Source organism: Tribolium castaneum, chromosome 1 (genome assembly GCF_031307605.1).
Source record: "Tribolium castaneum strain GA2 chromosome 1, icTriCast1.1, whole genome shotgun sequence".
In the NCBI taxonomy this organism is placed as follows: Eukaryota; Metazoa; Arthropoda; class Insecta; order Coleoptera; family Tenebrionidae; genus Tribolium; species Tribolium castaneum.
This window is the reverse complement of record NC_087394.1, coordinates 3,278,532-3,380,077: the sequence shown is the minus strand read 5'-3', so window position 1 is coordinate 3,380,077 and position 101,546 is coordinate 3,278,532. Positions and strand designations below refer to the sequence as shown.

The window sequence follows — 101,546 nt, the reverse complement described above, 5'->3', positions numbered from 1 at the left end:
AAAATTTTGAGTTTGGTTTTGGAAAACTTCCCCAAAGAATGGGGATCCAGGTAGGCCGTTGGCGTCGCCTCCGCGTCAAAAATGGACGCCGTGTCTATAAAAGGCCGACGCCCCTCTACAGGTAATCTGAGCTACGCGACGCCAGCGTCGGCACGTGATAAATATAGCTTCGGGCGTTTTCGGTTTTTATCGCTTGATGGCCAAGATACGGCATTCCGGGTAAATGAGGACCAATTAATTGTTGTTTTGATTACTGCCACTTGTACCATTTTCAATTTCAAAAAACACTGATGATTGGTTTTTCTAAGAATGTGAACTTGGTCACACAGTTACAAAAAATTGATTTATTTTTGATTCTGATTTGTGGGCGGTGCAGAATGTTTGGTAACAAGGATCTATTTTGAAAGAGTTTTTTGGCGACAATTTGCAGATTCTTCACTTGGATGAGAATTTTATAGGCGAGCTTTAGTGTTTCCTACGCGAAATTAAATTTAAAGTAATGTCAGAGAGATCACACTCAGGTTTTATATTTAAAACTATGATGTATGGTAATAAATACTACATTAAAGTGAGAGGAATGTGGCGAATGTTTGGAATGTTTCAGTTTTCAAAGTTTTAAGTCAAAGGATATTGGTTGTGACAAAAATATTTCGATTTATTTTAGTTTTAAGATGATTTATAAAAAGCGGAAAATTTATTTTTGAAGTACTAGTGTTAATTCAAACATTTCCAATACAAGGTGTCTCAGCATAGACTAGCAGTTCAGATTCAAAATGTACAAAGTGTTTCACAAAATTTACGTTTCTTCTCATTTTTGAAATAATTCTTTAACAAGAAATCATAAAAAAGGATAAATATATTATTTTTTGATCAATTGAATTAAAGCTAAAAATAAATTTGTCACTCAATGTTAAAGACTAATAATAAGAATATCAAACTATTTAAAAACAACTAATAAAAAGAAAAAAAGTTATATTAAACTTCAACAATTAAGTTTGAAAAAACAAAGTTAATCTAAAAGAAAATCCCAAAAAATAATTTTTTTGCTGGACAGCGTGCTAAAACGTCCAAAAAAATTTTTTTGACTCAATTTTGTGAGTTTTGTAACTGTCTTCGGCTTTATTTTGACAAAATGTTGCAAAGTAATTACGTATCTGGATCAGAACGAACTAATAAAACGCAAAAACGGCTAAATATAATGTCACTTTGGGTCCAGTTTAGTGTTTGATTAGTTTGTGGTTAAAAAAAAACAAACTAAATCGAGCAAAACAAGCAAGAGTAATAATAGAATAGCATCAAACTTAGTAATTTTTGAGCCAGTTTAGTAAGAAAAATTTTTTAACAAAAAATAACATATCTTTTCGTAGTTTTCAACAAAATTTTGACAAAAAAATGCGTTTCTTACTTAGGACACTTTAAGTCAAATAACACAAAAAACTCATCTTAATTTAATAGTTTGAAAACAAACATCATTTTCGATTCAATTTTATTCTATTCGGATTATTTTTGACGAAACTTTGCTCAAAAATCGATCGAAACAGTCAAATAACATCAATATCAATAAATTTTTTAGAGCAAGTTTTAAAAAGATATTGCAAATTAAATGAGATTTTAGTCCCAAAAACTAAGAATTAAATAAACCGAATGGTTTTCCAGTCAGTTTAACGTAATTTTAGATTGCTTTCTAATGCTTTTATTTTTCTATTAGTAATGCTTTTATTTCTTTTATTAATCAAAACTGGGCGCCACCAACTTTTTCTTAAAAGTTGGAAAAAAAATTATTGGCCGCTGTTATCCTGGTTCAAGAGTGACTTTTCGACTAACTTTTCTATAGTGGGAGTGGGAAGGTTCGATTTCAATTAAACACCGATGATTAAAAAGAGAAATTTTTATTCAGTAACCATAACAATAGTAACAACAGATAAAACAAGAAACTTTTACAAACAACTTTAAACTTGGACCTAGTAAACCCTAGCCCTTAGAGAAGAGGTCCTCCGAGGGAGAAGTCCCGTCGGTTGTATTTCCAGAAAAGGTCCAGGAAATGATACCACCTGGAGGAAGTACCAGGTGTTATGCCTTTACCATGGAAGAGGTCCCGTGGCCCGTGTCCAGAGGTGAACCAGGTGTGGTTTAAGGGCGGAAGAAGCTCCCGTCGGCTGTATCTTTTGAAGAGGTCCAAAGAATGTAGTCCTTCAGAAGAGGTCCTGAAGTTGTTCCACCAAGAGATATCTTAGTGATTTCATCCGAAGTGGTCCGGAAGGAAACTCAAATGAATCTGTCGGAATGGCGGCTTAGGCTCCTTTATATACTCTTTTGAAGTCACCATTTCCATAGCAACAAAACACTTTGTTTATATTTTTATAGATTTATCTCCGCTTATCTCTCATTTGTTTATTTTTGACGGTCCTTTTAAATAAAACACAAACACAACATAACGTTTATTCAAGGAATTCTTACACCTTTTAATTAACTTATTGTTTGGAAAATATTACGTCCAAGATTTTTGTTATTCGAAAAAAGCATTTTTGGCTAAAAAATACCATCAAACGTTCAAAAAAAAGCAAATTTTCCGCTCGAATTAAAAAAAACGCACGTTTTTCGACCAAATTTGATAACGTTTACGCTGATTTTGAAAAAAAAAATCTTAAAATAATTGCGTTTCTACCCGACAATGATGGTAAAATGCTTTAAAAAAAATGTACTACTCTTAATTTTCTGCTCCAGTTTGAAAAACACAAGATTAATTTACACTTTTTTCGACCAGATTTGATAACGTTTTCGGTGATTTTGAAACAGTTTCATAAAATAATTGCATTTCTATCCGACAAACATAGTAAAATGCTGGAAAAAACCTTTTCGATTTTTTGACATGGCTTACCAAAGTTTCGGTGAACATATCTTGATTTTAAAAAATACAAACTGTTAATAAAGGAATGCAGAATCATAAATGGTCCTGGAGTTTGAATTTGCGGCATTAATTTATTTCATTTCTATCAAATTTCTGAAAAGTACCAAATTTTATCTTCCCAGGCAACCAGTAAACTAGTTTTTTTCATACACAAACATAAATTTATAGACACTTTGTATAATTTAGGTAAAATTTTCTAAATAAAACAACGAAGATATAAAATAAATAAAAAAGACAACAACAAAAAAATTTAATAAACTGCTCGAAAAAAATTAAGTTTCTAAAGAATTTTTTTTTTGGAAAATATAAAACCGATGCAACTCTAAACGATAAAATAAAATGTTTCATTGAAAACGCATATATTGTTTTTCAGGTTTACTTTCAGATATAGTAATAGCCATAACTTTTTTGAATTACTTATACGATTACGATTGTCCATCGTAAAAAAACAGGCATTCCTTTATTCTAAAAACACCATTAAATAATAATAATACTAACTTGCTGATTTTGTACAGATATGTATTACGAGTATTTTGCTTTCTGCCCTGGGCAACAAAAAAAAACAATTCTACATGGATTAAACTTTGTTATCATCTTTACAAAAAATTATTTACGAAATTTTTTCCTTTGGAAAACGACTAGAAGTATGTAAAAAAAAACTGATAATTTTTTCACAAAATTCCCACATCGTTGGTTAAGTACACATGTTTGCTGACAGTTTCCAAAAAAATATTACAATAAAAACGCTTAGGAAAATAGGACGAGGCTCATCGTTTCACCACTCACACACAAACCTCTAAAATGAAAACTTTACAGTCTCCTTGAAATCTCCTAGCAAAATACTGATTGTTGGCTCAAAAAACACATCTGTGCTAAATTAATAAAACCGTTTAAAAAAAGCAAAACCAAATTTCCAGCACAGATCTAATAAAAGAAAGAAGCAGATAATTTTTTTGGGCAATTTTAGAAAACCATTTAAAGAAAATTTTACAAACTGCTTAACGGAAAATAGTTTTCCTTCCACCACTCCAAAACCAGAAAAAAAATAAAATAAACAAGGGTTTTTCTCTAAATTTGACGGAATAAACCAACAATCTACACGTTTCAACTCATCAAGTGCAACACAGATCTAGCAAAACCCAAAAAAACAACGAGCTGATAGGCTTTTCTTTGGAAACAATTTAGAGGAAATTCCATAAATTGGCTTGGTGTAAAAAAGTGTTTTCCTTCACCACACTAAAACCGAAAACCTTTGACTCAAAACTCATCCGGGTATAAAAAACAAGAGGTTTTCTCGCACAATGACGGAATAGAGCAACAATCTCGAAGTTCCAACTCATCAAGTGAGTAATAGGAAAGCGTCAACTGATGAAAACTTTACAGTTTCCTTGAAATCTCCTAGCAAATACTGGTTGTTGGCTCAAAAAACACATCTGTGCTAAATTAATAAAAATCGTCTAAAGAAAGCAAAACCAAATTTCCAGCACAGATCTAACAAAACAAAGAAGCTGATAATTTTTTTGGGTAATTTAAAAAAAAAATTAGAGAAAATTTCAAAAATTGCTTAGTAGAAAATAGTTTTCCTTCCACCACTCTAAAACCGAACAAAAAATATACAAGGGGTTTTCTCTAAACTTGACGGAATAAACCAACAATCTACACGTTTCAACTCATCAAGTGCAGCACAGATCTAGCAAAACCCAAAAAAACAACAAGCTGATAGGCTTTTTTGAAGAAATTTAGAGGAAATTCCATAAATTGGCTTGGTGGAAAAAAGTGTTTTCCCATCACTACACTAAAACCGAAAACCTTTGGTTCAAAAACTCATCGGGCTGAAAAAACAAGAGACTTTCTCCAAGTTAAAGTCACACAGTGACGGAATAGAGCAACAATCTCGAAGTTCCAACTCATCAAGTGAGTAATAGGAAAGCGTCCACTCATGAAAATTCGTTTGAATAAGGAATCCATCCCACTCGCTCCCGTATTGATATGCATAAAAACTGCATAAACAATTTACAAAAATAGCCCTCCGTCCTTCCAGAAATACAGTCCTGGTTTGAGTCAGCGTTGCGTGCGCCGCTGAGCGTCGTTGAAACGCAGGCGCCGCCGCCGTTTCCCAGTTTATTTCGGCTTTAGGCGTCGCGACGCTCATACGAACGACTCAGCCACCACTGTCAGGCGGCGCAGCACGCGGGTTTCTTAAACACTGAAATTTCGACGGTCAGTGCATCAAACGACGAGCTTTTCCTCCGGAAAGCCTGAAGATGTCTTCCAGCGTGGCGAAGACCTCCAAGTACACCTACCGCTCCTCCGGGGGCGGCAGCGCCGACGTCTCCATCGAATACAGCGCGGACCTCAGCGCCCTAACCAGATTAGAGGTAAAAAGTGCAAAGTGATTGAGTGGTACCTTCTTGTGAAGTGTCAGTGGCCACAAACACACACCACATAATCACAATTACCACCCTCCATAATCACTTTTTTCCAGGACAAAATCCGACTGCTCCAAGAAGACTTGGAAATCGAGAGGGAACTCAGATCAAGGGTGAGTCACCTTTGAAAAATTAAGCGCTTTGAGACCTGCGATTTATTTAGGTTACGCCAGGTTTAACTAACACAGCTATTTCGGTTTTTGGCAAGGCTTGCGGTGTCGGATTTTCGGACCAAAATAACTCTTACATCACCTGCAACCTGAAACCTGAAAATCCGAAATTTCCAAAAACCTAGCCAAGCTTCTCCGCCCACTCTCGTTCTAAATGCGCAAAAATCCGCTCAATGGACGAAATCGTCAAGGTCGTACTATTTTTTACAGATCGAAAGAGAGAAGGCCGATCTGAGCGTGCAAGTCATCCAGTTATCCGAACGTCTGGAGGAAGCTGAAGGGGGCGCTGAAAGCCAGGTACCACCAGCTCCCACACCAGACACGTACTAACTCTTGCTTTTCAGTTCGAAATCAACAAAAAACGCGATACTGAATTGCTGAAGTTGCGCAAACTCCTCGAGGATGTCCATCTGGAGTCGGAAGAGACCGCCGCGATTTTGAAGAGGAAACACCAAGAGATCGTCGTCGATTTTCAAGAACAGATCGATTCGCTCAGCAAGGCCAAATCCAGGTCAGATTTTTGTTTGGATGAGTGCCAGAGTTGAGAATGTGGTTAAGTACCAGATAATTGGATTTTGTTTGGAATTTGGGAAAGTGTGGCGGTCAATAACACCAAGCGCGGAAAGCTTTTGGATCGGGTTCTCCATTGTGTAATCGGAACAAAGGGCAAACATTTGGATAGGTTAAGTGGTTCTATGTTGGTACCACAATGAAAAAACTTGACCCAGACATTACGATTTTTTTTGTTAGTACGACACTTTTTCTAATTATTTGTTGATTTGTCAACTAGTTTGGAAAAACTTGTTCTTAAGAATGCACAATACTGGAAATACTTTTTTTTCGTATAAAAAAAAATTAAAATTTAATTTAAAAAAGGATAACTAACAAAATGGTTTCTTTAGTATTTGATGGTAAATTAAACAGTTATCTCAGAGGTCTGGAAAAACTCATTAGTTGTTTATGAAAATATTTCAAATCTTTCTAAAAATATAGTAAGGTAAGTCAAAATCTTGGGTACTATTTTTGAATAAAAAACTTAATTGGACATAAATACGGATATTTTTTCATTTTTCAAATTAATTTATATTGTTGTCACTTTTCGAAGTTAGAATAATGGTGTCATGAGTAAAATACTCATTTTTTCAAGCCGTCATAAAGTGGATTTTTTAATTCAATTTATAATTTTTTTAATTTAAGATTGTAAAAAAAGTATTTTGTTTATTATTTCTCTTAAAAAAACAATTTTTTTCAATCGTTTAAACAATTCTTTAACCACTCCAAGCATTCAGAGTGATCTACTAAACATATACATTACTATATCCCAAAATTTTTCCAGTATTTTTCTAATAGTTCTTATAAATAAAATTAATTAAAAATAGGTTGAAATAAACGTAATTTCGATACTATCAATAATTTTCTTAAGAATTTTTTGTTCAAAACTTTATTTAAGCATCATTGTTTTAGAATTAGAAATCATTATACTTGGATTATTAATATTTATATTTTTAATTATATAATTTTTATTAGCAGGGACGGGACGGCGGAAAAATGTATAGAACGCTGATTTTTTTGGGATATAGAAAAAAATACATTTAAAGACCCTGTAGTTCAAAATACTCGTAAAAGAGAGCAATTTCTTGACACAGAATTTTTTTACCAAAATTTTCTAACTTGAGCTTACAATACCTAAGATGAAAAACCTGACATAAATTACTTTTACTAGATTTGTATTTTTGAATTTTCCTTAAACATGCTGCATTATTTGCCCAAACACGTTTCATTCTTAAATTTATTTAAACTTAAAATTAGACAAAATGCTCTTTATAGCCTCACAATCTCAGCCTTAAATCGAAGTAACTTGAAAAAAGTTTTCACCATTATAACAAGAATTTTCGATAAAGTTGCCAATAGTTTTTAAATTTCCGAATTCTTGAATGAATCTGATAATATGTAAGATTGCAGACTTGATACTATTTTATCGCTTCTTGAACAGAAATTTAATTGCTAATTTTGTGAGTTGTTGGAAATTTGAGACACCCCTAACTTCATAATAGCCGGTATTAAAATTGGACATTAACGAGTAGAAATCTAGGTTAGTATCTTTATAATTACACCTCTTGTAACAACAAAAGTTATTTCCAAAGTGATAAAACACCACATGTGTAATTGCAAATAAATCAAACAAACGAGGCAAAACTAGAGATTTGCAGTGCTTCCTTTGAGCTGAAATTAGCAATTTTATGGCGGAAATTGTAGTCGTTGCACTCATAACAATCACAAACAGAATTGAATTAATTTACTCAAATAAAATATTCAACACATTAATTGTTTACGAGTGGGTGACCCGGCGCCTCCACCATTTTTGCCCTTAAAATTTGATTAAACAAAATAGTGAAACTAAGAGTGCAATATTCGTCCATCTCCGTCCAACTTCGCCCGTTATAAATAGAGTGTCCGCGATCGTTGCCATATTTGTCGCGCTGAAATTACTCTCATCTCATGCGAATTATGAATAAAAATTCCAAAATTCTTGATGCAGCTTCGACCTCTTACAGCTGGCCTAAGAATAAAATCGGGAATATTTGGAGCGTCCGAGTTATAAATACGCTTCGTGTCTAGTTAAGTGTTTGTCAATATAGTGAAGGAATGTTTTGTTTGTTCGTCCAGAGCCGAGAAGGAGAAAAGCAAATTCCAAACCGAAGTCTACGAACTCTTGGCCCAAGTTGAGAGCTTGAACAAGGAACGCTTGGTTTCCATTAAACATGCCGAAAAATTGGAAATCACTATTAGCGAACTGAATGTGAGGATTGAGGAACTGAACCGTACTATCGTTGATATCACCTCGCACAAGACCAGGTTGGCGCAGGAGAATCTTGAACTCACCAAGGAAGTCCAAGATATCAAGGTATGGGGTCATTTTTTTTTAGATTTTGTTAAATTAATTTATTTGTGAAAAGGGAGTTAATTCCGATTTTTGATTTCTCCGGAACTACTCCTCGTAAAAGACCGATTTTTGTGGCAAAATTCGTGTTAAAAATTGCTGTGTCTTCAGGTAACCCTTGAGAACGCCAACTACTTGAAGAGCCAGCTCGCCAGCCAGCTGGAGGATGCCCGCCGCCGCGCCGAAGACGACGAACGCCGTCGCTCCCTCCTGGAAGCCCAACTCCACCAGACGGAAGTCGAGCTCGAATCCGTCCGCGTCCAACTGGAAGAAGAAAGCGAAGCTCGCCTGGACCTCGAACGCCAACTGGTCAAGTCCCAAGGCGAAGTCCAAGTGTACAAATCCAAGTACGAAGCCGAGTGCGCAGCCCGCGCTGAAGAAGTCGAAGAACTCCGTCGCAAGTACACCGCCAGGATCACCGAACAGGAAGAACACATCGAAGCTCTCTTGGTCAAGATCAACAACTTGGAAAAACAAAAATCGCGACTCCAATCCGAAGTCGAAGTCCTGATCATCGACTTGGAAAAGGCCAACAACACGGCCAGGGAACTCCAAAAGAGAGTCGAGCAGTTGGAGAGAATCAACATCGATTTGAAGACTCGCTTGGAAGAAACCGTCAATTTGTACGAACAGACGCAAAGGGATCTCCGTAACAAACAACAGGAGTTGCAAAGGACTGTCCATGAGCTGGACAAGACCAGGGAACAGAAGGATCAACTCGCTAGAGAAAACAAGAAGTTGGGTGATGATCTCACTGATGCCAGGAACACCATCAGTGAGTTGACCAGGCGTTTGCACGAGTTGGAGTTGGAACTCCGTCGCTTGGAGAATGAGAGGGATGAACTCACGGCTGCGTACAAGGAAGCCGAAGCTGTAAGTGGTTTTGAAGTGGGGAAGGTTTAAGATAACGAGAGGGTTTCAGGGACGCAAAGCTGAGGAACTCAGGTCTCAGAGATTGTCTTCTGAGTTCGCTCAGTTCCGCCACGAGGCCGAGAAACGCCTCCAAGAGAAGGATGAGGAGATTGAAGCCATCCGGTAAGTCCAAAATTGCATAACCAGGCAGAATCAGAATATTTTCATGGAATAAGTTAAACTAGTTACTACTGCGTTAGTTTTTTACTTCCTAAAGACCTCTGATGAATTCCTTAATTCATTTATGAGATACAATGTGGATACGGTTCTTTGACAGCTTTGATTGGATTCTAGAAAGTAAAAAGACTTCCAGAAAAGAAACCTTTGCATTTATTATTATTAAGTTGCTCAAAATATCCTCTAAATAGCTATGAACTTTTTTCCTAATGTCCATCTAGTGTTTTTCCGATTTTTGCAAAAATAAAGCTTACTAAACGAGCGTTTATGACTATGAAAAATAATAGACCGCTGCAGAAACTGTTTTTTTTAATTTCTTTCCTTTGTAGGTTCTTTATATCTAACTGCGTACATCCTAAGTACTTTTCTATTAATAATAATTTGTTTCAACTATGCACGCTTGATTAATTCAAAAGACCGAAAAAGGCTTGGAAAATTGATTCTTCTTGAGTAAAGCTAGAGTTTTACCATTTTTTGTTTGTAATTTCTTTGAAATAAGTTCAATTGCATTACATTTCAAACTTTTATTTAAAGTTTAAAGAAATAGGTCACATTTTAAACTTTCTGATAAATAAAATTCTAGGATATACTAAATCCTAGAGACTAATTTACTACCAAAAAATTATCAATTTATAAGAGAAATAGTCACTAAGAAATACAGTTTAAATGAAAATAAAAAACTAAATTATTTGTTAAAATTCGTGAATTATACTAAATGCCATTCGTTTCAAAATAATTCATTCCATTAGCACTATTAGGTTAACTGAAGTAGAAAAAATTCAGAGGAACTTAACTACTTATTTATTCTCTATTTTAAAAGTTTAGTACGTTCCGTAATAAATACCAATGGCTAAAATCATTTCTTAAAAAAGATAGGAACGATCTCTGAACCTTAAACGCTTAAACTTACTGTAATAGTATACATTTAAAAAATATATTCTAAATATGTATTTAAAAATTTATTTTACTATTCACGTAATCTATGAAATGTAATGTTGGTTGCTTCAAAAAAATTTTTAGGCTCATTATTACTCGTGGACCACCTTGTATTATTATACGAGTTTTATAAGACATTCTACTGTTTTTTGAATGGTGCCACAATTAAGTCTTACAAAATGGGTGTAATATACTATTTTTTCTACTTTCTATTTTTGTGGTTTGTGATTAGTTTAACTTATCAAAATCTGTTCAAACTATTTCCTCTTAATTTTGTTAATTATTTAGGCTTTATCAATTAAAACTAAATTACAGTGATACTGATAACTAATGACACCCAGGTCAGCAATGCCAATAAAACTCCTAAAAATTTACTAAAAGGAGTTCTCTTTGTGAAACTACTTTCAGTTTCACAATGCATGCGGAATTTGTGAAAAGAAAGTAGAAAAAAACATATTACGTAACTGTTGTTTTATTTGGATAATCATTCATTTGAGCAATAAAAATAGAACCCAATTGTTTTGGTAATCTTTAATTAAATTAAAAACAAATTTTTCATCTTGACCTTTATTATTATAAATCGTTTCTTCGTAATGAGCAACCTTCGCGCTCTTATCTCCTGAACAAATTGCATTTCTGGCACGCTCCCGTCCTATAAATACCCGAAATTGACGTAGCGCTGCTTTATTGGCTTGGCACTTGTCTGTTTCAAACATGGTATAAAAGAGCCCTTCGATCGACCTAAATATCAGTGTTAATTAATTTTTATCGACAATGTCTACTCCCGGTCCCTCCAAATGGCACCCAACGACAGGCTACTACGACTACAATTACGGTGTCGGAATCAACTTCTACCAACCAATGGTCGATTACATCGACCAGAAGGAGCGAGGTGGCAGGACAAGCTACCCCCACCTCCCATGGACCGACGAACTCGGCCTGAGCCAATACGATCCCAAGACAATTAAAAGCTACTCAAACGAAGCACTTGACCGAGTTGCCAGACAAACCGAAGCCAGTGCCAAGGAAAAACTACGTGATTTCAGAGCTACGACCAAAAGCTCCTTCATGTTGAGCAAGTGTGTGTCCGCCGCCAGCATCACAGAGAAAGTGAACGTGAAAAACAGGAAGAAAAAGGAAATCGTAAGACAGATTAAAACCCTCAAGTCGAAAATGGCCGACGATTTGGGGTACGACCATCGAAAGGAGGACCGGGACGTGGAGCTCGTGCTCAAAGGCTCGCAAAAGTACCTCAGAGGACGCTCAGCTAAGGGCATCGAAGCGTTCCTTCAATCCGAAAGTTACAAAAACATCGCTCAAGGGGTTGAGTTCGATTTGGCAAACACCCGAAATATCGAAAATCGACGATTTGTGGACACGCAACAGTTCACCAAGCACTTGAAAGTCATGGATAAGAGGCTCTTGAACCAACTGGAGGAAAAATGCGTCGAGCCTTTGGACGCGCTAAGTCGGGAACTTAAAGGTTTCGACAAGCGAACCGCCGAATACTTCTTCGACACCAGGTGCTCTTGCGTAATAAAATCACTTTCTATGTTTATTATCTAGTGTCTAGTGTAGTAGTTACACTTCTTCGCCACCAGGTGCTTTTGCGTAACACGTGCCAAAAATAGGCGGGAGCGGCGCCAATGACGTCCTATCACCTGTTGCATTTTTGTTTTGTTCACAGCAAGGCCACCAGCATCGAAATCGAGCAACTCAACGCCCGCGTCGTCGAAGCCGAGACCAGGCTCAAGACCGAAGTCCAACGCATCAAGAAGAAGCTCCAAATCCAAATCACCGAATTGGAAATGTCCCTGGACGCCGCCAACAAGACCAACATCGACTTGCAAAAGACCATCAAGAAACAATCCTTGCAACTGACCGAGCTCACAGCTCACTACGACGAAGTCCAAAGGCAATTGCAAGTCACCCTCGACCAGCTCAGCGTCTCGCAGAGGAAAGTCCAAGCGCTCACGGCGGAAGCCGAGGAGATCAGAGGCAACTACGAGTCGGCATTGCGTGGCAAGAGGGCGGCGGAACAAGCCTGCGAGGAAGCCGGAACCAGGATCAACGAACTCACTACCATTAACGTTAACTTGGCTTCAGCCAAGAGCAAGATCGAGCAAGAACTGTCCACTATTGTTGCCGATTACGACGAGATCACCAAGGAGTTGCGCATTTCGGACGAACGCTACCAACGTGTCCAGGTAATTGACTTTCCAAAAAAGGGGAATTTATTAGGCTAGGTTAAAAGGAATCTCGAATTCGCTTTCGGGGTGTCGATTATAAAACTATCGGCCCGACCAGCTTCAAATTCTGTGGTTAAGCTGGTGTCACTGATTTACAACATTACCTAGATATTAGGAAGATATTCCCATTTTTCACAGTTTTATTTTAAATTTGAAGTGTTTAATTTTTCGGTTTACTGAATTAATTTAATTTAATTAATTAAATTTTAATTTTAATTTAAGACTTGATTAACATATGGTCGAATTAAAAGTTTTCACTATAGTTGCTATGCAATGAAACATATGTAAAAGAAGGATTCATATATTTTCAATAAAAAATTAAAGTAAAAATTTATAAACTAACCGAAATTTCTATATTTACAACACACTAGCACATCTTATATTAGCAGAAGCTTCCTACTACTCCCTGCTACTTTAGGGACATCACAATGTAGGGAGTCATTTAAATAGCAATAACTATACTTTTTCAAGAATGTAAATTTTATTAAAAAAAAACACCACAGGTATAATAACGAATAACACTCTAAATACCTATGGTCACTAGTAGAGTAGAAAATTAACAAAAAAATCTTTAGGGACAACGAACTCAATTATGCAATTGCCAATAATCTTTTTTTACTTAATTTTAATTTTATTTTTTATTACTAAAAAGTGTACTGTCAAAAACAGTAAGCAAAAATGTCAGTTGTTATTTACAAAAATAATTACGTTATCATTAAAAAACCAATAACGTCATAAATAAACTGGCGCACCAACTCAGTGGTGTGTGGTAGAGAACTGGTTACATATAAAGGTAATAATAGTAAAAAAATTCTTTGTATTACAGTTATTCATAAATAACTAATTTTAGGTAAATGATATGTGGCAACGTTGTCTAACAGTCATGATCGCAATAGAATTTGAGTAACAATAAAAATAAATTATTCTTGAAACGGTTTCCTAGGAAATAATTCCCAGTGTTGGCACATCTACACATTGTGATTTTTTGGATGAGTTTTAATTTTTTTAATTAAAAAAACTGCTAAAATCTGATAGTAAATTATAAAATAATTATTCATCGTTTTGTTACGGAACGATTACCTGGTATGAAACATATAAATATAAAAAAATAATGAAAACTAAAGAAGTTAACACAATAAGTTTGTAGCTCCAGATTTTTTAAAATATAACTTTAGAAATTTTTTTAACATTTTTCCCGTATATATAATATATCTAGCATGTACACAGTTGAGGCCCTTGAAAACTAAGACATTCTTTTTTGGTATATTATTTGCTATATTCTAAAAACTAACAAAATGTAAATTAGATTTTTATCAAGAATAAAAGTGTAGGTGTCACCACTTTTTGCGAAACAGAGTCGTGTGAATTTTTTTATCGCCATAATTATTATCATTACTATCAATTTATCCATTGAAATTTGTACAAAACACAATAGCCCAAAGAGTTATAGTTTAGGAAATAGTCCCGCAATACGAGTTTCCTGTTTTGAATTAAAGTTAATGAATAAAAGCACATTAATTAGAGTTTTATTAGGTACTTCTAGAAGTGACTTTTGACTTTTGAAAAAGAGAAACTAAAAACAATACGTTAACAATTTCTGGGTAATAGGAAATTAGCCAAGCGTTTCACAAATAAATTGCCCTAGATAAAGAAAATATTAGATAAACAAGTTACCTATTACCTATTAAAAGTTACCTTTTATAATAACTTGAAACCCTAAATTATTATTAAGCGGCTAATCCCATTTCAAGTTACATGGTTTAACTTTCTCTGATTTGGTTGTTAATCTTTTTCAACGGAAACAAGTTTTTGTTTCGATGAACAAGACTAAGAAGAAAGTGAGACGTGACAAATCTAAAACATTTTTTAGGTCCTTGATCCTCCGGTCCCATTGTAAATCTTTCTGCGGATTTGACTAGTTATCTGCTAGATGAGAAATTTTGTGCTTCCAATAAATTAGAATTTTCGCGATATCAAGCTTATTTTTAATAATAGAAAAAAATTAAAAATACCAAGATGTTTGAAATAAAAAATCTATCGATTGGCTAGAGTTTTTTTCATTTTGACGCCTTGGTATCCTATAAGTGTTTTAGTCAAGGCATTTTGTAGATATCATGTCTAAGATACATTGGCTTTTGAAACGACGTTGATATTTTTTCAAATGACTTAATTATAGCCACAATTCTTTTACATCGAAAACGCCATAAGACGAATACGTTTAACCTAGCCTTAACTCAATGTTCCCCAGACCGAGTTGAAGCACACCGTCGAGATCCTCCACGAGGAGCAAGAGCGCGTGGTGAAGATCGAAGCCATCAAGAAGTCCCTCGAGATCGAAGTCAAGAACTTGTCCGTCCGCCTCGAAGAGGTCGAAGCCAACGCCATCGTCGGCGGCAAGCGCATCATCAGCAAGCTGGAGGCCCGCATCAGGGACATCGAGGCCGAGCTCGACGAGGAGAAGCGCCGCCACGCTGAAACCATCAAGATCCTGCGCAAGAAGGAGCGCACCGTCAAGGAAGTGATGATCCAGTGCGAGGAGGACCAGAAGAACATTGCCTTGTTGACCGAGTCTTTGGAGAAGGCCAACGGCAAAGTCGCTCTCTTCAAGCGGCAACTCCAGGAACAGGTTTGTGACGATTTTTTGTTAGTAGCTGAAGTTATCGGGTTTTCCTCCAGGAGGGCGTTTCGCAGCAGAGCGTGACCCGCGTGCGCCGCTTCCAGCGGGAGCTGGAGGCCGCCGAAGACCGCGCCGACACCGCCGAGAGCAGTTTGTCGCTTATTAGGGCCAAACACCGCACTTTCGTGACCACCAGCTCCGTGCCCGGCTCCCAGGTCTACCTGGTGCAGGAGACCCGAAGCAGCGAGCAGATCTAACTGCACAGCGACCGCCGATTCGTCTGTCTGAGCACAGCTAACGATCGAAGACACTCGAACCGGTCCATGTTATTCATTTGATTCATTTTTTATTTTATTTTTTTCCGTTCGTGCACATAATGTTGATGAAAATTATTATACATATAACTACCACTCTCTTTTAAAGATTGTTGTTATTAAGTCATTGATTAACAGAAAGAAACATACACATTTCACACGCACCATTTTAAACGAACATGAGCGATTTTTATTTGTTTCGTGTATCGCGACGTGTCTCTAATACGTAACTCGAGAAGGCTGTAAGGAAATTTGTAGGTTTCAGGACGTTAGGATTATCATCTGTTAACTTCTACAAGGATGCAGGAGTAATGTACTATGTAAGTTTGAATGTACTGTGTAAGAATAAATTGCTTATATACAGTTCGTCCTTTATTATTTATCTCATGGGTAATCTCATGACAAAAAGTATCACAAAAAATGGGTATCCAAGGTTTCAAATTCTTGTACATCCACAAAACCATCACTATATCACTGTCACTATTTTTAAGAGATTGTCCGACACTTTTGAATTCACCGTATATTGGGGGGGAAGTCAAAATAAATATTCAATTAGTTGAAATATATTTATTTCAGATTATGCAAAAATAACAATAAGTGGGTATAAAAGATAAAATAACAAACAGACCAAGACTGGTCAATATTTTAATGTAGAATAAAGGTTCCTAAAAAGCCGGACTAGTCTCGTTGGGAGCTTTAATCAAATAATTTTTAACCGACTTTAGTTTATTCACATGGATCGAATCCAAGACCCAAACTTCCGTCACACAAGTCAGATCGTCACCTTCAATATACTCTCCAACGACAATAGACGCGTTCTTAAGCACCGCCGTCACTTTCCCTTGACAAATAGTAATCAAAGCCTTCAAATCTGAAGCTTTGGGTGATGTGGACTGTCCCAAATAAATACAACCACAATCTTTAAAAATATCCATGGTGTAAGAAGGACCGAAAGCTTCTCTTTGCAACCGACACATCTTAAAGAACAAAACTTGCAACAACACGAAACAAACACCACCAGTGTACGCACCTGAACAGCAGGTGAATATTCAGTCAATTCGTAATCTTCTTCATTCAACCACGTCCCCTGCTCGTGCGATTTCAACAACTGAAAGTTACGGCAAATACCTTATTTAGGAGTAATTCAAGATTTTGGATTCTGGGAGTCGGGAAGCGGATAAAGTAGAAAATGACTCACCCATTCGTGTTTTAAAATCCAGCACCCCCTAGCAATAGCCTTCAGCATATTAATCGTCCTTTTAGCCTCACCCGCGACCAGATGAGTAGTCCTACTAGTCACAACATCCTCAACAAAAAATCGTCCCAAAGTATTGACTATACTTTCAAATTGGACCACTTCACTCGAGTGGAATTTAGTACAAACAATGCTAGTCTTCCTCTTTGGATCTAGCTTCAATTTACGTTTCTGTGTTTGCGAAATCGGGACAAAATCCATAGTACTCCGCCTTTTGATCGGAGTAATAGGAAGACTACTAGTCGATTGACTTTCGTCAGAAGTAAAAACGTATTTTGGTTTGGTCTGCGACAAAGTCAAACGTTGCGATCGCCTGCGTTCACTAGTATTTAACAAATCCAACAGTGACCCATTTTCGTCATCACTTGGGGGAGTTTCAATTTTCTTTTGCTGTTTTGGTGCTTTTTTCCCACTTGGCCCAATCCGAATATTGATGTTGTTGGGATTAACAAATAAATCCTTTGGAGTAACCTGCGGTTTTAGCCTCCTGTGACCCTCTTGTTCTTTTTCGTTTACAGGCGTTAAAAATACCGAAACGTTGACATCGTCAGGATTGTACAACTTGCGAGTTTTCTTCGCCGGAGTGGGATTTTGAACCGCTTCACTCTCACTGGGTGATTTAGATCGGCTCCTAATATTTCTAGTACTAGTACTTCTAACACTTTGAGCCCTACTAACAGAAGCAGCTCTGTTTCTGTCAGGTGGGGTGTCAGTAAATAAAGCCACAGAAACTGAGCGACGACTCCTCCTGGACGTTTCACTTCTAATGGAACTTTCCACATCTGACTCTGCACCCGAATCTAGCGAACTATTCTTCTTAGTTTTACCACGTTTAGTTTCAAAATCAGACTCTGATGATTCAACTTTAGACTTCCGCTTAGTTATTCGAGTAAAACTGGGACTTGGTCCTGATGGTTTCTTCTTCTTTGGTGTCTTTCCGGAATCAGTGGTGGAACTAGTATTGCTCCTTTCTTCCAAACTTTTGAACGCTCTTCTTTTTCCGACACTTCGCCCTTCTTCAGGTTTGTCAGTCAGAGACGTTCTTTCCAACATAACAGAACAATTCTCCTTGCCACTGATCGAATCACCAAGACCACTTTTAGTTTTATCAGTCCCTGAGGAGATCTTCAAAGAGGACATAATACTCGACTGTACAGAAGAAACACTTCCTTGTTTCTGTGATTTATTAGTTTCTGAAGATTTTGAATCTTCGAGACCACTTTTAGTTTTATCAGTCCCTGAGGAGATCCTCAAAGACGACATAGTACTCGATTGTACAGAAGGAACACTTGTATTTCCCTGTTTCCGTCTTTTATTAATTTCTGAAGATTTTGAATCTCTGAGACCACTTTTGGTTTTATCAGTCTCTGAAGAGACTCTCAAAGAACTCGATCGTCGACTTCGTTCATCAAGGTTTGGAGTTATGTCCATATCAGAGACAACACTCGTTTTTCTTAGTTTTCGTGTAGTAATTCGGCTGAGTAAAGAAGTGGAATCGGTGGATTCCGACAGAAACGAAGAACTTTGTAAAATATCTGTTTGGTCTTTAGAGCGTTTGCTGCTACAACCATCGATTATACCACATTCTGAATCGTCCGAAGTCAATTCGGGCGATTTCGCTTGTTCACTATTTAAAATCGAAGCAACTTCGCTATCGCTACTATCTGACAATGGTTTATTTTGAGCAGTGGCATAACTGCTCATTGAGGTTTGAGTCTGAGGAAGCATCGTACGACGTCTGTTTTGTTCAGTGGATTGTTTTGGTTTAGGTAACGAAGACCAAGTGCGACGTTTCTCGTCTTTGATTATGTCTTCATAGTCTTTTTGCAATTGCTACAATTGACTCAATTACCAGTGTTTTTGTTTTTAAGAAAAGTCTTACCGAACACATAATTGAGACATTAGCATCGTTTACTCTACTTCCAAAAGCGGGATAATTTTTTTCAGGGACTCGAGCGCTGTTCCTACGAACAGCGTCGAGCCATAAAACAGAAACTAGATGGATTTTCATAAGTCTGGCTTTTTCGAAGGTTGTAAAAGAACCGTCCTGCAATATTAATTACAGGGTAAACCACTTTGGGCACTACCTCTAATAGGAACTTATTGGGAGCCAAGAAACAACAACCACACAGATTTGTTCTAATTCATAACCCAGAAACAAACTCACTACCACACCAGGCTTTTTGGGAAATTTGGAGAAAGGAGAAAATTTGCAGTTTTTCACCCAGAAAAAAATTGCCGATATAATTACCGCCGTTTTTAGGGTTTGAACAGGTTTTTAACTCTAAAACCCCGCACGTTTTAACGCATTTTAGTCAGAAATTAATTGTTTCGTCAAAAATAAACCGCAAAATCACATTTTTCAAAAATAGAGCATTTATTAATTTCGCTTAACCGAGACGATAAATTACAACAGTTTTGCCGTTTTTTTAGCACGCTTTTCATTTTGGAATACAATTATTATTCCACGAAATTTTGTCAAACAAAGCCGAAAAATCGAACACATTTTCCAGATATTGAAACATGTCGGAAAAAACTCCCAAAAAACGCCGACAATAATTTTGTTATTTTTGCTTTGAAGCACGGTTTTCCGTCAGATATTCAATAAGTCATAAAATCTCATAAAAATCACCCAAAAATTGCGGGAACAGAGCAAAAGTTTTTGCTTTTTCGAGCGTTTTTAACAACCGATTTCTGTCAGAAGCAGTGGCAAAATATCGTCAAAAATTCACGAAAATAGCGACGAATTAAGTCGGAAAAAGTATTAAGTCGGAAATTTTTCAGCTAAATAATAATACTTCGCGAAATTTTGACAAATACTTGCTCAAAAAATCTCCCAATTTCCCATCCCAAACTCACGTAAGATCATTTAAATACAAGCATCCAACAACAGCAGCAGTAGTTTGCCTCTGCATTTTAAAAATTCTTCTTGAAAAAAATTACTGAATTCTCCTTTAAATGCAACTTTATTTAATGTAAAATGTTTTCTCTAAAATTATTTGCTCAAGAAAATAAGTTTCAAGGATTAGACAACAAAAACCTTAATTGTCGAAATCATAACAAAAATTAATGAATAAGACAAACCTCTTTGGTTCCTACCTCGCAATAATTACGTATTTCAAAGATTATATTTTTTGTTGGTGACGTTTATTCTTACACAATTATTGTAGTGCTGTTTAATTTTATTCAGTTTGTTACTCGCTGTTGTCACGAAGAGTCGCTCATAAATAAAATCAAAATTTTGCAGTTTAAAAATTTCAATTTGTTTCCTAATACGATTTATTCAGTATTAAAGATTAAATCTGCACTACTTTCATTCTAAAAAAACTACATTAATTCTGTAATATTTTCAACTACTAATTCAGTGGTTCACAGTTCTAATTTCAGTATTGTTAATGTTTTGCTACAGGAAAAAATGCTACAAAGGTAAGTGCATTATTTTTCATCTCCAACAAGATGTTGAACATGTGATATTATGATATATTTTTAATGTCTTGCGCTACAACTGTAGCAGAAAAAGATGCCATAAAGGTAAGTGTATTTTATTCTATTTCTTATTTATTGCCAAGTGAGAAAACTTAATTTCTGTGTTGTACTTTGTATTTCATTTCACAAACAAACAATTTATTTATTTATACATTTTCTAATAATAATCTTTGTTTATCTCAACCTTATTTCCTTTCCTTCCTAACAAGAATGCTTTAGACCTCCACGTGGTTCTTGCTGGACAAAATAATTTGACTAATTATAGCAATCCCTACGTGTAATATGTATTGTTGGTTGCATCTTACAGGTGTAAAATTATGTTCAAACTCCTTGTATTTCCCTACAAGACAAGATTTAATAATGTGCGAAAGCAAGCCAATGCAGATACGGGGGCTGTCGTTAAATGCTTGTTATTTAAAGACACTCAAGGCCACAAAACATACAAATACAGTGCGACCACGATAATCCAAACTAATGTTAATCTATTGAACGCAAGACGTTTAGTGTAGTTAATACATTCTCCCAAAAACTAAAAAAAAAATGAGAAAAAATTGCAAACACAAAATTGTTTTCTGAAAAAGTTCGGATTACCGAAGTCACGAAAAAAAGGGTAATAAAAATTGGAAAAAATCAGTAAGCCGCATACCAGCACCGATAACCCCACACTTACTTTAAAAATAACATGCGTGACGTCCCTCGTGAACTGCTCCCTGATCGTGGCCCCCATCAGCTTCATCACAGCTTTGATGCCTTCAGACTTGTCAACCCCATCCCTATTAACGTCCACGAAAGCCCTCACCCCTTTCAACAGCTCGCCAAAGGGCAGTTTGGGGCCCTTAACCTCATTAGCTGTCTCACTCAAATCCGAAGAATCGGAGGTCGAGTCTTGGTCTTTCTGCTCGAGCATCCTCCTACGCAGCACGGCCGTAGGGCTTTCACAATGAACCCTTCGTTTGACATTTTTTAGAGGCGTTTTTTTCGTTTCTTCCTGGCGTTTGTAGGCTTCGAAGCCACTTTTCTCCTGGACAAGTAACTGCAAGAGTTGGGCTTTTTTGACGGGGTCTTTCATCAAACTGGCGATTATGTCCGACGAGGGAATGTCGCTTTGCGTTGTCGACATGTTTTAAGTTGAAAACACAGACAGGAAACGAGGAAAATCACAAAATATCACATTTTTGACTGTTTACCAAAACACCATCACAGCACACTACGATCCCGCCAAGCGACTTTTAAACAGTGCTACCAACGGGGAACTTATCACCAACTGGGCCAATCCACCACAAATAATTACCAAAATCGCCCCCTAATCACCCCTAACTCTTCTAAAGGCACAAAATGGCATTAAATTATCACGGGATGGGTCGTTCGGTTAAAATTCGCAGCTGGATGTTAGTGACTTTATCCCCAGGCATTGCCACACCTGTGACTAGTGTTAGTTTGATTTGTGGGGTTAGGTGTGGGCATGGCAGCCCCCATTGAAGCCCTAACAGAGGCAGTTTTGCAAAAAACAAAAGACTCGTCGTTTCTTAAAGAAAAAGTGTCAGGTTACGACTGGTCACAGGGCTTGAACTATGACAAACTCCTCAAAAGTTATCTGCACACCGGTTTTCAAGCCACTAATTTTGGACTTGCCGTTGAAGAAATCAACAAAATGATCGAATGTCGCAAAGCCCCAATTCCCGAAGACAGGTACGTCGATAATGAGGACCCCTTTATCGGTGTCAAGAACAACTGTGCGATTTTTTTGGGGTACACCTCAAATATTGTCTCGAGTGGCTTACGCGAGACAATTAAGTTTCTAGTGCAACACAAGTTGGTTGATTGTATTGTTACGACAGCGGGGGGCGTAGAGGAGGACTTTATCAAGTGTATGGCCCCCACGTTTCTGGGGAATTTTGCGTTAGATGGGGTCAACTTAAGGAGTAATGGGATCAATAGAATCGGGAATTTGTTAGTGCCTAATGATAATTATTGCCAATTCGAGAACTGGATTATGCCCCTTCTGGACGAAATGTTAGTTGAACAGAAAGAGGGGGCTTTGTGGAGCCCCAGTAAAGTCATAACTAGGCTAGGTGAAAGGATAAATAACGACGAAAGTATTTATTACTGGGCTGCTAAAAATAAAATCCCTGTTTTTTGCCCGGCTTTGACTGATGGAAGCATAGGCGATATGATGTTTATGCACTCATTCCGAAATCCGGGCCTGGTTTTGGACATTATTTCGGACTTGAGACAGTTAAATTTAATGGCAATGAAGGCAATCAACACCGGGATGATTATAATCGGGGGTGGCGTGGTCAAGCACCACATTTGCAATGCCAATTTAATGGTAATTAAAGTGGCCTGTGATTTTGAAATTAAGTTGGCAACTTTGCCTTCAAACGTCACACTTAGGCCAACTATAGCACCAGTGTTGTCAGCTCAACAAGTGCCAAATCTGAGTTTTTAACTCAAAAAAATGTAAAAATAACGTCTGTCTAGTTATGTAATTGTTTTTTTTATTTGCGTACTTATGGCTTGTTTTTATCGAGATTTTGGAACAACGTGCTAGAATACTAAAAAAATGCAAAACTAACATAATTTTGTAGTTTTTGGCTTGTTTTGACGAAATACATTTTCATTTTATTGAATTTTCTACAAAATATTCGGGGAAGTGCTCAGTTTTTAAAAAGTAATTATTGTAATCCCAGTTACCGCAGATTTTTTTTATTTCTAATAAATTCGGGGTTGCCAACTTAATTTCAAAGTGACAGCCCACTTGATCAAAGAATTTAATCGAAAATTTCAGCGAAATGGTGCCGATTTTTGCGTGTTTCTGAACACAGCCTCCGAGTTTGACGGCAGTGACTCGGGGGCCCGCCCCGACGAGGCCAAATCCTGGGGCAAAATAAAAAAAGAAGCCACTCCTGTGAAAATCTACGCCGAAGCCAGCTTGATTTTCCCACTTTTGGTGGCCCAAACTTTCGCAAAGGAGGTCCAAATCAAAGACAAATAGAAACTTTATAATTTTATTAATAAAATAATTTCACTGCTTATGAAAAGTATAAAATTGACTTAAATGGAAGTTCGGAGTGCCGTTAATGTTCCAGTTCAAATTCCAAAGCCTTTGGCCTTGAAATTTAGTTGGCAACAGTAACTGGCAAGTTCAGCGTGTTGCCAACTTAATTTCAAAGTTAACTGCATGGTACAGAACGGCGTAAGATGCTTTGGGCAATTTACAGTACCTGTCATGATATTTGCTAACCTAAAAACACTTAATATTTGTAATATATCACGGTATAATTGATAAATGCTTAAGATAATAATTAAAACTGATGACGTGATGTTGGAGTTTTACTCGTTAGGAACAGAATCCCAAGACACGTTTTACGTAATCGAGGGTGTGTTTGAAGCACAGCCTCCTTGATAGATTACCGATACTTTGGCAAAAATGCTCAAGGTGGCTGTGGGGGAGAATTAGTACGAAATGGCAACTAGATCAGTTTGAGCTTGAGATAAAATCAAATGGCAACTTGATTGTTCTTAATTCTTTTGTTTCGATAATTCGACAGCTTTCGATAAAATAATCTGTACATCCATGGGTGGGAAGTTTTGTAATAATTTGAGATTGGAGGGAAAGTCGCCATTTAACAACTTGTTCCTTAAAATACTGAAACTTTTCGTTAAATTTTTTTCTTGGAAATCAACTTACACAATCATGGCGCAACAAACATAGATCAGGAAATCAAAACGTGACTCATCTGAGAACAGGGTGTCCCATATCCTGAGCACGTCAGGCAGGGGGAATTCCTGCGATAGCAACAGCGTAATCCACCTAAAAATTCCCTTTTTTGACACTAAAAACTAAGTTAAAAAGTTTGACATTTGTCAAAAATGACAACTTTTACGATATCTAGGTTTACAGTACTAGCTATTTTCATGTCTTTAAATGCGATAATTGCTATTGCTTAGTAATGTCATTAGAAAATCAAGTGAGTAAGTAGTAAAATGTTGACATATTCACCAGTTATGTAAATAGTAAATTGAAATCAAAGAAGGCTATGAAAATTATCTCAATGTCAAAATTTTTAACATGGTTTTGTCGGTTTTCAAGTGTTTTTTATTTTTGTCTCTCTACTAAGTTTGAACCTCGTTAAACGAATAAAGCAAAATTTGAGAAAAAAATCAGGCGGTCACCCACCTGAAACTATAAAATTGCGGCTTGAGTTCCAACTGTTGAAACTTGAGCCATACGTCGAGATCGCTGTTTTTCAATTGTACTAACATCCGGCTCATCATTTTGTTAATTCCGTGGTCGGTTTCGTCGAGACTTTTTATAAAGAAATCTCGGATTTCTGACATTAGATTCGTAAAGCAGAAAAAACTGTCACACTCGGCGTGTTCTAGGGGAAAAAGTTGGTAATTGTGCTGTGAGAAACCGGGGAATCACCTCTGAAAGTGATGTCCGGGTCGCAGGCAAATGCATGGTAAATGGGGCCAATTATCTCGTTCATGCCTTGGACGTAGCCTTGACCTGGGTTGAGTTTAGCGTAGAGGAAGAGGATGCGCTCCACCACCTCCCAGTGCGCTTCTTTGCCCTCCGTCATGGGGGCGTAGTCTTCGTTGGCTTTCTTAATCGATAGCGCTATCTAAACCAAAAATATCTTTCACCCACTAGCATGAGTGGCATACAATATTTTTTCTAAATTTTTATTTAATAAAATATGGAAAACAAAACAACTAACTCGGGAGAAAAAATAAGTAATAAATAATTATTAAATAAGTAATAAACACAGAAACCGAACTGTTTTAACTCTGTTTTGATTATTAGCTAAAATCTAGATTGATAAATTCTTTATTTATTTTTTTTTTATTGGAGCAATCGTGCCATCTGGCGACACTAATTGAAGTAACTACATTGAGGACGCGCATCCTAATATTTAGGCATCCGTAGTAGTCTTGCGTAATTTTTAACAAAAAAGGAATTAAGTTTGTTTATGATGAAATGCTAACAAAAAAGACATTAATTATAATAAGTCACGTTACCTGCTACTAAGATAAGCAGCATGTGGGACAATTAATTATTTTTTATTCGCCTGTTTTACATTTTTTGTACCTTAGTGATCCCTAATCCTTTCCTTTCCACATTGGCACACTTTAAGACGCTTCTTTGTACCCTAGTGTGTAGCCTCTTGACGTCATTACTGTTGACAATTTCCTGGCAGGGAAATTCCGTTGGTTGCTGGAAGAACGAAATATCGGGGCAAAGCCTCCTCACATCCTTATCAATCTGTAAGAGAACTTCGTTATCTTTGAAAAAAGTCTGCCACTGGCTGTCCGGATTGATGCTCAAAGGGTGGTCCCCTTCTGTAACATCCCCATTGCCTTCCTGTGACCCTGGCATGACCACCATCTCGTCTAAAAACTAAAAATTGGCACAAAATTCAGCTAGAAAGCGAGGTTTTATCACCGATGAATTGTTTGTACAATTGTCGCTTTTCTTGCAAAAATAAGGGCCATTGTGACTTATCAGTGGGTAAATAATTTAACAACAGCCTCCAACACAGAGCCCTCCGGCCCTGATCGTCAGGAATACCTTCAATTTTATTAGTTAAAAGTAATAGACACTTGACGCCCCCTTACCATGAAACGACAAGCTTTTTAATTTTTTCAAGTCTATAACTTCCTGGTCCAGGACATCATCGAATTCTTTGAGTCTGCGACAGGGTAAATAGGGGGTGCTAAGTGGTTAAATTAATGAATTTTACCTTGCTCTGTATGCCATATTTTGACTGAGGGTGACAGAAGTTTGACATTTGACCCAGAGAGGTTATGTCAATATGTTTTTAAAGTACCCTGAATGTTTATTTTTATGTTTATAATGTTTACTGATTCGGTGATAGCACCAGATAGGACCAATTCAATTTCGAAGCGTTTCTTAGTCCCACGAATTCATATCGGGGAAGACAGCACCAAAAATGGTGATGGCACCATGAACATTACCATTAAGGTCCCAAGGGGTGTTTTTCCAAACATGATTTTTTTACAGTCGAAGGCCCCATCAAAGGGCTTAATCTCCTGCAAAAATAAAGAAAATTGCGGGATATAAAAGAGGTGAAAAAAAATAAAGTTTGTGAAATCGGCAAAGAAAGAAGAAAGAATCTTTAAAAATTCATTAAGGTCCCAAGGGGTGTTTGTCCAAACATAATTTTTTTACAGTCGAAGGGCTTAATCTCCTGCAAAAATAAAGAAAAATGCAGGATATAAAGGGCGTGAAAAAAAATCAGTTTGCATTGCTTGAATATGAGAATAAAAAATGCAGAAATTAAATACAGTTATTGATGTTTTTATAATGATATACGATTATAATGAAAATTTTCGTGGTGTGAACTTAGCTGTAAAAAACGAGAATGATGGGGAAATGGTGCTTGCTCCGTGCGATTGCCTGGTCGACTGTAATTTTTTGTGCTGTTTTCCCCACATCTCGAATTCGCATCTGCCGGACTTCCCCACTTTCACCTGCTCAAAATATGTCAAAATGTCAAAAATTACCTAATAACAAAAATAGTTGGGAAAACATCTGGAAAAGTGTTGTGAAAAATTAACCGCCTGCACGTTGGCCCCGTCTGCGAAGCGCCCCCTTCCAATGTCATGTTTCTCCGCGGAATTGACTGAATTATCGCAAAGTAACGCGAGACCCCGTCCAGTTTTAGGGTAACGTTGTTTCACCTAATCATTTTTCTAGATGCTTCAATCCAAATGTCGGCATTCGAGTGCCCTACCTTTAGAAACGTGCTCGTTTTGCAACTCATCCTCCCCCGAAAGCCTGCTCGATATTTGCTTCAACTACATCAACAACAACCTGGACACGATATGTGTCTCCTGCAAGATCACAGGCCGGTTGCGCCTCAAAGAAGGGGTGCATTTACCCGTCGAGATCTGCGAGAAGTTCCTCAACGTGCGGTCGAATAGCCTCGTGAGAGTCAACTCGAACTTCATCCACATATTCAGGGACAGGCAAAGTACGAGGCTCAAGCGGGTGCGTTTACGGGACATTGACATCACAGACAGGGACCTGGAGGTGCTGCTAAGGCACCGCCTGTCCGAACTCGACGTTTCGTACGTCCCCAACCTCTCCTCAGGCTGCATCAAGCACTTGACCGAGTACGGCACCCTGCTCACTTCTCTAACAATCGGCGAAGAAACGGAGATTTTCCCGACGAAAATCTTCGGCAAATTGAAATTCACCGAGGAACATTACGACCGCGGGTTTATTTTCTTGGCCCCCAATCTCAAAAAACTGACCCTGAAGCGCTTAAACGCCCTCCAGCCGGACTTTTTCGTCTTGTTGTTGCGGCATTTCTCCGCTTTGACCCACTTGGATTTGTCGGGTTGTAGCGACTTGGGGGGGTTTGAGTACACGGAACATTTAGTGAATTTGACCTCGCTGGTGCTGTACAATGTGACGGGGTTGGAAAATATGGTCCCGGCGATTTGTAAATTGAAGTCGCTGCGACACCTCGATATTTCGCAGTCGAGGGAAGAGAACGGGAGGTATGAGAATGGGGGGCAGATTCTGACGACGATTGTTAATAATTTGCCCAAATTGACATCGCTTGATATCTCGGGGACGAATTTGGCGGGCCGGGGGGTGGCTGATGTGGCCTCAGGGCCTGTGGCGTCCGATATTCCAGCGCTGAGTTCGAGGATGAATAACCCGTTTCAGTATTTGGGGCTGTATGAGACCTCGCATGATGCCTGTCTCAGGCACGATATTCCAGCGAAATTGGTAAGTCTGTGAATAATATTTGAAGAAAAAAATGCGGAACTTTTTCTTGGTATTTCGTCCAGAATTTTTGTTAAAACCTTTTCCGGGTCATTTTTAACAAAATTATGTTACCGAAATTTTCGTAGAATTCCATTGTATGAGCTGGTTGTTATTATTGAATTACTATTTACATCTGGCTAAAAAATTTAATAAAAATAAAAGAAAAAGAAAATTTTAAAATTAAAAGTTTACATTTTAGAGCTTGTGAAATGTGCGGATAGTGCTAATGAGTTACCTATGTCTCAAAAACTGGAGCTGATTCAAAAAATCTGTTTGTAGTTTTGAAGTCAGCGTCTAACAATTACTTATCAATAGCAAAAAATTCGTTGTAATGTCGATAGATCTTTGAATTGTAATTTTCATTAAAAACAATATTTTAAAATTCCAAAAAGAATTCCAGAAAAATTTCTGTATTAATTTACAAATAATTTATAATAAATTCTAATTAATTCATAATTAATTCTGAATTAGTTCTGCAATTTTATCTTAATTCCATTAATTCTCAATTATTTTTGATAGTTCTTAGAAATTCAATGAAATTTCCATTTGAAATAATGTAGCATAATTCTGTAAAAAAACAGTAATTTCAGAAAAATTCTAATAATTCCAATAAATCACTGTAAATCCAGATTAGTTTTAATTCTTCTGAATTAATTCAAAATAGAGGAACTTAATAAAAATTTTAAAAAATCGTTAAGGTCTCAAGGGGTGTTTGTCCGAACATGATTTTTTTACACTCGAAGGCTCTATTGAAGGACTTAATCTCCTGCAAAAATACAGAAAATTGCGGGATATAAAGGGGGTGAAAAAAAATAAAGTTTACGAAATCGGCAAATCTTAAAGAATCCTTAAAAATTCATTAAGGTACCAAGGGGTGTTTATCCGAACATGACTTTTTTACAGTCGAAGGCCCTATCAAAGGGCTTAATGTCCTGCAAAAATAACGGTATATAAAGGGGGTGAAAAAAAGTTTGCAAAATCAGCAAATCTTAAAGAGTCTTTAAAAATTCATTAAGGTACCAAGGGGTCTTTGTCCGAACATGATTTTTTTACACTCGAAGGCTCTATTGAAGGACTTAATCTCCTGCAAAAATAAAGAAAATGTGGTATATAAAGGGGGTGAAAAAAAGTTTACAAAATCAGCAAATCTTAAAGAGTCTTTAAAAATTCATTAAGGTACCAAGGGGTGTTTGTCCGAACATGATTTTTTTACACTCGAAGGCTCTATTGAAGGACTTAAATCTCCTGCAAAAATACAGAAAATTGCGGGATATAAAGGGGGTGAAAAAAAATAAAGTTTACGAAATCGGCAAATCTTAAAGAATCCTTAAAAATTCATTAAGGTACCAAGGGGTGTTTGTCCGAACATGACTTTTTTACAGTCGGAGGCCCTATCAAAGGGCTTAATCTCCTGCAAAAATAAAGAAAATGCGGTATATAAAGGGGGTGAAAAAAAGTTTACAAAATCAGCAAATCTTAAAGAGTCTTTAAAAATTCATTAAGGTACCAAGGGGTGTTTGTCCGAACTTGATTTTTTTACACTCGAAGGCTCTATTGAAGGACTTAATCTCCTGCAAAAATACAGAAAATTGCGGGATATAAAGGGGGTAAAAAAAATAAAGTTTACGAAATCGGCAAATCTTAAAGAATCCTTAAAAATTCATTAAGGTACCAAGGGGTGTTTGTCCGAACATGACTTTTTTACAGTCGAAGGCTCTATCAAAGGGCTTAATCTCCTGCAAAAATAAAGAAAATGCGGTATATAAAGGGGGTGAAAAAAAGTTTACAAAATCAGCAAATCTTAGAGTCTTTAAAAATTCATTAAGGTACCAAGGGGTGTTTGTCCGAACATGATTTTTTTTACAGTCGAAGACCCTATCGAAGGGCTTAATCTCCTGCAAAAATAAAGAAAATTGTGCGATATAAAGGGGGTGAAAACAAACAAAGTTTGCAAAATAAAGGAACTTTATAAAAATAATTCATAATAAATTCTAATTAATTCATAATTAATTCCAAATTAATCCTGCAATTTTGTCTTAATTTCACTAATTCTTAATTATTTTTGATAGTTCTAAGTAATTCAAAGAACTCCAGTAATTTCAGAAAAATTCTAGTAACTCCAATAAATTATCGTAAATGCAGATTAATTTTAATTTTTGTTGTACTTCTGAATTAATTCTGATAGTTTTCTCGAATAACTTTAAAAAAATCCAGTGATTCATAAATAAATACAGTAATTTAATAGATTCCATATTATTTTTATAATTTCAAATAGTATTATTTAAAAGTTTTAAGCACTTCTACTTTTTAATAGATGGAAATTATCCTATAAGGGGACCTTACTTTTGAGTAGATTTGGTCTCCAATGTTTACAGTCTCGCCGCATTTGTATTATAATTAAATTTCTGTATAATTTAATTAATAATAACATCGAATGCTCTTGGCTACTGAATATGATAAATTTTTCTGTTCCGCGTTTTAATGACCATCTTATTTAATAATGTGTGATATCAACTGTGATTCTTGGCGTAATATTGTACTGTCCTTATCTTCAGTGTAGTCGTAAGTTTTTTTTAATTGTGTATATTTACTGTAAATGGGTTTTCTGTTGTAAATAAAGTATTATTATTATTTAGGTTTAAAAGGACGAAAAACCCTACAAAAAAATTCAGTGTAAGTAGATTTTCTTAAAAGACAGTTGGAAAGATGGTGTCAGTCTAAAAAAAATTAAATAAACTGTCCATAAATTCTGGGAATTCATAAAAATTAACAAAAAATTCGCAAATTTTAAGTAATGACAACATGCGAACATAAGAAATCAGAAACTTTTATTTTTATTTAAATGCTAGAAAACGTATCGGTTTACAAGTTCCGTAATTACGAAATGTAAGTATTCCAGTTGGCCAATTCACAGTTAGATTATAACGAATTTACCAATTAGCGCAAGTTACGTAAAATTCTTATTAAAATGCGCATAAAAACTACACTGAAAAAATCGTAAATCGTTTTAATTAATACAATTTTGTTTCAACTTTTTACTGTTGGGTCTGAAATTACATCTTATTTTTATTCTGTTTCACTTAATTTTACAATACAGAAAATTGAGTTATTTTGTATAGTGTCTAAAGATTTTTTTGTAAACTATGTCAAGTTTTTTTTAATTTTTGTAAGTATAAATTGTCTATTTATGGGACTTCCAGTAGTGTGCTAACTTGATTCCTGACCTAATTATTTAATCGAAACAGGTGGTTAACTTGCGAATTGAAAAATGCATAAATAACATAATCAGTTTCAGTAGAAAACGAAATCTATCTAATCCAAGTTATGCGTTGATAACATTGGTATTAGTATCAAATGAAATATTATTCTTTCTTTGAATAATATTAATATCGTTTTGCTGTTAATTTTTTTATTCGACCTTCTAACAATTTTAAATTAAAATTGCATCACCAAGAAGGAATTAGAGTTTTTTTGACGAAACTTGGCACAAATGGTCGACTGTTAGTGAGTAATAAATGATTAAAATTTGAACCATTTCAATCAAGAGTTTTTAAAATTTAAGTTCTTTTACCAGCAAGGGTTATTTGTCCAATTTTTTACTTTTCTGACTATTTTTTATGTGTTTTTTTTACTTTGTGGTTGAAACACGTTGTTTTTCCAAATAAAAGTTTTAGTGTATGAGGTTTACGCTGCGTTTTTGCTCATACCTCCCATACTTAGGAAATCCAACAAAAAACAGTCCAAATGACCTAATTCTATGGTAAACAGTCAGAAGTGAAGTACGACGACCTTCAAACTCAATCATTGGTCAGAAATTTTTCTTGACCTTGAATTATTGCCATAATCCGAAGATGACCATTTTGGACTTCATTGTTTTTTTTTAAGTTTGCTTTCTCTTCTGCTTTGTCCTGAACCTTCTCTTATCAATGATTGATTATATCGCATAATGGTACTTGGATTCAAACAAATAGCGATTTCTCTCAATAAAAAAACACCTATTCGTTTCTCAAAAATTGTGCTTTTTTAAAGTTTGTTTAATTGTTGGTAATTTCTTTTTTGTCGTACTCCAGGCATATTTTCGTATTCATAACACTTAAAACTAAACGAATTTTAAAAAAATCACTCCAAAAATTGTCAGAAACGCAAAAAATTGCTGGTAAAAGAGTTCTTTACCACTTGATTAAAAACGTTCAAATTTTAATCATTTAATACCTGCTAATAGTCTAACATTTGTGCCAAGTTTAATCAAAAAATTCCTATTCATTCTTGGTGTTTGCAATTTTTATGGCACTGAGTATATTTATGATTAAATATTTGTATTATCATCAATTATCATATTGTATTTATTGTAAAAGAGTTATGTGTTGTTCTTTATCTCTTCCATATCCGTTTCAGTTGGGAAAGTTTGTTTATTTGAATGCAAATACAAAACTGAAAAGAATTATTTTTCTATCCTAGAATTACACAAATGGCCATTGCTACGTGGCTAAAACAACTTTAGTTTTAACAAAGATTTCCGTAATAAAAACAAATTTGAGTGTTTTATGGCATTATTATGTTATAATCTGTTGCTTTACTTTTTGGGCACAAATCATTACAGATTGCTGGAAACGCGAACGAAGAGCAAATTTTAGTCGCAGCATTAGCTTTTCTCGACCGCACTGACATGCTCCAAAAAGTCCTCAACGAGCTTTTCCATCTGTTACGTTTCGAAAGTTGTGCCTACGTTGGTCAAGCTTTAAACATAGTTTTGGACGCAATGAATCGGCATTTAACCGAAAGACACGTACAAATTTCGGGCAGGTATTTTCCCGTATTTATTTTTTTTTTTGGTCAATGTTTAGGGAAATTTTTTGCAGTGCCACACTTTTTTACATTGTCAAAGGTACAGGAAAACAACTTCATGACGCTGTTAGGGTAAAAAGACGAATAATTACGGCTTTATTGAACGGAATGAGTGTGCATAGGACGGACGAAACGATGATGAGGAACGGGTGCTTGACGTTGTGTCAGTTTAAGATTCCTTCGGATGTGGTGAGTTATTAAAATTGAAAAAAAATGGGAGTGTGATTTTTGGGTTCAGCTTTTTGATTACGAACGATTGGTCGATATTCTGCTCCATTCGGTTCATGGAATGGCACAAGAGAGTTTCGTCCAAAGGATAGGAATTTATCTTTTAAATTCTCTAGCTTGTCAAGTCGATAGGCAACAAAAAGCGAAATTAGGAGAACTTGGAGCTATTGATGTATGAATGTAACTGATTGATTTTTTGAATTTTTAATTGTGTTTTGTAGAAAATGATTTGGTTGATTGCTGATAGACTGGAAAGAGGACACTGTGATGATGTTTTAGAGGTGGCTTGGTCAACTATGTGGAACGTCACCGATGAAACGCCTTCTAATTGTAGAAAATTTTTAGAAATCAAAGGAATGGAGTATTTCTTGCAGTGTCTCGAGGTATGTTAACGGAAAAATTAAAAAATACTATATCTGAATTTTTTTTAATTTTTTTTTTCTCTAGTGTGTTTTTTAATGTTGTTATAATGATTTTAAAGTCACAGCCTACTTTGAACGAACTTTTAGCCGAACGCCTTTTTGACTGTTTTTGTATATTTTACATTTTTTTATTGAAAAAACTGCGATTTTATCTCAAAAACGTTCTAAGCAAATTCAAAAAATTGTGTAGAAAATGACACAATTTTGTTAATTTTGCGTACGGTTTTTATTGTAAAATGCAATTATTTGACGAAATTTTGTAAAAATAAACCAAAAAATCGACAGATTGAGTTTAAATTGAGATAATTTATGCACTTTTTGTTTACTCACTTATTTACTTACTTAATACTCTTGAAAGTTTTTAAAAAATTACCCAAAAAAATCAACGAATTGGTTCGAAATTTTTTTTTGGCGTTTTTTAGAGAAAATTATATTGTTTTGTTTTTTCAGCGTTTTAACATTTTTTTAAACGCAGTTAACCGAAATTTTGTAAAGAAAAATTTTATTTTAAGTTAAACACATTTTTATTTGTAAACTTAAAATTTCCAAACTCAACCGTTTTTGAGTTGTAATCTCTGATGTTTTCGAGAAATTTTGCTAAGCCGGACTGACAAAACACTAAATTTATTCGAAAATTACATTATTTTGTTTTTTTTAGGTGCGTTTTAGCAAACTTTTATCAAAATTTCGTACAAAAAAATCTAAAATTTAAACATTTTTTTTTCACTATCGGGGTTTGAAAAATAACTGAATTGTATTGACCATAATCACCCTATTTTGCTGTTTTTTATCCGAAAAATGACATTAATTTGAAAATTTAGCAAATTTTGCTAAATACGAGCAAAAAAATACTGAAGTGTGTTAAGGATGAGATTCTGTCAGGTTTTTTTTATTTAAAAACACTATTATTTTTCGAAATTTTGTCAAAAATAATCCAAAAAATTGCCAAATTTCGTGCAAAATGTTTTTTTGTCTTCTTCAAAGGTTTTTAAAAAAAAACAATTTTTGGCTGAAAATAAATCGTAAAATTGCCAAAATGAGTTCAAATTAATATAATTGTTGGCGTTTCAACAGTTTAGTTATCTTTTCAGTTAGACACTAAAATTTTTCGTGTTTTTTTTTTGTTTATTTATTTCATTTACTTTTCTAGAGCTTAAATACGTTCTTGGGTTAAAAGTTTGTTTAGAAACGCAATTATTTTGCAGTTTTTTAAAAAATAATCTGAAAAATTACTTGATTAGGTAAAAACGGTGAATAATAGCCTTTTTCTAGAGCTTTATCTCGTTTTCAAGTTTAAAACTCAATTATCTTCTGATATTTTTTTACCTGAACAATAAGAAGCTCTTATTAAGATATTTTCCAGCTAGAAACGCAATTGTTAACCGAAATTTCGCTAAAAATAATACGAAAAAACATAAAATTTGTTTGAAAATTGTGAGCAATTTTACGTTTTTTGGGTGTATAAATCCGTTCTTGAAACAATTTTGTTAAATCTAACCAAAAATTTGCCAAGTTGTGTGATTTAACAAAAACATTCTGCGAAATCGTCAAAAATGGTGTGCTTTTTTCGAGAGTTACACATATTGTCAGCTAGAAACGCAGTTTTTTTATCTAAATTTTTCAAAAAAAAAAAATTAATTCCAAAAGGGGACAAATTACAGGTTTTTCAGGTTTTTTTACATGCAATGAGCCAAAGATTGCCAATTGGGTTATTTTTATTGGGGGATAGAGAGTGTTTCTTTGGTGAATTTATTGTTAAAAAGTCAGTAATAAACAAACTTACATTTATTGCTTTATTTTTTTAAAACACGCTTCCCAAACCACGTGTTTTAAATTAAAATGTTTCAACAAAAAAAATTAATAACACAACACTCGCATACGCTCGTTGCATAACGACAGCCCTCGAACTTTAAGTTTGTGTTTTCGCACTCGTATTAGTAATAAATACAAAGATTAGGAAAATAGATCTGCTGCTTGTATTGAACATTTTGTCACGTTTTTTTTAAATTATTTATTTCGCCAACATTTCTGACCTTTTTATTCATTTTGTGCTATTTTTTTTTGTTCAATTTTCCGCCTTTTAACCGCAATTATTTTCTCTCAGAAATTCCCCAACAAAGACGAACTTCTTCGAAACATGATGGGTCTCTTAGGCAACGTGGCCGAAGTTCGTGAATTGCGCCACTTTCTTGTCACTTCCAAATATCTAACAGTTTTTTCGGACCTTTTGGATTCGAGAAGTGACGGAATCGAAGTGAGTTACAACGCTGCCGGTGTCATATCGCATATTGCATCAGATGGGCCCGATGTTTGGCTCGTTTTTCAACCAACAAGAGCTTACGTTTTGAATAAAATGGTGCGAGCTATAGACCGGTGGGATTTGAATTCGCAAAGGAATATCAATTATCGGTCGTTTGAGCCGATTTTGTATCTGGTCAAAGTGTATCACACGCCAGAGTGCCAGAAATGGGCCGTGTGGGCGCTGGCCAACATGACCAAAGTTTATCGTAAGTACAGATTTTTTTAATCTATTTTATGTATCTCCAGTACGAACTTTTAAGAACAATTACATTAAAAAATAAAAAAAATCAATAGTAACAGATTAAGTTAATACGAAAATGTTATCGAAAACCATATTAAAAAAAAACGATGCTGCAAAAAAAGGAAAGAATATGTACGATTATAATTTTCACAAGAAACTGAAGAAAACAATTATTTGAAACTTCAAAATTAGATAATGTATGTATTTTTTTGTTCACTTGTTCAAATATTTTTGAAAAATCAAAAATTATTCAATACAAAGGGCCTAACTAGTTCGAAAATTATGTTTTTTTATAACCGTTTCGAGTGAAAATAATATATACTTTTGTTTTTTTTACGTTTTAACACATTTGCAACTAGAAACGCATTGTAAACCGAAAATTCGTCTCAAAATTACGAAGTCAGGTAGAACAAATTTTGTGTTTTTCGAGACATTAAACACATTTTTGCTACACCGGACTAAAAACTTACTGAATTGTATTCAAAACTACATTATTCAACTATTTAGCGCAATTTTTATTTCTAAACTTATTAATTTTTTTAAATTTCGTCAAAACAAATCAAAAATATCGTCAAATTTGGATTATTTGAAGGTTTAAACACACTTTAAACTTTATTTCTTTTGCAATATTTTACTAAACCGAATCCCTACGTTAATTCCTTTTTTAAAAAGTTTTCACACAATTTAATAGCTTCATAAAAATTGTCAAATTGATTTGAAAATTTTGTTTTTTTCTTTTTTTTTTCGGTCATGTATTTACTTTTCCTGCTAGATATTCAAAAAATATTTCCTAAATGTTTGTCAAAAAGTTAACCAAACATTTGTCTGTTTGTATCGAAAATGGTGTAATTTTTTGTTTTTTTCGAGGACTTAAAGAAAAATAACTTAAGTAACTAAAAGATGGCGAAACAGGTTCTGTTTGTTTTTTTTTTTCGAGTTTTTTGTTGTGTTTATTACGAGGTTTGTCGGTGAATTAATTCAAAAGTGGTAAAATTTTTGAGTTAAACACGTTTTTGAGCTAAAACTTTGGGTTTTTCGCGTTATTTTATTAAATTATAACGTGAAATCATTAAATTGTTGAACATAAAACATTACTTTTGGGTATTTTGTGGATTTAATCAAGTTTTTAGGCTTAATATTGGGTCAAAAAATGAAACTTTTTTGAAATACGGTCAAAGATATAAGGAAAATAAAAATTTCAAAAAATTGAAATAACACCAAAAATGTGATTTTTGTTGCAAATTTCATAAAAAACGATTAACAAGTTATTAAAGAAAAACGAAAATAATTTTTTAACTCTACTAAGTTGAGTTAAATCGCTATATTTTGAACTGTGAAATTTTTTTTGTTCTCATTTTTTTTATAACTGTGTTTCTGAAAAGTGTTAATTATACTTTTTGAAAGAAAGTTATTAAGAAGGCAAAAAATTAAAACCAGTTACGTAAGGAATAACTGAATTTTTTTCGATAAAGTATGTTTTAGTGTTTATTTCATTTAAATACAATATGTGTTTACTTAAATATCATTAATTTATTTGATACTTCGAAAGATGAAGGTTTTATTATTGTTTGTGTTTATTTTGTAAAAATTTATTCTCAATTTTTTTTAGTTGGTTATTTTTATAACAGATCTTTTTTGTTTTTTTTTCATTGATTTGAAAAAGTCCAAAAAAGAAATATTGAATTATTGTTTCACATAATGTTGATTTCAAAGCGACTTAACAGATAATCGGGGTTCTACTGTAATTTCAAGGTAATTCTGAACTTCTAAGAAATTCGGCCATAATTTCCATTTCAAGTAATCTCGGATAATTTTGAAAAAAAATTATTAAATTTAAGAATTCCCGTGATTCACAAATAATTTAAGAAAATTTCGCCAAAATTTTATAGTAATTCCAGATTAATTACTGTAATTTTAACTTAATAATTTTCGAAATTCCAAATGATTTCATTAATTCTAAATTCATTAATACGTAGTCCTAAGACATTTAACGTAATTTCCATTCCACGAAATACCGAAAATATCAAATTTGAAAAAGAATTTGATTAAGTCCAAACATATATGTTTAAGTAATTCACAAATAATTCCATAAAGTCCAGACATAATTTTAAAAATTTCAAAAATAGGGAATAGGGAACAGAATTGTAGAGAATTAATTTCCATTCAAAATAGTCTGTCGGACTTTATTTGAAGAAAATTTAGTTTACAACTTTTCTTGTTACATTTTTTCCTAGCAAATTTTTTTCTCGTATTTTTCGTGTCAAGCAATTGGGGTAATTGAGTGAATCTAAATTAATTAAAACAATTTGAAGCCGAACGCGCATTCTTTTCACGTCCTATTAAATAAATAATCGAAGATTTTTATTTTCCGTTGTTTGAATTTTTTTCCAGCTGAAAAGTACTGCTCCTTGATCGAGAAAGAGGGCGGTTTGGAGTTGCTCCAGGAGTTGATCGAACATCCATCTCCTCCAGCTCCTGTGAAGAACTTAGCCCATTTGGTGATTGAAAATTGCCGGAGGTACAAGGAGCAGGAGTGGACGAACTTGGAGGCTCAAGTGGAGGTGCAGCTCGACGGTTAATTTGTTATATTATTTATGTTTACTTTATTAATACTTCGGAACGATGGAAATTCCTTTGTGATTGATTGCGTTGATTATATAATTTTATTTTTTTATTTTCTTCAAGGGTAATCGTAACCACATTTATTGCGCATGTGTGGACTGTTAGTTAAACTAATTGCTACTGTACATAATTTATTTCCAATATGATGTATTAAATGGGTTAGCCTTACTCTGTGGAATTAGTTTCTCTATTTTATCATGACATTATTATTATTATGTTATTTATGCCATTTAATTATATTTTATTTATCTAAGTCTAGGTTTTTTACCTGTCCTATTATCACCCGTTTGTAAGCGGAAGTCGATGGTGGCACTTTTCGGCGAATTTGTTACAGCTTGAATAAATAATTTAATAAATCTACTTTGGTTTTCTTAACCCCAATGTCACAACTCAGAAACGCTTTTAAGTTATATTTTTTTAATTTATTATTTTGAGGTAAGTATGACTCAGTAAGTTTTCATTTGCAACCAATTGCACACTTGATTTAGGAACTATTTATTATCGGCGTATTGGAGCCAAAATAAATTTATTTTTGTCAGTAGTTCAATGATAGTGCAACCAGTTACAGTAACAGAGTCAAATGTATGTATCTGAATGTATTGTTTGATAGTTTAAATAGGGAAAATGTTGAAGAATGAAACAACATACATTCGCATTTTTTTATTCAGAGCTTTTTTTAAACTTAAATGCTTTTACTTCAAAATTTTTTTAGTAAAACTATTTTTAAAATTGAAATTTGTTTATAAAAAAAATAAATTTGGTCAAAACCGCATTTCGCTATCGTCAACAAAAGTTGTCATTTTTGCAAAATCTTAAAAAATTCATATCTTCTTTATTATAAAAGATACACATTTGAAACAGAGACATTATACAGGCACGTTTTTACAGAGAATTTAATAATGTTATCAGCGATTTTTTTTAACCTTTCGTTTAGCTGTAATAACATAAAGTTGTATTTTTTTAAATAGGAATCATAGGCGGTTGTGATATTTTTGAAAAGCTTATTTTTTCTGATTTGATATGTCTATTTACGTAATACATTATTTTTAAACATTAAAAACACATAACATTTCGCTTTTTCTTTATAGTAGGCCATAAACAAATTTTGAATTTTCAATAATAACTATGAAAAATATATTACCCAAGAAGTATTTATAATTTAATGATTTTTTTAACGCTGCTTAATTCAAAAACAGCGTAAATAAATTTTTGCGATTAATGAAAATCGCAAGCTTCTATTTTAATAGAAGAAATAGATTTTAATCATAAAAAATGTCATCAAATGGTAGTGACACATTGTTTTCAATTTTCTGCACATTTTTTGTGTGATTCAAATCAATAACGATCGTATATTTGTTCAATTGAAAATAACTTTCAATTTCACATTTTTTACTTTAATAACTGTTCTCAAAATTTCTAGATGAAATTATTTTTCATGGCTAACTACTTTCAAAAGTACTTTATCAAAAGTATATAAAAATATCAAACTGTATTTATTAAAATAGTTTTCAAGTCAGAAAAAAATTAAGTGCTTTTGTTATAATCTGATTTTGTTATAATCTCACCATGCAGATTTAGTTCATTTGCTTAAACAAATTATTGTCAAATTTTCAAATAATTGTATTCAGAAACTGACGTTAGTAGTGTACGTATATCTTCTGTTTCAAAACTACAGAAAAGCCAACGTCGCATTTTGCTAAACAGATTTGTTAAACAAAGTTGATAAAAATGTAATATAGTTATTGTTGATTAGAGCTCTTTTATGGAACTATAAATTACATCAGCAATTAGTTTTCTGAGATGCACTTTGGGAAAACATGCCACGTTGACATTGCTATAATTTTGAAACAGAGCGTATGTATCGTATGCGCAAGCGCAATCTGTCTGGCGGGCGAATGACAACCAGCTGATATATATGTTTGGGGTTTGATATTGCTTTCTGGTGGTTTTCTGTGATTAGAGTTTATGTAATAATTAATCCTTACGTCTCCTCTGTAATCTGTACCGAACCTTAGGTAAGCATATAAATTTTTTAAAGCAGGAAATAGATTTTTGTGTATTTAAGCATTCAAACTTTTTACGGAGAAAAAATGGATAAGAAGAGATACGGGGTTCATAATGACTTGCTTCAGAGTTTAAAAGATTTTCAAATCAGTTTGCGGCGAACCACGATGCCATTCGTCACATTAGCAAATGTCAGTATCAACAGCGGGGAGGCCCTGCGCTTGAATATACAAGCTGAAGGGGGTCGTATCTCCATTCCCGAATTTCCTTTAGGACCAAGGGGTCTTCAGAGGTTCCGGCCACCAAGGCAGACTCTCATTGAGATAGGAACAACAAAAGTGAGAATAGATTTATTTAGAGGAGTATATATCATTATAGAATTTGACACAACTGACGAAAGGGCCATTTTCATAACAACGATGGGAAACCTGAACGAGTAAGTAACAAAAACCAAACTATAGTTTAAATTTTATGTTTGTTGTTTTGGCAGAGAATCCAGTTCAAGCGATTCAAGCTCCTCGTCCAGAGACAGTAGTCTTGATGGTGGCGGCGAGAGCGACGAGAGCGGGTTCAGGGGGACAACAGAAAATGAAATCTAAACTTTTGTAGAAAAATGATAAATAAATCGATGTGGGATTTAACTTGACTTTTAATGAAAATCATCATTTAAGAATCAAATTTTTTTAATTAATTATGGAATGTATTAAAGAGATATTTTCTTAACTTATCATATCACAAAAGTTCTTATAGTATTATCTGATTTTTTTTTGATATCGGCATTCGCTACTTGTTTCTTTTCTAAATTCAAGGTCGATAAGGATTGAAGTCAATTCACATTACTGAGCTGAGAAAATTTGGTAAAAGAGATGATGGAGAAATTGATGTAATGATTACGAAAAAGGTAGGTAATCGCAATTATACATATTCACAAAAAAATAAAGATTTTTATTTGTTTAAAATGTCCACCTCGAGTACCTACTACTAGTAACAAGCTGCCACCCTATTTCTTTGGGGTAAATTGGCCTTATTTATCAAAAATATCAGTCCCTTAGAGAGGGAATTTTTTTTATGAAAGTTAGATAAGGTTGATTCAGCTTTTTTAAAAAATCTGGAAACATTAAAATCACTACAATATACGTACTAGCGGGGTGTTTAGTGCGTGGTGTCAGGTTGGTAGTATTCCCGCGCTTGTAATCCTCCGCCGATTTTGCACTTGTCATGTTTGTGATTCTGTCAAATTCAAATTCAAAACGTGCTGTGTTGAAAATTTGGGATTATTATTATTTATCGACGTTTATTCATTGTTAGTAATCGGTTTTCTTTTGTGTTCTAGTAAATATTTATTGTTGGTAGGTAGTGGATTTGTTTTTAGCGTAGTCTGCGTTGATTGCCAGTAATATAAAGTCTGTCCACTGTCAAAGTGGTCAGTTGAGGGAGATAGGAGTTCGCGCTCCAATAGAATCTAACTATTTATTTTGGTTTGAACCTGTGCTAAATTTCGTTTGCGGAAAAAATGCTTTTGTGTTTTGTGGGTTGTTCATTTTTTATTTTTTTCAAACTAAATCAAAAACATCAAAAATTATGATATTTTATACGCAAATTAGTTATTTTTGATACATAAAGATTTACATTTGGATCACGGAGTTTAGGTATGTAGAGAATTTAATAATATTATCAGCGATTTTTTTAACCTTTCGTTTAGCTGTAATAACATATATTTTTATTTTTTTAAATAGGAATCATAGGCGGTTGTGATATTTTTGAAAAGCTTATTTTTTATTTCATATGTCTATTTATATAATACATTATTTTTAAACATTAAAAAAACATAACATTTCGCTTTTTCTTTATAGTAGGCCTTGAAAAAATTTTGAATTTTTAATGAAAACTATGAAAAATATATTATAATGTAATGATTTTTTAACACTGCTTAATTCAAAAAATCCACTTTTTTCAATTTAATTCTCTAATTTTTCACCAGATTTAATCGAAATATCCCGAGCGTATAAGTTGATTCTACAATTTTGAAATTATTTTTACCTTTTTTGTGACTTTCAGCACATTTTTGACCGAAAATGGACATAATTTCTCCAAAAATCATCAAATTTGTGTATTTTCTAGTCAAAAATAGTGGACGTGCGCAAATCCTACCGGATTCGGAGTGGCCATGATTTTTATTAACAATGTTTTTCGCGACTTTACTTTACTTTACTTTAATTATATTTTATTTATCTAAGTCTAGGTTTTTTACCTGTCCTATTATCACCCGTGTGTAAGCGGAAGTCGATGGTGGCATTTTTCGGCGAATTTGTTACAGCTTGAATAAATAATTTAATAAATCTACTTTGGTTTTCTTAACCCCAATGTCACAACTCAGAAACGCTTTTAAGTTATATTTTTTTAATTTATTATTTTGAGGTAAGTATGACTCAGTAAGTTTTCATTTGCAACCAATTGCACACTTGATTTAGGAACTATTTATTATCGGCGTATTGGAGCCAAAATAAATTTATTTTTGTCAGTAGTTCAATGATAGTGCAACCAGTTACAGTAACAGAGTCAAATGTATGTATCTGAATGTATTGTTTGATAGTTTAAATAGGGAAAATGTTGAAGAATGAAACAACATACATTCGCATTTTTTTTATTCAGAGCTTTTTTTAAACTTAAATGCTTTTACTTCAAAATTTTTTTAGTAAAACTATTTTTAAAATTGAAATTTGTTTATAAAAAAAATTTGGTCAAAACCGCATTTCGCTATCGTCAACAAAAGTTGTCATTTTTGCAAAATCTTAAAAAATTCATATCTTCTTTATTATAAAAGATACACATTTGAAACAGAGACATTATAGAGGCACGTTTTTACAGAGAATTTAATAATGTTATCAGCGATTTTTTTTAACCTTTCGTTTAGCTGTAATAACATAAAGTTGTATTTTTTTAAATAGGAATCATAGGCGGTTGTGATATTTTTGAAAAGCTTATTTTTTCTGATTTGATATGTCTATTTACGTAATACATTATTTTTAAACATTAAAAAAACATAACATTTCGCTTTTTCTTTATAGTAGGCCATAAACAAATTTTGAATTTTCAATAAAAACTATGAAAAATATATTACCCAAGAAGTATTTATAATTTAATGATTTTTTTAACACTGCTTAATTCAAAAACAGCGTAAATAAATTTTTGCGATTAATGAAAATCGCAAGCTTCTATTTTAATAGAAGAAATAGATTTTAATCATAAAAAATGTCATCAAATGGTAGTGACACGTTGTTTTCAATTTTCTGCACATTTTTTGTGTGATTCAAATCTATAACGATCGTATATTTGTTCATTTGAAAATAACTTTCAATTTCACATTTTTTACTTTAATAACTGTTCTCAAAATTTCTAGATGAAATTATTTTTCATGGCTAACTACTTTCAAAAGTACTTTATCAAAAGTATATAAAAATATCAAACTGTATTTATTAAAATAGTTTTCAAGTCAGAAAAAAATTAAGTGCTTTTCTGGTCCTTATAGAGCGACTGATTTTGTTATAATCTCACTATGCAGATTTAGTTCATTTGCTTAAACAAATTATTGTCAAATTTTCAAATAATTGTATTCAGACACGTAAATTGGGTTGACGTTAGTAGTGTACGTATATCTTCTGTTTCAAAACTACAGAAAAGCCAACGTCGCATTTTGCTAAACAGATTTGTTAAACAAAGTTGATAAAAATGTAATATTGTTATTGTTGATTAGAGCTCTTTTATGGAACTATAAATTACATCAGCAATTAGTTTTCTGAGATGCACTTTGGGAAAACATGCCACGTTGACATTGTATGTATATTTATCAGTGTTTAAATTATATAAAATCTAACATAGAGAATTTTAAATCGCATAGTAACATTCACGAATATAGTACACGTCACAGAGATAAAATTTGCCTACACAGTATTCGCTTAAAAAGCTCCGAAAACGGCACCGGAAACCTAGGAATAAAATTTTTTAATGCGTTGCCTGACGATATTGCTAAGCTAAAGACAAATAAATTTAAAAAGGTTATAAAAAGCTACCTTTGTAAAAAAGCTTTTTACTCATATGATGAGTATTTTAATGATTTTAAATGTGATGTTATGTATTAACTTTGTATATATATATTATGTACGATGATTGTATTTTATGTCATTTATGTTCTTTGTAAGCCCTCTTATTGACTTGTGTTATGACCAGTGTAGTCTTTAAACATTAATATACATTATTATTATTATTATTATTATTATTATTATTATTCCTATAATTTTGAAACAGAGCGTATGTATCGTATGCGCAAGCGCAATCTGTCTGGCGGGCGAATGACAACCAGCTGATATATATGTTTGGGGTTTGATATTGCTTTCTGGTGGTTTTCTGTAATTAGAGTTTATGTAATAATTAATCCTTACGTTTCCTCTGTAATCTGTACCGAACCTTAGGTAAGTATATAAATTTTTTAAAGCAGGAAATAGATTTTTGTGTATTTAAGCATTCAAACTTTTTACGGAGAAAAAATGGATAAGAAGAGATACGGGGTTCATAATGACTTGCTTCAGAGTTTAAAAGATTTTCAAATCAGTTTGCGGCGAACCACGATGCCATTCGTCACATTAGCAAATGTCAGTATCAACAGCGGGGAGGCCCTGCGCTTGAATATACAAGCTGAAGGGGGTCGTATCTCCATTCCCGAATTTCCTTTAGGACCAAGGGGTCTTCAGAGGTTCCGGCCACCAAGGCAGACTCTCATTGAGATAGGAACAACAAAAGTGAGAATAGATTTAGTTAGAGGAATATATATCATTATAGAATTTGACACAACTGACGAAAGGGCCATTTTCATAACAACGATGGGAAACCTGAACGAGTAAGTAACAAAAACCAAACTATAGTTTAAATTTTATGTTTGTTGTTTTGGCAGAGAATCCAGTTCAAGCGATACAAGCTCCTCGTCCAGAGACAGTAGTCTTGATTGTAGCGGCGTGAGCGGCGAGACAATAGAAAATGAAATCTAAACTTTTGTAGAAAAATAATAAATAAATCGATGTGGGATTTAACTTGACTTTATGATGATTTAATGAAAATCATCCTTTAAGAATCAAACCCTTTTAATTAATTGTGGAATGTATTAAAGAGATATTTTCTTAACTTATCATATCACAATAGTTCTTATAGTATTATCTGATTATCATCGATGCAGTACCAAAAATCGATCTAATTGCAGTTAAATTAATTTCGTCCTCACACCAGCATTTTGCTATCTTCGCTGTTTACATCCCCCCTTCCACGTCTATTGAAGAGTATGATTTATTTTTTGATCTATTTAATGATATACCCGAAATTCGGTTTGACACCTTTAGTTTTAAAAATTAATAAAAAATTGAAACAGTGCTTTATTATTATATTATTATATTATATATTAAGTGACTTTGATTCATTTGAATTATTACAAGGTTATTATTTATTTCCAATTTTTTTAATTGGAGCTTTAGAAGACGGGAGTTGAGCTGGACCAGCCTGTATAAACGTTCTAAAGCAGGAAATAGATTTTTGTGTATTTAAGCATTAAAATTTTTTGAATTTCTCTTTTACGGAGAAAAAATGTATAAGAGACTTGCTTCACAGTTTAAAAGATTTTCTACGAAGTACGATACCGTTTCTAGCATTCGCCAATATTTGTATTAACAGCGGGCCCTGCGCTTGCATATTCAAGCTGATGGGGGTCGTCTTTTCATCCCAGAATTTTTTTATATTTTTTTTATATTGTATGTTTGTATTTTTCTTTTTCATAGTTTATATTTTATTATCTGTTTATACTATTTTGTTGTCTGCTGGTAATTTCTATTATTGCATTGTATTATTTCTATAATTGTATTTCTCTTGTTATTGGAATTTTGTAAATTCTGTTTGACAATAAAGCATTTATTTATTTATTTATTTATTTAAATCGAAATATTTTAGTCAATTATGATATTTATTAAGAAGACATTTCCTTAACTAATCACAGGAAAGTTCGTATAATTTTTTTGTTGTTTTTTTTGAAATAAAAATGTTTGTGTTTTCTCTCTAAATTCAAGGTAGATGTTACGACGAATGTTTAAACTGGGCCAGTTTGTAAACGAACTGTTGAAACGCAGTTTCAACTAAAAAAGCGGCTAGTTTAATTTCCTTTGCAATTAAAAGCCACAAAACAAGAGAAAAATTAACCAACAGAGAATTGAAATTTTTGAGTATTTGCATCTTACACTTCTTTTTTCCGTGGAGGGAGAAACAACTTTTATCAAGATATTACTGGCCTTTTACTACCCTTTGGAAAGTGCGCGCGCAACTTTCGTTCCCACTAGAAATTTCAAACCAGTGGTGTAGTCTATTCTGTGTTATTTTACTTAATAAACGAATAAGGTAACTGAAAACTGTTTAAAGCTCGGTTTTATGAAAAAAGAATCAAAATAACGTAAAAAAAAATCGTAAACTCTGAATAATCACTTTCTGAACTACTCTCAAAGTAAAAATTTAAGCACAGACGATTTTAAAACTCGTTCCTTACATTAACTAAATAAATTAAAATAATAAAAATAATTGTACCTAATTGATGCTGATTTTATTAAGTTTAATTCTTCATTTAAATTTAATGTCGGCTTTAACTCATATAATTATTACTATAACTGTGGGTTCATTTAAAAATTAATGCTCCTGTAAGTTTAAAGCCACAATTTTTGCCCATTATGTATTTAATTCTCCATTTAAATTATAAAAAAATTGCAAATTATCATGAACGAACGAAACCTAATTGAAAGTAGCAATTGGTCTTCTGTGAGTGAAGATGATCATGCAAAGACGAAAAAATACAATTTAAGAAAAAAATACTATCAAATTTGCAAGTTTTTTTAAAAACTCAGAATAGCAAAAAATTCAGTGAGTTTTTTGAAGAAAACTGAAATGTTAAGAGGATTAAAAAAATAATTACACAACAAAAGAAGTTAATATACCCAAAAATTTTAACGTTAAGTTTAGACCAATTCAAGTACCCATAACTTAATTTTTTTAAATGGGATGTTCTAATTTTTATTTTATTAGGAGAATTTTTTTCTGCATCGATCTGTATTAGCATTTCCTGTACCTATCTGTGATAATTTTCAAGTTATGTTGTTTTTTTTTGATTAAGTTAAAAATTTCTTTCTTACTACAGATATTTTTGCATAAATACATTTCTGATTAAGCAAACGACAAATTCTGTTCTAAATTGTGTTGCCCGGCTTGTGAAAACAAAATAAATTCATTGAATGTTTTTGAATTTTCTTTGAGCAGGACGTAAGAGATTATGGTTAACACCCTGTAGAAAATAGTGTAAAAATTACTACGTTTTTTGAAATATAAAAACTTCTTAAAAAAATACAGGTTGATTTTTCAATAGATATTTTAGAAAATAAAGGAGACATTTAAAGATCTAGGACATGTTTGGTGACATTAGACATTACAAACAACTTTTTCAGGTTTTTTAAAATAATTTTCAGAACTATCTTACATTTTTAGAGACTTTGTGCTAGAATTGGGTTTACTGTTTCATTCAAATAAAGTGTTAAAAAAAAGTTAAGAATGTTACTGAATTTTATTTTGTATTTTATTATATTTTAAAATTGTAAAGGATGATTTGTTTTACAAAGTGATTAAGTAAAGTACGCCAAAAAATGTTCAATTGAAATTTTTTTAATTGCACAAGCTGAAGGAAACGGTCTCGTTCTTGGCAGAATGTTGCTCCGTGAATTCTGACTTTAGTCCAGTTTATAATAAATATAAAATTTACTATTCTCATTTGTTATTAAAAAAGAAAAAAACATGTAAAGATCACATTATTTAGAATAGTAGTAATAAATCAAAAATCATGTAGGAAATTATAAATTCAAGCAAAAACCAAAATAAGACTGATTTAAAAAAAATATTCATATCAATATATTGAAGATCCTCAAATAGCTACCGAAATTTTCAATGATTTCTTTCTTTCAGCTAGTTCTTTCGACAACACCTTTATCAAAAAATATTAGTCCTAGTCTAAAATAATTCCAGATTTATTTGTACTATTTCCTGTAACCACTGTAGAAGTACATAATGCAATTACAAAATTAAAATCAAAATATTCTTAAGGGTATGATAATATATCAAATATCAAAAAAATGTTTTTTTTTATAGTTGAGGTCTTATATCATATTATAAATTAATTGTTTGAAAGTATTTTTTCAACAAGTTTTAAAATTACAGTTATTGAACCAATGTTTAAAAAAATGATTTCAAGCAATTAAACAACTGTAGGCCTATATGCTTAATACCATGTTTTTCAAAAATTTTTGAAACTATACTGATCATCAAAATATTACTTTTTTTTATTTAAAAAATGTTATAAATTTAACTTAACATGGATTTAGAAAAAAATGTCAACTATTACAGCTACGTATTAATTTATTTCGAATATTTATAACAGCTTAGATTCTAAACAAATATTTCTAGTTATATTTCTAGATTTTTCAAAAGCGTTTGATACTATCGTAAGAAATTATTGTTAAAACTTGAACGCTCTACAGTGGTTTAAGTCCTTCTTAGAAAATCGCCTCTAAAGGGTTGTTGTCAGAAAAAAAGGTATTAATTATACATCATCTGACAAAAAGTTTATAGCAGAAGTACCACAGGGGAGTATCTTTGGCCCCATGCTTTTCATCATATATGTAAATGACTTAGCTTCTATCTTTAAAGAAAGAAACGACATAAATGTAATTAGTTATGCAGATGACACAAACTTAACTATAACTAGCAATGATATAACTCATATTCAAGATGGAACAAAAAATGTTATGATTTTACTTCAAGATTGGTTTAGTTCAAACAACCTAAAATTAAACATTGGAAAAACTAAAGGTATGATAGGCGAACAGAAAACACCACGATAAATCTCAACTACAATATTTTGTCCATTTCATTTGAAAAAAAAATTTCTTGGAATTACATTAGATCAAAAACTATCTTGGGAAAACCACATACACATAATTACAAAAAAACTTAGTAGTACTTGATATTTATTAAAAGAGTTTAAAAAAATTACAAGCAAAGAATTATTGAGGTGTGCTTACTATGCATATTTTTATTCAATAATAAAATACGGTATAATATTTTGGGGAGGATCTTCTCACAAACAACGAGTATTTTTGCTACAAAAAAGAGCAGTTAGAATAATAGCTAGTCTTAAATTACTAGACTCTTGTAAAGACGTTTTTAGATTTTTTAGATTATTATTATAAGCAAGACACTAATTTTTTTAGTTTTAAAAATTTTTGTACGTAAATAAAGCACTGACTGTATTGCAAAAGACATTGGAATTTATTTAATGAAATGATTCAGAATATTTTAGAGTCAATCATCGCCTCTCTTTAATACTCCAGCATCCAACGACTTGATGAATTGTAATGTCAACACTCGTCTTTCATAAATCATCTAAAACATAATTTATAGTTTCGTATCCTGTTATTCTTGCCGATTTTCAAACCTGTTTACGAAGCGCCAAAAATATCCGCGATTAAAAACGTCTAAAGTCGCAATAATGACCAGACGCCCATTAAAAAACCCATCGACTTTTATTACAAATTTCCAGAAAATATTAACATGTTGCTCGTTTGTGATAAATCGATCACGAAAGATATAAGTGAAGTGTCAACATAATAACGTTTAGTGGTAATTTACTGAAGCCTTTCAGGGGGTGCGAATCGCCCCCAGACACTTGCAAGGTTGCGTGGAGAAAATCTCAAGTCGGGGGGCCGATTTATTTATGGGCCATAAATACAAATGTTTTCATTTCTAACAAATATAGTGGAAAACGGTCCTGAAAGCTCGAGCACCGCTGAAAGCTCCCCACCCCAGAAAACACAACATCCAATCTTGTCAGCGTCAATTAATTCAGTCACAATCACGATTGTTCGCCTAAATGTTGATCATAAGCTCCATTTTTTGCCGGGATTGAGTCCGAGTCGCACGCGTGTGCTTTCAGTCTGAAAAGTTTGGTGCAGTGTTGGCTTTTGGCAAGTTTCGGTAAGTTCGATCATTACAGGATTGTTAATTGATTGGGAAATTTAATATCAATTAGAGGTGAGTGTTGCGTTACCACGTACGAATCTTTCTGATAATTAGGGAAAAGTTCGATTCGGAAACTGGAGCCTAATGTTTGCTACAATAATATTATTCGGGTTATTTTCGAAATATTCACTCGTTTGAAGATCGCTTGCTTCGTTTCCCGGAAAAGTTGTGCAATTATAGTAATCGCCAGAACTTGCTGTTGACTCCTTTATGTAAGCTGTAGCTCGTAAAATCCACGCAATTAAGATGGAAATTACTTCATTAATCAAAAACGGTTATGTTCACGTTATTTTCCAGTGTTTTGGTTAATTGGTTGGTAAGTCGAGTTTTACTCCAAAAAATATTTTTTTTGTAAAATTAATATTAATTATTTAATTCTAAGGTGTAGTCAAAACATACTTTTCACTTTTAGTACACTCACCTTGCATAAATAATAGTGATCGTATTTCTTGGAATATCTCATTGTTTCTCTATTTTGTCTGCTCTAGTTTTAGAAATAATTAAATAAGTGATTGCATTACAATTGCAAAAACATGCATTTTGTGATGAGCGGAATTAGAAATCATAATGTTACTGCAAATACTGAAGGTTAAGGTCATGTTATTGAAATTAAAGCTAGAATCTTTAAGTTGCAGGTACGCAAGGTCGTTTAATTAATTGAATTATTAATTGAATGCTTATTTAAACAATATGTAAAATAATAACAGATTTACTTAAAAAAATAATTACCAAAAGGCGTTTGAGTGCACATTGGCATTTTAAAATTTTAGGCCGAATATTTTTTGTTATTTTTTATATATTTTTGTTTCTATGTTTGCTACGACGTCACATGATACTTTTTCGAAGTGAAAATAATATTTTATAGTTTTTATTGAAAATGTAGGATTGCTTTTAGAAATTTTATTAAATTGTAATCAAGTTTTAAATTGCAGCTTAATTCGTATTAGTTTAATTTTGAAAAAAATCAAGTTGGTTACTATTACTGTGAACAAAATTTTAAAGCCCTTTTGTTTGAAAATTGTTTGATAAAATATAAAAATTGTTTCGTAATTGTATTAAATAAAAATTGTTGGCAAAACTTTTATACTACAAATGGCGGAGGCGCCGGGTATAATTTTTTAGTTTTTATTTAGCTTAACTACCAGGCAATATTATCATTATGCAAACGATAACTAACACTAAATTTATGTTTACTTATTTTTTTTTACAAAATGTATTCAAAAGAAATTGAAACTTTTGAACTCTTTTTATTTTTTTTTAATTTTCATTTTGCTCTAAATATTTTTTTTTTAATTAGTTATTATTATTTTGAAAGCTTTGATCTCATCACGAAGATTTTCCAAACTTAAATAAATGACTAGAAAACCAAAATGAATACGAAAAATGTTATTCTTTGAAAGTGGTCTTATTTTTAAGGCATTTGATAATGTGTTAATTATTTTTTCGTAAAAAAAATTGAATGCGTTTTTTTAGTCAGTAAACTAGAATTTTATCCTAGCATTGACACCTGTCCGTGTAAGTAATACTGTGCGTTTCTCGGAAATTAAATGTCGGGGAAAGATATTAAAAAATGAATGAACACATTCCACTCACTCATTAAATTTACAACGTAGTAAAAATTCTGCATGCGTATGATCCATTAAAGGTAGTAATTAATTAAACCTGAAATAAATACCTAGTTGGAGTTAACATTATACTATTAAATACAACACAATGATTTTTCAGTTTTTCTAATGTGCAATTACCTCAAAAGTAAATAAGGACTGATTAAGCCTAATTATTGAAAATAAATATTGGCTCAATTTTTTTCTGATAAATAATTTTAAACTAATTCTATCTTCTGAAGATTCTGCAAAATTACCAACATGTTTTTTATTATTGCTGAATAGAATCAAATGAGCAGTAATATTTTTTTGATAAGTAAGGAATTTATGCAAATTTTTATCTTATAAACTTTTTGTCAGATTTTTCTATTACAAAGATTTTTTTTTTTACAAGTTTTTAATTAATAATAATAATAATACATGTGTTCAAATGCTTGTTCATCAAGTCACCTACGAAATTTTGACGTAGTTACAGATTTGTTAAAATAATGCAAATAGATTTTGAATCTTAAAACAAAAGAAATTACTGAAATATAGAACCTAGATCAAGACGAACCTTCTACATGAAGCTACTTTGCCTAAAAATTTAAAAAATTTGTTAAGAAGTTGATTCAATGATTTGACAGGTGAGAGTACAGTCACAATCAAAAAGAATGGCACCTCTATCATCTGGGCTGGATTTTTTAAGTCTGATTAAAATCCTTAAGGAAATAAATTTTAACAAACAGGTTATTCTACAAACTGTATCCAGCTAATTTGTAAAAAAGCCAAACGTACACGTTAACCGAATTACATCCAATTAATTTGTGCGTTTTTTTCAAATTTATTCACGATATTTAACAAATATTTGGTTTATAAGTAGTGTAAAAACTTGAAAAACAAATTAATTTGATTTCTAGATGTAAGGAATTTTTCTGTTAGTTTGTTGAAACTTTTTTCTATTATTTAACGACAGTTTAAAGTTATTTGGTTTTTAAGTTATGCATTTTGGTCAAATTAAAAACAACATTTTTACAACAATTTAATGAATTAGAAGTCATTTTGGAAGCATTTATTTAAAAAAAAATATTTTGTCCATTAAAAAAATAAAATTTTGCATAACTAACCATAATCACAGTTACATCCTACAATTAGAATGACAATTAATATTCTAAATTTAATTCGCGATTAACTTGACATTAATCGGTGTATTTTATTAAATGGCAACTTAATTTGAATTAGTTTAAGTCTGAATTAAATTTCGATTTTGCTTTCTGTAAATTGACTCTTAGGTCGGTCTATAGAAGCGTCATTAATTTAATCCTCCATTAAGTGCGTGATTAACTAATCACGTGACCGAATTGAACAAATGTGATTGGCCCATTCGCTTTGTTAACTTTTAATAACGTTTCAAATTTTAACTAAGCTTTCTATATTATAATTTATAATTATTCTCAAAAATTTTTATTTTTTTCTCTTTAATTAGTACCTAATTATTATTAAAGTTTCGAGCTTATAACCAAAAAATTCCACTTCTAGATTTATGTTCGTTATTCTAGGAAGGCAAAATAATGGTCATTTTTTTTAACTTTATAATAGTCCAAAAACTATTGATTTCTAAAAAAAAAAGAAATTTTTCAGTTAGTTTGTTAAACTCTTTTTTTTAACGACAGTTTAAACTTACTCAAGGGTCATAGGATTTTAATAATTTTTTGGTTTTGAACATTATTGCGTATGTTAGTTGTGTGATCCTTTTTCACTAACTAATCCTGACAAGCTTTTATTTTTATTTTTTATTTTTCATAATAAATTATTTTTTTCTTTTGATTAGCGAGTTTCTTGTTATTATTATTTTTTTAATCTTAGTTTTGATTAAAAACCACGTCGCAAGCAATCAAATTATAAGTCGCAATTTCAGGCCATGACTAAATAAATAGCGAACTCATTAGCCGCCGCATCGATTCCTCTTTCATCATCCCTCATGCAACCAATATAATTTTTTCATTCAATTACGAGAGTGCCTCCTCACATGACTCACACCTCGTTCAAAATCAACAACAATCCGGCCCCTGTTTCAGGCCCTCTAGGTGTGCCCCAAGTGGGGCGTCCTCGCAATGCCAAATCTAATGCATCTCCTTCAGACGGCTAGATCGTGGCGAATCGACACCGAAGACCCGCAAAGACTCAGTCCCTCAACGCCCATCATCACAGTGCTCCCTTCTGTCGAAGTGCCCGAAAAGACCACCATCTACCCTGATGAAGTGAAGTGCGAAACGTCGCAGGACCGCACGCGTCGCGACACGCTCGTGAGTACTAATCGAATTTTGATAAGAGATAATTGCTGGAACAATGGATGTGGTGAAAGAGGGCCATATGGTGTGATATGGAACCCTCCAGATAAAGTCTTGTTGTTGTTTTTTCAAGAATGGCGATTCATTTTTACGAGCGTGTTTTTTAATGATAAATAATTTTAGTGTTTTTTCGAGGCGTTAATTGGATTTCATTAAAGATTTTCTCGGACGACATAGACCCAAATGCATTATTCATCCATGTCAATGCTGCATTATTTAACATTGCTTTCGAAGTCGGAAGATTTTTTTTTGATAATAAATTCAGAAGGTGTGCTTTTTTAAGCTCGATTTTCATTCTAAGTGAAACGAGTTATATTTTTATTATTTCTATTGAAAACTAAAACCAAAATTCAGTGTTTGTTACCAAATACTTGATGATTTTCTCTAAGCAAGCATGTAATTTTTTTCAGATTTTTTTATTCTTTTTTGTACTTAAAACTAATAAATTTAGAATAATAGCACCAGTACAAAAAAAAAACGTTAAAAATATTAGTTTAAAAATTTTTTTTGGTTTCTAATGTTATTTTCAAACAAAACTCTTGATAAAATTAATGAAATTACAACTACAGTAAAACCTCTCAACAATGGACATCGATGGGGAAACTTAAATTGTCGGTTGTAAAGAGGTGTTCGTTAAGGGAGGTTTTATTGTAGCACCAAAATTACGTTTATTTGAATTTCAAATTTTTTCTTAATTTAATTATTTTTTCGACATTTTTTGCGCAAACAAATAGTTATGCTGCGCCTGTTTTTAAATAACACAAGAGCTAATGATTTTTTGCAGCTACTTAATGGCACTGGCAACTTATTTGAACTAATTTAGGATTTAAATTAAATTGAAAAAATGGTCTATTTTATTTCAATAGATCTTTAAAACTCTTCTTGAAACACACTTAAAAATTTAAAAATTGAATTGAAATACATTTTTTCAAAATTTATCAAAATTATTAAGTCACAAAAATTTGGACATTTCGCAGACCAACTGAAAAATCACCAAATGAAGTCGAAATTTACGTTTTCTTTCAGGATTTAGCATGTTTTATAGCCAGAAAACTTATTAGGCAAAACATTTAAAAAAAATTTAATTTTCAAACCCCGATTACGGCCAAACTGTAAGAGATAGGAGAAAATGCTTTTTTCATTGTAAAGAGCACATCAAAATCTATAAGATAGAATCGGTTTCATTTGATTTTGAGACACTTTTAAAATTGGCCACTTTGTAGTGTGTTAACTTTTTTAACTTTTTTAATTTTTTTCAATTACGGCTAAACTATTCAAAAAAGTAAGACTATTTTAATCCTTACCTATGCAAAATGATCCGGGGAATCGATTGGCATCAAGAAAATTGCCAAATTCCCAATAGTTTTTTAGTTATGAATTTTTGAGTATATGATCTAATTTTTGCTTTTATTTGCATTTTCTCGAAAACTATAAGTCGGAAAAGAATAATCTTTTTTGCAAATGATAGATCATTAAAAGAGCTTTCCAAAGATAGTACATATCATAGGGTTATCTCTAATAGTTCCGAAGTTATTGCTTGATAAATGATCCGGGTACCGGAAATCGACAAAATTCGCCACAAAAATTGAAAAAATCAAACATCAAAAATTCGAACATATGGACTTTTTTTGACTTTTAACAACTGTCGAGGAATGTAAGGGCATATACAAGTCCAAAAACCTACGATAAAACGAGTTTTAAAAAAATTTAATTTTTTCACTTTTTTGAAGGTAAGTTAAAATTTTAAATCTCGTGAAAAGTTGGTAGAATACATAAATTGAACCGCTGAGTTCACTGGAACAAACCGCATTGCTCTACGACATTTAGTTTTTGAGTAATGAATTTTTTTGTTAAAAAATTATTAGCCAAAAAATTTTAAAATTTTTAATTTTTGTGAAAAATTGATATAATATGTAAAATGGGCCGTACAATTCAATAGAACAAACCGCGTTGCTCTACGACTTTTAGTTTTTTTATGAATTTTTTTAGTGAAAAATTTTAATTGTAATTTTGTAATTGCAGAATTCAGTGTGGTTATTAAGTTCTGAGATTTTTTAAAATTTTTGCTAAGTAATAAGTCTACTTAGGGCAGAGATACTTCCATTAGTTTTAATTCTAATTTAATGTTTGTAATTTTAGAAGAATTTTTGTGTTTCCAAATGATTATCGATAAAAAATACCACTAAAATTTTATTTCCAAATTACTTTATCATCCGACTTAATTTTCATAATTCAAAAAATTTCAGTAATTTATTCAGTACTTTACACGTAATTCAGATTATTAAACTCCAAAAATATGTATCGGTTCTTGTTTTATTCAAAACAGTGAATGAAAAATCGCAATTTCTGATTTATTGGAGCGAAAAATTTATTTGTAATAAAATAATTGTTATCAAACGTATGTTTGAAGCACCTACTTGTTTTATCAAAATTGTGCCGCATGTTTAACCATATTGTAATGACTAGAATAAATAAATCAATGCAACGTATTTGGAAAACATATGTTTAATCATTTCTTTGTTACAGTAAAAATTAAAAAAAATATTAAGCAAATTGTAAGATTTTCAGTTCAATTAAAAAAACACCACTTTCATTATTTGTAATTTTTCTATTTCTGTAATTAATTTTTGGGGCTTTTGGGGCAAGACAAAATCATCGTATTTCAAAATTTTTTGCAGAATTGGTTGATGTCTTCGCTTCGTTCGATCCTTCCTTCTTCCGGTCACAAGAGCGCCTCCGGAAGTCCGAGTGAATTGCAAAACATGCTGCCATCTTCCGTCAAAGTGCACAGATTGAGCAACGCCGGAAAACCTCCGGAGGATAACGGCGGCATCTGTCTCATGACGGAGAGTCCTTTCCGGATATTGAGGGTAAGGAGCTTTGAACGAGCGATAATTGGATGCGACGTTTTAATAGAGTGGGAAAACTGATACATGAGGCGTTCCGAGGTCAATAAAAAGATTATTTTTCAAGCTTTTGTGCGAATTTTATATTGTTTGTGAACGTAATGGAAATGCATTCGAATTTTCTTTAATTGGGGTTTTGTCACATTCGTTGCGATTGTTTCAAGAGCTAATTTTCCTGAGCGTAATTGAGTGCGGATTTATCCGAGCACTTTTCAAGGAAATTGCTCTTAATGGCAATACGAACTGATCTGTTTATTCAAGAAATACAATTTTTATTGTAAACTTATAACGTGATATTTTGGAAAAAAATTAATTACTAATTAATTAAAAAACGCGACAAGTTGGAAAGGCATTTATTTTTGACAATTTTTATTTCAACTTTTGTTTTTCAAATTCAGGTATTTTAACAGTACTTTCTAAAAATTTAGTAATTACAGCTCTTATCTCTTTAACTTTGTGTTTAGAATTCGGACTAGATCTCGTTATTTATTACAAAATTTGAATACTTGTTACAGTGTAATTACGTTTGCGGCTACAAATATATTTTAAATAAAATGTTTAAAAATAATTTGAGTATTCTTCTGCGTTTTGCACTTAATGATGAACATTCCTTCAGTCTGACTGTTTGTCGACTTTGTATTTTTATGACTACATACTGAATGAAACCTTTTAGCCACACAATGAAAAAGTGTTGTAAATAAGATGCTAAAATTAGACATTAGTTCATTTAATTTGGGTATTGTGTAAGTATTGGGCATTTGGTTGACTAATATTAAAAAAAAATGTTATCAAAATGCCAGACATTTAAATAATTGTTCCTCCAAAGAAATTTTTTGGTTATTTCGAATTTTTGTAATTAAATGAAAAAAATATGAAATTTATTGTGTCATAACAATTCTAAAACAATAACGTATACGTTGGTGTATTTATTTATTAAATAAATAATTATGAAGGTAATTTTGATTTTTTTTACTGTTCTCAGTTCTCTTAACATCATATGAACAGAGTTTCATCAAAACATTTTTATCTCGTATAATACAAAATAATATACCTAACATCAATATAATTTTAAAATTCAAATCAAATCTTCAATAAAATGTTTTTTTTTAAACTCGATTCAAGAAATTTGGAGCTTTTGGACATTAGAAAGTGTACAAAAAGAACTATAAGAGGTTCAAAAACCACAAGTAAACCGACGATTATTTCAATTTTTGTTCGAAACGCACACATTTTTGCTTTTTTCTTGAAAAATATCTGACTTAGCGCAAAAATGAGGAATGCTCTTTTGGATCTTTTGGATATTTAAAAGCCGGAATCGCTCCGGGTGATGATTCCGGTTACAATGGCTTTTCTAATTTTTACTAAAAAACTTGAAAATTAAAAGTTTAAGCGCACAGCGATTTTTTTTTTAGTTTTTTAATCCTCAATTAAATGATTAACTGATTAAAATGAACCAATGTAGTTGTTCTATTCGCGTTGTTAACTTTTACCAGCGCAATTATCTTTAATGGGCCTTTAAATTTCTGAAAGATTTTGCCTTAAACTTTAATGATCATTTTACTGAATTTTTAGAGCAAAATAGTTTTTTTTATCGAATTTTGCGGTTTATTTTATGTACAACATCGTTCGTTGTTCTAGCTCAAAGCGGTTTTTTAAGTAGGTATTTTTTATAACGTTGAGGGTCGGTTTATTGAAGCGTCATTAATTTAATCCTCAATTAAATGCATAATTAACTAATTACGTGACCAAAATGAAACAATTTGGTTGGTCTATTCGGGTTGTTAGCTTTTAATAGCGCAATTATTTTTAACAGACCTTTAAATTTCTGAAAGTATTTACCTAAAACTTTAGTGATCATTTTCCTGAGACATTGTTCGTTGTTCTATCGCAAAGCCGTTTTTTTAGTATGCTTTATTGAGGTTCGTATTATTAAAGCGTCATTAATTTAATCTTCAATTAAATGCATAATTAACTGATTAGTGATCAAAATGAACTAATTTGGTTGGTCCATTTTGCGTTGTTAACTTTTAACAGCGCAATTATCTTTAACGGGTCCTTAAATTTCTGATAGTTTTTGCTAAAACTTTAATGATCGTCTTACTGAGGAATTTTTAGAGCAAAATAGGTGTTTTTACCGAATTCTGCGGTTGATTGTAAGCACGATATCTTTCGTTGTTCTAGCGCAAAGCGCGTTTATTAGTATGTTTTATAACATTGAAGGTCGGTTTATTAAAGCGTCATTAATTTAATCCTTAATTAAATGCATGATTTATTACGTGATCAAAATGAACCAATTTAGTTGGTTTATTCGTGTTGTTAACTTTTAACAGCGCAATTATCTTTAACGGGCTCTTAAATTTTTTGCCTAAAACGTTAATGATCATCTTACTGAGGAATTTTTAGAGTAGAATAGGTTTTTTACCGAATTCTGCGGTGTATTTTATACGATGTCGTTCGTTGTTTTTTTAATATTTGTAGTTTATAAATTTTTTGTTTCGTTTAATTAGTGCAGTTTTTACTTTACGTCTTAACGATTTTAAATGACTTTTTCTCAAAAACTGTTTATCGTAGAGCATTTTTATTTATACAGCGTGATTTTACGTCTTGGAAATGATATCTGGATGATTTTTGTAATATAAAGTTGTTTTATTTTTGAATTCAATTTTTTTAAAATCGTTTTTAGAAAGTTTTATGCTTTTTCTTTGATTTTTTTATCTTTTCTGAGCCCTTAGAAGTGCAATAATATCTATAGCATTGATTGTTTTTTTGCTGGATTTTGTTGAATTTTTTCGGAACATTAACTCTTGTTATCTTTTTTGTTAGAATTTTAATTTTTGACTAAAAAAATTTTAACTTGAAAACTGGAAAAGTGTCTGACAGCAAAACGGTAGAATGGCTTTGATTCTACGGTTTATTCTACGTATTATACCGACAAAATTTGATAATATATGAATATTTTTTATTTTTTACTGACAATTTGAGCTCTAGTGTTTCAGCGAATTTAAACATTACTTGGGCACTATTTAACGTAGAGCATTTTAACTTATACCATGTTAGCGCTTGATTTTACGTCTAGAAACTTATATTTGAGAGTTGATCGACAATTTGACGTTTTTTTACTTTTGAGTTTTGAGGACGAAAATTTTTTGCTTCGATGTGGCTTGTAATACAAAAAAAGGATAATTACAGTCTTTGCGATAGTATCATTTGTCCCAGTTCCACAAAACAACCCTTCAACAATTACCAAAATTACAAATTGGACCAATGCAATCAAATTAGTCAACCGTAAAGAGTCCTACAGGACAATTAACTCTGTGTGAAAAAAGCCGTCCACCACACGCACCTTCATTTACTCTAACTCCCTGGAGCACACCTCTATGATATCATAGAGGATAACTCGAGTCCTTTCAATCACGAACCAACCTCTTGTCAGGATGCACAACTGGCGTAAAGCCCTCACCGAGTTGGATATTCAAGTGAGTTTGGTGTTTTGTGTTTCTGTTTTGATTACAAATCGGATGAAGAATTTACGAAATGGTGAGTGTGAGGGTTTTATGAGATCACGTCGCTCGTGTTCTCCCTTGAAACCTTCAGACGATAACGTCATTTTTCTTCGTGTGTCAATAATGGAACTCTTACGCCTGATGACAGTGGGAAAATGTCTTCGTTGCGAATTTATATTGATTGAGGCTGCCATTTCCGCAAAAATTGCATTTTCGATATTTTTTTCAACAACATCCATATTTTATCGACTTTTGCATCAATAAATTACCGAGTAAAGCAAGTTTTCGGCACAGAATTGAACGACTCGAATTTAAATTGCTTGTAAACAATTTGTCAAACGGGTAATGTATCTTTGATGAAAGTGGGAGATAAATTGGTGCAAGCAGAGGAGTGCAATTTCACGTAAAAACTTAAACCAGGTCAAGTTTTGGCTAGACATTCATTAGATCGCTTTGGAGTTGGGCCAAAAACCCAAAATCGAGACAATCGTATCCAGAAAGTGCGAACTTGTTTTATTTCCTGCGGCTTTGCTGATGCAAAATCTACAATGCGGTAAAGGTTAAATAATGATTTAATTTATTTAATTATTTATTTTATTTAATTGATTTAATTAATAAAAAACCATAATACTTACTTACAATTTAATAAACAAATAACTGAGCCGTTGCAGTTTGTAATTTTTTAATTTCTTATATTGTTCAGAGAAAATCGTATAGAAAAAAGTTACGGTAAACAATTACAATAAGAGAGTAAAACAGTTTTTAACTTTTGTACTTTATTAATTATTAATATTAAATAATAATAATAAAATAACTATAATAATATGAAAACCTTTATGTTTAAAACTGATGGATAAACAACACTGAAATTATTTATTACTAGTAATTTTTATTTTATTATCTGAATTTAAGAGAGAGGTAAGCATAAAATAAACAGCTTCTGTAAAAGTGAGTTTATTTTCTTATTTTAAAAAAATAGAACAAAATCACTCAAAATTTGCAAAAATAATTTTTTTGGCGACTTTGTTTCGACAAAATCTCACAATAATTGAGTTTCTGCTTCAATAACAGTATGAATCGCTTTAAACTTTTGCAAGTTCGGCGCGTTTTCTACGAAATTATATTATAAAAAAATATGGAAATTTATTAGGAGTTGTAATAGTAAGTTCGTCAATTAAATGATTCCACAAAAAAACTAAATTAATATATACATTCATTAAGTTTTTTTTTACATTTCACTTAAACTCGTTTAAACTTATTTTTTTGAATATTAATTAAGTGTAGTTTGTTTGCTTTTTTATGAAATAAACAATAATATATAAAATAAATTAATTAATGTTTAATTTACTAATTATTTAGCTAAAATCAATTTATTTAAAAATTTGAGAAATAGGAAATAATTACTCAAGTGGCTGAAATATTTTTTTTGGTGACATTGTTTACCTTGTTACCATAAAACTTTAAAATAATTGAGTTTCTGATTTCATAATTTGCTCTAAATAATAATTAATTGTTGTTTTGTTAAATAAATAAATAAATAAATAAATAAATAGGTGAATTAAAGATTAATTTGCTAATATCTTAGCCACAATCAACTTATTTAAAAAAAATTGAGGAGAAAAAAATAACTAGTAGATGAATTATCGTTACTATTTCATTGAAGAATATCGAAACAATTAAAATGTTGTAAACAGGTTTTGGTATACAGGGTGAGTCAATAATGGGTTATTATTTTTTTTTAATATTCAACCTAAAAATTTCAAAATTTATTTCCGATTACGTTGTTCTGAGTATTGTCAAGTCAGACTTGAGAGTTTGCTAAAATTTCATTATGTACTATTGTTATTTAAAAGATCAAAATTAAATGTTAATTTTATTTATGTTTTTAAGAATCAAACAAAGTATTCAAGTGAGAAGCGCCATCATTTTAGTATTTTTGGTTGCATCTAAGGACATGTCAGAAATAACATGACTCACCCTGTATTTATGTATTTTGATGGCTTGTAATGTTTTTGCTACTGTTTGTTTATTTGAACCTTGTTGGTAACTTTTTTTGTTTTGTTTTTTTCTTGCTGTGTAAATTTGACACAGCAATGGCAAGATGTAATGTAGGTAAAAAAAATCAAACAGAAATAAAAATTTTATTTTTTTATTTTATTCATTATTTACTTTTAGGTAAAATGAAATTTTATAGTCTAGAAAAATGAAGTTCATAACCATTTTTTTCTGTTTTTGACACTACCTCAGTTATTCAGTCGAAATAATGGAAGATGAAATAAAAGTTTTTATTGTGCAGAACGATAAAATACACCATTTTCTTCTCAAACGTAATTATATATGAATTATATAATTATAATTTTATCGCGTGATACAATATGTAACTATTATTAGCTGACAATTTATGAATAAAAATTGTTAAAAACTATTAAAAATTTGCAGCTTTTTACGTAATTTTAGAAGTATTAACAAAATTAATAAAGTATCCATTTTACAAAAAACAAATATTGCTTAAATTGCGTAAGCGTCTTATAATTATAAATAACTCTTGAAATAATTAAAGATTTTTGTAGACTTTGTTTCTCTTGTTTCGACAAAATAAAAATCAATGAGCTTTAACCTTAATAAGAGTATAAATTGGTCAAAAATTCACACAATTTGTCGATTTTCTGACGAAAAAATATAAAAAACAGAAATTGATTTTCAGCAAAAATACGATTGCCAATGAAATGATTTCAAAATTCAATATTTGCGTCTATTAAAGTTCTCTTCTGACAATGCATTGAATCTTGGTTTCCAAGTTATATTTGTGAATGTTATTGGTTTTTTAATACGAGAGAAAACTGGTTTCTATATTGCTTCACAAAAAAATTAATGAATTCGTTAAAAATTAATTTGCTAATAATTATTTGTTGAAATCTGAAATTATAAATAAATCGGCGCTTTTATGTTGTTTGAGCGATTTCAGCAAAATTAATCACATGTCTCCACTTTACAACCCAAGTTCTTTGTTACAAGAGAGTTTCGAATAATTGAAACCAAATTCTTCAGTAAAACCGATCCTGTAAAGGGTTGTTTATATCCCGGAGTCAAACGAATACTCCGGGGAGCTCCGGAATTTCCATTCCTCGTCATTTACATACAATCTTCCTTTTCCACAAACGTGTTCAGATGTGATAACAGACCAGAAACTTGCATTTTTGATGAAAACCTTCCCTGAATACCCCACTAATGAACTGTGGAACATCCTTTTTTTTCGTTTTTTTTTTGCCTTGTAATTGTCCCAAGTCGTAAAGTTTTAGCAAAGTGCGTTACCCGATCCTCAATGTTCATTAAACAAGGTCCTGTGATCCCCCAGATTCGGCGTACTAGCACCAAAGGATAGCAAAAGCGCAATCCTTCGGCTGGCGGCAGTCGTTCTGTCGTCTGTGTCGTGAAGACATTTCGGTTTATTTGTTTGAGTTGAGTGAAAACTTTACAAACTGGGGTTTACACACAATCGCATGATGGCCGTTTGCGGGTCTGTCAGGACGGCGAAACAGTGGACTAAAGTACTCAGGCTTCAGACTTTTTACAAAAAGCCCTCCGTGCAAGAAATCAACGAAGTTCTTGCGGTGAGAACAAGCCAGACCAAAATTATTTGTTATTATAGTCTTTTTTCTATAAAAATGATTAGATTTTTAATATATTTTTGCAAATAACACTAGTTTACGAAAATAGTTATTTTTCTGCGTATTCACAGATAACTGAAATATTTGTGACATTTATCTATCACGTCTAGTTTTTTTTAATATATTCGATAATAAATTAATTGTTAAACATTTTACTTGCTTTAAAATATCGTCAATTGAATGTAGATTAAGCCCAAACAACTTTTTCTGTGTTTGTGTTTAAATTATCCAAACAAAATCTGGCAAACTTAAACGATGAACGTGAATGCTTCCATCAAGATTTAAAGTCTTATGGAGAGCGTAATTAACGTTTTTGAGATTAAAATATGTTATTCCTTTACTACTAGACTACATTAAGACAAACTGACTCTGATATTACAAAAAAAGAAACAGTTTGTAACATTTTTAATGTTGCAAAAATTGTTAAATACTTATACCTTCATTGAATTTTTAAAAAACTTGACGTCCTATTATTTTAGTACGATTATTCTATTTCTATTCAACAAAGTGTAGGATGGAGTGCACCGGAGCTTTAAGCTTTTTTTTGGAAGTTGATGAGATCTTTTGTCATTCCTACGATTATAAAGACACCAAATTCTTTTCATCACAGGAGCTTAAAAACTCGGTTTTTATGTCGCCCTCTCTGAATCACTTCTTGAAAGCAGGTTTGGCTTTGTTAAGACTTGTAATAAATAAACTGGAGCCACTCGAACTTATTGACAAAAATTTTAGCTGATTCATACAATTTCAATTAATGGCTGATGTTGCGCTTTCTTTTTACTTGACTCTTATGTTTTTTTTGTGTAAAGAGTGGAGAGTTTTTTACAAATATTAATTATTAATTAAAATAAATTAATTAAAATTCTTTAACATTTGTTTTTCTAGTTTTGTTACTAAATCTAGAAGCTTCCTCTTGTTGGTCTTCCTCAATATCTGGCAATTTTTTTTGTCAAAATGCACAGTAGTAGTTTTTTTATTTCTTTTTTTATTAACTTTGTTTTTTCTAGAACGTTTTTTTTTAGGGATATTCAGTTATTTCTCTTAGTGTCCTAATTTTTTTAGTGTGTTTGTTCTAGTTTTATTTTCTTTTTTTATTTGCTTTTTTTCTACTTTTCTAGTTTCTTAGCTCACAATGCAGAAAGTATTATTTTACAGTAAAAAAATTATTATAATACATATATATTCGACAATATTTTTAAATTTCGTTTTTGGAGAAATTGCTTCTTTGGTTATTATTTTGCTTCTCCAGCATTTATATCCAGTGTAGTCTTTAGAGACAATTTTACAGACACACACTTTAACACACAATGTTTGAATAAATAAGCAACAAATTCTCCTATATTCTAGTTTTATTTCTAAATCCAGAAGCTTTATTTTTTTGGTTTTCTTCAATATCCCACAATTTTTTTTCTGTCAGTGGTAACTTTTTTTATTTCATTCTTTGTGAACATTGTTTTTTCTGTAACATTTTTTTTTTAAGATATTGTTATTTCTTTTAGTTTCCTAATTTTTAGTGAATTTGTTCTAGTTTTTTTTACTTGCTTCTTTTCTAGTTTCTTAACTACAATGCAGAAAGTATTATTTTCCATTAAAAAAAATAGTAATCATATATATTCGACAATATTTTTATATTTATTAATTTCATCAAGTAATAGAAACTCTTCTTTTTTGGAGAAATTGCTTTTTTGGTCTTTTTTTGCTTCTCCAGCATTTATATGTAGTGTAATCTTTAGAGACAGTTTTACAAATACACACTTTAATACACAATGTTTGACATAAATGTGCAACAAATTGCCTTATATTCTAGTTTTGTTTCTAAATCCAGAAACTTAATTTTTTTGATTTTCCGCAATATCTCGCATTTTTTTTCTGTCAGAATGCAGAGCAGTAACTTTTTTATTTCTTTCTTAATTGACTTTGTTTTTTCTGTAACATTTATTTTTTCAGAAATATTCTGTTATTTCTCTTAGTTTCTTTCCTAATTTTTTTAGTGTATTTGTTCTAGTTTCTTTTCTTTTTTTAGTTGCTTCTTTTCTACTTTTTTAACTCACAATGCAGAAAGTATTATTTTTCAGTAAAAAATTATAGTAATACATATATATTCGACAATATTTTTGTATTTATTACACACACTTTAACATACAATGTTTGACATAAATGAGCAACAAGCGGTACCAAAACGGTATAATTTCAATTAAATGGTCTGTTAGTAAATGCAAATTATTATGAAATAATTTTATAATTTAAAGTATAATACAATATATAAAATATTTATATATTTACGATTTAATAATAAATTAACTAATGTTTTAATGTCTCTGTTAAGTTAAATGTCTGATTAGTTAATGTAACATTATTTATGTATTTATGAATTTAATACTGGAAACTAAATTGGCTTCACAAAATCAATTATTATGCAATAATTTTTTCGATCCCTATTTGACTCTGATCCTATTTTCAAACTTGACGATGATGTATTGTGCTCATGATCAATTTTCCCCAATTGATTGCTCCTTGCGGAGCTTATTACAATCACTCAATCCAAATATTTTCATTTTATCGCTAAAGGATGCTCTTATTTACATTAAAACACCATTTGTGCAGTAAATTCTAGGCCAACATGTAATCAAGTCAATTCAACAAGTAGCATTTATCATTTTGATTACAAAGTTAGACAAACGCATTGTTAATGTATTTTTCCTAACTGACGCAATTAAATCAACAATCGGGACAAAAGCTCAATTTTCACATAAACGAATCGAAACGTTAATTACAAGAGATCTTTTCTGTTTCTCGATCTAATGACGCGTTCTCGACTGTTGTATAATCAGGACACGTGTATTACGTAAGAAACGTTCGGTCTTATTTACTGAATGAAATGACAAATATAAATTAAGTGCTTATTTCCTCAAACATCAATTGCCAACTTGAAAAAGATTCTTTTTTCGATTCGATACAAATCTACTTTCAGCTCGCTGTCCTGGAAATTTGAAATTGTTAAAAGCTCAAAGAGGAGGAAGAATCCATTTGATTTTCGCTCAAACGGTTTTGTTTAACCAATCTTACACTGCTGTTTACACAATATTCATATTTGCACAATTTCACATAATCGACTAGAAGTTTTGTTTTTTAAAAAAATTTTCTTGAGGTTTTTTTAATTTTTTTTTCTAGATTTTTTTATTTTAGAAAAAATACTTCGTACACTACTTTTGCTTAAATTTAACACAAATTGAAAAATTTAAATAAAAAGTAAAAAAGTTTGACATGTTATACCAAAGAATAATTAATTTTTGGGCAATAAAGAAGAAAGAAAATGTCAAGGAATCAATACCTTAATATGTATAAAGTTAGGTATTTTATTTTTCAGGAATATCTGAACCGATAAAGCTCGATCAAAATTGCAAAATTAATTTTGCCACTAGAGTGGAATTTCCATTATGGAAGCTTTGTAAGCTCATAATGTAAAACCACGCATAATAAAATTTTCTTGATGCTTTGATACTCGTCTGTGTATGTACACAATGACCTTTTAATTAAAAATTCCTGAAAAATAAAATTTGCAATCAAAGGAACTTTTGAGCGATATTTTTAATAAAATAAAAAGTGTTACTTTTCAAATAAATAATCAACTTTTTTCACCAAAAGATAAGACGCTTTCCACAGCTTGGTACTAAAATAATTCACCAAGATAATGTCGGTTTTATGCGGCACCTGTTGCCGAAGACCTCCTTATCACTAGATTTGTAACCAAATATTTTCTGTATTTTTTTTCCAAATGTTGTAGTTCGAAAAGTTTTGATACAATTACGTCCAACAGTGTTCAGCTATTAATTGGAGCTGTTATTCAATTTAAGAAATTGGTTTATTGACTCGAAAGTTAGAGCACGTAAACCAATTATCTCTCCAAAATTAGCTCCTCAAAGGTGCAAAAATTGTCATCGTGTCTGAAATTTTACAAAGTTGATCGATTTCCTGCTAAAAAGATTTTTAATTAAAAATATACAACTTTTCTAATTTATTGCTTGTTTTTTAAATTAATTATCGCTTTAGTCAGAAAAACAGGACAATGAAAGGACGAGCACTGGGGAGAATATGAATGGAAAAGTCAACGACGGTTGAATGAGTAAAAGGAGCTTTGAACTTTCAAAAAGAAATGACAGTTTTGTAATTAAATGTAAAGACGACAACTTTAAGTTAAACAAAAATAATACGCACATAAAACCTTATAAGATTTTTTATTTAAAAGCAAACCTGTGGGAAGATTTTTAGCGTAAAGTTTTACGATTCGTTTATTCTCCCTTTTTATTACATTCTCTTGTTGTATGTTTTTATTTTTTGCTTTTTAATACAGACATATTTAAATTCGATTCATTAAAGCTCAAAGCTCTCAAACGACCCTATTGGCAAGTAAGTAACTATCCTAAGAGCTGTCGGTTGGATTATAAGATCAAAGTTGTTGATAAGTTGGCTGATTTAACGCCTGAAATTCAGTTTCAGGAAGTTTCAGTAGTTCACAAGCACGCGTCTTGACGTAAAAACTTGCAAAATAAATAAACTGAAAGTGCGACCTCGCATCAATTTCAGTGACGCCAACTCAGATTATGAATTCCGTGTCCATAAATATGCAAATGTGATAGAAGCTAATCAGCTTCAATAAACACCAGCTCTGAAAAAATTTCAGGTGGCGGAATGCGGCAACTTGGAGACTTTTCAGCGACTGTATTTCGCTGATCCGACCAGGCTTAGTATTAAGGACAGCAGAGGCAGGACTGCAGCTCATCAAGCAGCAGCAAAGAACAGAATTACCATTTTACAATTTATCTTGTCACAAGGAGGCGGTAAGGATTGGTGAAATGATTGAGACGTGTCTCAAATTCAATTTCCAGATCTTAATAATCAGGATAATGCCGGGAATACGCCTCTTCATGTCGCTGTGGAACACGAGTCGTTGGATGCGGTGGATTTTCTCCTTCAAGCGTGAGTGTGTTTGAAGCTTATTTCAAATATCGTAAATATTTAATTAGTTTAGTGGCCACACAGTTTTAATAATGATTTTTTGTGTGAAGTTTCCAACTTTTGAATATTGGTAATGAAAATTCACGGCTTGTTGAAATTTTGCCCGCCTGACAATTTACTGTATCTCGGGTTAAAATCAGAAAGGGGCGTTTATTTTGCTTTTAGTTTGACGCATTTTTAAAGAAAAGTGTTGGAAGTTGTCCAAGAAATTATGTGCTTGGGAGATTTGAGCGAAATTACTTGCTCGGGTTACTTTAATTGGGATGGGAGTTCAAGCAGGATATTGGCCTGTTTATGTCGAGTAAATAAAAAAATAAAGTGTATTTTTGATTTTTTGGGTGAGAAAATGCGTAGTTTTAGTCGAGTAACTATTTTACGAATTTTACAAATTGTTTTGTAAATTTATAGCCTGTTCACAAATTTCAGCTGACAGCTATTGTTTCATAAAACGCCAACACATTTAACATGCTTCTAACGCAACTTTACGGTATATTATGTTTTCGCATATTATACAAATTTTCGTCGTAAAATGGTAAAAATTGGAAAGTATATTAATAAATTTTACCCGGCGCATCCACCATTTTTTAAAAGTACAAATTTACTTTGTAGTATTATCTGTAAACATTTTAGAATATGATAGATACACCAAAAATAAATAATAGTAAAACTAAAATTAAAATTGAATAAAATTACTCAAGAATGTGGAAAATAAATTAAGTTAGATTTTAGTAACGCATGTATTTGCCACGTCGTTCGTTTCCTAACATGTCTTGTAAATATTCGAGGTTTGCAGGAAAACATTAACCTAGTGGAGCACATTTATTACATTTTTGCAGGTTTTTAAAAGCACATTTCTGGTGAAAATGTAATTTACATAAAATTTTCGTATTTGTTGGCTGAGAGCAGCGTTTTAAATTTATTACCATCGCTTTGTCTGCCAACTTGCTTTCTGAATGTTTACTAGAAGTTAAAAAAAAATAGTAATTTATAACTTTTTTTTTATTAAATTCTATACTTATTGGATAGTTGTGTTGGCCCGGCGCATCCACCATTTTTACACAATACTTTTACTAAAACATGGTGCAGTGAATTTATTTTTTAGCTGAAATACACTCTATGATTAATGATGTTTCTGAAAATATATTCACATTTTATCGGCACACTATTTTTAAAAGTGAGTGCTTTTTTGCTCGCTTGAAGAACTTTAAAACCACATTTTAGCTACTTTTGGAGGCAACATATATCAGTGTCTTGTCAGGTTCAAAATTTAAAGTTTGTAGAGCAGGAAAACTAGTGTGAGGACATTTACTGGAAATGAAGTGATTTACATAAAATTTTCGTACCATTTGTTGGGTTAGAGCAGTTATTTAAATTAAATTACCGTCACTTTGTGTAACTTGCTATCTAACGAAGTAAAAAAAATATAAAAATTGTAATTTAACTTAGCGTAAACTATAACAGGTCAGAAAACGTGACATTTTAAATATTACCCCGGCGCATCCACCATTTTTTAACTACGTATAATTTTTCAGAAATTGAAATTCGAGTGTCTGTTATAGGAAACTATTTGTATTTTACTCAGGAACGAATAAATAACTCTACTTTAGTTTTTTCTACAGTTCCTTATAATAAAAATTGATCAATTAATATTAAATTACTCCAAAAATAATCAATGAAATAAAATTTAAAAATATTAAATAAAATGAAATAAAAATTAAGTAAACTCAATTTTGATGCTACCAACTGTTTTATTAAAAAAATGTTGTTTAAAACATCATTTATAAGCATCGCAGTTTGAACATACCACTAGAAATAATAAAATTCCGACAAATTTTTGTTTTCATATTTTTTTTATTGTTCTTAATTGATTTATTTTAATTAGAAGAAAAAGTAGAAAAATTCTGAAAAAATTCAATTGTATAGGGAAAAACATGGGGTATTTAGTGGCAAACGCTGATTTCTGTGCAACTATTAGTTTTGGAGATATGACAAAAAGACACAGACACTGGAATGTGTTTGAAATTTGCAATAATACAATTTAATATGTTTTTTTAAAGCACATTAATGTGTAAATAATGTGATTTGCGTAAAATTGTTGTAATATATGTTTTTTTTAATTTATACCGCCACTTTTTAAATATTCGTAAAAATATGTAGTTTTTAATGAAAAAATTGAAAGAGCAGGTTTTGTTAATTACCACGTTCAGCGTTATTTCTCTACGGATTAATATAAAGTGTTGGTTAATTAGTGGGATCATCAGGCTTGCAAGTTCGAAGATTGCTAATTCCACCGCTCAATAACAACTAAATTACTCATCGCTGGCAAATAGCTATGCTAAGAAATTTTGCTAGAATTCCAATGACTTGATTCAATTATTCCAAGCTCTCTCTATTACTTGAGTAAGTTTCCCTATTCCTGATGATATTTGTTACGAGAAGTTTTATGTTTATTATCAAGAAATTATTAAAAAAAAATACAAAAACTTTTTTAATCAAATTTTGAACAATGATCTGTATTTCAGCTAACCACAGATATTATTCGATTCAGAACAGAACTACTGTTACCACAGATATTGAGATACTAGATTTTAATAATTTATTAGTCAGTTTTTGTTTTTTTAAGATAATTAAAAAATGAGAAGTTAAAGATATGCTACGATTTAAGTTTTTGTCTGAGAACATTTCTCAATTGCTCTGGACAGTTTTCCCTGAAACTTTTTTAATACAACAGTGGAAAAAATTTACAATATTAATTGTAAAACGTTGATGATTACAGTTTGTATATGGACAAAGCGAGCAAAAAATTTAATTAAGGCGATGTGAAGGACCAAAGCGATTTTATTGAATGCAAACATTCCACAAATGTTTGATTTAATACAATTTTAGGGAAAATTAAATATTTGCCTTTTGAGTTTATTATATTCTAAAACTGAATGTTTTTTTTCTAATTTTGTTTCATATCAGAGCTGCAAACCCAGTCACGATCACTTCATTAAAAATGAAAAAAGTCGGATTGAATGAATGCTGGCAGTCTAACAAATATAAATACTGCCGCTGTCTTGAGGGAGTGTTGTAGCGACTTATTGAATTTATTTCTGAAACTTGGGGACTTAATTGAAAACTTCTTGCTTTCGAAACTCGGTCTTTTACTAAGAATACATGCTTTAATTTACATTGCATGTAATATTTTAGATGGAGTAGCTTAAAGTGTCTGAAACTAATTTTATTACAATTTATTTGGAAGGCGAGTAAATTAAAAGATATTATTATAAAATAAAATTTCTTCCCGACATTCAGTCTCTTAATCCACCGCCTTCCACAATCATATTTGGTTAGCAGTGTTTGCGTTAACAAACAGAAGTAATTAAATTTTGCAGCAACTAGCAAATTGCTGCATTACCGCCTTTGTCAAACTTTCATAATTAAGGAAAAATTGAACCGAAAAAAATTCAACACGCAATAGAGCTGATCCTATCTCCTTATTACAAATTAATTTAGATACAGGACGAAATAAAGCGGCACGAAACCGGGCTTTTAACCCTTGCCTAAGCAAGGTTTGGCTTTTTCAGGGGCGTAAAGACGAATATATTAAACGACAAGAAACAAGCCGCCATCCATTTGGTCACCGAGCTTAACAAGGTGTCCGTGCTGGAGGTCATGGGCAAGCATAAGGACAAGATAGACATCCTGCAAGGTGGGGAACATGGCAGGACTGCTCTGCATATCGCTGCCATTTACGACCACGAGGAGTGTGCCAGGATATTGGTGAGGGTTTGAGTTTGTTTTTAATTAGCGCAATTAGAGATTGGGTAAGATAGGTGAGTGGTTTCGTGAAAGGATAAATTAAAATCGACAGAAAATTTTCCATTTTTTGTGAAATGTCGTTTCATTACGAATTCGTATCTTTAATCAGTTATTTGCTTCGTGTTTTTGACTCCGTCAACTTGTTTACTTTGTTTCTAATTGCAGGGGTTTATTGGTGTTGTTTGCACATTTATCAGCTTTTGTGGATTCGCTTTTGTAACATAACACAGCTAATAATAAAAAACATGGATTTGGCAATTTTATTCTCAATTCTAAGATAACAAACTTTTCCATTTCAAACTGAAACATTTTTATAGACTTTCAAATTTATATTTTAGATTCTGTGTCTTAAGAAACAATTTAGTTAGAGATTATAAGTGTTGATTTTATGAGACATATTATAAGTTTCTTGCTAAAATATAAAATTTTCTATCATTTTTCAAAATTGTAAAGTTAGTATTATTATTTAAATTTTTCTTAATTTTAATAAAATTCCCAAATTGTGGCATATATTAAAATAAATTCTTCTTTACATCTTTACGTAATGACTTAGCTAATTATAAATAATGGTTTGGCAATACTACTTTTTTTATATAATTTTTCTGATTTGTTTTAGTAAAATTTATTTACTTATTTTCCAAAAATTTTCTGACTTAGTAATCAGTCGATTGACTTGAATTGCATGATTTTGTAAAATTTTAAAATCTTAGAAATTTTTGAAACACTGGTAAAATTTCACAAATTACATTAATTAAACTTTGATTTCTACTTTAATGTGTTTTTTCGTACTTTCCATTTTGCATTTAAATTTTCTAAACGTTGTCAAAATAATTATTTTTACAGATTTTATCTAAGAATATGTTGTAACGTCCTTAAAAAAGTATATATTATTTAAATTTATGACTTTTGGCATTTATTCGTGAAATTTGGAAGTTTTGTGTGTAGTGTTTTCAGGTTGCATTTTTTTCTTATAAAAGGTAAGAATTTAGGTGTTTTTTTTACCTCTTCATAATTTTTATTGTCAAAATTTAGTAGTTTTGTGTGTTTTCTCTATTTTTGCTAAAATATCTTATATTCATTACTTCACGTGCTTTAACAAAAAGTCGTGCTTCTCTCTATTATATTTCATTGATTTATTATAATTTTTAGAAATTAGGAGAATTGTTGAATACGGTTATGACACAAAATTCCAAAGATTTTAATAATTTCGACAATACTTAATTAGATTACAAGATTTTCAAAAAAAAAAATGAAAAAAAACTTACAAACGTTTAAAAAAATTAGGAATTTTTTACAGATTATATTAACTTTGATTTCTTCTTCAATGTGTTTTTTTATTGTTATTTTAAAAATTTTTAGAAAGAAGTTGAATATTTTGAGATTTATTATTAATTTTATTACGAGATTTATTACGGTATATAGAATAGATAAGAATAAATAATTGTACCTATGAAATTATTGCATATTTTTTGACAACTACTTTTGAAATTTAAAATATTAATGTGCTATGCTTTTTAAGTTGTGATTTTTTACTCCTAAAAGGTAAGAATCTGAATAATTTAGGTATTTTTTTAAAAAACGTTGATTTAATTACAATTATTTGAAACTGAAAAATCTGACTTAGTACAAAAGTAATTACATAAAGTTTTAGCTCAAAATTTAAGAATAATTTTGAAAATTTTGACTTTATAGATAGGATATCATTGGTGGATTTGAATTACATTTTAAAATTTTGCAATTTTGCAATAAATAAATTAAAATGCCATTGGAAAATTGCTAAAAGGTGTTTTTTTAATTTAAATTTATTTTGTTTTTTAATGCCATTTCAAAAATTTTGAAATTAAAAAAATAAGGTTTACGAGTATGTATGTTTTTAGGAAAAAAGTTCAGATTTGTAATTTGACGTTTAATTTTAAATTTTTCTAAGTTTTTGGTATAAACATTTCGTTGGTGTTTTTTGTCTTTCAAATTTATTTATGAATATACTTTTCTTAAACAAATCTATTATCTTTGCATAAATTTTTTTTCTCAAAAATATGCTAATTACTACTATTATCCTGTTTCACAAATTTTTTTTTCACTCTTTCATAAACTATGTGATTTGTATTTTTCCATTTTTTAACATTTTTTAACTAAGTTTACTTTTTTATTGTTTTATACGATGCAATTATTATTTCTTGTAGTCCCTCATCATTAACCCTTTTTAATCATTTTCGTGTTGTTTTAGTGAGAAATAATCGTTAACACAACCAAGACAATGGTAATTATTGTGTCACTTACCTATATCCTTCTTCTTTAGTTCAATTATCTACCTACATTTTTATTATTTTTTTTTATTTTTACATATAATTTACCATTGAGTCGCATGTGAGAATTATTCTCTTTTTCACTAGTACTTTTCACTCCATATTTTCGAATTCCGTCCTCTTACATAAACCCGCTTCCAGATCTCCGTCTTCGACGCGTGCCCTCGCCGCCCTTGCAACAACGGCTACTACCCTATTCACGAAGCCGCCAAAAACGCCTCCTCTAAAACCCTCGAGATTTTCCTACAGTGGGGTGAATCACGCGGATGTACACGTGAAGAAATGATTTCGTTTTACGACTCCGAAGGCAACGTTCCGTTACACTCTGCTGTTCACGGTGGAGATATCAAAGCAGTGGAATTGTGTTTACGATCAGGTGCAAAAATAAGCACCCAACAACACGACCTCTCAACCCCTGTACACTTAGCGTGTGCTCAAGGAGCTACAGACATCGTCAAACTCATGTTCAAGATGCAACCGGAAGAGAAATTACCCTGTTTGGCATCATGTGACGTCCAGAAGGTAAAATTTACAAACGTTGATTTTTGGTATTACGATAACTGGAATTAAACGGACGGTTGATTTTTGGTATTTTCTTAACCGGAATTAAACGTTTGGTTGATTTTTGGTTTCGATTACCTTGTTTGACATCATGTGACGTCGAGAAGGTAAAATTTACAAACGTTAATTTTTGGTATTACGATAACTGGAATAAAACGTGCGGTTGATTTTTGGTATTATTTCAACCGGAATTAAACGTCCGGTTAATTTTTGGTTTCAGATGACCCCACTTCACTGTGCTGCCATGTTCGACCATCCTGAGATCGTCGAGTTTTTGATTAATGAAGGCGCTGATATCAACCCGATGGACAAGGAGAAGCGATCACCTCTACTTCTAGCTGCACTCAGAGGGGGTTGGAGGACAGTTCATGTGCTGATTAGACTAGGGGCCGATATTAACGTTAAAGATGTTAATCGACGGAATGTTTTACATCTGGTGGTGATGAATGGAGGGCGGTTGGAACAATTTGCGTCGGAAGTTAGCAAGGTAACGGTGAGGCAGTTTCATAAATGTTGTATAATTTTCACGCGTCAAGGAACGTGATTTTTGTGACAAAGGAGCGGATTTAATCGTCGTAAAAGTAAATGTTGGGGAAATTAAAAGTGCAACGTTGGGATAATGGGTTTTATCTCGATGTTACACTTGAATTGTTCGATAAAATTGCGTAATATTGAGCAATAAAATCAAAATATGGCGCAATTAAGCGCCAACAACAACCGATGTTGATTATTTCTACTCGTATTTATGATGGAAACTTGCGTGATTAAATGATTATTTTAATTTCTGGTATTTATTTTCTTGTATTAAAATTCATTTCAGAAATGTTATTTTAGCCATGTAGTTTTATTATCTCGTAAAATATTTTCGAAAAAAAAATGATGTAATTGTTTATGATTCAGACACACTCTCATTTTTTCTTAAATCAAAATATTACGCTTTTTAACTAATTCTGAGCGGGTTAATTCGTTTTTTACCCAAAAATTTACTCAGTTCATAAGTTCATAAGTTCAAAATTCATAAGTTGGCTTATTTCTAATGCCTAAACTTTTAGCATTTTAGCTATGAATTCGCTGTTTTTGCATGGTTACCTTCTTTTTGTTTTTGCAACATTTTTAATTTAAAAGGCTTATGTTCTGTTAATATAAAAATAACTATTTTTGGCATAACTTTAAGGCCAAATCGCAAACGAGTCTCCTCCAACTGCTCAACGAAAAAGACATTAACGGCTGTTCGCCTCTTCACTACGCCAGTAGAGAGGGCCATATCAGAAGTTTAGAAAATTTGATTCGACTTGGAGCCACCATCAACCTCAAAAACAACAACAACGAAAGTCCTTTACATTTTGCCGCTAGGTAAACACCAAATTCCACCTAGATTTTCTGTAACAACCGTTAACTAACCCAGATATGGGCGCTACAACACAGTCCGCCAACTCCTGGACTCAGAAAAAGGCACTTTCATAATCAACGAAAGCGACGGCGAGGGTCTCACCCCCCTCCACATCGCTTCCAAGCAAGGCCACACCCGCGTTGTCCAGCTCCTCCTCAACCGTGGCGCTCTTCTCCATCGTGACCACAACGGACGCAACCCCCTCCACCTTGCTGCCATGAACGGCTACACCCAAACCATCGAGCTCCTCCTCTCTGTCCACTCCCACCTTCTGGACCAGACTGACAAAGACGGCAACACGGCCTTACATTTAGCCACAATGGAGAATAAACCAAACGCTATCGCTCTCCTTCTCTCAATGAACTGCAAACTTTTGTACAACCAGATGGAGATGAGTGCCATTGACTACGCCATCTATTACAAATTTCCCGAAGCTGCCTTGGCCATGGTCACGCATGAGGACCGGGCCGAGGAAGTTATGGCCTTAAAATCGAGCAAACATCCATATGTCACTCTTGCACTGATTGCTTCGATGCCACGAGTGTTTGAAGCTGTTCAAGACAAGTGTATCACCAAAGCCAACTGCAAGAAGGACTCAAAGTCGTTCTATGTTAGTTAAAACTGAGGTTTTTCCCGTTGTAATGTTTTATTTCCAGATTAAATACAACTTTTCGGCCTTGCAATGCTCACAGTTTTACGCCGATATGGACCATAAGACAGGAGATGCTCTTGCTATTTCTAAACCTATTCCTTTGCCGGCTTTAAACGTACGATGGTAGTACCACAAGTAGTACCACAATTTTGACCATTGGGTTCCAGGCAATGGTTTCGCACGGTAGAGTTGAACTGTTGGCCCACCCATTGAGCCAAAAGTACCTCCAAATGAAATGGAACTCGTACGGAAAGTACTTCCATCTAACTAACGTCCTATTCTACAGTATTTTCCTAACTTTTGTGACGTGTTTCGCGTACGAAATCATGCGACACGAGGATCAAATCATAACTTACAATGCCACCAACTTGACACATGATGTAGGTACTACCTGTAGTACCAACACAATTTAATTTTTTTCTCCCCAGGAATACGTTAATTTTAGCAAAGCCAATATACTAAACGTCAAGATAACACCAATGATGTACATGAGTGCCCTTGCTATCATCACTTACATTATCTTGAACACCATACGCGAAATGGTTCAAGTGTACCAACAAAAGTTTATGTATTTCCTGGATCCTAACAATTTAGTGACTTGGGTACTTTATACATGTGCAGTAGTTATGGTTTTTCCGATTTTTTGGGGCACCATGTACGAGCTCCAATTCTCGTGTGCTTCAGTCACTGTTTTCCTGAGTTGGTTCAACCTTCTCCTCCTGTTGCAACGTTTCGACCAAGTGGGGATTTACGTAGTTATGTTTCTCGAGATCTTGCAAACACTTATAAAAGTACTCCTCGTGTTCTCCATCCTGATTATTGCATTTGGTCTTGCGTTCTATATTTTATTGTCACGGGTGAGTACCTTATCAGTACTGCGGTATTATTTTTGATTTTTGTCAATCAGGGTGACCATCTTAGCTTCAAAACGATACCAATGAGTCTAGTTCGGACGTTTTCAATGATGTTGGGCGAGATTGATTTTTTGGGGACGTACGTCAAGCCGTACTACTTGACCACGGAAGACGAGAAGTCATTTTTGCCCTTCCCCCTTCCTGCGTTTTTCATTTTGGGGCTCTTTATGGTGCTGATGCCCATCCTTTTGATGAATTTGCTCATTGGTTTGGCCGTTGGTGACATAGAATCAGTCAGGAGGAACGCTCAGTTGAAACGATTGGCAATGCAGGTAGTACCATTTATTAGGAAAAGTGTCAGAATTTTTCTGGGCTTATTTTAGGTGGTTTTGCACACGGAACTCGAGCGCAAACTCCCTAAAATGCTCCTGGAACGTGTTGACAAGTGCGAACTGATCGAATATCCCAACGATACCAAGTGCAAGCTGGGTTTCTTCGACTCCATCTTGCGCAAATGGTTCGGGAACCCGTTTTCGGACGAGGGTACGTCCACTTCCAGTTTTAATGTACATATTGCATGCTTTATTACACTTTGATGCTTAGTTTAAAGCTTGCAAAGGTTGAATAAGTGCACAAGAGTCGAGTTGTAGCATGTTTCTCTTACAGGGAGTCACCACAGACACAAGATCACAGCAAGATGGCGGCGTCATGGTAGGGCATGTTTGTTTATCCTTCACTTTTGACTATTTTCTTGCAATTTCTTTCTTCTTCATGTGTCTTTTGTTGCGAAACGGTGCTAATTCCGGTGTTTAAGGTTTGGACATGGCGATGGAAGGTGTCGAGGATTACGTTGTGAACGAACTCGACAAAACCAAGAGAAAGTTGAAGGAAATAACCACAGCTTTGGAGACACAGCAGCAGTTTTTGAGGCTGATTGTGCAAAAAATGGAAATTAAGACGGAAGCTGACGATGTTGACGAGGGGGTTTCCCCAAATGACCTTAAACCCATCACGGGACATGCGAGCAAGTGGACTTCGCCCAAAATCAGGAAGAAGTTGCGGTCGGTGGTCAGTTTCAACAATAAAGGCAGCAGCACTTAGGATTAGTTTGAAGTAATCAGCACTGTTGTTAGTTTTTGTTTTCTAATATTTTTAGCTGGAGTTTTTAAAGAAAGAGAGTTCATATTTTTCTAGGGGAAAAGACAACCGAATTATGACGTTCGTGTTAGATGTTTTTAATGTATTAATGATCTTGTGGCCGAAAGTATGATTATTTGAACAGTTGGGACCACTAGCTTCGCACTGAAGGATGTTTTAATTTAGTGGCTTTATTACTTGTTTATTCTCTGTCTTGTGTTAATTTTCAACTAATTTATTTATTGTTCTTCAGTTAAACACTACACTTATAAATGTGATAAAATGTAATTTTCTTTACGAAATATATGTTTACGTGTTTACTTACGTGTGGTTATTTCTACCCAAAACTTTAAGGCACGAAAAAAATCATCTAGAAAATTGGCGACGAAAATGCAAATTGATGGACTTTTTCTATTAATTAATTTTTTTGTGATTTTGGTGTTTAAGAATCAAATTCCTGCATTTTGAGGCTTTTGAATCTTAAAAAAAACTTTTACAAGTCAGCAAAACAATCCGTTGAGGTAAATTTTTGTGGCTCCTGGCGGCCTGTATCAGAACACGATTTAAACACTCTCATTAACAAGTCAGTTTATTAAATAATTATTAATTATATCAAAGGATAGCCTTGACTGAACACCAAAAAATTATTCAACGAAAAAAGTTTTATTCAATGCCATTGTCCGAGTTGAACGTCGAAACGAAGCTGATTCGTTTTGTGTCGGCTTCATACTTTTTCACAATTCTATGGAAAAGTGGTCTAAATCCTGGCGTTTTGACCTCAATGAGGGCCTCACCTCCTTTTCCAATAAACTCTAAAAAAATATTTGGCGGTTTTTTATCTTCGTACAGTTTAACATATTGCGAGAAAAGGGAAGCTTTTGCTAAACAAAAAGTTGCAAGGAACAGCTAAAAATTGTTATAATTAATTAAATAAAATACAGACTTAAAACTCACCCAGAAAAACCTCATATTGTGCTTAAATGAGGATAAAATGAACGCTGCATAAGTGTTTATAACTGTTTGACCATTTGGTGGATCATTAACTACGTACAAAAGGCTATTTATAGCGAAATACTTCTAACTTTAATGTTTATTGAGAATGTTTTATTCACAAATAAAAAAAACTAATAGTCGATATTTACATACAAATTTACAACATTTACGACAAGATGGGATTTCATTTATATTGATTTTATTATTGAATAACACTGGTTTCTTCTTAGGTATTTCAAAATATTGGTAGTTTATAACCATTTTATCGTTAATAGTTACTAAATAATTGATTAAAGTATACATATGGTGAAAATATTGCAGATATTACGTATGTATGCAAAATTTTCTCCAGTGCGAATGGCAAAATACTTCAGAGCTGGTATTTTTTAAGAAAAAAATTGACCACAACATTGTATAAAAATTTTATTATACATTTATTTATTTCTAAACAAACAGAAAGCTTCAAGTATTGAGACAAGCACTGTTGTAGTCTAAATAAATTTGAATTCTGGGGTGTGTTTTCTTCCATTTAAGAATTTTCCTCTGGCATTCGCACGTGAAGGGATTTCTCTTCATAGTATTGACTTTGGCGACGAAAGTTTTCGACACGTCTTCAGTCACACATTTCAATCGGTTGCCTTTCAAGTGAATCCTAAACCCTTTTTTACGCAAGTTGTCAAAATATTGAGGGTTTAAGCTGTTTGCAGGACTTTTGAGGAATGTTGAGTCACTAATAGTGGTAATCTCATTGTAATCCAAAAATATTCGGAAATGCAGGTTGAGATTTAAGTTTTTGAAAGCAAAAGGCGGCAAAGTTCTGATCTTGTTGTAACTCAAAAGTATTGTCTGAAGCTTCGGACAGTTGTGGAACCAATTCGGGTTGTATTCCGCCAATTGGTTATTGATGAGAGAAATTTTCGTAAGCTGTGTCATATCGTCAAAGGCATGTGACGCGATTTCAGAAATTTTGTTGTCTCTCAGGTTGAGATATTTCAGTTTTTCGCCTCTGAAAACACCATCCTCAATTTCAGTTAAAGTACCAACTGATACTTGGAACTCTTCCATATTTGAAGTACCAGCTAGAAGATTTTCACCCAACTCGTATATCTGGTTACGGAAAGTGAGTTTGTATGGTCTCATGCGGTGAATAGGTCCGATGTGTTTGTTGAGCAACTGATAAACAAACCCTGTTGTAATTTTGATTTCTTCAAAGCGCGTTCTTGGGATATAGTCAGAAAGACTGTGTTTTTGCAGATCGACTTTAACACTGTATACTAGAGATTCTTGATCTTTTCTCTTGTGGAACTCGACAAAAACTATCTCACGTTCTTCCTCCGTGGACAAACTGATAAAAAAAATTATTATCACTTAATGTAACCAAAATACCAACCTTAAGTTTTCTGATTCCTGGCTCACAGTTTCTGAATCCAGTTTTGTGGTTTTTGCATCTTCGACGTCAGTTGGAGGTAGTTTTGCTTTTTCACGCAAATAAATGTGATTAGCTACATTTTCTTCACTCTCATTAATTCCACTGTTTGTTTGTGGTTCCTTTAAATTGTCGATACTTTCGTTTTTTATTATGTCAGAAGTTTGAGAATATTTTTGCTTTGTTTTACTTTCTTTTGGTGTATTTTTATTCTTGCCATAACTCGCAATGGACTTTTGAACGTGATCCTTCATTTCAGTTGATGCTGGTTTTGTAGGATTATCTCCTTGACTTAGAGAATCAGATGAAATTTTAGGACGTTTTGTTCTACCTCTATTCTTGTCAAGACTATTAACTTTATCAACTGGTAATTTTTCAGGATTATCGTAATTTAGTTTGCTTGGTCCACCTTTATTCTTATCATTGTCATCAGTGACATCGCTTTCGTCATCTTCACTTGATACAGTTAGTTTATTTAACAGATTACTTTCATCATAACTACCAACAGCATTTGGATATATATTTCTTGCTAGTTCTGTGGGATAATCGTTGTAAACTTCAGTTGGATCGTTAGATGGAAGAGTAAAACGGTTTGGTCTCACTGTATTATTCTCTATTGATGATTTTGTAGGTTTCTTGATATGTGTTTTAACTGATAAAAGCTGAGGACGTTTTGGACTACTTTTATTCTTCTCATAGCTACTAATGGTCTTGGTGTAGTCACCTCTGACTTCTTTTATTGATAGTTCTGTAGGATCATTGTTTACTTCATTTGGTTTACCAGCCGGAAGACGATTTTTGTTTTTTGTACCAGAAAAAGGGGCAAGTTTTACAGGCGTTTTCTTCTTCACATTACTTGAGTCAATAGATGAAAGAAGAGTAGTTTTTAGTACAGCTTTCATATCATCACCACCAGAAGCATTTGGAAGATTATTTTTTGTGTTTTGTCGATCACCGGTATTAATATTTACATTTAGTGATTGCGTGTTTTCAATATTCACAGATGTGTGGTCAAATTTTCCACTTGAGACGTTTTTATTAGGACCACTGCCGATAGCGTTTGAAAGTGAATTGTTCTGTGCTGTTGGTTTTGAGTTGTTATTCGAATGGGAAATTGTCTGTCCATCACTATTGACATTTACATTTAATTTTTGGGCGTTTTCTACATTTACAGAAGTGTTAGAAGATTCTTTATTACTTTCACCACCTCGACCTTTATCAGTAGCACTACCAGTAGCATTAGAGAGGTTACTGTTCTTCGTGTTAAGTGTTTCCTTACCAGTGTTAATATTAAGATTTAAATTTTGAGAGTTTTCAATTTTAACAGAAGTGCCGTATGATTTTTTATTGTCTTGACTTGGTTTTGGTTCAAAAGGATTTGGACGGTTATTTCTCTCCTTATCAGCAGTTAAATTATCACCACTCCCAATGTTAATATTGGCTTGTAGTGATTGTGAGTTTTCGATATTAATTGATGTTTCACCACTTTCGTCACTTTCGTCACTTTCTTCACTTGACGTATTGTGGCGAAGAGGAGGTTTTTTGGTTTTGCTGTGTGATAGTTTTGTATGATTCTGTGATTTTTGTGTATTAGAAATTTTTATAGTTTCTTTAGTTTTATTGCCACTTGGAGGAGTACTTAGATTAGTGACAGACTCTTCTTTTTTTGGTTTTAGAGTAGTTGGGTGTGCGTAACTGTCTTTTTTGTTTGGTTTCAGAGTACTTGGGTGAGCGAAAAAGACTTCATCTTCTTTTGGTGGTGTTTTTTTATAGTCTTTTTTACTGTTTAGAGTAGTTACTTGCGAATCCATGAAATTATCATCTTTTTTCTTCACTGGAGGCTCTTGAAGGGATTTGTTACTTTCTTTATGGTCATTCAACATTGTAGTCTTACTAGGTAAAGTACTAACTTCTTGTACCATGTCAGTTATTGTATCAAATGTAGGTACTGTAGTATATTGAGAAGGAAAAATTTCTGTAATTTGCTCATTTTTATCATTAAGCACTGTATTAATTTCGAATGGCCGTAGAGTTGTTTGTATGTCACTGTCAATAGGTAGAGTACTACCCTCTGTCCTGCTGGAAAGAGTACTAACTTCAGGTGGAAATAGAGTATCTGTTTGTTCGGCTTTCGTAGAATTTATTTGTTTATGAAGTTTCGGCCGAAATATGGTTTCATTAGGTGAACTTGGAATATCATTGTCACCAGTTGGTTTTTCTGGGCCTTTGTCAACTTCTTGTTCTAGACTAGTGTTATCATTATCTATAGCATTTGGCATGGTACTAGATTCAGAAAATTGATGATCTTTTTCTGGTAAATCTGGTATTTCAAATGTATCGCTTGTTATAATGGTAGAATCAGATCCCTTTTCTTTCGGAGGTATACGGAGTTTAGGCCGAAAGATAGTAGTTCCATTTGGTTTAGGTTTAGGTCTAAGCGTTGCATCAGGTTGCAATGTGGAAAACGATATTTTTTCTGTAGTTTTATCTTCTGTAAAAGTAGGTGGAGTAGTTCTTTCAGTTGTTGCAAATGTTTCCTCTTGGTCTGTAGTGCCAAAATTTGGTATGGTACTAAACTCGAAATCTTGAAAGTCATCTTCTGAACGTTGAGGTACTGTAGATGATTTATTATCACATGGAGGTAAAGTACTGACTTCAGGTGGAAACATAATGCCTTGTTCTTCTTGATCTAACTTTTCGATTTCTTTTTCTTTTGGTGGTACGAGGAGTGCCGGTCGGAAAATAATGTTTTCACTGGGTTTTGGATTAGGTTTTACTGGTTTTTGTGGATTTGGAACTTTACTGTCCACATTTGGAATAGTACTATATTCGTAAAATTGAAAATCCTCTTCAGATGGTTGAAGCACAGTTGATGTTTCAGTTGGTTTAGTTGGCTTAGGCTGAGGTTTAGGTTTAGGCCGATATATTATTTCAGGTTGTGATGTAATATTTTCAATTGGTGGAGATGTTGAAAGTACATCAGAGCTAGTTAGTTCTTCTTCAGTGTCTCTAGATGTGGGTGGAGTACTTGTTTCGTGTTGACTGGAACTTAGATCTGTTTCACTTTGAATATTGTTAGGTATGGTACTAAATTCAGAAAACTGGAAATCTGTTTCTAGCAGTTGAAGTACTGTCGTTGCTTCATTGTCACGTGGGATATTAGGTAGAGTACTAACTTCAGGTGAAAATAGAATGCCTTGTTCTTCCTGATCTAACTTTTCGTTTTTCTTTTCTTTTGGTGGTACAGAAATTGCCGGTCGGAAAATAATGTTTTCACTAGGTTTTGGTTTAGGTTTTACTGGTTTCTGTGGATTTGAAACTTTACTGTCCACATTTGGAATAGTACTATATTCGTAAAATTGAAAATCCTCTTCAGATGATTGAAGCATAGTTGATGTTTCTGTTGGTTTAGTTGGCTCAGGTTGAGGTTTAGGTTTAGGCCGATATATTACTTCAGGTTGTGGTGTAGAATTTTCAATTGGTGGAGACGTTGAAACTACATCAGAGCTAGTTAGTTCTTCTTCAGTGTCTCTAGATGTAGGTAGAGTACTTATTTCGTCTTGACTTGAACTTAGATCTGTTTCACTTTGAATATTGTTAGGTATGGTACTGAATTCAGAAATCTGGAAATCTGTTTCTAGCAGTTGAAGTACTGTCGTTGCTTCATTGTCACGTGGAATATTAGGTAGAGTACTAACTTCAGGTGGAAATAGAATGCCTTGTTCTTCCTGATCTAACTTTTCGTTTTCTTTTTCTTTTGTTGGTATGGAAAGTGCCGGTCGGAAAATAATGTTTTCACTAGGTTTTGGTTTAGGTTTTACTGGTTTCTGTGGATTTGAAACTTTACTGTCCACATTTGGAATAGTACTATATTCGTAAAATTGAAAATCCTCTTCAGATGATTGAAGCATAGTTGATGTTTCTGTTGGTTTAGTTGGCTCAGGTTGAGGTTTAGGTTTAGGCCGATATATTACTTCAGGTTGTGGTGTAGAATTTTCAATTGGTGGAGACGTTGAAACTACATCAGAGCTAGTTAGTTCTTCTTCAGTGTCTCTAGATGTAGGTAGAGTACTTATTTCGTCTTGACTTGAACTTAGATCTGTTTCACTTTGAATATTGTTAGGTATGGTACTGAATTCAGAAATCTGGAAATCTGTTTCTAGCAGTTGAAGTACTGTCGTTGCTTCATTGTCACGTGGAATATTAGGTAGAGTACTAACTTCAGGTGGAAATAGAATGCCTTGTTCTTCCTGATCTAACTTTTCGTTTTCTTTTTCTTTTGTTGGTATGGAAAGTGCCGGTCGGAAAATAATGTTTTCACTAGGTTTTGGTTTAGGTTTTACTGGTTTTTGTGGATTTGGAACTTTACTGTCCACATTAGGAATAGTACTATATTCGTAAAATTGAAGATCCTCTTCAGATGGTTGAAGCACAGTTGATGTTTCAGTTGGTTTAGTTGGCTTAGGCTGAGGTTTAGGTTTAGGCCGATATACTACTTCAGGATATGGTGTAGAATTTTCGATTGGTGGAGACGTTGAAGCTACATCAGAGCTAGTTAGTTCTTCTTCAGTGTCTCTAGTTGTAGGTGGAGTACTTATTTCGTCTTGACTTGAACTTAGATCTGTTTCACTTTGAATATTGTTAGGTATGGTACTGAATTCAGAAAACTGGAAATCTGTTTCTAGCAGTTGAAGAACTGTCGTTGCTTCATTGTCACGTGGAATATTAGGTAGAGTACTAACCTCAGGTGGAAATAGAATGCCTTGTTCTTCCTGATCTAACTTTTCATTTTCCTTTTCTTTTGTTGGTATGGAAAGTGCCGGTCGGAAAATAATGTTTTTACTAGGTTTTGGTTTAGGTTTTACTGGTTTTTGTGGATTTGGAACTTTACTGTCCACATTAGGAATAGTACTATATTCGTAAAATTGAAGATCCTCTTCAGATGGTTGAAGCACAGTTGATGTTTCAGTTGGTTTAGTTGGCTTAGGCTGAGGTTTAGGTTTAGGTCGATATATTACTTCAAGTTGTGGTGTAGAATTTTCAATAGGTGGCGACGTTAAAACTACATCAGTACTAGTCAGTTCTTCTTCAGTATCTCTAGATGAGGGTGGAGTACTTGTTTCGTGTTGACCTGAACTTAGTTCTGTTTCACTTTGAATGGTACTATACTCAGAAAATTGGACACCTTTCTCTGGTAGTTGAAGTACTGTCGTTGCTTCATTATCACATGGGATGTTAGCTAAAGTACTAACTTCAGGTGAAAATAGAATGTTTCTTTCTTCCTCTTTTAACTTTTCGGGATCTGGTTCCTCTTGTGGTAAATACAGCGGAGGTCGGAAGATAGTACTGTTACTTAGATTTGGTTTAGGTTTAGGCCGATATATCACTTCAGGTTTAGAACTAGGTTGTGTTGTGAAACTTTCAGTTTTGGGTGGCAAGGCTGTTAAACTATCAGTTACACTATCATCGCTAAGTACTATTTCAGTTGGATTCATTTCTGGAGGTGCACTAGGTTCAAGTAAGTTATCGTTGTCTGTATATGTGGGTGGAGTACTTTTTTCAGGTGGCACAAAAGTACTTACTTTATCCAGATTGGGGACAGTACTGTATTCGACAAATTGAGAATCTTCTTCCGGGAGTTGAGCAATTTTCTCAGTTGTTACGCTGGGTACAGTATTAACTCCAGGTAGAAGTTTAGGCTTGGGTTTAGGTTTAGGCCGGTATATTGAGTTAGGTTGAGAAACAGGTTGTGGGGTAGATGGCGAAAGCGTTACATTATCACTTTCTGTACTGTCTTCATTATTTTCATTATTCGATGGAGTACTGTTAGGAGGTACTAAAGTAACATCCTTGTCCAAATGCTCTTTATCGTCTATATTATTTGGCACGGTACTAAATTCGTTAAATTGAATATCTTCGTAAAACGGTTTCAAAGTTGTGTTATTTTTCAATAAATCATAAGGAAGAGTACTAGTTTCAACCAAAAAATCAAAATCTTTCTCTGGTGTACTTGGTTCGTTTTCAATATTTTTTGCTGGTGGTGTACTAACTCCTGGTGTACTTTGATTCAACTTATCGTCAGTTCGATTTTGTAATATTGGGATTTTAGGTCTAAATATGATATCAGGGTTATCTGGAGAAACAGGTTTGGGTGGACTAATTTGTGGTTTATTTTCTTGCGATGGTCGATAAATGGGAGAATCTTCTTGACTTTGAAGATCATTGAAAGTACTTTCTTCATCTGGTAAAGTTGTAGGTAATACAGTGTTTTGATTTTCGGTTTCATCCATATTATTGGGTAAGGTACTAGCTTCAACAAATTGGGAATCTGTTCTTTCTTCAGATGTGTCACTAAATGGCGTACTAGCTTCTGCAGAAAAATCTGGTGTGATGTTTCCTTTTTCTAGATTTACTTCACTTGGTGGAGTACTATACTGAGGTGAGAAAAACTCATCTGGAATTTTTTGATCCTTATCAGGTTCAGCAACATTTTTTGGTGTATGTATTTTCGGTCTAAATATAGAAACAGGTCGAGATTCTGAGCTTGGCGTTGAGTTTTCAAGATTCAAAGACGTAGTTTCTTCACGCCAATCTGTATCTTTGTCACTCGGTTTTGTAGTATCTTTGAAAATAGTGGTGTGTTCTTGTGGTGGTGGAAGTTCTGTAAAATATTCTTCTTCTTGTTTATCATTAGGCAAAGTAGAGGTTTCCACAAAAACATCAGAATCATCTGCCGTTTGAAGTGTAGTGGGTTCACTTTCAGAATCTTGATTTGGTGGAGTCGTGAAAACAGATGAAAAATAAACCTCTGGATTTTGATTTTTGTTATCAAAATTTGTAGAATTTTTAGGTGCATAAACTTTTGGCCTAAATATCGAACTTGGTGGTCGTATTTTAGGTGTACTAACAAGACTCTCTTCTTGATTTTCTTCATTATTAATTAAATTCGTAGATACAGTACTAATTTCAACGCTCAAAGACGTAGTTTTTTCATCCAAACCTGGTGCTTTATCACTATCTTTATTACTCGGTCTTGTACTATCTTCGTAAAATGTGTTGTCTTCTTGTGGTGGTGAAAATTCTATAAAATATCCTTCTTCTTGTCTGTCATTAGGCAAAGTACTAGCTTCCACATAAAAATCAGAATCATCTGCTGATTGAAGTGTAGTGGGTTCATTTTCAGAATTTTTTTGATTTGGTGGAGTGGTAAACACAGAAGGGATATCAATATCTGGATTATCATGATACTTATCAGGTTCAGTAAAATTCTTCGGTACTTGAATTTTTGGCCGAAATATAGAACTTTGATCATCAGTACTGACTGGATTCCTAGTGCTAATTTCAAAATTTAAAGATGTAGTTTCTTCATTCAAACTAGGTATTGTGCTAGTATCTTTGAAAAATTCTGGTGGTGGAATTTCAGTAGGTATTTCTTCTTCTCCTTTATCAGTTAGCAAAGTGGTGGGTTCATTTGGTGGAGTTGTAAACACAGAAGAAAAATAAACATCTGGATGTTCCTGTTTCGTATCAGGTTTAGTAAAATTTTTCGGTGAAAAAATTTTAGGCCTAAATATGGAACTTGGTTTCGAGATTTTAGATTCACCAGCTGGAACCTCCTTATTCGTGGGTGGTTCTGTTAATACTTCTACTTCTGATTTGTCGCTAGACAAAGTACTATCTTCCAAATTACTCGTCTGAGGTGTAGTGATTTTACTGTCAGAATTTGGTGGAGTACTAACCTGAGGTGAGAAAAGAACATCTGAAGATTGCTGGTTTTTATCTTCTGGATTCGTTGGTAGAGTACTACTTTCAAGAAACACAGATGTATCGTCTTCAATCAAACTTGGTTCATTGTTACTTGCTTTATCACTTGGTATTGTACTAGCTCTCACAAATTTATCTTCCTCCGGTGGTAGAGGTACTGTCGTTTTTTCATTTGGTAAAGTACTGGCTTCGACGGAAAAATCTATATCATTTTCTGATTTTGGCGAAAGCTTGTCAGAATTTGTATGACTATCGTTTTGTGGTTTGTGTGGTTTAGGCCGAAATATATTATTTTGACAAGGAGTAGTACTTTCAGGCGGCTTTGGCCGAAAAATAGAATTGGATGGGTTTTGTGGTCGTTCAATAGTACCATGGTTTTCTTTGATTTGAAGTGGTGTTGTAATATCAGAAGTGGTTTCTTCAGCAGTGGGTAGAGTAGATAGTAAACCAGTACGATCGTGGTCCACAGATGGTACTGTACTAAATGTAACAAACTGGAGATCGTTTTCTGGTAACTGTGGTACTAGGGAAGCATTATCTTTATCTGTGTTGTTAGACAAAGTACTGGTTTCTAGTGGAGAATATGTTTTTTTCCCCGGTTTGTTACTAAATGGATTATGGTTTTCTGATGGTTGCACTTTTTCTGGTTTAGGATGTGGTCTAAAAATACCATTTTGTTTTGGTTTAGATTCGGGTCGAAGCATATTATCATCTTTCTCTTTTGAATTAAGATCAGTTGTGGATTCTTCTGACGACTCTAATGATTCATTTGTTGCATCACCTGTACTAGATTTTTCATCGCTGGCATCGGTAACTGTAGTACTAACTTTAGAAGATACAACAATGTGATGTTGATACGTAAGTGGTTTATTAGTAACTGGTGATACGGCATCCTCAGGAACTTCTTCCAATGAATGTGCTTCTGTAGATGCTTCTTGGTCATCTGTGTTGCTAGCTAAAGTACTAGCTTCTAGTAGAAAATCAGGTTTTTTTCCTCCTTTATTACTAAATGGATTACGGTCATCTGATGAGATTTCTTGGTTTTCTATATCTGTTGGTTGCACAGCTTCAGATTGTGGTCTAAAAATACCATTTGGTTGTCTAGGATGGGATTCAGGTGGAAGTTTAGTATCAGATGAAACATTATCTAAAGTACCATCGTCATCATCCTCTTCTGAATTGGAATCAGCAGAAGATTCCTCCGACGAACTTGTATCTAATGATTCATTTGTAACATCACCTTGAGTAATTTTTTTATCACTAGCATCTGTAGGTGGAGTACTAACTTTAGAAGTTGAAACAGTGTGATCTTCACTCGTAGTTGGTTTATTAATTGCTGGTAATTTGACAGACTGAAGAGCTTCCTTTGGTGAATATGCTACAGTAGATGCTTTTTCTTTATCTATGTGGCTGGATAAAGTACTGGCTTCTAGTGGAAAATCAGGTGTTTTTTCTCCTTTGTTACTAAATGGATTACGGTCATCTGATGGGATTTCTTGGTTTTCTGTATCTGTTGGTTGCACAGCTTGAGATTGTGGTCTAAAAATACCATTTGGTTGTCTACGATAGGATTCAGGTCGGAATGTAGTATCGGATGATACATTATCTAGAGTACCATCGTCATCGTCATCATCCTCTTCTGAATTGAAATCAGCAGAAGATTCCTCTGACGAACTCGTATCTGACGGTTCATTTGTTACATCACCTTGAGTAGATTTTTCATCGCTAGCATCAGTAGGTGGAGTACTAACTTTAGAAGTTGAAACAGTGTGATCTTCACTCGTAGTTGGTTTATTAATTGCTGGTAATTTGACAGACTGAAGAGCCTCCTTTGGTGAATATGCAACAGTAGATGCTTTTTTTTCATCTATGTGGCTAGGTAAAGTACTGGCTTCTAGTGGAAAATCAGGATTTTCCTTTGTGTTTTTGTCACTAAATGGAACATCTGTAGATGATGAGTTAAAAGGTTTAGGGCGAAATATGGTATCGAATGACAAAACTGGAGTTGTTTCTTTACCATCTTCATCATTCTTTAGAGTGGTAGATTTGTGTACTAAATTAGAATCAGTGACAGATTCTTGAGACGAGTTGGAATTATTAGTAGGTTTTTCCACCAAGTTGGAATCTAACGGTGGGGGTAACTCAGTTGGGCTTGCATCTATCGGAAAATCAGCATCAGATGAACAATTCTCGCCTTTCTTTTTATCCTTATCAACAATATTAATATCAATAACAATCTTCGTCTTATCTTGAGTTAAATCTTTGTAAAACTTTTGATGCACACAACTAAAATACAGTCACGCCAATTATGCAAAGACCTACAGTAGCACACGTACCCATTGTATGGATCTTGCTCATCACAAACAAAATTTCCTTCACAGGCAAAAATTTTTTTGCCATAAGCGAGAAAAATATTATTATTCTCGCAAAAAATAAACGTTTTACTAGTCACACATTTAATTCCTTTCGGACACAAAACTGACAATTCCCGATCTGTTAGCTCTCCAACACAGATGGAACATAGAATTGCTAATAGCTTAAAAAACGGTAAAAATTTCTACTCAAAACTCCTGATTAGGGTACGTACCAACACCGGGGATCTCATTGGAACTCATTGGTTGATCGGAACGGTGTGATTAGAAAAGTCGATTAAAAACGCGATATAAAACTTTAGTCAACCGAAAAATCAATAAGAATTTTATGCAAAATAATAAATTCTGGAACGGTAATTAATGCCATAAAAACAAGAAAACAATCGAGTCATAAAAGTTGATAAATAATATACATAACGACGAAAAGCTATCAAGAATAGGAACAAGTTCAAAAAAGTAATCCTAGTTACTAACTGAAAATGTTCGATGATTTTGTTTAAAAAAAACACTCTTTTTGCGAGTTTTTAAAAATTTGTCTAAAACACTTGGAATAATATCGAAGAGAATTTTTATGGATAATAAAACACAAATTTTTGTTCCGATAACTCGTTTATTAATCACTTTCTATTTTTAAATACTTTTTTAACTGCACCATTAGCTTTTCCCACCCAAACTCGCCAAAGCGATACAACAGGTACACAGTAACAGCAACCACAATCACAATAATAATAAACTTGATAATTTTCTTCTTGTAAAATTTAAGCGTATACTTAATCGCCCTCCATGGGTTCCAAAACCAGGAAAACGAAGTATCAGGTCGACTTAAACCAAAAATTAACCACACATTACCGAAAGGTTCCATACTTTGGTTTTGGTAGTCCTTGTGGTTCACGCCTTCCAAGTCCAGCTGGATTCCTTTCAGCTTCCTCCTTTGTCAACAATTCAAACTCTAGCTCAACACCACCTGCAAATACTTCCTTCCGGGTGCGAGTATCGACGTTTTTCAACGGCCACCAACCCCTAGTTCTGCGAATTTTGAACAGGTTTAGGACTGGAGCGTTAGGTTTGGTTAGAGCTGGTGAGCAATTTCGGAATAGACTTGCGCCTCGATGAAGCCTTGATAGTTCCAAAGTGACAACACCTAGGAAATCATCAGGGGAGAAAGCGTCGTTTTCCCACGCCTGGATCGTTAGTTTACAGGGGATTTTCTCTTCAATTTCTTCAAACACAGTTTTATGTTTTTGAACGATTTTGTTCTCAGTTGAAAGATACTGAAATGGGAAAATGAACCTCCAATTGAACATAGCTTCCCCTGATAAGATTCTATAGTGGACATCTGTGTACTGGGCTGTGTTTGGACCAGTAAGCCACCCTTTAACATAAACATCGGCTTTCTTCTCCCCTGTTAAGATATCTTTCTCTTCTAAAATAATCCCTTCGGCGTTCCACACAATGACCCTCAATTCGTACGAAACCGGTTTTCTTGGAGTTATGGTAACTTGCCGAGGAGTTGGAAAATCGGTTACTGGTAAAATATCAAGCCACAATTGTAATTTTCCCTAATAAAACACCCTAACTTTTGATGGTGAACATTTGGGCAAAAACCTGTTCAACTCCAGGCCTTTGGGGGTGAAACAACGACCTAGTCTCAACATGTTCCGGTACTAGGACGCACCCAACCAATGGTACTTCAGCCCAGCGCTTCAAAGCCAACAATGCCAAGGCTTGGTGTCTCAAATCCACATTCTCTGAAGCTACGACAAAAATTTTGCCAAAAAACTTTACCCAACTCACGATTATCCAAGAAAAATTCCTGTGGTCCTACAATTATCGACTTCTCCTTGTACTCCAAGTCGGGGATATTGTATTTCTTGCACAGATTTGCCAGAATTGTGCTTGGTTTTTGCTGGTCTCTCCATTGACAATAACCTACACTACAACTTTAAGCTAAGTGAAGTCCAAAATTGGGTTTTTACGTCAAGTAGTCTGCAGCTAAGCCACAATGACCACGGTGTTTGCTATAGAAACGATTTTCCAAGTCGATTTTCGTTTGCCCGATCAGATCGTCGGCACTAACAGCGTCCCAGTCCTTAACTGCAATTACCAAAGTGTGGTCTTGTGGAAAAATCCCATTAAACTCAAAACAACGGCCAAAAATCGGGTTAATTTGTCGTTTAATGCAGTTTTGCTTGTCGTTGATCACACTTTGGTTGAGAGTTAGGTGGAGGTAAGGGTCAGACTTGCCAGAGATGTCCTTTGGTCTTAAATTCAACCCTCGGACGCAATAAACCCTCAAAACGAAATTTATTGGGGTATTTGTGGGAAAGTCTTGGAAAATTCCACCTTGTAGAGGTAAACCAGTCGGTGTGACAAAATCGTCGCCGTTTAAAGGCCACTGATAGATTCTCAAAGCGCCCTTAAAAACCCCAGTCGTGTTGGCTTCATCGACGGCTTCGTCCCCAGTTCTCTTCCCTTTGTACATTTCAAAGGAGCGTAAAGTGTCACAAAAACCCTCAAATTCCGGCTGTTGCTCAAGCTCGTGAGAGTAGACCTCAAGAAATTTTTTTTAATACAGGCTAATTTTTTAGGGCCTTCATTAGAAGCTTTTTAACTTTTTTTTAACTAAATTATTTTCAAAATGGTTGAATTTTCGGAACTTTGAGAAATTTTAAATAGTAACTAGTTATTTATAGTGCATCTTTGAATTCGCCTTTGGAAACTGTGTAAAATGTACTGTAGTTGTTAGTACTAATTTGTCCTAGTTTTTAACGTAAGTCAATTTATTTTAAACAAATTTTTATTTGCAGGGGTTCATTTAAAATATCACTGATCGTGAGCCTTTTGCAACCAGTAAATTGTTTTTTTGCATTTAATAGCGAAAGTTTGAAGGGTCTTCTCAAATTTCCAGAAATGTTAACTGTCAAATTGTAAGGCTACTATGATTTTTTGAAAATGATGATTAAAAAATGTTTATAAAACAAATTTTTGAAATAAAATCATTATGTTTTTTCAATGGCAATCAAATAAACATCAATTTTTATGCACATTTTTATTAATTATAGTTATTATTATAATAATTATAATAATTATTAAAGAATCGCAAAAAACTGAATTTTAGCTTATTATTTACACTTTTAATCAAGTAAATTTTTCAAAATACGATAAAATTGTGCTATTAACTAAAAGAAATGTTCAATTTGTTCACCAATTTTATTCAAGAAGTTCAAAATTTAATGGCAGGCTGACTGAGTTACTATACATAATTCACTAAGTTATAATAAATCATAATTAAATAATAAAAGTTTTACTGCTTATTCAATAATAAACTAGCTAAAAACTAAAAAAAATATTGAACTTTGACAATTGTTGACCATTTTGCAAAGTCTATTTTATTAACTATAAAAATTATGAAGCAAAGTGATTTTTTTCAAAAACTGTAAGAGATAAGTATAAGACGTATTGAGAAAAGTTACCATAAATATCAATGTTCTTTCGGTTGCCGTTAAGAAAATAGAGTCGTTCCATTTGAAAAAACTGAGTATAGTAGTTCTTTGATAACTATTTTCGAAAAAATCATACTAGCCATGAGTTTTGACAGTTAACAATTTTTAAAAACTTTGGAAGACTCTTCAAACCTTCGGTTATCGAATGAAAAAAAAATCATTTATCGAAGAGTTCAAAGGCTGTGATATCTAAGACAAATAAAAAAAATAAAAATTTTAACAAAAAATTTGATATAACATCTCAAAAACTGTCAGATAAGTACAAACAACTTTTGCAAATTTTACTCATCTTGGAAAGGTGAACTCAAATATGTGGTTACTATTCAGAATTTCGAAGTTGGCTCCAATTTCTCGTAGTTTCAAAAATTCAGCTATTTTGAAAATAATTAAGTTGAACTTAAAATGGTCACTTTAGATCGTATACAAAATTTTAAAACTATATTGATTGTTAAAAAGTTTCTAGTGTAGGTCCTAAAAGAATCACCCTGTATGTTAACCGAAACGAAATATTTACTTTCAACTTGTACTTGTGACTCAGTGGTATTTTCCCTGTAAGAGGAGTTTCCTGAAAACAATTAAAAAGTCCAACACTAGCCACAAAATACCTCCAAGGAGGCGTAAAATTTTGTCCACCAGTCAAAATCGCTACTATCTTCAAGCTCCGGTTGTTCCAACTCTAGTGGTTTGGGTGGTGGTGGTTTTTTGCGCCTTCTGCAAGTCAAACAGTCGAAAAACTTCCGCCACTTGCTTTCTGACGTTAGTTTTTTCTCAAAATGGATTTTGGTTCCGGACTGAGCATCCAATTTTTGTATCAGTGACTCGATGGATTCGTTAAAATCAAGCGAATTTCTTCGCACAGTCATCAACTTTAAATGCCGTTCGTCGGTGGTTTGGGGTTGGTAGAAGAACATTTGCATTGGCATGATGTGCGTGCCAGCAAACACACTAATACCAAAATTTCGACTATCGTACATTTTTAAAGACAAAGTGGGGGCGTATTCCTCCTCTTCTGCAAAACTTGCTTCAATTGACTTGATCGGGTTTGTGAAGTTTAGGTGTTTTTTGGCATTTGCTAGAGTGTCGGAAGACACCAAATTGGTGCCAAGTTCGACCACAACCTTAGGTTTGGTGATTTGGGCCATTTGGACCTTTTTCAAGTCCCTGACTCCCCAAAAAACCACTTCGATTCGATGGCTGATCAAGTGTGGCTTGATTTCTGGTGGTATTTTGACGATTTGGTCACGACGTGTTTCTGCAGTTTTTGCCGTAACTTCAAGGAGTTCAGCGGCTGCCAAAATTTCGGCACTCACATCAAACACATTATGGACGCGATACCAAGTGAGTCTAAGAGGACCTGATCCTTGTTCCCCCTTAAGCGTTTTGATAATTGGTCTAAGAACACATTTGCCAATAACTTCGATTTGTTGCTAAAACCCTTGTTAAGTCCAAAATGAAAAAAGTTTGAACCTAATTATTACACACTCATCCTTGTCAAAAATTTCGATAAAGACACTTGGTGGATTAGCAGTGATAAAATCACGATTTCCATACAATTCTACATTTCTAAAAACGAGGGTTTGGTCCCAAACCGGGTTTAAGGTTTTTTGCAAAACTTGAGTTTCCTTAAACTGGGACGAGATAATAACGTGAACAAAAGGGTCAGAAAGACCACTTTTGTCCGACCCTGGGGTAAACCTCCCTTGGAAGATATGAACCCGGGCCTCAAAATGGTACATTTCTTGGGTTTTCAACGAACGGGGGATGGTTTCGTGTGAAAATGTAAAACCTTGAGGTTGGTAAGTGGTCAAATGTCGTGGTAAACCGATCCAGATGATGGCGTCCATTTTGCAAACACTTGTTATGATTTCGGGAAGTTCTTGAGAGTCTTCTGCTTGGAAATAAAACGGGCGTAATTTCCCACAATGAGTTCCTTTCTCTTCGTCAATTGTGGAGTGAAGAAAGTCTCGAGGTTGGAGGAACAAATATGCCACTCTTTTGGCACCATAGATCATCCATAAATAAATCAAAGGCCAATCTTCCAACTTGAAAAAATCATTACTAGACCAAGCAGAAGACGAAACTTACATCATCGACCAAACTTTCGATTTTGGTATAGATTTTTTCAACCTTCTGGAAGATTTTCTTCTTGTTTTGCTCGCCTGACACCGACTTTGCCACCACATTCACCGATTCCATCTCTTTCAGGCACATTTTGATCCGCCTTTGGTCGAGAAAAGTCTCCTCAGTGAGACTATAACTCGATACTATATCGAGATATTTTCCAGAGGCAAAAGAAATGAAATCGGCTGTCTCTAACAGGAGAGCTTCAGTCTGAGCACTTGCAATGTCATAGTCTTTGTTTTGGACAATATACTCGATTTTGTCTAACCTTGACTTCTACAATTTAGAAATTAGAACTATAAACTATGGTGTAGTTCTGTCCTCAAACCAAATCTTTCAATATTTTGCACAAAAAATTATAATTAAACATTCGTTTCCTAACATCAGGCAACGACAAAGTCACAAAAATGCAAGCTTTCTTCCCAGTTATGGGCAAGTAGCAGTAGTTTTTGTTCATTACTTTTGGTTTCATTGGTGGTGTGACCATCGCAGCGACTTTATCACCACTAGCCTCGCTCTGAAGAGGACCACAAGAAATCCGAAACGAGATCGCTTTATCCAAAAATTTCTTATTAATCATCGTGGCCTCAAAAATTGTAGCGTGCAAGACGAAATTTTCATATTTGAGGAACGTTTCTTCTTTTAGAAGAGGAGCTTCGGGGTAAATTGTGCTATGTTTGACTTCGTATTCTGCTATTTCGCCCAATAGGGAGGTCTGAAGTGCTAGAAGTACCTTGCCCAAGTAACCCTCCAAGTGATTGGGGGAGTAGAAATGAAGAAAAGCGGGCCCAAAATTGGGCAAAAAACCCTCTTCCTTATCATTTGAGATGCTTTTAAGGTTTAGGTAGCAAGTGGATCGTATGGTACCATCATGGTACAACTGGATTCGAAACCGTTGGCAAAGAGGAGGGAACAGTTCAGGTAGTACCAAACGTTCGTTCCAATTTGGAGCAATTGAACCCTTTTTGGTACTAGTTTTAACACTAACACCAGAAAAACAAATTTCGATGGTAGTACTTGGTGCGTTTTCCGCCCGTTTTAACTCCTGAATTGGGTTCTTTTTGACCAAATCAACACCTTTATAAACGTCAAAAATGAAAATCACTCGTTGCCTTTCTGTGGTAACTCCGCTTGGTAGGAAAAGGTTTCCTTCAATTTCGTTGGTATCCACAGTTGGGGGAATTTTGGGCATTTCACCTTTAGACAAAACACTGACGTCTAGTTTGAGGTACCCTCTGGTACCACCAGCATAGTCTTTGCTCGGGGCTGCGAGAATCGCCCATTTGTGGTACAACTGGTGGTCTGATGGTAAAATCAATACAAAAGAAAAGGTTTGGTGGTGAGTACCTTTCTGGAACCAGATGGTACCAACATCGAAAGACGTAAAACCGAGGATTTTGCGTTTGCGAATCACACTTCCAGGTTTGATAACTTTGATGGTAACTCTTTTATCAAGCATCTTGTCGAGAGTTGTGAGAAATTCGAATACAAAAAACTGGGAAAGGTTTAGGGACAGCATTTTGGTGGTCTTACCTCATTGTAATAGGGAGAGTCTGTGTTGTATTTGACTGCAGTGCATTTTTTCTGGTTGTCGATTTTAGTAACAACCACTGAATTCATGTTGGGCCAGAAGTAGTGGCGTCCTTCAATTATGGTAATATTTACCAGAAACGTTTGAAGCTTTTCGTGCATTTTGTCACTTTTTTTGACACAAACCGCTTACTTTCAAAATTTTCAGTCAGAATTGATCGAGTAACGCTGAACTCTTGGTTTCTTTACAGCGAGCTTTCGAAGAGTTGGGTTACCGTACAGTAGGTGGCTCTCCCTGTATCAAAATTACGAAACGAACTATTGAATTTTTGCGTTGTGTTAAGGCCACTAAGCAGCCGCAAGACAAGCCTTGGGGCTCCCTTATTTTGGTCAGATAATTCCCACTTATTAGCAAATAATTCCCCAGTGTCACGTTTTGTTTGCTAATTTTTGATTGTTTGTGGCGGACGCAATCGTTGCTGAAGTGTAAAAATTGTCGAAAAAATAACAATAACTTGGAAGATTTGTTGCCGTGTTAATGGCATGTGAATATGGTGATGAGGCGGCTTGTGAAATATTTTTTAAAATATGTATTCCGAAATTAATATTTAAATGACTTTATTAAATTCGTTGCCTTGGTGTTGCACCAGCGACCGTGAAGTTTGCACGGTTTTAAAAGAGGAAACTCATCAATTTAAAAATATTTTGGCTTAAATTATTTTTGGACAAGGATTTATAAAATAACCATTTTTTTGTCGAATTCTTCTCAAATTACGAATACATTCTTATGGAATAAATAATCGTAGACACATTAATGCAAGAATGCTGAGTAAAGTGTTCGCACTATATTTTGCGACACCTGGTCGAGAGAGCAAGAAAAAACAACCAACATTTTTCTTAATATTGTTAAAATAATAGCGTACAGTAGAATATGTCGAAACTTCTAACATTGAGCTTTTAATAAGCTCATTATAATTTAATTTTTCCGTTTCTTTATTTTCTAATTTTTTTTAAACGAATTAAATTAAAATAAAAACAGATTATTGGTATTTTATTACTGTCTTAATAAACAAACAATTTTTTTTGTTCTGAATTAATT

The 101,546-nt window shown here is 33.1% G+C and overlaps 9 protein-coding genes, 1 long non-coding RNA gene and 1 other non-coding gene across 18 annotated transcripts; 6 read left to right on the top strand and 5 right to left on the bottom strand.

Annotated features, from left to right (window-relative positions):
- Positions 1-5,017: 5,017 nt before the first annotated feature.
- Positions 5,018-16,016, top strand: Prm (Paramyosin). The gene is made up of 10 exons (XM_965626.5): positions 5,018-5,286; positions 5,394-5,450; positions 5,718-5,804; positions 5,852-6,018; positions 8,175-8,412; positions 8,560-9,321; positions 9,371-9,483; positions 12,161-12,680; positions 14,971-15,348; positions 15,399-16,016. The coding sequence occupies exons 1-10, from the start codon at positions 5,173-5,175 to the stop codon at positions 15,594-15,596; spliced, it is 2,634 nt and encodes an 877-aa protein (XP_970719.1). The 5' UTR covers positions 5,018-5,172; the 3' UTR covers positions 15,597-16,016.
- Positions 16,017-16,205: 189 nt separating this feature from the next.
- Positions 16,206-21,697, bottom strand: MCPH1 (Microcephalin). The gene is made up of 5 exons (XM_015978748.2): positions 21,065-21,697; positions 18,791-18,955; positions 16,852-18,741; positions 16,684-16,761; positions 16,206-16,630 (listed from the first exon to the last, which is right to left on the bottom strand). Exons 1-5 carry the CDS (start codon positions 21,512-21,514, stop codon positions 16,319-16,321), a joined length of 2,895 nt encoding a protein of 964 aa, XP_015834234.1. The 5' UTR covers positions 21,515-21,697; the 3' UTR covers positions 16,206-16,318.
- A 27-nt stretch (positions 21,698-21,724) lies between these two features.
- Positions 21,725-23,717, top strand: Dhps (Deoxyhypusine synthase). The gene is made up of 2 exons (XM_008193257.3): positions 21,725-22,723; positions 23,183-23,717. The coding sequence occupies exons 1-2, from the start codon at positions 21,857-21,859 to the stop codon at positions 23,387-23,389; spliced, it is 1,074 nt and encodes a 357-aa protein (XP_008191479.1). The 5' UTR covers positions 21,725-21,856; the 3' UTR covers positions 23,390-23,717.
- LOC659083 (TBC1 domain family member 13) lies at positions 23,389-26,388 on the bottom strand. The gene is made up of 8 exons (XM_965415.5): positions 26,142-26,388; positions 26,017-26,090; positions 25,844-25,969; positions 25,490-25,791; positions 24,824-25,022; positions 24,575-24,776; positions 24,086-24,208; positions 23,389-24,043 (listed from the first exon to the last, which is right to left on the bottom strand). The coding sequence occupies exons 1-8, from the start codon at positions 26,156-26,158 to the stop codon at positions 23,917-23,919; spliced, it is 1,170 nt and encodes a 389-aa protein (XP_970508.2). The 5' UTR covers positions 26,159-26,388; the 3' UTR covers positions 23,389-23,916.
- A 475-nt stretch (positions 26,389-26,863) lies between these two features.
- Positions 26,864-39,216, top strand: LOC659004 (uncharacterized protein). Its single transcript, XM_008193256.3, has 8 exons — positions 26,864-27,059; positions 27,119-28,162; positions 32,802-33,004; positions 33,061-33,235; positions 33,285-33,446; positions 33,496-33,657; positions 35,801-36,203; positions 38,630-39,216. The coding sequence occupies exons 2-8, from the start codon at positions 27,119-27,121 to the stop codon at positions 38,815-38,817; spliced, it is 2,337 nt and encodes a 778-aa protein (XP_008191478.1). The 5' UTR covers positions 26,864-27,059; the 3' UTR covers positions 38,818-39,216.
- A 1,499-nt stretch (positions 39,217-40,715) lies between these two features.
- Positions 40,716-41,505, top strand: LOC107397699 (uncharacterized). The gene is made up of 3 exons (XM_015978759.2): positions 40,716-40,875; positions 40,926-41,300; positions 41,355-41,505. The coding sequence occupies exons 2-3, from the start codon at positions 40,951-40,953 to the stop codon at positions 41,461-41,463; spliced, it is 459 nt and encodes a 152-aa protein (XP_015834245.1). The 5' UTR covers positions 40,716-40,875; positions 40,926-40,950; the 3' UTR covers positions 41,464-41,505.
- A 1,867-nt stretch (positions 41,506-43,372) lies between these two features.
- Positions 43,373-81,058, top strand: TrpA1 (Transient receptor potential cation channel A1). Of its 8 annotated transcripts, none has more exons than XM_064356952.1 (17): positions 43,373-43,429; positions 54,669-54,896; positions 57,620-57,811; positions 69,700-69,856; positions 69,905-69,995; positions 73,604-73,799; positions 76,286-76,666; positions 76,926-77,198; positions 77,880-78,058; positions 78,111-78,705; positions 78,752-78,862; positions 78,915-79,127; positions 79,176-79,604; positions 79,655-79,933; positions 79,985-80,144; positions 80,268-80,312; positions 80,416-81,058. In XM_064356952.1, exons 2-17 carry the CDS (start codon positions 54,705-54,707, stop codon positions 80,700-80,702), a joined length of 3,780 nt encoding a protein of 1,259 aa, XP_064213022.1. In that variant the 5' UTR covers positions 43,373-43,429; positions 54,669-54,704; the 3' UTR covers positions 80,703-81,058. The 8 variants fall into 8 exon arrangements, with proteins under 8 accessions (XP_064213022.1, XP_064213027.1, XP_015834254.1 ...); XM_064356957.1 differs by lacking the exon at positions 43,373-43,429 and adding an exon at positions 47,275-47,293; XM_015978768.2 differs by lacking the exon at positions 43,373-43,429 and adding an exon at positions 50,772-51,019.
- On the top strand, positions 45,174-45,953 carry LOC107397691 (uncharacterized). Its single transcript, XR_010335550.1, has 3 exons — positions 45,174-45,333; positions 45,384-45,758; positions 45,813-45,953. It is a non-coding gene; the product is annotated as an uncharacterized LOC107397691 (transcript).
- A 256-nt stretch (positions 81,059-81,314) lies between the features above and the next one.
- On the bottom strand, positions 81,315-81,807 carry LOC135266370 (uncharacterized). The gene is made up of 2 exons (XR_010334381.1): positions 81,693-81,807; positions 81,315-81,644 (listed from the first exon to the last, which is right to left on the bottom strand). It is a non-coding gene; the product is annotated as an uncharacterized LOC135266370 (long non-coding RNA).
- A 353-nt stretch (positions 81,808-82,160) lies between these two features.
- LOC103312507 (mucin-2-like) lies at positions 82,161-93,590 on the bottom strand. The gene is made up of 4 exons (XM_015978702.2): positions 93,509-93,590; positions 93,258-93,457; positions 83,122-93,207; positions 82,161-83,076 (listed from the first exon to the last, which is right to left on the bottom strand). The coding sequence occupies exons 1-4, from the start codon at positions 93,524-93,526 to the stop codon at positions 82,194-82,196; spliced, it is 11,187 nt and encodes a 3,728-aa protein (XP_015834188.2). The 5' UTR covers positions 93,527-93,590; the 3' UTR covers positions 82,161-82,193.
- A 305-nt stretch (positions 93,591-93,895) lies between these two features.
- mfr (misfire) lies at positions 93,896-100,742 on the bottom strand. Its single transcript, XM_015978778.2, has 12 exons — positions 100,451-100,742; positions 100,265-100,412; positions 99,246-100,219; positions 98,882-99,193; positions 98,275-98,838; positions 97,402-98,223; positions 97,311-97,361; positions 95,270-95,844; positions 95,088-95,227; positions 94,899-95,047; positions 94,158-94,852; positions 93,896-94,114 (listed from the first exon to the last, which is right to left on the bottom strand). Exons 1-12 carry the CDS (start codon positions 100,607-100,609, stop codon positions 93,907-93,909), a joined length of 4,797 nt encoding a protein of 1,598 aa, XP_015834264.2. The 5' UTR covers positions 100,610-100,742; the 3' UTR covers positions 93,896-93,906.
- Positions 100,743-101,546: the final 804 nt, after the last annotated feature.

Bases quoted from the DNA above. Each gene is read 5' to 3' on its own strand.
- LOC659004 (XM_008193256.3), top strand. From the start codon at position 27,119: ATGCTTCAATCCAAATGTCGGCATTCGAGTGCCCTACCTTTAGAAACG. The intron at 33,447-33,495 runs GTATGAATGTAA...TGTGTTTTGTAG, and splicing joins GAGAACTTGGAGCTATTGAT to AAAATGATTTGGTTGATTGC. The intron at 36,204-38,629 runs GTAAGTACAGAT...ATTTTTTTCCAG, and splicing joins CAACATGACCAAAGTTTATC to CTGAAAAGTACTGCTCCTTG.
- MCPH1 (XM_015978748.2), bottom strand. From the start codon at position 21,514: ATGTCGACAACGCAAAGCGACATTCCCTCGTCGGACATAATCGCCAGT. The intron at 18,742-18,790 runs GTAAGACTTTTC...AGTCAATTGTAG, and splicing joins ATGTCTCAATTATGTGTTCG to CAATTGCAAAAAGACTATGA. The intron at 16,631-16,683 runs GTGCGTACACTG...TTGTTCTTTAAG, and splicing joins AATATTCACCTGCTGTTCAG to ATGTGTCGGTTGCAAAGAGA.
- LOC103312507 (XM_015978702.2), bottom strand. The intron at 93,208-93,257 runs GTACGTGTGCTA...ACTGTATTTTAG, and splicing joins GAGCAAGATCCATACAATGG to TTGTGTGCATCAAAAGTTTT. The intron at 83,077-83,121 runs GTTGGTATTTTG...TTTTTTTATCAG, and splicing joins CAGGAATCAGAAAACTTAAG to TTTGTCCACGGAGGAAGAAC.
- mfr (XM_015978778.2), bottom strand. From the start codon at position 100,609: ATGCACGAAAAGCTTCAAACGTTTCTGGTAAATATTACCATAATTGAA. The intron at 98,224-98,274 runs GTAATAATTAGG...CAAGGGTTTTAG, and splicing joins TTTTTGACAAGGATGAGTGT to CAACAAATCGAAGTTATTGG. The intron at 97,362-97,401 runs GTATTTTGTGGC...AATTGTTTTCAG, and splicing joins AATTTTACGCCTCCTTGGAG to GAAACTCCTCTTACAGGGAA.
- TrpA1 (XM_064356952.1), top strand. From the start codon at position 54,705: ATGCCAAATCTAATGCATCTCCTTCAGACGGCTAGATCGTGGCGAATC. The intron at 69,996-73,603 runs GTGAGTGTGTTT...TGGCTTTTTCAG, and splicing joins GTGGATTTTCTCCTTCAAGC to GGGCGTAAAGACGAATATAT. The intron at 76,667-76,925 runs GTAAAATTTACA...TTTTGGTTTCAG, and splicing joins CATCATGTGACGTCCAGAAG to ATGACCCCACTTCACTGTGC.
- LOC659083 (XM_965415.5), bottom strand. The intron at 25,792-25,843 runs GTGATAAAACCT...TTTAGTTTTTAG, and splicing joins ATTGTACAAACAATTCATCG to ACGAGATGGTGGTCATGCCA. The intron at 24,209-24,574 runs GTGGGTGACCGC...GGGAATTTTTAG, and splicing joins CCGCAATTTTATAGTTTCAG to GTGGATTACGCTGTTGCTAT.
- LOC107397699 (XM_015978759.2), top strand. From the start codon at position 40,951: ATGGATAAGAAGAGATACGGGGTTCATAATGACTTGCTTCAGAGTTTA. The intron at 41,301-41,354 runs GTAAGTAACAAA...TTGTTTTGGCAG, and splicing joins ACGATGGGAAACCTGAACGA to AGAATCCAGTTCAAGCGATT.
- Dhps (XM_008193257.3), top strand. From the start codon at position 21,857: ATGGCAGCCCCCATTGAAGCCCTAACAGAGGCAGTTTTGCAAAAAACA. The intron at 22,724-23,182 runs GTAATTAAAGTG...CGAAAATTTCAG, and splicing joins TTTGCAATGCCAATTTAATG to CGAAATGGTGCCGATTTTTG.
- Prm (XM_965626.5), top strand. From the start codon at position 5,173: ATGTCTTCCAGCGTGGCGAAGACCTCCAAGTACACCTACCGCTCCTCC. The intron at 5,287-5,393 runs GTAAAAAGTGCA...ACTTTTTTCCAG, and splicing joins GCGCCCTAACCAGATTAGAG to GACAAAATCCGACTGCTCCA. The intron at 8,413-8,559 runs GTATGGGGTCAT...CTGTGTCTTCAG, and splicing joins AGGAAGTCCAAGATATCAAG to GTAACCCTTGAGAACGCCAA.